The following is a 139,152-nucleotide window of genomic DNA, read 5'->3' on the forward strand; positions in this document are numbered from 1 at the left end:
CAAAATCTGAGTAAAATCAGATCTAATTATGCGAGTCTACTAAAATAAACCCACACGCAAGACTAAGACATTGTTTGGCATTGCGTTCCAAATAATATTTTATCAAAATTTCAATTTTTTTTTTTTGCTAAAATTGAGTGCGGTTTGTACTTTTTAGATCGTTTTGATGTGCTGATGTTAAAAATAATTTTTAAAAAATAAAAAAAATCATTGACATGTATTTCGGCATAAAAAACTATTTGAAAAGCAACCGCTACCACACTGCTAAATACACTCTAACAAAACAGGGCAAACTAGCTGAGAGTAATAAATAAAAGTAATAGCACCAAAATGATTAGAAATCATTTAAAAAATATATTATTTTATTTTGTTTATTCCACAATTTGAAAATCAAGTATCTCCCTCTTCTCTCCCAAAGTTTCAAATTTTTCAAACAGACAGCCCGTCACCATGACCGTTATGTACACTGACCTGAGCGACAACGCTTCTTCTCTTCTCGACCCTCTCCTTCCATGGCTACTGTACGCCCTTCCCTCTCTCTCTCCCTTAAGGCTATTTTTGTTTTTAAAGCATGAAAATTGGCTGTAATCCCTTTTGTTGTGATTGATTTTCAGGTCGATCAAAAAGGCACTTGATAGTAGCATCTCCAGTTTGGAACTAAACAAGATTTTATTAGACTGTATTGGGACTTTCAAGCACAATCCACAGTATAAAAATGACCCCAGATTTCTCAAGATTTGGCTTCTCTATGTAAGTTTAATTACACCCATTATGGGTCTCTGTTAGTTTTAAGGTTTCATTGCTTTGATTCTGTTTTCTGGTTTAGTTTCCTAGATGGGTTTGTTTTTCTATGCTTTCTTGTCGGTTAATTTGGTTTTTTTTTTTTTTTTAAGCTGAGAGTTTTAGTGCTTTTTTAAAGAAATGGAGGATGGTGAAGTTTTTGTTGGCTATTTTTCAGTACTGGGTTCAACTTGGTTTACAATTTGATAGTTTGTTAGGTTTTTTTATGGAGAATCTGCTTGAATTGTGTTGATAGATTCTGAATCTTAAATGGGGTTTGTTTGTTTTTCTTGATTTTGGAGGGGTAGCAAATTTGATGGCTTTTTTTCTCTTAGTGGTCAATGGTCATTCTTCAATTTTCTTTAAAGTTCAGCAAGTTGAAATTTGTATTTGTGGATTTGTTCTTCTCTTCTCCCTTAAATATTAAGTGCTTGGATTCCGTTTTTGTTTTATTTAAGTTGGACTGTTTTATGTTAACGTTTGGTTGTTTTTAGTTGTTGAAGTTGAAGATTTTGTAAGGATTTTTAGAGGGTTTTTATGAGAAATGGAGGATGGTGAAAGCATTTTTTGGGGGGCTATTTTAGATATTGGGTTGTTTTACTTTGAACTTGAATTATTTGATTGCATTTTTTGAACAAATTGAGGGATTGAGAATGAAGTGGCCATCATTCAATTTGCTCAGTAGTTTCGTAATTTGAATTGTGTTAATTTTCTAACTTGCTATGTATTTTCCTTCTCATATCTATGTGGATTCTATTTCTTGAGTCATTGTGTTTCGATGGGTCTATTCACTGTAATCATATGGGGAGCTAGAATGTAACATTGTTTAACAGATAATTTGGTATTGATGGCAGTTGGAAGGTAGTGATGACTTTGAAAATGTTTTCAAAGAAATGGAAGAGAATAATATATGCAGAGGCAATTCTTTGCTCTATGAACTGTACGCGGGGTTTCTTGAAGCAAAAGAGAATTGGAAGGAAGCATATATGGTTTATCAAACTGGCATTTTAAGGTTGCTCCCTCTTGTTTTCTGTGTCTTTCTTTGTGGACTTTTTTGCATGTTTCTTTGTCATTGATATTGGGTAGTTGATTTAAATCGGATGACAGGAAAGCAGAACCTCTTGAGAGGTTAGAACGTGCAAAAGTCTTATTTCTTGACAGATTGTCTTACAGGATAAATGCGTCTTCACTTCAAAAGGTATGCATACTGACCCAGGGAAAGAAATTATGCTTCCTTCGGTTTTTCTTCTGGTTTTCCTTTATTCATATGTATCACAGGCTAGGTAAGTGACTTGAAATCCATAAACTTAAATTCAGAAGAAACCTGGTATGTTCTGCAATCTTTTTTGTGGTGGGTATATCAGTGCACATTTTACTTGATACAGAGGAGATTTAGTGCCTCAATACAACAGGAGTGCTAGTCTACTTAACGCTATGCCAAATTGTTTGTGTGAGTCTATTGTTAATGAAACACAATCTTTTTATCTTTTTGTTCCTTTTCCTCTACTTGTTAGATATCATGTCCCTAAGTACGATTGCCATCAACTTTTGATAATTTCTTTGTACTTTCTCTTACGTGAACAACTGTATCTCAAGTAGTCATGTTTTTTTATGCGACCTTTCTTTTATGATCTCCAACAATACATGCTTGAAAGTCAAAAGCATGTTCCTTTAATAGTTTTAACTTCAGATTTTAGCCTTTCCATAATCTAAGTCATGATGATGATGGGCAAACCTGGCTAATTGTGTTGTCATTTATTTCCCTTTTCCTTGTCAGAATATATTTTTATCAAAGAGTTGTTTAGCTTAGATTGGTATATGTAGGCTCTCTAAAGATTATATTATTTTGTACTCTTCATTTACAGACTGATTACAATGAATCCATGGAAATGGAAAAAAGTTGTGTTAATCCATGGTCAGCCTCCACCACAAAAGAGTTGCTGGAGAGGATAAATCCTCAAATGATGAAATATGCTGTAAGACAATTTGAACATTAGTAACTTCCTTTGATTGTTGAAATTCATTGATTGGTTGCTTAATATTTTTGTTTGCTTTGATAAATTAACTTTCTTTTTGCTTGTTTTAGGGATACCATCCAAGCAAAAAAGCATACTCTGGAGACGTGGCTTTATCTTCTCTACAGAATTCATCAAGGAATAAGATTGTTAAAATAGGTTATTCTTATTGTTATATTTACATGGATATTCTGAAGTGCTTCGAGTCTTTAGTCATAAATGAATGTTCATGATTGATTAACAAACTTTAGTTTGTGAAAACTGAGGGCAAATTTCATGTTTGAAATGTTATTTTGACTTTTTGGAAGTAAGAATTCTGCATGTATGGCCAATCATTTTATGGATTCTGTGTTTTGTTGAGGCACAACTTCAATTGGGGATTCAAATTCTTATAACTTAATCACTATTATTCTAATACTTAAAGGTGGAAAGAAGTACGAGATCAAAGGTTGTCCTGTTAAAGGCGGGTTTGCTCAAGTATATAAAGCATATGTCAACAGTAATCCAGATGAAGTTGTTGCATTGAAGGTAATTAAATCCCCTCCCTTAGTAAGAGTAGCGGATTCCATGTCATAGTGGGCTATAATATTTGAACGAAATTGCAGATACAAAGGCCTCCTTTTCCTTGGGAGTTCCATATGTACCGTCAACTTGATCAACGGATCCCAGACAATCAAGTATGTGTTCTTTCTCTTCTCATGATTTCAGCACTTTTTTTTTTTTTTTAACAATAACTGGTTCTTATTCTTCTTGCTGTAACTTTTCAGAGTTCAAGCTTCGGATATGCTCATAGATTGCATCTGTTCTCTGATTATAGTATACTTGTCTGTGACTATCTATCTCATGGGACACTTCAGGTGGATTAATCTTATCCTATATTTGTTTTCATACCAGGAAGATCTTGTGTGATACAATGCTTGCATGTGACATTTGCAGGATGTCATAAATTCTTATGCGGTCACTGGCAAGCCCATGGAAGAAGTGTTGTGTATCTATTACACCATAGAAATGCTACACATGCTGGAAACCTTGCATGGAGTTGGCATAATTCATGGGGACTTCAAGCCTGATAATCTTCTTATTCGCTATTCCAGGTGAACATTGTTTTCACCATAAATTTGGTTATTTTATGTCTTTCGCATAGGTAGCTGTCTTGTAATTTCAAAAGCAAGATCATAAGCATAGCTTCATCAATGTCTTTTACAGATGGCATGGTTTGACATACAACATCTAGTGACATTAATAACCTGATATTTGGCAGGAGCAATCTTACAGAAGATGGGTTTAAAGAACGAAGTGGCCCTTGGAGAGATCAGGTTAATCTTACTTGTGATAGACTTGATGTGCAGCATAATTGTTTATCTCGTATTTAAGAGTTTTCTCATGCAGGGTCTTTGCCTTGTTGACTGGGGGAGGGGGATAGACCTGCATCTCTTTCCCGATGATATAGAATTTGAGGGAGATTGTCGGACTTCTGGATTCCGATGTGTTGAAATGCAAGAGAGGAAGCCATGGACATTTCAGGTCATTGTAATAAAGCACACGAAGTCCACTTGCTAGTTTTTAATTGGACTGGCACTCATTAGTATCGTCATTTTGAAATCAGGTTGACACATATGGCCTCTGTGTTGTAATTCATATGATGCTGCACCATTCTTACATGGAGATTGTAAAGAAAGGGACATCTGATGGAGGCTACATGTATCTGCCGAAGGCTCCTTTTAAAAGGTATTTTTCATATCTAAATATATCTGCATACTTAGAAGACTTTTGTGAACTGCGGCAATTTCCAATTTGTAACTTCACTATATTGTGAAACTGCAAAACTTTAAAAATTTATAGGAGTAAATTATTTTTCCCATCATAGATTTCTCTCTTTATTTTTCTGTTTTCTTTCCGCAAACCTTCTGATCAAGTTCTCATTCTATTTATCTGCAGATACTGGAGCGATTTATGGAAGGATCTCTTCACAAAGCTGCTCAACAATAATAGCGGCAATGACTGTGAGTTGTTGAGGAACTTGAGAAAGAGCTTTGAGGATAACTTGCACTCAGATGATAAACTTCTAAGGAAACTGAAGGAGTTGCTGGCTAAGCAAAGACTCCTTTTGTGTTCTGCTTAGTGCATTTTTTTAACCATTCCTCCAGATACGTTTCTTACGACTGTCTTGCAAATTGTTAGATTTATATGCAGAACAGCCAGACGCATGCTAGAAGGTGAATTCTTATTTGAAATAAAATCCCTACTGCGCCCTTGCAACTCATTTGAACTTTCTGATTCATCATTTTATTCTAATATTTTACCCTCTTATGAAGCAGGCAGTCAAATGTACAGAATCTTGGTGCTGGAGCATTCTTTGCAGACATCAACTTGCTGTGTTAAAAAGAGAGTTTTTTTTTTTTTCTTTCTGTCACTGATGATTAGGTAAAGGAATGTATTCGCATTCACAAGCTTGTACTCACAATTCTTGACTGAATGTAAACGCTGTTTTCTCTACAGCAAAATTTGTGAAGATATCTTTTAAATTCTTACATTCTTATATCATATTGCGTTTGGTTAGCATTTCGGGATATAAATGACAGATATAAAAGATACAGAAGTTGAAGCAGAGAAATAAAAATAATAATTTTGAAGTGAATTCTTTCACGTGTTTTAAAAGAAACATATCTTTTCTATCCCAATATCACTACCTTATAAAATATAAAATATAAATACATGTAGGCTACATGCCCTCTGTCTCAGTAGGATATGAATGCAGATGTTGGGATTTTGAACTCAAACTGTTGAGGTTTTCTTTTAGGGTCTGAGTATTAGAAGATGAACTATCAAGTGTCAAATGGCGTATTCAACAAATGCCGATTCCACGATCACATTGTTTTAAGATTTTCCTCTATTTCTTTTGATCAATGAAGCAAAACTTCCATGGTTGCATGAGCAATTTTCCTTTATTTGCCCACAACATGACCCGTATGGCCGTCCAAAACTATGCCACAGCATAAGCATAGTGTTAAATCCAACCCAAAACTTCCATGGTTGCATGAGCAATTGTCTTTAACTTGTGTTTTTTTTTTTTTTTTATGGATGAGTCCATGGATCAGATAAGCTTTTCTAGATATTTATTTTTTGAGTTTTTCGGACTATTATCCAGAGTTAATTATTCGAGGTTTTATCAGTTAAGATGTAAATTTCTTCTAAAAAAATTTACGAGCTTGAAACTATTTATTTAAGCAACCAGAGCCCTTCCTCTCATGCAAACCTTGTTGGTTTTGCTGGATATTAATGAAATTGAAATGATGGATGCAATATATTTTTGCTTAAATTTAGTATAAAATGATAACATAAAATCAAACTAAAATAAGAGAAGGAATATTTTTGAGGAAAAAAAGAGGATAAATCATCAATGGGCCTTTAGAAAACCCAACAAAACAATAAAGAAGTCCTAAAGCCCACAAAATATGAAACTCACTTTCACTTCTCACCAATGGAGTCTTCTACACTGTTACAGTGACAGCGTCAGACTCGAATACAAATGAAGATGCAGAGGCAAACCAAGGTCAAGATGGTAATTTAAAAGAAAAACCCTAGAAATTCTCTTAGGTATAAAGACCACATTAGTAAAACAGTTCTCCCTAGTATCAGGAGGAGGCAGTGACTGTCCTTACTCTCAAGGTTTTTTTTTTTTTTTTCCTGTTTGGTTGCTGAGAAAATGGAAGAAACCATGAAGTGTTTGGCTTCTGTTTAGCTTTTTTGCTTGCATGTTTAGATTTGATGAATTTTGTTTGAGGTTGACTATGTACAATTGTTACTAACATTAGATTTAATGTTAAAAATGACACTCAAATTGTGTATTTTAGTTGTTTCTAACGTTGGATTATGTTGGAAATGAGATTGGTTTTCACATTCAAATTGTGGGTTTAAGTTGTTACCAACCTTGGATTATGCTAAAAATGAGGTGGGTTTTGACATTCGAATTGTGGGTTTTAGTTGTTGCTAACGTTGGATTATGTTAAAAATGACATGGGTTTGGCAATCAAATTGTAGGTCTTAGGTGTTAATAACGTGAGGTTACGTTAAAAATGGCATTGGTTTGAAGTTTGTCTTTGATTTGTGTTGTATGGTTTGTCCTTTTTGCTGCTTTGTGGGGGTGGTTGGTGGAAGTTAAGTTGGATTATAATGATTATCATGGCATTTTGTTGGATTAGTATATGTTATCTAGTTTTATTTGCTTATTGCAAAATTGTAGGTAGTACTTTGTTCTTGAAGCCTAATTGTGTACAATGGTGGATTGTTTGTGACTTTCAGGTCACCATCTTGAGTTGTAAACATGGCAGATGAATCGTGGAATCCGTTGGCTTTCAGGAAGATACATGGACAGTCATCTCTCATTTCTAAGCTTTCCCCAAACTTGCACAGCAGGAATTATCACTTGACTAGTGGTGCATTTTCTAATGGTTTTCATAACCAAATGCATCCTGCAATTCAGGGAACTGGTCTGGCATTTGTGCCACATGTTTCCCCGATATTTGTTGAAGCACCATCCGAGAAAGGCGCTAAAGGATTTATGATTGATTTTCTCATGGGAGGAGTATCAGCAGCTGTTTCAAAGACAGCAGCCGCTCCAATCGAGCGGGTTAAACTCTTGATTCAAAATCAAGATGAAATGATCAAGGCTGGTCGATTATCTGAATCATACAAGGGTATCACTGACTGCTTTGCTAGAACCATCAAAGATGAGGGTGTCCTTGCTCTTTGGAGAGGCAACACTGCTAATGTCATCAGATACTTCCCTACTCAGGTCATTTCACTTTAAATTTCTTTTTTTTTTCCCTTTCCTTTTGTTATTTTTTATTGCATGTGCTTGACTGTAATATTGTTTATATCAATTGACACTTTTGTACACCTACCAGGCCCTGAACTTTGCATTCAAAGATTACTTCAAGAGTTTGTTTAACTTCAAGAAGGAAAAAGATGGCTACTGGAAGTGGTTTGCCGGGAATTTGGCATCAGGTGGAGCTGCTGGTGCTTCATCACTTCTATTTGTTTACTCCTTGGATTATGCCCGTACTCGTTTGGCTAATGATTCAAAGGCAGCTAAAAAGGGTGGTGAGAGGCAGTTTAATGGGTTGATTGATGTTTATAAGAAAACCTTCCAGTCTGATGGCATTGCCGGACTTTATCGTGGATTTAACATATCTTGTGTTGGAATTATTGTGTATCGTGGGCTCTACTTTGGAATGTATGATTCACTTAAACCTGTGATATTGGTTGGTAATTTGCAGGTGTGTACTGTGTTTTCTTATTGCATCTCTGCCAATCTTTTTTCCCTGCTTTCAAGTTGTCCTTCTCCTGTAATGGTTCTACACTGCAAATATGTTGTTTTGACCTCAACCATCTTTGCTGGTGGAACTAAGTGCAAGATGAAATGGACTCCTCATCTTATGGATTTATGCTCCTGTGTCCTAAGTATTGTATGTGTAAAATTGTGGTCATGTGTTCACCACCTTTTGATAAAATTAAGTCAAACTGAGATATCTTAATACTATTGGATGTGTGGCACAGCAGCGGTGCTGATTTTCCTCTACTATATGAAGTTTAACATGATCAAATGGTTAATGTTGGTTTGTTTGGTTTCTACAGGATAGTTTCTTCGCAAGTTTCTTACTGGGATGGGGAATCACAATAGGTGCTGGATTGGCCTCTTACCCCATAGATACAGTCCGTAGAAGGATGATGATGACTTCAGGAGAAGCTGTGAAGTATAAGAGCTCTTTGGATGCATTTAAACAGATCATCAAGAATGAAGGGGGTAAATCACTCTTCAAGGGTGCTGGTGCGAACATCCTACGTGCTGTGGCAGGTGCTGGTGTGCTTGCTGGGTATGACAAGCTGCAGGTCATTGTCTTTGGCAAGAAATATGGATCTGGTGGCGGTGGCTAATAAGATCGCCGATGCCAGTGGTCATGATGATGATGATGATAAAAGGAAAATGCTTCTGTTAGAGTGCCTTTCTCAGCCTCGAATAATTTTTCCGGTACTTGGGATTTCATAAAAACAAATATAGTTGTCTGGACACCTTCAATTTTGAGTGTTGTAACTAGTACAGCGTAAACGATGTTAGTTTGTATGTGTTGTGATGAGAATAGTTAGATAATATTCTCTCAAGTGTGCTTGTTTTGGAGTGGTTGTGTCCTGTGGAAATCAATGATGTTTTGTCCCTTGTTTATTGAAAAATTATTCAAAGGATGATCGGTTCCAGCTTCAATCCCAGTACTGCAGATTTTGTCATACTTCCCCGGCATCTTCAATATCACTGATCTTGATTATGCTGGCCAGCAAGACGTTCCAAAAACTTGGAAGTGTACAGTGCTCAATTTAATGGAAAAGAATTTCAGTATATTGCTTGGTGGTGCTGGACTCATCTAAGATGCAGTTGCAGCAGAAATTGATGTGAACTTTTCCATTTGTTAGAAGACTTGAAGATCATGCCATAGAGTAGTCGAATTCTGCACTTCTTTCTTTGCGTTTTTGTCAGGGTATGGGTTTGCCAATCTTATTTCCAGGAGTTTAATGCATTGGATCATGCACAATTATCAAGCTTTCAGCACCATCTGCATTTGTGCTACCATTGCCCTAATTCTTTTGAGAGATGAAATCTAGCTTGGACCAGGAACTAGAGGTATAGAAAAATCTCATTTCATGTGTTTTTTTGTTCTATTTGTATCAGTTTAAGCATTAATTAAAAATTCACGATTATTTTATTAAAAGATTTTACCAATATAACTTCCATGTCGGTTTGATATATTCAAATAATTTAATAAATGATACCAGTCTTAAGATTTGCTTTCTGAATTTAGAAAGTCAACAATGGAGGCAAATGTTTTATTAATTATCAAGTAAAACTCCTCGCGGTTCTTGCATCTTGTAATAGATGCAAGATTTGTGCAAAACGCCGAGAACAACTTCAATGTGTAAATACAAAGCTATTGTAACTGACTCATCTCTTGCTGCTCCATCAGGTGGAGGTTCTTTCTCAAGGAAGCTGGAATCATTCCTGTATCTTGGAAGTATGATAATGTGCTGCCATGAATTTTTTAGGATTTACCCCTTTTGGCTCAAGAGTCATGACAGGTAATTAATCCCTTAGGTTCGAAGAAATTCTCCTCTTTTTCTTAGGGTGGCTGAGGCTGTCTTTCTCCAGCTCCACTTGAAACAACTGCGAAAACTACATGGAAGGAGGCAAGTCTTTATCGTGCGCATCGTACTCTCTATACCCCCATTTTTCCAAATTCATAGTCTGAAACCAATCTCCATGTTATTTCCTAACATGAGATGTGCCTTTCATCTTCCATTTTTTGTCTCACTCCAAGCCTCCAAAGGACAGCATAAACTGCAGGGATCGAGACACGATGTTTGGTACGCTTTGAAATCTTCATGCTTATCTAGAAATGGCCATGTTTTAAGATCATATGTTATGGTTAACTGTCACTGTACCAGGTCATTCTGACATTTTCTTCAGATGCTATCATCAGCAAAGAAATCAATGTCTTCCATTGGACATGAACAGCATGATTAAACATAAGACTGAAAGAAGCGTTTGACATGGAAAGGACTCCTTACATAAACAGCCAAGATTACAACCTTAAACCCACGAAAATCAAATGGCTTCGTCTCTGCTTTGTTCTATCACAATTCGTTCTTTACTTGTCTTGCTCTTACACCTATCTTCCTTGTCTAACTATCTAGCTGCAAAGCATAACCAACATGGCTATCACCGCCACCGCTCACACAACCATTCTCCAACTTCAAACCAAAGGCTCCACCAAGCTTATATTGCCCTCCAGGCATGGAGAAGGGTTATCTACTCTGATCCAAACAACTTCACTACCAATTGGGTTGGCCCTGATGTATGTAGCTATAAAGGAATATACTGTGCACCTGCTATTGATGATCCCAAAGTTAGAGTTGTCGCAGGCATTGACCTCAACTTTGCTGATATAGCAGGTTTCCTTCCCAATGAATTAGGTCTCCTCTCTGACTTAGCACTCATCCATTTGAATAGCAACAGACTTTGTGGGATTATCCCACAAACTCTAACCAACCTTTCACTTCTATTTGAGCTTGATGTCAGCAACAACAGATTTGTAGGCCCTTTCCCTTCTGTTGTGCTCTCTCTTCCTATGCTAACCTATCTTGACCTTCGCTACAATGAGTTTGAAGGGCCATTACCTCCTCAGCTTTTCCAGAAAAAGATTGATGCGATATTCGTTAATAACAATCGATTTACTAGTGCAGTTCCCGCTTTCTTAGGTGGAACTTCAGCTTCTGTGGTGGTCATCGCCAACAATAACTTCAAAGGCTGCCTGCCGCCGAGTATAGCCAACTTGGCAGATACTTTGGAAGAGTTGCTGCTTATCAACACAAGCTTGACAGGTTGTTTGCCACCAGAAGTTGGGTATCTCTACAAACTGAGGGTGTTGGATGTAAGCCATAACAAGATAGTTGGTCCTATACCTTATAGCCTATCAGGATTAGCTCATTTGGAGCAGCTAAATTTAGCACACAATCTGATGACCGGGATTGTACCTCAGGGAGTTTGTATACTGCCAAATTTAGCTAATTTTACTTTCTCTTACAACTTCTTTTGTGAGGAAGAGGGAATTTGCATGAATCTTACGTCTAAAGGCATCAAGTATGACGATCGCCGCAATTGTTTGCCAGAGAAGCCACTCCAGAGAAGTCAGAAAGAATGCAACGATACGCTCGAGCATCCAGTCGACTGCTTTCAGGAATGCTGTGTAGCCAGCGAAGGAGGCGGTGCTTTTGGTAGGGCAACTCCTTTCGCTCCTGCACTTGTGCCTGCTGCAACCCCACTGCTGTCACCTTCTCTTGCTCCTAGCTTCCCGTAAGTAGTCTTGCAATACAGTTAAAATAAAACCAAAATAAGATCCAAAATTTGGCCTGTAGTTACATGTGAATCTTCTTCTTTCTTTTTTTCTTTTTTCCTGTAATAGAAGTTGTATTTGAATTTTGTACATGTATATAATCCTTGAAAAAAATGTATGTTACCCAACCCACAAACGACAGGACCTTGAAAACTTGAAGCTTTCACTGGCTTCTGTGTTCCATATGATCCATCATTTCATGCCGACAAGGGCAATGTTTAGAAACCCCTACTCGATTACCAAACACGCATATCCACCTTAATACTGATACATAACTGGAAAAAAAAAAAAATCTTTATCAAGGGAAACCAGTCACATTGCCTTCCTCATTGCCAATTTCATATAAATGCTACAAAGGTTAATTTATTTGCAAGAGAACCAAAAATGTTGCGTGCCAATGATAAAATTGAAAATAATTTGCATTAGTAAATCTTTCAAGAAATAATACATTATACAGTTAATACAAGTTGTGTCGAATACAAAGTGAGTAGCATCAGTTAAAGTTAGACATTGCTTATGCCTCTATATCAGGTATCTTCTGAAGCTGTACCCATGCAAAATATGGGTTTCTCCCAACCTGAAAGAATACAGACATATTAAGAACTACAAAAGATGCATCAAAAACAATATCCAAAATACACTTCAATCATAAATTCAGGAAAAATGGTATGATGCGACAGGGAATGGTAAGTATTCAGTAAATGCAAGTTTTTACATCAGCTCATTACCAGAATTAACAAGTTGGGCAATATCAATCAATCTCCTTAAGTATTATAAACAAGTGTACTAATCTCCCTATGCTGGTGGTAGTGGACGCCGGCAAGTTGGGCATTCCATCTTGATATCCATCCACCTTTGTAGACAACCGGAATGAAAGAAGTGATCACATGGAGTTACCTGTCAAAGATTTTGCAATTTAAAGTGCGACTTAGTTGCAAACTAAGTAAAAGAAAGGGTGGAGGAAAAAACACAGAATCCTGATGGTATACCATGCAATCATTAGAATGCCGTGTGAGGTCAATCGCAGTCATGCAAATGACACAGTCTGTAGTGTGATTCGATTCCTGATCAAACCTTCTATAGTAGAAATATTTCTCAGGTAGGATCTGCAACAAGCATAGCAAAGTGATATTTTCAATGAACGCAGTCACACCATGCTTTAGGTGAAAACAAACATATATCATATTCATGCCATTTTCAAATGGCTTGTTCACCCAAGGTTGTTACTCTCTCAACTTAGCATAGTGTTCAGTGTGTCACAAGTTGTTGGAAACCAAGGAAAGAAAAGAATGATATGGGAGGGGAAAAGTAGAGAAACAACTGCACCAACCTGGCGAGGAATGAACCATCGAGACCCAAGATAGTGTTGAAGAAGAAGAATTGACGCTTGCAGTCCAATGAATACACCCAAATATAAACACCATGCCTTGTCAGGCTCAGTCCTCATAAAATTGTTAGGGCATCCAAATATATACAATGGGATTGCTAGTCGAGTAACAGTCATGCCTAAGATGTAATGGGGATGCAAAGGTTTTCTCGAGTCACGAATGACATTGGTGAATATTTGAGGTATCCAAAAAGAGTACATCAAGAAAAGAATGGATCGAAGATAATTATGGAACTCGTACATAACTAGAATGCCTCCCAACAGGATCCCATCTGCAAATAATTATAGAAGTTGGATCAAATTATACCAGACATAAGGAAAAAGAATTTTATATTGTACAGAAAGTAATTGTATCCGTAAAACAACAGTCGATGATCACATGCATGTAGCAAAGTATTCAGGAGATTGCGAGATGCATATGTTGTACATTTGAAATTGGTTACTCATTCAATGGGGTGACTGAAAGCAAGAGTCATAGACTAGAGTGTCTAATCAATACCGAATCATTCAATGAATCCTAGTGATACAATTTCCCACCTATGTATTGATTTCCGAAAGGGCACTTACAGAAACGACTATATAGAACTGATAGTTCACGCCTCATTGTCTCCCAACCTTCACCACTATTCATAGGCCTGCTTGCCTTCCATATAGCAAGAAGATATCTCATCTCAAAAATTGAGAAGACTACAAACTTGAAAAATGCAGCAGTTGCAAAAGCATTAAACAAGGATTCTGCACAGGAAAGAGCAAAACTATTTACTTATCAGAGACAGAAAATGACCCAGTGCTTAGCATAACGTGCAGTAGGAGCAAATGTCACGGTGAACAAGTGAGAATAGAGTTACACTGATTCAGTATGACAAGCATATTCAGAAAAGAAAAAAGGCACAATTAATGCACAACAAGACATAAAAATGGCACACATACTAATTAAGAAAAGTAAAAAGTAAAAACCACTTTGTATATATTGAGTAACATAGGTCAGGTCAATGACCGTTTTCAAATGATATCTACTTGGATACCTTAATTTTGAAATTAGAAAAGTTGGTGAGCTATCAGAAATGAGTACATAAATTTGGCAGTTCTCGTAACACTCAAGAATTCTGATGGTTTTCCAATGGGTTCCACGCCAAGGTTTCACCCAATTCTATTCTTGCAAATGAACAAAACATTCCCATTGAGTCTCGCTACATGATAGCATTAAAATATGTGCACATCACCAGACAAATGGAATCCTTTCAAATTCCTAACCATGCCTTTACTTTAACAGATCTATTTTTCAAATAATTGCAATAAGTTTACTGCAAAACTAAATATACAAATTCCATTGCATCTGGAAGCAAAACCAATATAGTAAACTGCACAAGCTGGAAATTGCACTTACCAACTAGTATTCCTGCAGTTAGGTGTAGAAGGCAAAGATAAGCATCCATGATGGCTTGCTGCCCAATCATTAAAATTGAAACTTTGGCAGCCCCCTGATAGAGGTAAATCAGAACCATTATCAACTTATTTGAAACCATAAAGTTTCAAGAATAAAATTGATTGTAACAGATGTAAAGTAAAATGCCATACTGATTGAGTGTTACTATGTTCCATTTGCCGAATCAGCAAAAGAACTTGAAGGAATGAGACCTGATGCAAAATGTTAAGGAAGCCACCCACATAATGGAACATTAAGATGAATCCACAAGAGTGACAATATATCATATATAAAGGATACAAAGGTGACCATCAAGGTATAGTTCACTGCTTTGTTATAGTAGACTTCAATGTTGACAGAAGTAGCATTTAGTAGTATAGGTGAGAAGCAATCCCCTTCATCGTCTGCAGCAGGACTCTCCATTAATCCTTCAATATGGAAACGATCATGGTCTCCATCTATAAGAAAGGTCAGAGATTTTAGTTAGTAAATAAGATGGGCATATAATTTTTTTCATAAGACGTTATCCAAGATTTTTTAATATTGAGTAGGAAGGTTGAAACCAGACACAAAACTGCTCCTAACACCATGAATATGACCAGTCATTTAGATTGGATGTTGTCAATGCTTCATGGAGTAGAATAGGTAAAATTTCTTCTCCCCTAACTCAAAATGAGAATGATTTGTACAAGGCACTGTTTCCAGATTATTAAGAAAATGTCCTTGAGATTCTACAATATCAACACCAACCTCTACACATAAAGGAAATAATTCATGGGTATTTGGAGACTTAATTGGGAATCACACAGGATATTAAGGTCAAAGACAAAAAACATAGAGCTGAGATAGCTCAAGTACCACTTTGGACAGATGACAAGCGTGTAATTTGGGCGGCAATTTCAATATTACAATGCTTCTCCATCTCATAAATTGGCCCTGCAGTAACATGAGGTAAATTAACTGAGCTGCTATGTTAGCACAAACTTAAAAAGTCAAAGTGAGGTACAAAACATTACAATTTTTCCTTCTCCATATTTTATTTTGAGGAGAATCTAAGAACACCTGAGATGAAAATACTCCAAGCTGTTCAAACAAATAAGCAAACACAAGCTAGAAGTTAAAACTTGGATCATTTATCAACAATAGAAGATTATATACAAAGATAGACACTAATTCCTTTGCTCAATGTATATATCTTTATCACAGGACTCGTCAACTAGTGGCACACGTAAGAGGATCTAAAGGGAGCCATGTGCAGTATTCAGAACTACAAGTCCCAAACAGAATACAGTATCCAACACCAACACAAGCATGTATCCCCACCCTCACCCCATAGTTTATGAATAATATTGAACTATTCAGACTAATAAACCAGTTCCTTCTGAGGCCAAAAAGATCAGTCAGTCTCGTAATGAATCTACATTACAAACATTAAACCTACCACAGTTTATGTGCCTATCCTGATGGTACTCTAAAATTTCAAATAAGAAAAGATTAGAAATGACTAGGCAACAAACAACCAAACAGAAAAAAACAAAAAGCAATACGAAAAAGATGGCGAGCTGTGCTGCAGACACCTGCTATAAAATCAATATTAATTAAAAATATCACACGCAAGCCGAGTAGGGAGTGTTACCAAATGATATGGATTAGATAACATATAATCTTCTTCTTGGCTGAATTCTCCCTCTTTACCACTGCCATAGTTCATTAAAGAAGGCAATTAGAGTTGAGATGCAATAGACCAAACCAACTCTATGACATCTATCAACAAATAAAAAGATGATGGAAGTAGACAAGAAAATGTAATTAGAATCCTGTATCACGAGAAATAAGGACAGAGAAGAGGATAATAAAATTTATAATCAATCTATATTTCTTACAAGTGTTGAACAAAGCATATGCAACTCACATGCTTTTCAACTATAGTAACTAAAATAAAGTTTCACATTTTGCAAAACAAATGCATCCCTCTTACTGCCCTCAAGACATACTTGGGAAGAACAGAAATAGAACATTTTCTAACTTGAAGTGACCAGTTCACTTGGAAGACATTTGAGAAGTAGCAAAAATAGTAAAATCCATGAAATTTACCTGTTAGCTACCATTCGAAGTTGTCTAAAAGGCCATATATATACACCTTCTACCCTTATTTGAGCACCATCAACATTGTGTTTGTTGTCAAACACGTCATGGAAAATTATTACACCCTGTTGTTAACACCACGAGCAAGAAAAAATATAACAGCTTTCTTTCTTAAAGCTATGACCATATACCTTGAAGAGCCAAAAGAATTTGAAGCAATCATGCATTTTTTTTCTTCCCATAAATGAGCTTATGAGAACCTAACTCCTAGATAGAAAAAAATCAAACCCTCACCTGGACATAATGCACACCATTTATCTTTGTTGGTGAGCTGACTAATTCAATGACAGAATCACCAATGGATTTCCTGAAATCTGGGAACATGGAAGAGCTATTTGCAGAATCAAGAAATTTCCAAGACCCTGAAATTCACATGTCCAAAACATGTTTACCAAGACAAGCATAGAAGACCTAAACAAATTGCTGAGCATGACAAGTAGAATACTAACCAAGTTAGCTAATAATTTTGTGCATGCATCACAAGGACAAGAGCAATTTATTACTTTTCCGCAAGTTCTACAGTAATGAATGCATAAGCATGAGAGTGCATGAATCACCGAAGACAAACCTCGGTAAGTTCCTGTTATGTTCCACATGGAAAATGGGCCCAAATCATTTTCATCTTTTCTAATAAATAGCCACTGCAAGAAGAAACATCATTAACAAGCAAAAATTAGGTCCAATTACATTAGCATTGGAACCACTAGGGTTAAAAAAGGAATCTCATCACATTAGTCATTAAACAAAATAATTGCATTTCAGTATCTTGGCAATTTGATTGAACTGACTTTCATGCTATTTAATAAAATTCTACTCAACAAGTTACTGAAACATCCAGTGCCAATCCTTCTCTAGCAATGTGACCTTCGTTCTCATTTACCACCTTTATCAGCCAAAAAACTGTTGATTCTTGATGATCAACACTGCAGCATTACACTATAAGCTATCAAACATGACAATTCCCATTCCCTAATATCATTTTCTAGTATATACTAACACAAAACACCTAAATGCAGCACAGTAAAATTGACAAGTCAAACCCCATCAAAGTTACACTCCAAGAAGCGAAGGAGCTAAATCTGGCAAAACAAAACACGAAGAACATCACTCAAAGCTCAATGAAAATCTATTTTTGCATAACTAACAAAGACTCCACCAATCAAAGTTACATTCTTTACAATCCAAACTCACTCTCTTGCTAACAAACTCTAATCAAAATCTAAACCCAACCCACAATCAATCACAAACAAAAACGTCAATTCCAATACAAACCTCATCGCTCCACGACTGTGCACGCTCTCTCAATGGTCTTAAGCCCACCACTGCCTGTAACAAACCCAAGAGCACAAACCATAACCAAAAAATCCAACCCACAGAACCTAACCCTCTCCTCCATAAAAAACCCTCTAAATTAACCATATCAAAATACCCAAAAATCATCAACTCCAACCAAGTTCAAAGACATAAATCTTCTCCAAAAAACGACTCTTAAGAACAAACGCAAAACAACCCATGAGTGTAAAACAAACAAGAACAAAAGGGTTTGCTTCAAATGGAGTCAAACCCCCATTTTTGTAGAGAAATACTAACAAACAACCTGAACAGGAAAGTGAGAGCTCAACAACTTAAATAATAAAAATTTAAACCTCATTAACTAACTAACTACTCTAATTAATTAAACAACCGCACACCAAACAGAACTTAGCAGCCCTTCACCGGTTGAAAACCATTTTAAAACTGATAAAGATACGATCTTTAAGAATCAAAGATGTAGATTTTGAAGTAAAGAAAGGGTCTTTGAATTCTTGAATGTTGACATTGTTTTTGTTTCGGTAAAATGAAGGTCGGGAGGGAGAGGAAAGAGGAAGTCTCTGTGTTTTGTTGGCTTAGTGGTCGGGCTACGCGCGAGAATGGGAGGGGAGAGTCACGCACCTATCTCACATGGAACTGGTTAATAGTGCATTTAGTCCCTTGAATTTTGATAGTTTCTTTCGTACCCTTTCTATTTCTTATCCTAGTAATATTCGCCCTGCATTTGTATGATCCTTTCATCAACATTATTTTTTTTTTCAAGTAATTAACAAGATTCTAAGATTATTTTTCATTAGTGAATTATATTTTTATTTCATTGACTTTTAAATATCTACGATGAAATATTATTTTCAATCCCATATAATAATTTAAAGAAAATATCCGAATTATACTTCTAAAATTAATCGAACATGGTCTCTTTGGAAATTAATAATTGTTCTAAATTATCATATATCAAGAAAGATGTAACGAAAATCCCATATTTAAAACGAAATGGAGTTAATTTCACTTTTTTTTAAAAAAAAATTATCAGTTGATGAAAATTCTACTCTATCTCTATTCTAAAATATTATACAATTAGATATGTTGTTGTGAGCTGTGCGAGCAATTTTTGTTTTGAAAAAAAAAGTAATAAGTTAAAAAAATTTGAGTAATTAATTAAAGTGAAAATTTAAATAATAATAAATAAACTAACGAATAAATAAATTGAACAACATTAAGAAATTCACTAGAAAATAACATTTGAAAGTTGTGTATTAGTGTAACAGTAGTGTTGCAGGAGAAAGCTATAAAGACAATAACAACACAGGAAACATAATAAAATTTAATGAGTGAAAATGGTTGTAAATATAAACTTTAAATTCACAATTTATTTTTTTGAAAATAAAACTAATAAAATATATCTCTTTAGAAGTGCTGTACAAGACTTTTAAATAGATTAAAAACTTTATCTTTACTAGCAAAAAACTAGAGATTCGAAAGCACTAAATGCATTAAAACAAAAATCCAAATTAAACCATAATTAAAAAAAATTAAACTAGAAAAATAACAAAATTGGCCATCAACCATCAAAACCAGTTTCTCGATTCAAGATGCGTAGAACATAGTTGCTGCTATCAAAATATGTAAATGTGAGAAACCACACTAGTATTTCGTATTTAAGCAGTTTTTTGGAAAGTAGAGCAACATTTATGGTCGGAAAAAAGGCTTGTTCTATGCCCCTTGCATATTGCTAAAAACTTATTGCCAATTAAACGTATCAGTGAAGTAGGCTGATGGTATAGTTTATCTCTTGTATTTACAATATTTAAATACTTTCTCTGCTAGTTTATTTCATTGTCTTGACTAAAAAAAAAACGAGGCACAGAGGTAACAAGGGAAAGAAGTTGATAGGAAAAGCAAAGCGCAGCCAAAACGTAATTCATGAGGCTGCAAATTTATGGAATATATAAAAGATAATGAATGGAATGTTTGAGGCCTAAAGTGACCTTTCTCAATCTGGTGATGAACTTATTCTATTTCTTGGTGAACTGAACTATACATTGGCTTTTCAAGATACTTCGACTCGCACTTCTCTTAAGATTCAGTCTTCATAAATCACTAAAAGATCCAAGTTCCCATCGATTTTGACATAAAACAGATATATAAAGGATAATCAGGTCAAGTTAAAAAAAAAAAAAACGATGAGTCATGAGACACACATAAGTTAATTTGATGAACAATTTCACTTTCATGTCTGAAAATGAAAGATCTGAAACAGAAAAGAAGCATATAGATATATATATCATTCCATATTCAGAACAGGTCAAGTGTCTGTGCCTATGCCTTAAAAGAGCTACTTCCATTGAGGAGGGCATTCTGCATTTGTGATTTCTGTTGAAACTGGTGTGGGCCACCAAGGAAGCATGGTTGTGAAAACTCGGTTGATATGATAGGAGCTACTTCCATACAGAACTTATCAACAACTTGCAACTCTCCTCCTTGGATCTTGCAGGCTACGATGTGCTTACGCAACCCTACGTCCACCATATCGTTTTTGTTTGGGTGCAAAGCTAGCGCCACTGGTGCACGAAGGAAGCCGTCTCTTACAAATTTCCAAACCAAAGAGTTCGGACGTTGTTAAAGTAAATCTTGTGCTTCAAAATCAGTTTTTTACTCTCATGATCCTCCGGCTCCCAAACACTCAAATGATCAAGGGAAAAACTATTAGTATGATACAAACCAGACTTACTGGTTGTTTTGGCTTCATATTCCTCAATGTGGATGGTTTGAGCATTATCATTGAAGGGATCATGTGCAACAACATTGCTACCCCGCAGGTATTGTGCACCCATCACAATAGATTCATTCCACTGTTTTGTTTCAGAAAAATATACATCCACAAAGGTAAGATTGCTTTGTTCCAGACTCCTAGAAATGCGTGTTGAATAAACTCAATCTAGATGGTCAAGGAAGGCAACCACCGCCCAGCCAGCCACCAGCTGCCACCAACCGACCAGCCACCAGCCGCAGTCGCCAGCCACCAGCTGCCACAGCCGCCAGCCGCCTTCACACCTAGAAAGTTGAATTTTCTTGTTTTGATTTCGTGTATAAATAGAGTGCTCAGTTTATGTTATTGTGTGTGGAGAGAATTGAGAGGAACACTAGAAAGAGAAAGAAAGAGAGAGAGAATATTCCCGAGCCGATAGCCGAGTCCAGCCGAGCCACAAGCCGAGCCATCCTCCGAGCCGAGCCGAGCCGCGTTCCAGCCGCAGCCGAGCGAGAGAATATTCCCCCGAATATTCCCAGAATATTCCGCAGAATATTCCCGGTTCAACCCAGCGAACCGCCCGCCGTACAGAATTGGTTTTTTGACCGGTTCACCCATTTTATGACCCGATTTCAACAAAGTCAGACCGGTTCCCTACTATTTGGACCATTCCGGATCGATCTACAGTGTCCGTTTGTCCAAATTCGGCTCCCAAAGAGGTGATATAGTCATTCCAAGAACATAATGACTACAGAAGGTACACATACACTCATCCCGAAGCTGACCAAAGACAACTATGATAGTTGGTGCATCAGATTGAAGGCATTTCTTGGGTCACAAGAGTGTTTGGATATTGTACAAACTGGTTATGATGAACCAGAGTCTAAAAAAAGAGAAGATGTTTTACAAGAGGCACAGAAGCAAGCCTTGAAAGTCAATAGAAAGAAGGACAACAAAGCCAAGACCATCAGGTCTTGATGAAGATACATTCGAGATCATAGCTTCCGCTGAAACGTCACATGATATATGGGAGGCTCTCCAACAGAAATACAAAGGTGCTGACAGAATCAAGAAGATTCGTCTTCAATCTTTGCGAGGTGACTTTGAGTTATTGCAAATTAAGTCCTCGGAGTCAATTTCTGATTATCACACAAGGATTATGGTGATAGTCAACCAGATGAGGAGAAATGGAGAAGCCCTCATCGATTCTCGAATTACGGAGAAAATTTTGAGATCCCTAGATCCAAAATTTGATCATGTTGTTGTCGCCATTGAAGAGTCCAAAGAAGTGGACAAGTTGACAGTAGATGAGCTTATGAGTTCTTTGCAAGCTCATGAGCAGAAGATAGTAAAGCGAAATGGAGATAAGGCCATCGAGCATGCCTTACAAGCAAAGTTGTCCCTCAAGGACAGATATGAGCAAGGGGAGACTTCATCAAGTGGCTACACCACTCAAGGAGGAAGTCAACAATCCAGAGGAGGATTCCAGCAATTCCAAGGAAGAGGTTCTTGGAATACAAGCTTTAGAGGAAGAGGTGGCAGAAACACCACCAGAGGAGGCCGAGGCCAACATGCATTCACTCCTAAAGGAAGAGGAGGCGATTACAATAACCGTGACAAGAGGAACATCCAATGTTATAGTTGCAATCAATTTGGGCACTATAGCACTGAATGCCGATGGAAAGCTCCGTTGGAGATACGTGAGCAAGCAAACTATGCAGAGAAGGATGACAGAGAAGCATCTGCATTACTTGTCCAATAAGGACATGGCGAGAAACAAGAGGAGATATGGTATCTAGATACTGGAGCCAGCAATCACATGTGCGGCTACCGAGAGTTATTTAGTAATCTAGATGAGACCAAGCAAGGTCTAGTTACTTTTGGAGATACCACAAAGGTTCCATTCAAAGGTAAAGGCAACATCCCAATTAAGTTGAAGAACGGCGATTCCAGCTACATCGCCAATGTGTATTATGTCCCAGCCATAAAGCAGAACCTAATCAGCTTAGGTCAACTTTTGGAGAGAGGCTATACTTTTTACTCGGAGAATTGTCATCTGGCAATTAAAGACAACAATTGGAGATTAATGGCCTACGTGAAAATGTCCAAGAACAGGATGTTTCCTTTGAACATCCAGTATGATGCAGCAAGGTGTTTGAGTGCCATCACCAACAGTGAAGAATGGCTTTGGCACCTGAGGCTTGGACATCTAAATTTCACAAGTTTGAAGATGCTAGCAAGCAAGCAGATGGTCAAAGGTTTGCCTCACATTGATCATCCAGATGAAGTCTGTGAGAGTTGTGTCCTCAGCAAACATCACAGATCCAGTTTTGCCAAAGAAGTCAACTGGAGAGCAAAGAGGCCACTGGAGTTAGTACACACAGATGTGTGTAGCCCAATAACGCCTATGTCGACTGGACAAAATAGGTACTTCCTCACTTTTACTGATGATTTTAGTAGAAAGACGTGGATATACTTTCTGAAGAGGAAGTCAGAAGTATTCAATTGTTTTAAAGATTTTAAAGCAATTGTGGAGAAGCAAACTGGTTATACGATCAGAATAGTGAGATCTGATCAAGGTGGAGAATATACAGCCAACGACTTTGAAGCCTATTGTACACAACAAGGCATCAGACATCAGACGACACCAGCTTATACACCACAGCTGAATGGTGTAGCAGAAAGGAAGAATCGCACGATTCTTGACATGGCAAGAAGTCTGCTCAAAGCAAAGAAGCTGCCCAAGCAATACTGGGCTGAAGCTGTATCATGTGCAGTGTATCTGTTGAATCGCTGCCCGACCAGAAGTTTGCAAGGTATTACTCCAGAAGAAGCATGGAGTGGTCACAAACCAAGTGTTACTCATCTACGAGTCTTTGGTTGTGTGGCATATGCAAAGATCCCAGATACAAGAAGGAGAAAGCTCGATGATAAGAGCGAGAAATGCATCTTTGTCGGATATGGTGAAAGAAGGATGGGATACAGGCTGTATAATCCCATCACGAAAAAGGTGATTACAAGTAGAGATGTTATCTTTGAAGAAGTTACATCTTGGCAATGGAATGGTGATGACCAAGAAGCAATCAAATGGATCAATCTTGATTTGATCCTTGAAGGTGAAGAAGTACCAACAGTACTTGTCGAAGAACCGATTGTACCTGCAAAAGAACTGATTGTACCAGCAGCTGAACCACAAAGTCCGGTACACAGATTCCCTGTATTCAACAGGAGGAACACACCAAGAGCATCATCATCAACATCACCATCAGCATCCTCGTCAGAAGGACCAAGAAAGATGCGGAATCTTGAAGAGTTGTACGATACCACTCAGGTTATGGAAGATACAACTCTGTTTTGTTTCCATGCAGATAAGGACCCACCAGAAAAGAAGAAAGCAATAGGTGTCAAACAGGTCTACAAGACGAAAGCCAAATTAGTGAATAAAGGCTATAAGCAGAGAGAAGGCATTGAAAGGAGAAGTATTCATGCTTGGCATGACATCCCTCGATTGAGTTTAAAGGGGAGATTTGTTGAATAAACTCAATCTAGATGGTCAAGGAAGGCAACCACCGCCCAGCCAGCCACCAACCGACCAGCCATCAGCCGCAGCCGCCAGCCACCAGCTGCCACAGCCGCCAGCCGCCTTCACACCTAGAAAGTTGAATTTTCTTGTTTTGATTTCGTGTATAAATAGAGTGCTCAGTTTATGTTATTGTGTATGGAGAGAATTGAGAGGAACACTAGAAAGAGAAAGAAAGAGAGAGGGCGTGTATTAAGCTTTTGTTTTGTGTAATTGTAAGCTTCGGTTTTGTGTAATAAAACAGTGTGTTTTATCCCCTCTGAGTGTCTTAAAGCCACCACCAGTGGTTTCTCCCACCAACAATGCGCACTGCTCTAAATCAAAAAACATATATATTGTCGTTGCTGCTGAGTCTGCGGCTGTCATCCCTGATAATTTGGAGCACAAACCAACCCATAAGAGTGTTGGAATTGAAGGATAGGGTGTGACAGACTAATTTATAATAACAGAGCTAAAAAACAAGGAGAAGAATGTGATAAATGATATTTTATTAAGAGTTTTCTTTAAAAATACATTTTTCTAGCTTTTTTTTAATATCTCTCTCAACGTGTATATAATGCTTAAGATTATAAATCTATTTATAGACCTCTAGTTCTAGATAAGGAATTAAACTATTCAAAGAAAATCCTAATGTAACAAGAATTCTAATAAACTAATTAATTTAAAGAAAGATTTTAATAAACTAGTTTTTTACAAATCTTTTCTATATTAACTATGATTGTTTTTAGCTTATATTAAAACTTCTATTAATTTTAAATTTTACTAGTTTAAATCTTAGTTGATATCCAACTTTAACAAATAAGCGCCATGCGTATTGTGTGACAGGAGGTGGAGGAAGGAGAAGCCATTGCATTGTCAATGGATTTCCCTATATATTAGGATCGGGAAGGAAGGATATGATCAGATTTTTCCTTATTCTTTATTTTTCCTCTCAGTCAATCTAAAAGATAGGGTTCTATTTTTCCTCTATTTTTTTTTTCCTGATTTGAGCAAAACCATGGAGAATATTTTGCAGGGACAGGCAAACTATATATTCTTTATTTTTCTCATTTTCTTACCCTTGTTTTTCCTTATTTGATTCTTGCAAATAAAAGGGCCTCTTGACTAGCTGTAGAACTTGTTGTTCAGAACAAAGGCAAGTTGTAGATGATGGGCAATCTCTTTCACACCGCAGCTCTGTATACATATTTATATATATTATCCACAACTCGCTTTTGTTCCGAACAATACTGTCATTCTTATCTTCAACACCAAGCATTTTTCTCCTAATTTTATATATAAAATTAGGAGAAAAATGCTTGGTGTTGAAGATAAGAATGACAGTAGCATGAGTGTAAATTAAATTTTGTTGGCATTTGTTTACCAATGATATTTCCATTTCGAGGATCAAATTTGTCAGGAGAGAAAGGACACGGTATTGCCATTTGTGGTCAGGTTCCAAAAGAAGTTGAAGAAGCAGCCTAGCTAGGTTCTTTTTTCAGAATTATCTCATGGAGTTAAATTAAAAAGAGGTCACCTAGCTTTATCAAAATTAAACAGAGATTAGCCAGTGTATTTCATAGAATATGGGAATGAGATTAATAATTCAAGGAGCCCTTTTCACAATAGGGATACATATAAAACAGGCAAGTGAGAAAGATCAAGCTAAAAAGGGCTTGAAATCCAGTACAAGAGCTTGCAAGAAATTCAAGAAAATCTTCCCTACTTTATTTTTCTTAAAAGAAGAGGATATAAAGCTCATATGCCTGGACTGACAGAAGCATAGGCTAAGATGTCAGGATTTTTTTCAAACTTGAGCATTGCTTCCTCGGATAATGTCACCCATGCTTCTATTCCCTCACCATCTCTTGTATCTAAGAGAAAAGCACCTCTGGGCATAAGCCTCATGGCAGTGCCTACCCAAACGGGCTTTCCAAACCCTAAATCCACCTCATAGAATGGAAATTTACACCAACTGCTGAAACCAAATAAACTCCAGTTGTTGGGATCTTTTACAATCTGTGCCAGTAATCCTTGGTCAGTACTACTGCCTGCATAAACCTGACAAATATAGTCATTATTTATCAGGTTTATGGACTCATGAATTTTTCCTGCTAAACCGTTATAGTCTACCACTTTTGCTGGCCATTTTGCCATAGCAGTATGGATTATATTTCCAATACAATGTTGTGGTAGGGGTGGATCCAATCTCTTCCGCAAGTCCACGTTGTGAGCTGCGACTTTATATACCTTCTTCGACTCATTTTCTTCTCCAACAAATGCACCCCACATAAGGGCGGATACAGCCTCGATCCTGGTTGGACGATCTAAATATGGTCCACTGCTCAACTTTCCTCTGAGTGCAGCTACCTTAGGGCCATAAAACACGAACCTTTTCGTCACCGTTTTACTGCACGTGCTGTCATTTCTGAAACTCTCATGTAATTTTATGCCTGACAAATCTTGTGGAGGAAAGAGTGAGGTGCAATCAACAACTACTCCGTCAACAATATGATGGTCAACTCCACGGGAAATTGCAGCCCAGCAATTAACAAAGCTTACCAGTGACGACCCATCAGCTACTCGATGGGAAATGGATACACTAACCGCTATCCCACCACAATCGAAGTAGTTCACTTGGGCTGCTAGCATTACCCCGGTGCTCAGCTCGTCTAAGTTTTCATCTGGCTTGCATGGCAGTAGCTGCTCCAATTGATGAATGTCTGGCTGCTGAAGTATCACAGACATGTTGCATGTAACATGTGCTTCAACATAAGTGGCTCCATCATCATTGCAGTCAATGAATAACTCATCTTTTATTCGCCCAGCAAAAGGGTAGAAGAGGGTTAATGTTTCGGAAAAGGCTTTTTTTAGGTAATCAGAATTTTCGCTAGACATTTCGCTGGTTGGTGAGTAAAAAAGAATCACAGGGACATATGCTAAAGCAGCAATCTGGTCCTTTCCAGAGAGCTTATAGGTTCTTAGGTGGGGTGGTGTTGGAGCTGAGGGCTTGATAATTTCTTGATAAATAATTTGAACTTCCATGTTCACGTATTCCTCCGCTTGATTCATCAAGAGGGATTTCATATGATTTTTATATATGAAGATGATCGACAGCCTTTCACCGAAACTTTGACAGTTAGTTGATTGGACATGATTTGCATACCAATCAGTCAGCTGTTTTTTTTTTTTTTTTTTTTTTTTTAATGTGGATTTGGTAGTTGATTGTCAAATATGTCTGATTTTGCTTCCCTAAGTGTTTGGGAGTGTGGTAACTGTTGCTTTTCAAATAGTTTTTCGTGCCGAAAAGTATGCCAATAATATTTTTTTATTTTTTAAAAATCATTTTTGATATCAACACATCAAAACGATCTAGAAAGTACAAACCAAACTCAATTTTAGCAAAAAAAAAAAAATTAAAATTGTGCAAAAAACCATTTGGACCGCAGTACCAAACGGCCCAAATTCTTATCAGTTATTATAGTATTGTTTTGTCTTGGTTGAATAAAGACTACATAAAGATCTGAAACATGCCCTAAAAATATATTTTAAAGTGCATGAAATGAATATGATGAGATGTCATCTAGGAGGAGAAATGTTTTTGTGCTTAGAGATCAATAATTAGTGGTAAATTATTAATTACTCTCTAAACCTACCTTGAAAAAAGGAAAAAAAACACGAAAAAAAAAAAGAAAGAGAAAAGATGAAACTCATGACCTGTAAAAATAATAAAAATATCTCCATATAAAATTTTTCTCTCCTAATAATTTATTTGTTTTCTTCTTTAAAGTGAATATAGAAAATAACTAATAGAATGTTATTAGTTATTCCGTGGATACCATAAAATTTCTCAATCTAGGAGAGCAATAGTTATTATTATAATTATTTAGTCTCTTTTTTTTATTCATTAGACAAGAATCAACTTTCATGCTTTTCAGTCTTTTGAAAATTGTAATGCATCTCCATTCCTACGGCCTTTCAGGTAGAAGTTCCCAGTGATTACTCCAACTCTATTTAAAAATAATATAAATTATATTTAAAATTTTCATTTAATAATTACTTAAAATATGATTTTTATAACCTATTAAATTAAATTATATCCTGAGATCTTATTTATCAATTTAAATTATTAAATTAAATTTGTTATTTAGAGGTTGTAATTGATTAATTAGGTGTTTGTTAATTTAGAGTTAATTATAATTTTATTGGGTGGTCTTTTAATACATGGTTAGAATATTTTCATTAAAATCTTTATAATAATATTGAGTGTGTCAAAAACATATCCTCAGTTTATCCTTGGTAACCCATTATTTCTTTTCATTTTTTTCTTTTTATTTTTCTCTCTTATCAAATTACCTATCTTTTTTTTTTTCTCATTGAACCCTAAATTAATTTGATACTGAATTTTCATAAAATTTTGAGTTGATTTTTGCTAAGATTAATTAATCTTCAAAAGACATGGTTTAACATAGAAATTAACAATGGTATATAAAATTAATATTTATAAATATGATTACATTCAAATTACGCTACTTTGTAAATATTTTTTCAATTTAGATGATTCTCTCAAAACTTTTATTAAATTGTGTCGTTTTTGTTTTTTTTTTTTAAAGTCATTAATTCAATGAGAAAAGTGTTGCTATCATTTGACAGCATTGTTTAGCGTGTTAGAATAATATACGTCTCCGGCCGACAAAGTCGACGATGGTATTGATGAGGCCTTCAGTATTGTCCTTGAGCTTGTAGAAATGGTGCCAGAAATACTTAATTTTCCGTAGGACCTTAAATTTATGTAGTGCCAAAAAGGAGAGGACCTAAATTTAAGAGTTAATGCATGAACAGAGAAGGTAGGTGATTGAATAAGGTTGCAATTATTTTGCTTAAAATATTTTACATATAAAATATTTTATTTAAAAATATTTATTCTTAAAATATTTTTTAATAGTAACTGTAAAGAAAAAAATAGTGGTGATGAAATAGTAATGATAGTGAAAAAAAAATAATGATGATGATGATGATAATAAAGAAAAAAATAACAGCTTTGTGGTAAAATAGAATTGATTGTTGAAATAGTTAAATGATATTATAAATGAATTATTATTCATAGAATATTTTACTAAATTTCATGAATTAAAAGTATTTTTCAGTAAATGAATTAGATTTGAATATTGACTGTAATATATTTTTTATTAATTATTTTTTATATAAGATATTTTATGAGAAATTAAAATAATACAGGAGATATTTTTATACAAAACAAACCAACCCTAATTATTGTAAATCTCAATTTCATTGCAGAAAGTAATTGATTCCATTTACAATCCAATACATAATATTTTAGATTCAAGTCTCATCTTAATTATCATTATTATATTAGCTCAATACTATACAAGATAACTAAGACACTTCAATAAAAGCAACAGCTCACATTTGACAGCAATGTCAAAGTGGTTTTAATCACCTTTTGTTTTGATTATTTAAAAATATTTTTAAAAAATTTTTAATTTTTAATTTTTTTATTTTAAATTAATATATTTTTGGTGTTATTAGATTATTTTCATACGCTGATATCAAAAATAATTTTTTAAAAATAAAAAAAAAATATTATTTTAACATATTTCTAAGTAAAAAATACTATAAAAAACAATCACAAGAATACCCCAAACAGGATCCAGTAAAATTGTAGAAAAATCCAGCAAAATTGAAACCAGAAGGTCTTTATGACTTTGATTTAAAAAAAAAAAAAACAGAGAGAGAGGCAGATTATCCTCAGCACTGTTTAAAGTAGAGTTTTTAACACTTGCATGCCTCAATTGTTTTTAGCTATTAAAGGATATGCTAACGGAGGTTCCTTTCCAATTATAAAGATGCCATGGATACGCGATCAGTACGTGAATGGGATCTACACATCTTTCAATATTAGTCCTTTTGTTCTGTTAGAAACTACACATCTGCCACGTTTCTAAAGTTTTTCCTTTACTTTTTTTTGTTACAAATTAAAGTGTTTTCAATAATTTTTTTTTTTTACATGGATGTCCGGGCCAGCTTGCGCGCACCACGACTAATCACACGGTTCACTGAACATCCTGCAAATCCAGTAAACATGTAAGGCACCGCGAGGATGACATACATGCACAATAAGATTTGAACCCAGGATGCAGAGAAAGGGAACAAACCACTTCGCCAAGACTTCAAGTGCGTTTTCAATATGTTCTTGAAATAGGTGGTGATGAAAGAGAAGGTTTGGTGATGAGAAGATCACGGTAAGATATAGTCATGGTGACAATGAAAGAAAATGTGACAGAGGAGGAGGAAATATGATAGGGACATAATATATATATCTTGAAAAATTGAGAGTTGACATCTAAAAATTAGAGAAAACTCGAGATTTCAAATATATATAAGTATTAGTTTTAGAAAATTAGGTAAGTGAAAGAATGTCATCCATATAACATCCTCTCTCACAAAAGATTATTATTATTATTATGTGTTTTTTAAAAAAAATTTATTTTTTTGATTGCCCTTGATAGTTTTACTTTCACTGTTTTCCTGCAATATGCTTCATAAAAAACAAATATAAAAAAAAAAATTGAAAATATTTTTTCTAAAACAAATACATAAAAATCTAGAAAATATTTTTTTACAAAATATTTTACACAGAACAAACAGACCATAAGAAAAACAACTTTATCAATAAGTAAAAACAAAAATAAAGCTCTTAATTTGTTCAACACTCACAATTAATGTTTTTTTTTTCTTATTAAATCTTAGATATCATTTATATCTAAACTAGACACTCATCTAAACAGATATATTCAACATATTTTTATATCACAATCTTTTATCATGTTAAAACTTGATATTATAAAATCCTGTTGATAAATTCACTTCTAAATTGTTTCAATATATAATATAAATATAAATATTTGTATCAATTTAAATTTTAAGAGCATGTTTGTGGTTGTAGTAGAGATTGTTGCTTTTAAAAATATCTTTTTACTTAAAAATACATTAAAATAATAGTTTAAAAATATTTTTAATATCAACACATCAAAATATTTCAAAAATATATATAAAGCAATTAATTTAAAATAAAAAAAATATCTTTTAAAAACACTGCTAACCCACGAAAATAAATTCACATGCTTGTTGCTGGTTTTAGTTAGTACATAGGTGTGATAAGAAAACAATCAATCATAGCTGGCAATATAGATATGGCAGCAGGATTTCTGTGATTGATCATAGCAATAAAAGGATTCTTGTAATCTTATAATTTTGCAGTTATCTGTAATATAGGTAACAATTACTCATGTAATTAATATATATATATATATATATATATATATATATATATATAGACACATGTCTAATAACAGAACCATAGTGTACGTGGACATCGTGTCTTCCTCTGATCTGAAATAATTTTCTAGATATAATCCGGCCCCTCAGGATCTTAATTATTTAGTCAACAGTTTCATTTTTATAGTTTTGTGCTCCATACTTTGCAAAGCAATATACTTCAGAAGTCACAAGTATAGCTAGAGAGAAATCAGACAGCTACAAATAATGGAGAATACTGTACAAGAAGCAATATCAGCACCTGTCAGCCCAGCAGGCCAATTTTTGAGCAACTCTGTCTTATCACTCTCTGTTATTGCTGTTTTGGAAACTGAAGTGCCTATTGATGACTCCCAAACCGTGTCTTTGCTCAAAAATGTCTTCCTCCCTATCAACCCACGTTTCTCCTCCATCATGGTGCTCTTTCTTTCCTTCTTTTTCAATAGTTTTTGGTGCCCTTTACTTTAATGCACAAAAGAGAAAAATTTGAGCTCTTTTACCTCCCTAAATATCTCTTATTTCTACAAATTTGCATGCAAGTTCAAAGAAAATTTTGGATTCCATATTAATTAAAAAGTAACATCAATCTTGAACGCTGACCTACTAAAAAAATAAGGGGAGGAAATACTAATAGAAGGCCTTAATCAACTTAAGATCCTTTGCTTGCTTTATATTAATGTTTGCATATATAAAGCAATGAGAATTTGGACGCAGGTTACAAATGAAGATGGAGAACAACGATGGAAAAGGGTTGAAGTGAGGCCGGAAGACCACGTAACTATTCCTGTTTTCGCCGCCGGAATGTCACCGGAATTTTACGACAAATGCCTTGATGATTATCTGTCGGAGATTGCAACGGAACATTTACCACAAAGCAGACCGATGTGGGAAATTCACTTAATAAAATACCCCACAAGTAATGCAGCTGGTAATGTGATATTCAAGCTTCATCACTCACTTGGCGATGGTTTCTCTCTAATGGGAGCTCTTCTTTCTTGTTTAAAAAGAGCTGATGATCCTTCTCTTCCCTTGACACTTCCTTCTCTTCAATCGCACACCAATAAGGATGGCAAAAACTTCAGCATGCGTAGATTTTTCTCTACAGTTTACAACACTGCATCAGATTTTTCCTCGAGCATTATGAAGAGTTGTTTGATTGAGGATGACAAAACACCAATCCGATCAGGGCACCAAGGAGTGGAGTTTCTGCCTGCTGGCATAGAAACAATGACCTTCTCTCTCGATCATATTAAGCAAATCAAGAGCAAGCTTGGAGTGGTATGATCAACTTCTTTTCACTTTTACATATCTTGCGCTTTTGCTTAATTTTATCTACCACGTAAACTATATATACTCTTGCCCTAAGAAATTCATCGATATTCTATATATATATATATAGTTTATAATCTCCCTATGTCACCCCTATGGCTCCTAGAAAGCTTTCATTTTCCCTTTACCACTAGATAACGAACAAAAAACTAGCTTCGTCGTGCTATTATCATGTCCTTTCCCTTCTATTAATTTCTCTCATTTCCCTCCCAAATCCTTAATTATATATGTCATAATATCTCATAAAAACACTTGAAAAATATTTTCATTAAAAAAAAATAGAAAGAAACTCTGAAAACAAAATGAAAGTTCAGGATTTTTAATGATTAGGGATAACATTGGAACTTCCAAAAAGTAGAAGAGTCACATTGCAAAAACATAAAACTGCAGGGGTAAAAATTGAAAACTGACAATCTATAAGATTAAAATTGAAGTCTACCCCTTTATCTACTTCGATCTTAATAGTTACGAATATTTTAGCCTTAACCTATCATTTTATCTTTTTGTTTTGATATGCTTTTTATTTAATTATCATATTGATAACGACGTCTTACTCGTTAGTTTACTATTAAATAATGTATAATATATAGAAAATTAGTGAGTCTGACAATCCATTGGTCACCACCTAGGATCCACCAAACCTACTTCAATTGAAATTAATAATTTTGAAAAAAAACTAATAACACATGAACAAATTGAAATTTTATTAAATATAAGTAAAACTGAAAAAGACAATTATAAACATAAAGATAAAATGATGAGTTAAGCCAACATTTTATGTATCTTCATTATTATTTATTAATCAAAGCATACCTTAAAACTCTTATTTCAATTCACCACTAAGAAATTACTGAACCTTATCCTTATACTTTACATCCATTTGTATTTTAATTATCAATTATATTCCAACAAAATAATATTATCGGTTAACTTCTTGTTGATGGTTTTATTTTTACTTGTGATTTTATCAAGAACTGTTTTTTTTCAGCGGAATTATCAAAGCATTTTTAGAGACCAACCAAATAATGATATATTTTTATATTTGTCGGATTTCTAGGGGTAATTTACAAACTTTAAAATGAAACATGTAAGTAGATATGTTTTTGGATATATATAGTCTTGTACAATTTTATTTTTGGAAAAAAAATTAAAAGAAGAAGAAGGGTTTTTCTTTAGCAAATTGAATCATAAATTAACTCTTTTTAACTAGATCAAATAAAATTAATTCCTCCCTATTTTTTTCTTGGATCACCCGGATCAGGTTAAGTCACCGCATGTACTCCATTACTTTTTGTCATTACCAAAAACAAAAATTCCATGGAAATGACATGCGCACTCCCTTGGACTCTGAACTCAGAGAAATTTTCTGATTAATATATTTGTTTTTTCTATTTTTTTCAAAATTTAATGTTTAAACTGATTGATGTATTGGACTCTTTGTGAGGTCATATACACTTTTATTGCCCCAACCAACTAGTGGTCAAGGCAGGATGTAGCTTACGTGACTGATCATCAACTTCCCAACTGTTTTTGATAAGCTACCGGCCCCTTATATCAATAAAATAGTTTTATATCAATAAAATATTCATCTTGTGATTAAAATACTTTCATGTTCCTTCAAAGATGATAACAAAAATTCAACCACCAAGAAATCGTACTTATTAGGAGAACAATCACAACCACCAATTAAAACAAGACTAGTCTTATCCTTTTAAAAAATATAAGAATACAAAAGTAAAAACAAAAAAGTCTTCATTAGAATCTCACAACTCCTTCCCGACATTAATGAATAATCTTGTAAAGCCATTTTTGTTGAATATTACGTTTCATAGAGGAGAAACTTGTAGAATTAATATGGTCTTCATAAATTATTCAACGCTCCTCGTGGGGGAAGCTTAATTATGCTTCCATATTCGTTGATTAACAGACGCTAAATGATGTGATTAGCGGGACAATATTCCTGGGGACAAGATTGTACATGGAAACATTGAGCCCAGGATCAGGCAACGCACACTCTACATCATTGGTGTTGCTCAACACGAGGATGTTTGTAGGCTACAAGTCAATCGAAGAGATGGTGGGGCCCAAAGCTGACTCGCCATGGGGCAACCATTTTGCGTTCTTGAACATACCTGTTCCCAAGCTAAGGGATGCAGCTGGGGCTGAAAACCCTCTCCGGTTTGTATTCAAAGCAAGACAGATCATAAGGAGGAAGAGGATGAGCTCTTTTTCTGTTTACCTCACTGCAAAGTACCTTCAACTTGTTAGCAAGTTTAGAGGTGCAAAGGTATGGTCTTTTAATTATTATTATTTTCTTTTTACTTGTTTATAAATCTCGTATCTTGAATTGAATATCACTCTAAACGTTGAAGAATTTATATAAAAGAATTCAAGTTTATATTAACAGAATTTTTTATTAAATCTTATTTTAAAATTATATTAGCAATGATTTTTTAAAGTGTTTTCATTTGAAAATATATAAAAATAATATATTTTTTTATTTTTTAAAAAATACTTTTTATATCAATAATCTTAAGCAAAAATATAAGTTTTCATTAAACACCGTTTGAAAAGCAATCCCAAGCGACACTCAAATCCAGCCTAGTGGGTTAATTTGAAACCAAGCTCGAGCTAAGTTTTACAAAAACAAGATGAAAGTTGACTCGGTATAATCTAGTTAACTCAACGGGTCAACTCGCAACACAATCGACCCAAAACCTAGTTTGATTTTTTTTTAATTTCAAGAGAATGTTGTTTTAATTTTTTTTAAAAATAAAATCATATTATTTTGATTAAACCAAATCAACCTATTCAACTCGTAACTTAATTCTTGAACCAGGTCATAAGCCAGACCAGATTTAAAAATAAAAATAAAAATGTTTTTGTGTTACGGGTGTAGTGGTCTTCATTAATGGATCCCGAATTGACTCACCAATCAAACAGATGTAATAAGGCTAATTGTGTCGGGTTTAACCTCTTATGGTGTGCGTGTTTTAGGTTCTAGACACGAGACCTGTATAGATTCAATTTTAGTTATGGATTAATTTTTTTCACTGAAACAAACAATGTCATTTCAATATCAAACGTGTAATAAGTGTGTGATTTATAATCCGGTGCATAATGTTTTAAAATTAAAAATACATAAAGATGATGTTTTTCATATTTTTTTATTTTATTTTTTACAAGAAGGCATTAAATTCATTGAAAAATACCTAAAAAAGCATTAATTTTACAGATTTTTTTGGTAAAAAACATTAAAAAAAATAAATTAAACTGTATTATCAACCACACACTGAGCCACCAGAGCTGAAAACAGTACCTTTTTGTTATCAATATTAATTATTCTGCAGTCGGTATTATATATGGTATGATTTTCTATAACTCTCGCTGCAGGGAGCATCTAAATACATCCATGGCACACTGAAGAATACAAGCATGGGAATCACGAGTGTCATGGGACCGATTGAAAAGATGGCCTTATCTAATCATCCAGTTAAAGGATTATACTTCGTGGTGACAGGGGCACCTCAGGTAAATATGCCAAGACCATATCACCTTGCTTCCTGTTCTCAGTCAGCAATAGCATGCCGACGTCCCTGTCAGCTATATTTTCTTGAAAAATCGCGGTGCCATTGCCAGCTTTATAACATGGCCTCTATGGAATTGCAGAGTCTGATGGTCGGAGTGATAAGTTATGCGGGGAAGCTTAGAGTTGCTTTGCTGGTAGAGAAGGACTTCATCGATCCCCGGAAGCTCCGGTCACACATAGAAGATGCATTTGACATGATTTTCAAAGCTGCATGCAGTCGCCGGACTTCTCCACCGGCAAATTAATCATCGAAACATGCCAATAGTTTTGCGTTCTAATTGACGCTTTCATTATATATTTACGTAAACAGTCTCTCCTTAGCTTCCGATACATGAAGGGTCAAGTGCCATGGTGTCAAGTCACAAGCTCCATTGTTCTGAAACATTCGTAGATATGCTAAAGGATATATACTATGGGATGTGTTGTGATATAAAAAATATTATACTTTTTTTATATATATTTATCCTGTGTAGTGCGCTTCACAATAACTACTCTGTATTGTTCTAGTTAGAAGATAGATATTGATTATATAAGCACTTTAATCAATAATTATTTATGCTTCAACTAAGGATTACGACAAGGCAAGTGTGCAATTTTATTTGGAGACCTAAATTATATAAATTTTCCCATCTTCCCAACAGTTCCGATATTGAATGGCCACAATTTCATCATTTAATTTCTTGCAAGCATGAAAATGACAAATATATTTAGTCGCTTTCTACCGTTGCAATCCCCATTTCAGGGATATTGGATGGGAAATTATGGTTGTTAGATAGGATTTTTTTCTTGAATTAAAACTGTCACTTTATTGGCTTAGTGAACTTCATTAATGATATTATTATTGACAGTTTCAGTGGGATTTTTATGATATGATGCAACCTATAACTTGGATAGAAGTGAAAACAAACCTAACAAAAAGAATCCACAACTAAGAAAGGAAAATAATTGCAAAATTGGTTAGAAAAATAATTAAAACAACAAAAATTGCATCTTGTAGACCTAATTTCAAACCCTGGACTAATTGCAAAAATTAGCTATTAAGTAGGATCTTTTACAAAGACCAGTTATTATTACTTTGACTTATTAGATATTATTAGTTATCGGTCAACAATCACTTGAGCTTTCTATATCAAGCTACTATACCAAGTTTCGGTGGGATTTTTATGATATGATGCAACCTATAACTTGGATAGAAGTAAAAACAAACCTAACAAAAAGAATCCACAACTAAGAAAGGAAAATAATTGCAAAATTGGTTAGAAAAAAAATTAAAACAACAAAAATTGCATCTTGTAGACCTAATCTCAAACCCTTGACTGATTGTAAAAATTAGCTATTAAATAGGACCTTTTACAAAGGCCAGTTAATATTACTTTGACTTATTAAACATTATTAGTTATCGGTTAACAATCAATTGAGCTTTCTATATCAAGCTACTAAATATCTTTGATATTAGAAAAAAATGAATCAGATTGTTTGAACTGTGAGATTAGCCGATTATTCAACACATTAATCAATTTTATTCCTAAACATTTTGAATTTTAATACTTGTAAAAAACTTATGTATTTTAATATTTATATATGCAACCAATTACTAACTCAAATGCAGGATGAGGAGATTAGATTTTAAAAAAAAAAAAATACTTAGAACAAACTTATTGTCATTTCTATCATCCATTAGCATGATTATGCTCAAAATCTTATATATGGGTCACCTACTTGCACCTAATACATTAACCACAAGCGTGTCACAAGAATTTACGATCGAATAGGTGCCGTGAACACTATGAACTAACCACCGGAAAAAATCTTGATTCGGTATTTGTTTGATTTTCAGTCATTGATCAGCCAAGAAGTTACTAATTAGAGACTTCTCTCTGTGACGGTGCATTACGTGGTTGTAATAGAGCTTATTTTTTCCTTGTCTGTCGTTGGTTTCTTTCCATTTGTCAACCAAATTCTGACAACATACACAGGAAGTGAGACCTAATTTATCAAAACACACCAAAACTTGAATATGCCGTCCACTGTCGTCGAGGATTCACACTCTATCCGAAGCCATTTCCTTGAGCCTCTCAATTACAGTTGAGTTTTAGCCACCCAAGACTACTGGATGTTAACAGCTGCTCTAGAACATTTCCCGGTACAGTTGGGGGGTGTTAACAGCTGCCGTGACGACTTATACGCCTTTTTCTTTTTCTTTTTCTTCGATTACAGTTGCGTTTTAGAGTGTGTTTGGCATTGTGGTAGCTGTTGTGGTTGTGATTTGAAAAAAATTGTTTTATAAAAAATATTTTAGTTGAGGTTGATTTGAAAAAATAGGTGTTTGATTAAAACTGTGGTTGAAATTAAGGTTGAATAAAAAGTAGTTTAATGTGTTTGGTTAAAAATGCTTTTAAAATTGAGGTTATAAAATAATTTTAAAAAATATATATTAATATTGATGATTTTTAATTTAAATATTATAGATTTAAATATTGTTATTATATTATAAAATAAATCAAATTTTATATAAAATATCTTTTATTATTCCAAGAAACCATCTATAATTCCATTACCTACAAAATACATCTGACAAAAACTATAATTTTCATAATTTTTTAGCATATAATAAAATTAGATAAAATATTATAATGTATAAAATTCATTCTAAACTAGTTTTTTTTAAAAAAAAAATGTTCAAGAAAATTTACACACTAAAAAAAAAAAAAAAGGCATATAAGTCGTCACGGCTAAATGGGACAGTAGCCATTTACACATATATATGCACTCGCACAGTCGCACGCATTTTACCCTCGCAATTAACATCAATCTTATAGCCTAATTTCTATCTTGTCTTTCTATCTTGAGTCCCCAACACATTCCACGTCCTCATAGTATGATTGGTTTGATGGAAAAAACAGGTTCATATAAAAACTTCTGAGATTAGACACTACACTGCAACCTAGCTACGTATATAAATAATGACACCCTTCACATTTCTATAGCCACACATCTTAGGGTTTCTTTCTTTGGGTTTTGTGCTCCATACTGCAGAGCATTCCCTTCACATTTTGCAAGCAATAGGCCCTGGTAGACAGAGAATTAGAGATCGGTCCAGAAACTACGTGCAAATGGAGCTTCTGCTAGATCAAGAAACATCAGAACCCGTGAGCCCTTCAGGACAATTTCTGAACAACTCTGTTCTGTCAGTCTCTATCATTGCTGTTTTGGAATTGGAAGTGCCTTTTGATGACTCTCTAGCTATTCCATTGCTCAATGATCTCTTCCTCCCTGTCAATCCTCGTTTCTCCTCCATTATGGTACAGTTTCCACGTTAGGATCTTCATTTTCTCCTTTCTTTTCATCGTTAGCATTGAACAAAGAGGATTTGGAAATTGCAGGTTACGGATAAAGATGGAGTAAAGCGATGGAAGAAGGTTGAGGTGAGGCTCAAAGATCATGTCAGTGTTCCAGTTTTCGCCTCCGGGATGTCAACACAATTTTATGATGAATGCCTCGATGATTATCTTTCAAAGATGGCAATGGAACAATTTCCACAAAGCCAGCCATTGTGGGAGGTTCACATTATAAAATACCCCACAAGCCATGCAGCTAGTAACATGGTGTTCAAGTTCCACCATTCCCTTGGTGATGGCATCTCTTTAATGGGAACTCTCCTTTCTTGTTTAACAAGAGCTGATAATCCTTCTCTTCCCTTGACATTTCCTTCTGTTCAGTTGCATGCCAATAAGAATGGCAGAGATCTTAGCATGTTCAGGAAAGTGCCTAGATTTTTGTCATCGGTTTACAACACGCTATCAGAAATGTGTTCAACCATTGCAAAGAATTCCTTGTTCAAGGATGACAGGACACCAATACGATCCGGGCATTCTGGGGTAGAGTTTCTTCCTGTTTCCATAACAACAATGACTTTCTCTCTTGATCATATCAAACAAATCAAGGCCAGGCTCGGAGTGGTAAGATCAACACAGCTTCAATTTTCGTCTTTCAAATCCTCAGGCCCCTTTTCAATTTAAAAGCTCAGTACTCATTAATTGATGACATTTATTTTTCTTGTTGAACTCTGGCCCTCGGTAATTACAGACATTAAATGATGTCATTACTGGGACAATATTCTTGGGAGTTAGGATATACATGGAAACAGTGAGCCAAGGATCAGGCAACGCACGTAGTACATCATTGGTGTTGCTTAACACAAGAGTCCATGGAGGCTACAGGTCGGTCCAAGAAATGGTAAAACCTGGTGCTGAGTTGCCATGGGGTAACCATTTTGCTTTCTTGAACATACCAATTCCCAAGTTAAGAGATGCAGAGGCTAGGAATAATCCCCTGCAATTTGTCTTGAAAGCAAGAAAAGTCATCAAGAGGAGGAGAAGCTCATTTGGTGTTTACCTCACTGCCAAGTATCTTCAACTTGTTGGGAAATTTAGCTGCCCGAAGGTATGGCAGTGCAATAATTATCGTCTAAACAATAAATTCATCATAATCATCTAAGATCATGGATCAAACCAATAATTTATTGTTAGATTAGTTTGGTTGATGATCTTAAATGTGTTTGTCATCAAACTGCTCGACAACTTTTCAAATTGTAGCTGGCCACATAAAAAAAATTAATTTTTTAAAAATATAAAAACAAACACTCTCTAGTAAATATACTGCTTCGCATTTTTATCTCTCTTTGGTGGGTTGGCATTAATTACTATATACCACTACATGTTATGATCATTTTTGGGACTTTGCTCTTGTAGAGAGCATCTAAATACATACATGGCACGTTGGAGAATACAAGCATGGGAATCACAAATTTAATGGGGCCGATCGAGCAGCTGGCCGTGGGTAACAGTCCGATCAAGGGGCTCTACTTTGTGGTGACAGGGTCGCCTCAGGTACTTGTAATTTTCATCGGAAAATAATCTTGATTCTTGAGTCCTCTACGCAGCACACAAACAATCAAGATTTAATATCATTACTTGACTCGAGAACGGCTTGTTTTGATGCAAATACAGAGCCTTATGACTGGAATAGTAAGCTATGCCGGAAAGCTCAGAGTTGCTTTGCTGGTAGAAAAGGACTTCATCGATCCACAGCAGCTCAGGTCACACATAGACAAGGCATTTGGCATGATTTTCAAGGCTGCATGTGGAACAAGCACCGATCCGCCGGCCAATTAAAGATTTTTATCAATGAAAAATTATTGCTGTTGAACTTCAATAAATATTCCCGCAAGATATTACAACAAATAAAATAGTGGTCTTCCCTTTTTTCCTTCTAATTCTTACCTACTCATTGCCAAAATATTCCGGAAAATTAACCAATTGTCAGGTTGTGTAAAGGCCGGTTGCGATAAGGAACAAACAAATTAAGAGTAAGATTAAAAAGAAACTCCTCCATCAATACGCAAAAATCTATAACATAATTATTAAGATGAGATTAATCTTATTACATCAACGGCGGGAGATAATACTCTTAGAATCTGTTTATTTTTTTATTTTAACGGTATTTTTAAAAAAAAATTAAATTTTTTATTTTTTTTATTTGCTTCAAAATATTTTTTATGTTTTCAAATTGTTTTGATGTGCTAATATCAAAATAAATTTTAAAAATAATAATAATAAATATTATTTTAATGTATTTTCAAGTAAAAAATACTTACTATACTCCCAAATAATCATCTTAGCGTAAGAATTTAAATTAACTCTTTTATTGACTTTACTCTCAACATATTCATAAGAGGATTATATTTACGAGAATCTTACAATCTTACCATTTGATTTGAGATTTCAATTATAATAACTAAAAAAATAATATATCTCTATCAAATCAAACTCTTAAATTAAATAAATAAATATAACAAAATTCCGTGAGATCTTGGTTGATATTAACCAATAGTATAACCTCAATAAATTAATAATTATGATTGATTAATATTTTTTATTCAATTACAACTTGGATTTAAAGTTTAAATTGATAATTTTTAACGGTATCAATGCTATTAATTTACAGAGATTTAAGTGTACTTTGTCAAAAACATGGCTAGAGATTGGGCTTTTGTGTTAAAGCAAAAAACGTGGTGGGCTTTGATGGGCTGGGCTTTGAAGGTAATGTAAAATGGCCTGAGAATAAAAGCTTCCACAAGTAGTCGGTCCTCTAGGGTTTTGAGTCCCACCCCTATAAAATCATATGTGTTCACCTCTACAAGACAACCTCCTTTCTTTCCCCTCCTCTCAGAAACCAGATCTGCTTAACTGGGTGTCATTTACTCTGTTCTCTCTTCTTTCTTCTCTTTTGGTTAATAAAGATGAAGATGATGAAAGTAATTTATGTGAGTGATGATCAACTTCATATGATCAAGAAATACTTACTTTATCGCTACGTTCTTTCTGATTCATATTTTTTCTAAATGGCTTCTAGCTGCTTTTCTTCTCTCTTTTTTTTTTGATGGTGGGTTTTGGTGCTTCTTGATTTTATTACATCAATCACCATTAAAAGAGATGATGAAATCAGAAAATCTTAGGACACCTTCTGACACTGTACGATGTTGTGCTGTGTATGAGAAAGATTTTCGTTTCTGATCATTTTATGATTTATAATCTTTGAAATATTTATGATTTATCATCTGCTACCCTTTAAAAACGAGAAAAACCATAAATTATATGTTTGGCCACACCATATCAGAGACAGGAGCTTGAAAAGAGCCTGAAAAGGCAATTAGCAAATGCTTTCTGTTAAAAGTATGCTGATTTAACTCCAATATTAGGCTAATAGAACTGTCCATGGCCAGCAAATTTACTAAGATGAGAAGCATTGCACCGAAATGATTTCGGATAAATAAAACTAGCTCTGCGATATGAACCGAGCCTGATACAACTGGAGCCTGTCAACTATCAAGCTCACTAATTCCAGTCCGATTTCTTCAGGATTCAAAAAAAATATCACAAAACAGTTAAAATATAAGTCATTCATTTTTCCGTAACAAGTCATGAATTATTTCTTGCCTGTAAGATAATATTTTGTGCTGAAAAGCATTGTTTTTTGCTGATTGAAATTAAGAATTATTTCTTCCGGCTGTTGTCTGGTCCAGCCATGGAGGTTAGCACCTGAAGAATCTTTTCGATAATCGTTTTATGCAAAACTGAAACAGTTTTTTCAGCTAGAAAATATTCAATAATTAAAATTAGGTAAAATCATTAAAATAAGGTAAAATTACATAAAATCTCAATTTTACCACACTGATTTAATGATTGCATCGCAGGAGATAAAATTGTCATTGCTATTATAGGTGTCCGGCGACTATTGGCATTTGGCCTGTTACAGAACAAAAGCAAAAATTACAAAATCACGTTCTTTCAGACTTTCAGTGTTGAACTTTCACAAAGACAATTTGACAGTGAGAATTCAATTTCAGCTTATGCTAGATGCCGCGATCAATTAGCAACTCTCCTAGCTCAAGAGGAGGCATATTGGAAGCAGCGAGCAAAGCAACTATGGTTGAAGGAGGGTGATTTGAATACAGAGTATTTCCATAAGATGGCTTCTAGTAGAAGAAAGTGCAAGAGGGTGATTACACTGATTAATGTTGCGGGTGAGGTGTTTGATGAAATGGAGGGGATGAACAAGGTTGTGTTGGGGTATTTTCACCAACTATTCGACAAAAGTCCTAAGTCAGAATCACCTTTGCTAGACTGTATTCAGCCGTGTGTTTCATCTGCACAAAATGAATCATTGTTGGCTCCAGTACGAGATGATGAAATAAAGAGAGCTGTTTTCCATGTGAAACCTTAATGTAAATAAAAGATTGTACCCGAAGATATCATAAAATATAAAAAATAATTGTCCAATTAATAGTAGTAAAAGAAGAAATAAACTGATTAACAACATGTGTGTCATGCTAGAATTTCAAATTTAATATATGTTTAGTATGCATACTAGAATATTTATATTTTTTTTATTAATAGCATGTTTGTTATGAATTATGCTTTTATATATTTATAATTTTAAACTTATATAAAAATCTATTATTTTCTTGCATAACTTTTATTTAACATGTTTTTGTAATTATAATGATAAACTAAACAATTTATGCTAATTATTTTGAACTTCACATAAAACCCAAAACTTAGATAGTGTTTTTATGAGTTTCTTTGACACTCTAAGCTTGTATCATCATGTATTCTAAAACCATAGATAGCAAACACGATGACTACATCACTTTTTGCATGAACAGTACTCCATTGTAGATTCAAAGCTATATAAATTATCTATAAATCATCTTTAATGTTAATATATATATATAATACATTCTTTATGGCTTCATTCCCCTTAACCTCGGTCTATCTATCAACCACAAAAAAGAAATAGATTTTTATGAGATTTTCGTGAACGTCGTCGTTACTGAACCACATGTCATGGAATGAAACAGACACATCCCACTTCTTTTTTCTCTTTTGTAAGTCAGCATCTGGACTTGTATTTTTCGTAAAACTACAACAAAGGGACTGTGTAAAGGGAGGTAGTTGATCGTTAACATCAGGGGCAAACTTGATTTTCAACCCAGGAGATAACCTGTTTTTGCTCAATAATTAACAGGCCACCTGTTTCTTATCTGCTTCTTTGTTCTCTATACTTTTCTTGGCTCAGTTCTCCTTGAATTTGAGCTTCTTGTTGATGCTGTGATGGAAAAAGATGAAGATGCTTGTGAAATGAACATGTGGGTGATGATCTAACTCTACTTGCTACGTCCTTAATTTTCTCCACTTGTTATCTTTGATTTTTCTTTCTTAAAGAACTTTTTTGCTGTGTGTTTGCATCAATCAAGATGATGAATCAAGAAAATCTTAGGACACTTCTGACACAGCACGAGAGGTTGCTGTGTGTGAGAAGGATTCCCGATTCTGATATGATTGATGAATGATTTTTAATCAATATATAATATAATAGATAGACGTATAGATTCAAGATTTTATGTTTAAAAGAATCTGTTTTTATTTATTTATTTATTATTATTATTTTGGTTTGATTTCATCTGGTGAAATTTAAATTACATTACTTCCCAGCAGAGCTCCAATTCTGCAGCTGCTGAAGATGGAGTGCCTTGGAATCATGGAACAAAAACAGCTTATGGTTTTTTTTTTTTTTGGATAAATCCAAGATTAAATTTTGGATGAAAAAATAAGATATAATAGTAACCTAAAATAATAAAAATCAGCCTTTGGTATTACACTTGCATCAATATTTTTCTTGCATCTTTCTTAAGAATAAGAGTATTCTTGAATCCATTTTGTATTGAAAATAAACTCTCTTCAAATCATGTCTCGAGTAAACCATTTTTTATAAAATTTCTCCAAATCTGGATTTAAGCATACAATTGAAGTGACACTTGATGTACTTATAAAAATTTATTTTAGTCGAATTTTGGGACATTTTGTGTTTTGGTTAATGTTATACTGTATAACAATACATAGGTGACTCGTGTTATATTATAAGCCGGTCTAATTTTTTTATAGCGTGAAAAAGATAATCCAGTGATGATAACATTTAAAAAAAACAAGAAAAGTTTAAGACACATGTCATTGATTTGAAAGATCAGTTAATTTTATAATATGATTTTAAAAAAGACATCCACAGTAACTAACAGCAAACAAAAACAAATTGGCAATAATTAACAATAGAATAGGCTTCTAATATCATACTCGGGTGAAGAAAAAAAAATCCATTAAAACTCACCATTATTCCGTTATACACACCGCTTCACCACCACAAAGGGCTCATCGAGACGATTCTAATACTATTATGAAACACTGCTGGATGAAACCATAAGAGGCCACACATATCGTCAGAAATACAACCCGGAAAGCAAACCAAATAAAATATCATAAAGTGAGCATCTCATTATCATATTTAATCAATCAATTTAATCTAATTAAAAAATAAAATAAAAATTATTTTCAAAAAAGATAAATTTAACAAAGAATAATAAATAAAAAAACTCGAGATAACCTCATTTATTTTCAAATTAGTAGAAAATCAAATAGAAAGCAAATAAAAAAATTATAGAGCCCAGTTTCCAATTAAAAAATGTTGAATGATGAAACTATAAAACATGAGCTTAAAAGAAGCAAAAAATACAAAACAAAACAAGCAAACCAGGAAGAATCTTCTAAATTTGGGTTAATCTTCTAAACTTATAACCCATGAAATCCAAGACCCGGGCTCAATCAAAAAGTTCAATTCCCAACTAATTTATTGTTGAATGATGAAATCGAAAAAAAACATTAATTTAAAAAATTTATCATAGTAAAAGAACAACAATTAAAAGAATGAGAATTGAATCTAATAGGAAAAAAACTAAAAGATGATGAAATTGTAAAAAAATATATATATATCTTAAATAAAATAAATAACAATCAAAGAATAGGGACCAAATATGATACATGAAAAAAAATTAAAGAATGATAAAATTGAAAAAAAATAATTTTATAAATTAATTCAAATAAAACAAATAATAATCAAAAGAAAAGAGATCAAATCCAAAGGAAAGACAAATAAAATAGTTGCTTCGAAAATTTAAAGGGTCAAGCTTGAAAATAAAGGAGGAAAGAGAAAAGAAAAAAAATATTGTCAGCACAAAACCAAAGGTCTGTTGGCCAGATGTGCCGTCAAGAGAAGGGAAAGCAGCCGAGACAATTTGAATGTCACCCCAAAAGCCATCGTTTGTCCACCGCAAGCCCCCTCACGTGCAGCCTGAAGGGCGCATGTGTGTCCCACTCATCAACATGTGTGTTGCAAGTGCCAACCACTTTTTGTTTTTAAATAATATTTTATATTTTTTAAAATATCAAATTATTCTTTAATCAACTTGATTATAATTAAAAATAGGATGAAAATACAAAAAAAAATATCCTTAGATGCCAATTTATAAAAAAAATCCTTATATTTTTTTACTATGCTTCAAAAACTAAAAATACAAAAAAGCCTATAGATGCTAATTTTAAAAAATTGTTTTTAAAGGTAATTAAGTCATTTTATTGCGCTGATAAAATATGAAAAGACCATCTTACCCCTGCTCAATTCAAAAATGACCAATGGCCATAAGGAAAAGACTATATTATCTTCAAGAGCAAATTCAATGATTTTTTCATGAAAGGGCAAAATAATTATTTTATTATTTTAGTCCACAATAATCTATAATTAAGTATATATTTGTTTAAACATATAAATATTGAAGAAACAAAAACATGTTATTTTAAAGAAACCGTGATAAAAACATAAAATAAATTTATCTTTAAATAAATTTTAAAATAAGTTTTTAAATTTTAAAAACAAAAATAACAAATAGCCACATATTTTCTACCTACATTATCTCTCTTTTATATCAAAACAATAATCGGCCACCTAAATAATAATATTGAGAATAAACATTATTATTATTTTTTATTAATGTGAGGTGTCCGGGTTAACTTACGCGTACTCCAACTAATCCTCACAGGTCCTGAAATTAATAACAAGGTAAATCTTCAGTGACCATTAATATTAGTAATTACAGGGTTTAAATTTGAGATCACATGAGGAACAAGCTCCGTGATCCTAAGCTTTTAATTACTACTGTACCACCTACTAGGAGATAGTTATAAACATTACTTACTATCTCTAGCAGCAGCAGAAAGATACTAATTTATTTATTTTTTTATCTCTTTTCAAAATAATAATAATAATAATAATAATAAAACTATAGGAGGCGTATTAATAAAATCTGGTATTCCCACTATATTCTATCCGAATATTGCAATATGCTTAAAAGAAGCCATTAATGTAACTTTGCATAAACTTCAAATTCTCTCTATGAATTAACACCTTCGTCTCTCCAAACAAAAACCAAAATCAAGCAATTCAGATTGTTTTGGGCCGCTAAAGAAGTGGCAGCAATAACATCCCACTACTTATGCCTCACTGGTGAGTTTTGTTTCTACTGCTTAATTTCACTGCGAAAACGACCTGTCATTCTTCGAAAAAAGGGGTCTTGTCGTTCATGCATTCATCCCTCATTAATCTGTTATCCTCGTGTGTAAAGTGTATGAAGCCCCTCTTTTTATTTTTTTTTTTAACCTGCAGGACCACCGAGATTGTGTTTCGTTTTTGCTCCTCTAGCCCAGCACATAACCTGTTTGATTAATTGCCTGATTTAAACCTGCGATGCAAACTTTGCTCTTTTTTCCTTCATTCTTCTTATAGAATTAAGTCTCTGAGTTCTAAAGATATATTTGATCAAATGGTGGCATTTGGAACGATAAAGACTCCAGTTTTATCATTCAAAGTTTGAATCTTTTTTCTTCAAGAACTTCGCTTTCTTGATATTAAGAAAATTTAAATTTGACCCAGATGAATAATTTTACTGGTCTTGATGTCTTGGTGTTGTTTTCTTTATTATGATACAGGTACTGAAACTCCCATCTTCAAAAATTGAAGGATCTAGGCAGTTGAAGTGTAAAGCTTCAAAAATGGAGCTTACTATAACTCAACCTGATGATTGGCATCTTCATTTACGTGATGGTGAACTTCTTCAAGCTGTTGTCCCTCACAGGTCATTGTTTTTTTCTAATTAAAAAGCACAGCTCTTTTGCTATGGTTAATTTGATTTTTTTTTTATTGGTTCTGGCTTGATTTTTATGATATGTTGTTATGCAGTGCTAGTTTTTTTGGGAGGGCGATTGTGATGCCAAATTTGAAGCCTCCTATTACTTCAACTGCTGCTGCTGTTGCTTACCGTGAATCTATCTTGAAAGCATTGCCTGCCGATAGTGATTTTAGTCCATTGATGACACTTTATTTGACAGATACTACAAGCCCTCGTGAGATCAAGCTTGCAAGTAGGTTTATTTTGATTGCATTTGCAAATTTAGTAGAATGTGGTTGTAGAATTAGCAAATACTAGCTCTATAGAATAGGATGAACTTGTCGAGAAATTATTTAGAAAAGTGTTGATTGATTGTAATAAATCCATTTGATTTCTTTTACAGTCATATAAGCAGGTTTTTTTTATATATATAATTAAAATATGTTGGTTTTTTTCGCTTTTAGGCTCTAATGGTTACAGTGTGAATTTTGTTGTTTCATTGATAATGATCTGATTATATTGACAGGAGAAAGTGGGGTAGTTTTTGCTGTGAAGTTGTATCCTGCTGGGGCTACAACAAATTCTCAAGATGGTGTTACTGATCTTTTTGGAAAATGTCTACCTGTGCTAGAGGAGATGGCTGGGCAGAATATGCCTTTACTGGTAATTTTATCATATTGACTTGTGGCCATGTTATTAGTAGGTTCTCTTTTCTTTTTCTTTTTCTTTGCCTTTCTGCTAATATGAGCATTGGACGAGATTTAAAGTTAATCTTTTGTTTCATGCTTAGTGATTGCATGGCTATGCTTGGCACTTTTTTGAGATGTAGCTTAAGATTCGATACTAAAAAAATGATTTTAGCTTTTTTTTTTTTTTTTTGTGATTTTATAATTGATTTTAATGTGATTGGGCATTGTACTCACAGGTTCATGGAGAAGTTACAGATCCTAATGTTGATGTGTTTGATCGTGAAAAAGTCTTCATTGACACTATTTTACAGCCTTTAATCCAAAGGCTTCCACAGCTAAAGGTTGTAATGGAGCATATCACTACAATGGAAGCTGTAAGGTTTGTCGAGTCTTGTAGTTATGGTATGCTTGCTCACTTACATGAATTAATTTTGCTATTCTTACCATGATTGCTGCTGACTTGTTAACACTTAGATGTAGATGATTATCTAACTTTCTATTTAATTCTTTAGGATCTGTGGCGGCAACTGTTACCCCACAGCATCTACTTCTCAATAGAAATGCTATCTTTCAAGGAGGATTGCAGCCACACAATTACTGCCTCCCAGTGCTCAAACGAGAAATTCACAGTAACTCTCCTTAAATCTTTTACATACTTTGCAATTAATTGCTCTTGGAAATGCTGAATCCCTAGGCTCCCTTGCTTGTAGTGTCAGCAAAGTTGGTTTGGTCTCAGCATTATATGGCATTCCAATTAGCCTTGTAAGGTGTTTTAATGTCAATATGATAGTTCTCTTTGTGGGGATTGTACTTCATTTATTAAGGATTAATAAAGAAAAGAAAATATAAGAATTTTTTGATACTATGCATCATTGTGACTGTTTTCTCCCAAGCTAATGTGGTTTTATATTACTCATCCAGGGCAGGCTATTGTTTCAGCTGTGACCAGTGGAAATAAAAAATTCTTCCTTGGAACTGACAGCGCACCACATGAGAAACGAAGGAAAGAATGTGCTTGTGGATGTGCTGGAATTTATAATGCCCCTGTTGCTATATCACTATATGCCAAGGTTTTTGAAGAGGTAAGTTTCTGCTGTATCTATTTTTCTTAGACTGCCCTTTGGGCATCAGCTTTGTGATGTGAGTGGAAAGGTCATATGTCTATTATTTGCACTGCAAATTCCTTATCTAGGCTACTAGTTTGGCACATCTTATGATGAAATTTTGAATTTGATTGGTGAAATACTTGATGCTTGTCCGCTATTTGCATGTATATTGCTTTAAGGCTGGTGCACTTGACAAGCTGGAGGCATTTACAAGCTTTAACGGACCAGATTTCTATGGACTTCCAAGAAACACCTCAAAGATCAAACTGACTAGGACTCCATGGAAGGTTCCAGAGTCTTTCTCATTTTCATTTGGAGATATTGTTCCAATGTCTGCAGGTGAAACACTTGAGTGGCAGCCATCCTCCATTTGATTTACATTATGCAGTGGAAACGAGAGCTGCTGTGGGTATTTGGAAATGGAAAGTTTTTCAGAACGTTGTTGTGTAGTTCTTGTTTTGCTTCATTTAATATCTTCTTAAACAAGGGATCATAAGGTTTTTTTTCCCCTAGAAGTTGACAGCCTCACACGATTCTGCATATGCGATGGATCGGATTATAGATTATTAACTTCCGCAATTTTTATTTTCTATGTAATAATTAGAAACCAATTTAAATGCTCTTATAAACTTTGTAACGATCAATGGATTTAGCCTAGTATGAAGTTTTGCTCTCATCTGCCTATTATTCTTGTATCAGTGGCTCTACCAAAGGCCCTGAAGTTAACCAAGCCAACGATCTCTTTTCACTACATTCTTGTTTTCGATTATTTCTTGTATATTGTCTTTAATAGATGACCGTGATATCCTGCACATGAAAAGTGGGATGCTTTATTAACACTTGTGTTTGGGATTGGGTAGATTATATTTTTAAAAATTTTTAATTTTTTTTCAACTTCATATTATTTATTTTTAAACTGTTTTGATCAGTTAATATCAAAAATATTTTAAAAAATATATTATTTTAATGTATTTTAAAATATAAAATATTTTGAAAAATACTAATTCATTTTCGATCACCAGTTTTTGCTCAAGAAAGCTACAGAGTTGAAAATAAGGAAAACTACAAACTATTACCATTGGTTTTTGAATAAGCAATCTATTCAAAGTCAAATAATGGTTTACAGACCATATGGAGGAAGCTAAATGCTGCCACAAAATTTCCTCAATTGTTCTTCCTCTAACGTATTGAGTTGGGCTGAATGATTTGACAGTTCCACTAAACAATGTTAAACTTTATTTATTTGGTTGAATGAAGAACATGACTAAAAAACCTGATGGAGATTTTGCTGCTAGGGTGGTTGTAAGCAAACAAATTACAAGGGTTCATACCTGGTCCGACCGCGGAAGTTGGATCGAACCGAGAAGCTGCTTCGATTATCTGTTAGTTCCAGGCCTTCAGCTAATGTATAGATGGAACGTTAACGGTGCAAGCCATTTGTTGCTGTGGAATGGATCTCCAAGGTGCTGGTCTGGTGGGGAGCCGACAGGGAAGACTTTCAGCAGAACCACTTGTTGATTTTTCAGGAGAGTTTGTCTAATTCAAGGTTCCACCATAATATACACAGGACTAACAATTTATTAGTTAAAGAAACTAAAACATATATTAGTTTATTCAGAAAAATCCCAACCTAATTCAATTGTCAGTTTCTTTACATGCCAAAGTCCTAGCTTTACAACTCATGTAACAGTCCCGACAGTTCTATTCTATAAAACACTAAAAGATTATGACATATACTTTTAATATGAGGATAAATTTATTTATTTTATTTATAAAGAACTCTATTTCAGTAAAGTTTCTTTTATATATAGAGCGTTTAACTTTCAATTTATTTGTTTAATTCATCACATCACGGTACAAGGATTTTGTACTTTATTGCCATTATCAATGGGGTTAGAAAAGTCTTCATTTTACTCTCTCACATGTATTTATATCCTTTCTAATTGGAACTAGGTTTTATTTGGTTATTATCCTATTAATTCCTAGTATTTCTTTCTTTTTTATATACATTTTAATTATTTATCTTGTAATTTTTCATTCCCACGTTTTAATAGGTAGAGTGACTTCTTCATTTATTTACTTATTCTGAACTTATTCCATAAATATTGATTATTATTATTTTTTAATTAATTTCAAATTGGGGTTTATAACTCATATTTTAAACCCTTGACCTTATAAAATAAATAAATAAACCATATGATGAGCATTGCTAAGTAAACAATGAGAAATGCTAATTTTATAGAATATTCTTCTTGAAAATCCCATGTATTAAAAAAATAGTTTCTTTTTTAATATAGTCGAGATTTATTTAGGAAACAATTTCTTTCCTGATGTGGATGCACCATGGTAAGGAATCAAGTCTATCTACAGAACATGTTATCTATTTATGAGAAAGATTGGCTCTAAATTTATTTATTTATTCAGTTAAATGTGAAAAGAAAATATCTCTCTTTTTTCTTTTTGAAAAAGTTTTAAGTCAGCTAGCAGATGAGGTTGAGGAGGCATTCTTTTCCACTTGGTTTTTAGAGATTTGAAATTAATTCCAATCTTCTTGTAAATTCTTATTGATTAGACTTTCTCAGATTGCATAACTTTCTTGCCCTAACAATGGTCCACTCGAAGTAAAACACACGACTTTTCCAGCATGCCTAATATTAGGTACTCAATAAAAAAAAAATACTGAATAATTTTTTCAATAATTTATTTCTATAAAATACTGAATAATCAAGTAAAAACAATACACTTGAAACAAAGTAATTTTTTCATAAACATTTATGTCTATTCAAATATTTTTTATGTGATTTTATTTTCTAATTAAAAAAAATTAATAGAAACTTATCGAAAGGGATGAGACGCTAGTATTAATTAAACTACAATTTACTTGAATTTATGATTTTTATTTTATTAACATAACATCAAGCTTCCAACACAAATACTTTAGAGAAATATCCAGCAATCATAATTTAAAGAAATCTCTTTAAAATTAGCTTTAGTTTTACATATGATGATCATGCATAATTCTTTGTATGTAAAATGTTTTGATATTTTTTAGAGATAAAAGCCAATTAAAAACTTTGCTATGATTATCTTTATAAGCCTATTTGTGTAAAAATCAAATTTTTAGTCATAAATGATTTCAAGTTTTAAAATTTTAAAAATAATTAATTAATATTTTATTGTATCAAATCATTCATATGCATATACGTGCAGATATTTTATGGTAAGTTTTTATATTTATTAAGAAATTTAGTATTTATTGTAAAAATAGGATTAAATATATTTAACAAAAAAGTATGTAAATCAACTTTATCGAAGAGATAAATTTAATTTTTATTTGTTTTAAGTCAAGATAATAATAATAAAAAAAAAAGTAAAGAAAGAAAATCCAAGTCCCACACGTGTGAATTTTCTGTTTGCTAAGACAATAACATTAACAGAGACAGATAAAGAAAAGCAAATACAGCAACAAAAAGCATAGTACACTTGCCATTTCCTTCTCTCTCTATAATTTTTTTATAATAAAACGAAAGCATTTTTATTAGATCTGATTTTGATTTTGACCATAACAGAAACCCAAAAGACAGGCACTTTCAGCAACGAATTTCAGATATGGACGGTGGAAGTACGGCAGATACAGAGATGTCGGATGCCCCGCAACAAGAGCAGGCTCCACCACAAGCTATGGGAGGAGGAGGAGGAGGAGGAGGTGGAGGGATGGAGAATATACCGGCAACGTTGAGTCATGGAGGGAGGTTTATACAATATAATATATTTGGAAATATATTTGAAGTTACTGCTAAGTATAAACCTCCTATTATGCCTATTGGTAAAGGGGCTTATGGCATCGTCTGGTAATAATCTTTCTCTTTAAAGAACATCCCACTTTGGTTTTCATGTATATTTGTGTTTTCTTGGTTTGGTTTTGGATAGGTTGAAGTTTTTGTTTATTAATTAATGGATAAAACCCACTTTTTTCCTTATAGAAGTTTTTTTTTTTGCCGTGCTGAGGTGAAGTTAGGTTATATTATGCAAAATCTGTGTTTTTTGAGGTGCTTTTGTGATAATTTGTGGTTTTTAGTGTTTGTTTTTGGATAAATTTGAGGTGTTGTTTGTTTATGGATTGATTTTTTGTGGGTTCTTTTAAGGAATGAATTGGAGCTTTTATTGATTTTGTGGTGTTGTTGTTGTTTGTTTGCTAGTTCGGCGTTGAATTCTGAGACAAATGAACATGTGGCAATAAAGAAGATAGCAAATGCGTTTGATAATAAGATTGATGCAAAGAGGACACTTCGTGAGATCAAGTTGCTTCGCCACATGGATCATGAAAATGTCAGTGAGTAATTGATTAGTTTTATTGATGCTCGTTATGTTTCGTGCCAATGTGTTGTAGATTTTAGGGTTTTTGATGAAATGATGAGAGTGAGAATTAGGTAAATTCGGTGACCAATCAATAAAAGTATCCAAATGATACTATGATTGAATTATTTTGCTTTGGTAGACATGAAGCCAGAGTGGATATTATTATTCTAGCTTCCATTTAGAGACATTAGAGATTTCATTCCAAATAGAAACTGCATGATGACAGTTATTATGATTATTGTATCACAATTAGTCATAGTTGGTAGCCCATTCATGGCACTTTTCTTTTAACTCGCATCTCAATGGTATTCCAATGAAAGTCCATGACTGGATATTCTTAATCGGATTACTGAAAATGAAGTTAAGGCCATGACCTAGGTTGCAGCTGGCAATGATTTAGTTAAGCAATTCACATGGATTTAATCTAAAACTATCTGAGGTGGCATCAAATGGCTTTTAACCATTGGTCTGTAAAACATAGGGTTTTAAGTTGTTTCCATCCTTTCTGTATAGCTGTCCTTTTGATTATGTCGTAACGCTGACTGCATCCAATCCATAAACCCAGAAACAAAACAAAGTTTGTTCCCTTTTGTCAAGATCTTGAATAAAAATCCTTGTTCGTCACTTAATTTGAAAAATATCTACAAAGGGAAGATTTTATGGGAGAAAGAGGTCACTGTTATGACTTTGATGATAGTTTATGTTACACATCACTTGTATTTGTCATGCAGGTTGTGGCAATCAGGGATATAATTCCTCCACCGCAGAGGGAATCATTTAATGATGTTTATATTGCATATGAGCTAATGGACACTGACCTGCATCAGATCATTCGCTCCAATCAAGTATTATCAGAAGAGCACTGTCAGGTTAGTATTAAATATTTGCTTTGTTTAGAGACAAGTACTGAAAGCAAAGGGAAGAAAACAACCCAAAGCTTTATGCTAGTTATTTGAATTTTCTCATCTCCTTGGTCTTAATATGGCTCCATCTAGGGCTACTATTATGGCTGATTGACAGCCCATTATGTATTTTTCTTTCACTCAATATTCCTTTTTAAGATAAGTGATTTCTGTGGTCAACATGGCCTTTTCATATTCTTTGACATATGAGAGAGGACCTGAGTTATGTGAGGTCTAGTCAGCATTGAATTTCTATTGAGCCTTCCGTCACAAAAGGGTATAACAGTAGTTTGTTTGTTTGGATACAAACGTAATTTGGCAAGCTCAACTAAATACAACATCGGTATATTTCCTTAATTTTTACTTTATCAAACTAAGTCAAAAGGCTAAGGACCGAACATATTCTTCTATTTTTGTTTTGCGCAGTATTTCCTGTATCAGATACTCCGCGGATTGAAATATATACATTCTGCAAACGTCCTGCATAGAGATTTAAAACCTAGCAATCTCCTCCTGAATGCCAATTGTGACTTGAAGATATGTGATTTTGGTCTGGCTCGTGTCACCTCGGAAACTGATTTCATGACAGAATATGTTGTTACAAGATGGTATCGAGCACCAGAGCTGCTCTTGAACTCCTCAGATTACACTGCAGCTATTGATGTGTGGTCAGTGGGTTGTGTGTTCATGGAGCTGATGGATCGAAAGCCACTATTTCCTGGCCGAGATCATGTGCATCAGCTTCGTTTGCTTATGGAGGTAAATTAATTGTTAAATTTCTGTTGGCTTGTTCCTATCTGCTGAAAAAGTTTTAGGATCACATCTGACTTGAATTTATTGATAATCCTTCAAATGTCATGCCTTTTATCCTTTTGAAAACAAGGGGGGCAATCTCCTCTTCTTCTTTTTTCACAATCTTGAAAAGAATTTGTAGTGTAAACCATAGTTTGGTAATCTTGACCTGAAAGTTAGTTATTTTGGCTGCATTTCTTAGATAGACACCTTTAAGTGGCCTTTAGTTATATCTCTCCAGTTCTTGATTATTAAATGCCATTACAAATCTAGTCAAATGTGTGCAGAAACTAGTTAGTATTACACGTTTTCAAATAGGCATATGGATATATAGTGTCCATGTGTCATCTTCTCAACATGAAGTTTTGCAATTTATGATTGATCATTTCTAATCCTTGCAGCTGATTGGCACCCCATCAGAGGCTGAGTTGGGTTTTTTGAATGAAAATGCAAAGAGATACATTCGACAACTGCCACTTCATCGCCGTCAGTCATTCACTGAAAAGTTCCCAACTGTCCACCCGGCAGCTATTGATCTTATTGAAAAGATGTTAACTTTTGATCCCAGACAGAGGATTACTGGTGAGTTTGTTTCCCTGACCTTCAGTGTGTGTCAACACCATTGGCATTACTCGTGTTAATTTTTGTCTTATTTTTCTTGATCTTTGGTCTGTCACAAATGATTCTCATTGCTTAGTTGATATGTATTCTCTTAGGAGATTAGAAATGGGATCTTGTGGTGCTTTGATTGGTATTTATAGTCTTACATTGACTGTTTATTTAGCAATTAATGTCATGAGTGACTTTGAGAATTAAAAACCCTAGTTTTAGTTTCTAGCCATTTCTAACCTTGCATCTGTTTGCACACCAGGCAATTTGAGTTCTCTTTGTTTTGACTGTAAAACTCATTGATACATGGTATTCAATGGAACTCCAACCTGCAATGGTTTTATTACCAATTGGTGAAGCCTCTCTCCTCCTGCACCTTTCTTCCCTTAATCCAAAGTTTCCTTGTATCTGGCAGTAGTGTATAAGCCCGTATGGTTCATCTTCACTTAGATAAGTGGCAAGTCTTGGTATTGAGGCATGTAAATGGGTGGAGTAGGACTTGGGGGAGGGGAGGAGAGAAAATGTCATTGCATTATTATCTGCCAAAAACCGTAAATCTCATAGATTTTCGTGCATTACTGCATTTGGGATAGCAGAGATCATTTTTGTTGCTTGCGATTTTATAGGAACTAGAACATATTTTTGTGACTTTGGATCTCAAATTGGGGGTACAGTTCCTAGTTTCCGTTGGGGATTGTCAGTCTCCTGTCTAGGAAAGGAATGCTACCAGCATCCTTTGGGAAGTGGTCTAGGGCATGCGTCAACTGACCTTGTATTTTTCTTATCATGGTCAACTTAACTTTTTGGATTGCCTAATGTTGCTAAAAATGCAACCATGCAAGTCTAAGTCTTCTGTGCAGCTATCAACTCACGCTGTGCTGACCTTTGAAAAATTGGAATCGGTTTGCTGACTTTCTTGCATGTGGGGTCGCTGATTCTATGTCACCGTCCTCCCTGTTGAAATTCTGTGTGCACAAGTCTACAAATTATTCTTGGTCTTCAGAGAAGAAAAAAAAAAACTGTGTGCCAACGTTCAGTTAGGAGAAATAACAGGTGTCCCATGATGTTTAGGTTAAGTGAATAAGAGATACATTTTCTCAGGTGAATAAGAGATTATTTTTCTGATGAGGTAAATATGCAATAATCTAGATATCACTTGGATTGATCATCCATGCCAGCTGGAACTTGACTCCAATTTAAACTAGACTTTAATAGAATTAAACTTCTATTATTCAATGGCTGATAAATTCATGAGAAGATAATGGTAATAGATAAAAATCTAACAGGAGACATGTTCCCTTCTTTTTCTTTCTTGGATCAAGATAGTAACCAAACACTACTTAATGCTCCTATAGCTTTTCCTTAACTGAATTTTCTTTTTTTTTGCTGAACATGATATTGTTTCATGTTATGATATTACATTATTTCGATATCCTGCAAACAATTTCTCCCCTTTCACTTAAAATTGTTGTCTTAGATTTCTGAAATACACTTCAAATAATATCCATTCCTCTTAATTTGTTGCAGTTGAGGATGCACTTGCTCATCCATACCTAACATCGCTTCACGACATCAGTGACGAACCAATCTGCACGACCCCCTTCAGCTTTGACTTTGAGCAGCATGCACTGACTGAAGAACAGATGAAGGAACTTATATATCGGGAAGCTCTTGCATTCAACCCTGAATACCAGAACTAGTGACAATGAGTCATTTAATCATTGTGACTGATCAGCTTGATTTCCTTGATTTATATGTTTTCTAGTGATTTCTTTCATGGTGTAAATACGTTCCATCCAAAACCGGGTGGTTCCTGAATCGAATTATTTATTATGGACAGAATTCAGGGGAACAAAACAATTAAAATGGTGTTTGTGTCGGCTGTCGCAGTGTTGTTCTTTCTATTGAATTGAGCCAACTTTTTTCCTGGCATTAACTTTCACATATGAAATATTATGCATCAGTGGTCGCGTGCCAGCTTCTAACTATCCCTGTCTTACAATTCATGGACGATGCCCTATGATAGCCTTCGCATGGTGCAACCATTCACCATCCTTGTTATGTTTTCACTTCTCATGTTCATGTTAGTTAAAACAGAGACGGGGAAAAGGAAAACTACAGGGTTCTTTGCAGGTCAAACTACCAGCAGGAACAACACAAGCATAAACTCTATATGTTCAAATTTATAACATCACTGCTCAATTTATATGATTCATCTCACATACTTGATTAAGAGTGTATTATCATAATATTCTGAAAGAAAGAGTGTACTATCATAATATCTGAAAAGAAATGTTGGGACTGAAGTTTTAAGGAGAAAAATTTGGAATCAAATTAATAGCATTACAAGCTCAGTGACTTGAAAAGGAAGAAGCAATTGGATACATATTTGCTCAAAGCAAATTGCTGGAAAAATTGCTATAAAGAACAAGGCTATTGATATCCTCTTATAGGAAGAGCCATCTGAAGGGTACCCTAGATAATCTTTGATCACGCCATTAGTTCTTCAAGCTTCCAAAGAATTTAGAAAGTGGCACAGGCCCAGCAGCCTCTTCATCATCAATACTGGAGTGCTTGGTTCTGGACTTGCGCTTCTTTTCCTTTGTTTTTCTAGACCTTGACTTTGATCTTTTTGATTCCCTCTCATCTTCACTACTTGAAGAATCCGAGGATGAACTGGAGGAGCTAGAATCATCGGATCTCCGCCTCGAATGCTGCAAGGTAATGCAAGATCAGGGTCCATTTTGAGTTTATGTACCAAGGGAATGAGAAATTCGTAGCAGTAGAGATGGAAGTAGGGAGGATAGTAATGATCAATCAAGAAGACTATACAGCAGACACTTGATAAAAGAACACATGCATTTGGCAAAGACAAGAAACAGAAACAAATTCATGCAACAGCAAGACAGGAAAACTAGCTACCCTCTACTAACAATAACCCAGAGAGAACTTCACAGGGCTAACCAGCCAAACTCTTCAATTTGGAACTTCTTTCCAGATGAATTCATCCAAAAATCCCTGAATGAAAATTAGTCTACCAGGAGTCATGCTACCTTAATCAGATAACAAGATCTTATCTGACCTTCAATGGCACAAGGAGGACCGCCTGTTCTGCATAAGGAGATATTATTCTAGGTGTATTTAGTTTCATTAAGAAAAAACTAGCCCAAAAAAGTAACATGGACTTTTCAATAAGATTGATAAAATCAAATTAGGCATTGTAGTTTTGAGTCACGTAAAATTTAATATTCTAGAGTCTAGACAATGCATTCAATTTAAAAGTAAAACTACTAGAAATCTCAGGCACCTTTCTTTTTTTACTGCTGCGTTTCTTTGAATCTCTGTCCTTTCTATCTGCAAGAGCACATCTTAAATTTAGAAGTGGGTAAGAGGATGGTTACACAGGAAGAAGATACATCCATATACATACCCTTTTGATGACTAGATTTGCTACCAGAGTGATTCCGGCCATGAGCAAGTTTGCGTGCCCTCTCAGCATCCAATTGAGCTCGGTACTCTCTCATCATTCTATCCTTATCTGCTTCTAGTTCCCCCTTTCTCATTTCATCCTCCTAGTAAATACGGAGCACAAATTCAGCTTTCACAAAAAAATCTAGAAATATCGAATCATCATTTAAAACTGCATCAATCATGTTACAAACAAGTATGATGCACAACTAATAGTTGCACAAACAGCAAGATAGTTGGGAGAGAAGATAGCATATCCACAGATTACCTTTTGCTTTTTCTTGAACTCTTCCCAGGTTACTGTGTGAGTTGTATTAAGGCTGGCCAAACGAGCAGCATGCCACTCTGGTGAATGAAAAGAACCATCCACCTGCGACTCGCCTCATCAGAAATGTTCCATGAAAATAAAAATAGTAAAGAAGACGCATTCAAAATGCAAAAACTACACTTAACAGCACACCCGTATCTCTTTATTTCTTCACACACACGCACAATTACAGCACCCAAAAAACTATAGAAGAAGAATTATTGCGCTTAATACTATAAACAAGCATGCACAAAAGATACAGAAAAAAAGGCCTAGTCATACTGTCATGCCTCAGTTCTTTTTTCTTCTTTTTTTGACATACATGCGTTAATGACATATTCCCAACAGTTAGGATGGCCTATCTCTAAGAAATCAAAGTCTTAAGGATCATCCTTGAAAAGGTCTTATAACAATGCAAGTTAAAATATTTTTCAAGAAGGAAACAAAAATTGTTTAAAAAGTAAACAGAACCACAATTCAACAAGAAAAAAGCAACCTGTATGGCACACTAGCATCACATCAGAGCAGCTCAAGGCTATACAGAAACAAGATAAGCTTCAAGGAACATTATACACCATCCTAAGTACAATGGCGATAACACACTTTTACTCTTAACCACCCACCAGGATGATAAAATAGTTGAAGGAGCTTACAATTAGTGTTTAGCAAATCAATTAACTACCACTCAAATCCCAAAAAGAACATACAATTAAATAAACTAACCTAGATGCTTACAAAACTCATATTCTTAGTTGCCCCAAAGCATCCAACTTTCCCGGCATCTTATGAATATCAATAAGCCAATAATCATGCTCACAAATCCACAATAGAAATTAACAATAGAAACAGTAATGTTAATCCATTGGCAAAAATTATTCAATAAACACTAAAGATTATGCAAAGCAACAAAAATCAAAGAAAAGAACAAAACTTTAACACAAAAATTACAAGGCAACAGGCAATATAATAATAAAATATAGAAAATTGAAGATGGGATTTTAAAGAATAGTATGAAACGGGACAAACCATGCCATCTTCAATCTCTTCAGGACCACCGGAGCTGGAGCCAAGCCTGGATCTTTGCATAGCTTTGTAAGCTTGATTTTTACCCATTTTAAGAAATCTAAGAGAAACCCGGATGAGAAAACAAGGGGAATTGCGAGAAAGATTGAGTTTTTAAGAAAAAATTGAGAACCAGAAAGAGAATCAAGAGGAATTTTGGAGAGAGATTAGGGTATTATTAACGGTCCAGAACCCATGAGAGGGAGGGAGGGAGGATGTGGAGGTGTTTGGTTTAAGTTAATAGATGTGCGGGTGTTGTCGTTGTTGAAAGGCCCCAAAGGTTTTATAATATAGCCGGAAACACTTAGGGTTATTGCTCGTATCATATAGCCGGAAACACTTGGTTTCGTTTGTTTCGGTGGGAAGGCCGTGTGTCTTATATTTTGCACATTAAAATCTTAGTTATCAAAAAATTATAATTCATAAAATCTTTTAAAATTTATATATTTCAACTCATAACCACAGAAATTGTCATAATTTCAAATACATATTTTATATGATAATGAATTTATTCCTCATGTTATTATTATATTATTAGGTTCCAATCATGAAAAGATTGGAAGAAAATTTTTCATTTTTTTTTCACGGTGATTTTCTTAATAATAAATAATATCTTTTTATTAATTTATGTTAATTCGATTTTGAAACGTATTTTTTTATATTAATTTGTTTATTTTCAGCTTGAATAAAAATATTAAACATAAAAAATAATATTTAAATTGTAGAAAACTTTTTAGCATTATTATAAAACTTTGTATAACAATCCAAATTTAAAAAATCATAACCCAACTCTTTTATGTCATTGCATAGCATCAAAGCCAAGTCGACAGCAATATCTGTGATGGTTCTCCTCACTCCATCACGGATTCGGCCGACCAAGTCATGAATCTGGACATTGCTCTCACCTTTTGGTGGAAATCTCGCAGTTGCGATGCCTATGAAGTTTCCAATACAGTCTTCAGGTATCGGTAGTGTTGTCCTCGATCCCACGCAAGTTAACTGCAAATCTGGAGATGGATGGCCTCAAATGGCCATTCCTAGCTTCAGCCACCTTCATGAGAGTATTCCATGTCAGTGCTACCATGACTTCCACTCGTGTCGGTTGGCGTTTCAGCTGCTCCGAACCACTAACGGCTGCTTTCAGCTTTGATATTGCTGTGCCATCAAAAACAAACCTTTTAACCAGAGCCTTGTGATTAGCTTTTAATAAATCTTGTGGTGGAATATTTATACGATTACTCCTATCTCTTGCAGGAAAGATGGAGCCCAGTTGAAAATTCGGGCGATACTCTACTCTATCAATCCCGATTCGATCGGGAAGCACCAGCGAAAGCATTAATAAATGCAAACGTCGAGAATGCATCAAGGATTCTGTGAAGAACACCTAGACCAATGGCTAGTCCACCACATTCAAACATGTTGAATTGGACAGTGACCAAAGGGGTGTCATCCGAGTCGGACAGAAGATGGACCAGTTGATTTAGCAGCTCAATCTCATGCTGATCTACTCTCTCAAGAAGCTCAGAGAGGCTCTGTTTACATGGACTTCCAAATATTCAGCTCCCTTATCATTACAATGAATTGAAGCATCATCTTTTATGTGTCTGCCTGCTAATGGATAGAAAAGGGTTAAGACTTCTGATAGCGATTGTGGCAACTGTTTGCTTCTTTCTTCATTAATGTTGACATGGCCATGTTCTTGATCAGCTTCGGCTGGATAGAAGAAGATACGGGGCACGTTCAATGATGGAGCAATTTGTGATAAGGGTGATTTCTGAAGAAGCTCTTGATTTTTTATAAAAGTTGTTTTTTTCTGTACGTAAACAAAACAAGAGATTTAATACAATCTCCCTCGCATTAATTGTTTCTATAAAGATTTTTTTTAACGTGATCAGAAATCTTATTAGTAAAGAGAATAATGTTACAAAATTAATCAGGCATTAAGATGGTGATTAAAGAAATTAAGGAAAACAACAATATTTGGCCACACAAAATAACAGGCAATAGGAGATATAACATTAACATAGATGTTACGATGTTTTGCCTAGTTATCTTAGTACATTTTGTAATATAGTAACTCTGTTGTCTTCGATTGGAGACGTATTTACCTGGATTTTGCAGTATCGTTGTCGAGATAAAGCAGGCCATTTACTTTTGATTCCACATTTTTGTGCCTAGCTAGTTACGATCTGGGAGTTTAATTATTTCTTCCCCGAAGAGGTAGCTCACACACCACCACTGCTCTTAAAAGGATCAACTAGATTTCAGAGGTCAAAACGAGTACTTGATTAGGATCTGATGAATTCGGATTTTTGTTGAGAGACGGGCAAGTTCTCTTTTGAACACCATTTTTAAGGAACTTTAATTCTTGAACTCTTGCTATGGTAGCAGCATCACCTTCTATCTAGATGGTCTCTGCAAACAAACTTGGGGGAAAAGGGGCTAATAATTGTCTGTTCAATTCTCCTGAGCTTCATATTAAAGAAACCTGATTACTGTAGAGAATGTGATTAGGTAATGGTCGCAGGGACAGAATTTGTATAGCTTTTCCTGCTGTCTGCAAATTCTCAAGGATTTTTTTTTTAAATTATCACAGTTTTTTTTTTTAATCTTGGCGGAATAATACCATTTGAGATTTAGTGAAATAGTACATTTTCATCTTGTCGCGTTTTAAAAGCGCCACATTTACTAAATATTTTTATTTTTAAGCATGACAAAATAGTTGCCGCGTTTCAAAATAGCAACATTTAGTAAATGTTATGTTTCTAAAGCGTGACAAGGTGAAACCCCAATAATTTGGTTCAACTGATTGACCAGTTGGATTCAATTATATTAACTAGTTGATCATTTCACACAAAAATCATGATTTAATGAACTTTTTCTTTCAAATATGTTTTATGAGTCAAGATATATATATATTTGTCTAATTTGTAAACTCAAAAATAAACTCCAATTAAAATCTCAAAAAGTTATTGTCATACAGTAGTTGTCCTCTGTTTTCAATGTCAAATGTAGGTGGACTTGTAATAATGAGTGATTTTGAGCAGTCAAATATAGTTTTACCATAACTAAAAAAATATCTGCCTCAAATATATTACGTTGATGACCCAACATGTACATTTATAGACCGATGGGACAGGTTTAGACTAAAGAGAAGGTATGGTCATGCCTAACCAAAATAACGGCTCAAAATGTCCATAATTTTTTATTTGATTATTCGATTGTACTTATATTTTCCTAAGAGTTTCTCGAGATCGTTTTCTCATAATAGTCATTGTGTCTCTAGGTGAACCATCAAATATTTAGATATCAAAAATTTTGCCAAAAGCCCCCTGATTTTATCGATTTTGAAATTTTCCTTATTGTTTTTTAAACTCATCAGCTAATTTTACTAACCATTATAAACTGGTTAAGCTAGATAGTTGGAGTTTCATGTTGTCATGCTTTTAAAGCATAATAAGATGACCAAAACTTTTTGTTCCTTTGTTAATTCTCATATTGTTTTGATTTAATGTGCTAATTTATTTGTCTAATTATGAAGCTGATACAATTAAAAAAACACGAAGGCTGCTGCTTTATTCACTCCATTTAGGTTCTGTCTTGGGTTTTTATACCAGGCTACACAAAATCAAGCTTCTTAACTTCTTGGTTTTTGAATCTCTGGTGGGTTATGTTTATGATCACCATCATGTATTTTTAGGCAGATCACCCCAGACAGAACCTAAATGGAAGGCCTTAAATGGCCACTTTAGACACCATGTAGAGAGCGTTCCATACTAATCCTATCACGATCTCCACTCGTGTCGGTTGGCGTTTCAGCAATTCTGAACCATTAAGACCAGCACTGACTGCTGCTTTCAGCTTTGATATTGCTGCACCGCTAAAAACATACTTTTTCATCAGAACCTTTCTAGGTTTAAGTTGGATCTCTTCAGCTGGAACTGTAGGAGCAAAACCAGTCGTGTATCTTGGCCGCGGATGTAGGCCGGTTGGGAAATTCGGACGATATGCTACTTTATCAACCCCCATTCGGTACGCAGTAGCAAAAGCATTAATAAAAGCTAGCTAATGCCGAGAATCCATCAAGTGTCCTATGAGAAACACCGATACCAATGGCGACTCCACCACATTCAAACATGTCGAGTTGGACAGTTACCAATGCTGTCTCGTCCGACTCGAACGGAAGATGGACCTGTTGATTGAGGAGCTCCGTTTCCTGCAGGTGCTCTGCCCTCTCAAGAAATTGAGAGAGGCAGCTGTTTACTTGGACTTCCAACTATTCTGCTCCCTTACCATTACAGTGGATCGAAGCATCATCTTTTAGGCACCTGCCTCCAAGTGGATAGAAAAGGGTTGAGATTTCGGGTGGCGATTTCTGCAACTGTTTGCTTTTTTGTTCAATATTGTTGACACCATGTTCTTCACCTTCTCAAGCTAGCTAGAATTGAATGCTTTCCAATCCCAATGATCCATGTATGTATAGGATAGGATCACATCGTGGGTTCAGCGGAAAAATATATAATACTATCTTGTTGATTCTAGTTTGGTGCAAAGAAATTTCTAAACTTGCAAAACATTGTCTTTTGATTCTCTTTTGTAGCATTTAATTATTGTTCTTAGACAAGACGATGGAGATAAAATTAAAATGTCTTCCAGCAGGAATGCAGGAAAATTAATATAGCTTATATGATTTTGAATTCATCCGCTTACTGGACCACAAACCACACGGTCCAAACCGAAGAAAGGCAGAGACTGTCCATTTCCCATCGGAACGTGGGCTTTAGCCTATCCTCTCATGAACCCCATTAGCCTAAGTGATGTTTTGCTTTTTATTTTTAATTTTTTAAAAATATATATATTAAATTGATTTATTCTCAATACTATTTTACAAAAATTATTTGGTATATTTGGATAATTTAATAAGTTCTTAATTTCAATTTACCGTTATTAGTTCTTAGGAGAATCCAGTTTCCCCTTGAGATTTCGGTTGCATCAATTTCCTTCACGGGCAAAAAGTTTTTTTTTTCAATCACTAAACTTTTGAAAATAATTTGACTAGATATAATCTCTTAATTTCAATTAGAAGGTTTAAATGATCCCATATACATCATTTATATTTAAAATCATAAAAATAAAAATTATAATTGAATAATAGAATAAAACCAAACTAAAAATCCTATGCACGTATAAAAATTAAACTATTTTTTTCTCTTACAAGTCAAGGACTCATCACGCACAGCATCGATATTATCTGGCTTCACATCCCTTTAATCACCTCTGGAATTCCTTGAACTTTATAGGTGAAGTGACTTTCACATGCAATTAGATTACATATTTGAATAATTTGTAGTAGCATAGTTTAATCAGTAAAAAAATAAACATTATTAGTTTGAATTTCATAAATTTTAAAGTTATTGAAAATTTATATAATTATTAATTTTAGAATTTATGAAATTAATTAAGATATATATATACAAACTAATTTGAATCTTCTTATTAATAAAAAAAAATACATATTTAAACAAATTAGGCAAGGTTGATTTGCTCATAAATAATGAATACTCAATTAATATATCAGATAATTAATTAGCGATCTATTTATGTAGTAAACTAGTTATGAATGCACTAATTAGTGGGATTTTGCAGGATTCCAATCAGCTCTAAGCACTAAAAAAAGTCATCATGGAGAGAATATTGGAACCATTAATTACAATATACCCATTTAATTTCATTTTAAGAATCTTTGTTTGGATTTGGGGCCCCATGCCACTGATTGTCAATGGCCAATGTGATTTCATTTAATCATTCTTGGAGCTTGGAATATATTTGAACTTGAATGCAATAATTTGCATCGCTGAAAAGTTATAAGTCATAGTATCCCATGAAAAGTCGAAGTTTATGTTCATAATAATTTGTTCAATAATTAGCAGAATGATACATACTCCAAGTGATTTCAGTTTTATGGGGGGGTGGGAGGTTTAGCTCGTGCATGACAGAAGTAAGTAGGGTTCTTAATAGATAGAAAAATAATATTTTAGAAATACGAGGAACTTATAGAAAAAAAAAAAAAAAAAAACATTCTTGAAGAAATCATGGCCTGTACTCTACTTCACAGTTTCCAAAAAACAAAATTAAGTAGGCGAAGTGAAGGACCCACAATAATGTAAAACTTCATGAATAATTGTTTGGATTTGGGTTTTACAATTTAAAAGTAAGCCATCATTGATTCTTCCCCCGTGGCCATGGCATCGCCATTTGTAAGCCATGGTAACATATGAAAAAAAAAAAAAAACATATGAAAAAGACAAAAGTGATTTTTAAAGCATCAATTTTTTAGATATTTTAAACCAAAATGTTAATTAATATTTTATTTTTTATAAAAAAAAATATTTAAATCATCCTTGAAGTATTTTAAACAAAAATTCTAATTTATTTTTTAATTTATTTTTTATTTTTTATTAAAAAAAACATTTAAACTACCCTTAAAGTATTCTAAACATATATTTTGATTAATTTTTTTTTATAAATATTTTTTTTCAACAAAATCAAATGAATTTGAAAACATTTGATTTGTTTCCAAAGACAAATCAAATGAATTTTATTGACTCTTCTAATACAACTTGAAAATAAATTTCACTTTCAATTTTCTCCGGTGATAAAGTATTTACTATTTAAGTTATAAATTTGATTAAAAAAACATAAAAGATGGAGTATTGTAAAAGATGGAGTATTATAAATTTGATTAAAAAAACATAAAAGTATTTAACTTGAAAATTCTTGAACTACCATGTTTCATTTAATTCATAAATTTAACCATTGTAACAACAACAACAATAGGATCAATGAATTATTTTATATTAAATAAATAGTTTGTATCAATACAACTATTCATTTATGCCCAGAAATAAATGAATGTTTAGTGTAGAAAATATTTAGAGTAACTTGCAAAAAGTCATTTAGATATTTAACAAGTAGGTATAGATGAATTGACTTTTAGAAAATAATATTTTATTATTTTCACAAGCTTGTTGTTAAATATATTGCGAGGTATTTTTAGTTTGAAAAACTATCAAATTATTATTTTGACCATCAAGTTTGTGCTAAGCCGGACCTAAAATACTTAGGTTTGGTGATTAATCCAAATCTAAGTCTTTTTTAGCTCTAGCGGTCAACCCCAATCTAAAATAGTTGGGTCTGAAACCAAATCAAATTCAATAATATCAAGTCTTATAATCATGAGGTCTAATAACGTTTGACATAAAAAACAAAAAAGGCCACATCTTTATAGTACTACTGTGTATCTATAGTATAAACACTGTATTTATAGTATAGTCTACGGTACAACGAGTCAATGTAAAAGAAACTGGATCTAATAATCTCTTGTATAGTGTTATAAAAAAAGGTGGCCAGCTAGTTGAAACCAATATGAAAAATATCGCAGGCTAGTTCTTGTTTATTGACTTCTACTACCTCCTATTTACGGGATAAGAAGGTTTTCACTGTTATTGATACGTGAGATGTATAGTATTTTATGTCCGTGACTTTTTTTTTATATTGATCGTAATCATATTTATTTTTTCTTTCTCATTCCTTTTCTATCAAGTTTCATATCGAAATAATAAATATTTTTTATATTTCTTTATTTTATTTTCTTCCAAGTTCTAATTTTTTTCATAATAAAGATCCCATCCCACGATGCATTTTTTTCACATATGATATAATATAATTAGTCAATAATCAAGTTAATTACACAATTGATTGTATATTGATAAATATATTAAAAGTGTATGTGTGATTTTGAAACCTCCTAGCATAGCTTTCAAACTCGGTCTAGCTAGCCCGATTAAAGATCCGGGTTTCTGGTTTTCACCAAGTCACTGGATTAATGTTTTTTAAAAAAATCAAAACAACGTTGTTTTAATTAAAAAAAATTAACGCATTGCAACTGGATTAATTTGCTAGATCAACGGGTCATATCAGGTTTTTTATTTTTTATTTTTTTAACTTGATATAATTTCAATTCCTAATAAATCATATTCCAAATTAACTAACCAGACCTGACCATATAGATTTCAAAACTATGCCTCCTGGCACCCAAAAGGGAAGAGGTCATGGGCTGCTCTTTCCTTTTCATTTCATTCGGTGAATTAGACCCCACAAGTCTTCAATAAAGAGAGACAAATCCCAAAATAAAATGGCACCACTTGCTTAGATATTGTCCTTTGCTTTCCTTAAATTCCAATTAAAAAAAAAAAACCTACCTTTCTCTCTTTTCAGTAAAAGAAAAGCAAAAAATAATAATAATCAAAAGATCACCCTCCATTACAAAAAAAAAAAAAAAAAGCATAAAATATATTGCATGAAATTTTAGCTCTTTTTTGGGATGTTTTGAGCCGCTTTTCAATTGGAGTTTTTAAGTATTTTGAATTTTTTTTTCTTTATTTTTAGACTATTTTAATATTAAAAATAAAAAATATTATACTAATATATTTATAAATAAAAAATAATTTGAGACATTCTTTTTCACTTTTTGTTCACTTAAAAACTATAGCTAGGAATAAAAGGTAATTTAACAAAGGAAGGAATGCACTCCTTCTACAAGACATCCATGGATTGTTTTTGCTTGTTCAATCATTATTCTCTGCTGACTGTAACTTTGATGGGTGACTGCTAACAGCTGGTGAAATAGAGAGTCACGAGGCCCTAAGAATGGACAGGTGTCGTTCAAAAGTGCCCTGGGTTTGCGCGAGTCACGGGTTTACCATGCTACTCGTGTCACTCTTGTCGTTTTCTTTTTGTATGGCTGCATTTCATAGCATGATACGGACGTTAATTTCCATTCTTCACCGGCGTTGAAACGACATCGTTTACACCTCAACACACCACTTCTTTTTAATAATAATACTCCATAATTTCTAATAAATACTTTTAAATTATATAACTTAAACCTTGGTCAATTTACCGGATAAAGTTATGTTTGACAGTAATATCATAGTTGAAACTGTAACGTGAAAAAAATATATATTTTTATTTCAATCATAGTTTAAAGCACATAGGCTATGATTTAGTAGATAGGGAGTCAATTTATCTCTATGTTTCAAAAATGTTTTGAAGAAAAATTTAGAAAAATTATCTTTACTTTAAATTATTATTTTTATATTTTCAGTTTGATGTTAAAAATAAAATTTTTTAAAATAAAATAATATTATTTTATTTTATTTTTAAATAACTACTGCTATTATAATATTATCAAAAATACCAAGATGCTTGTGTAGTTGTTATACCACACTAGTAGACTTTGATTCAAAATATATGCGCCTTGTCAAATAAAAGAGTAATTTTAGTGATTAAATTTTTAATGATGTTAGGCAAATGTTAATGAGTGTTTTTACGACATCAGTCAGAGATGATTAAATTATATTTATTAATTAAACTCTGAATTTATTATTGAATTGAATTGAAAAATAAATAAAAATCATTGATATTTTTTTTGAGAGGGTGTTAATTAAATATACTAAATATATAGATGTTATTTTATATAACAATTATTCACAATATATTTTAACAAAGAAAAAATATAACGAACTCTTAATAAATGATTTGAAAGAAATGTATCCCCCAACAAATGGATTCAAATAACAATTTTTTTTTCCAGATCTTTCCGGCAGGAGGTTACATTTGAACTGATTTAATGACATGAATTATTTTTTTCATAAAATGATTGCTTTGTGACAAGAAATTCTCGCAACAAGCATAGATTATTCAGGCAGTTAGCACATTAAGATCAATATCGGTGGGAGAATACGCTGCAACTCTAAATCATGTATTGAAAATTCAATTCAATCATGTAATCATACACATGGTAGCTATGGTGTTGCCTTCCTCTTTCTTATTTGCAGCAGTTTGTATAATTAATTAATTACTACAAAAAAAGTGTGATTATTTTGCAAGTCACGTTTGCTCCTGCCAGGGGTGAAGTGGAAATCATTTGTTGATGAGTTGATTAAAGGCATTATCCAATATTCTGAGAGAGTGATGTTGATTATAAGGAAAAAAAATAATAACAGGAAGAAAAACTTTAATTAATAATAAACACGGGTCATTATTTTTAGGAAAATCAAGATTTTTATCACTCAATTATGACATAGAAGTGTAGTTTTGTATCTCCACGAGGATCCAAGAGTGCCATGCAGATTGCAGTGCACGCTCCCTCCTTAGAGCCCGTTTGACATTCCTTCGGAACCTTTAAAGTATTGAAACTATATCATCCTTTTTAGCATAGTCTAGTCAAGAACAATTTATATTATATATATATATATATATATATATATATATATATATATATATATAGAGAGAGAGAGAGAGAGAGAGAGAGAGAATTCGTGGAGATTTGTTTTTTATACCTTGATTTGAGACTTGATTTCTGAGAGCTAAGGTAGAAACATTACTTTTTTTTTTATTATTGGATTCGAGGAAATCCATTCTCTAGAAAACGTATTTTATGAGCTCAGGTGAACGAGTAAAAATCCCAGCTATTCCAAGTTCTTACAAGGTAAAAACATTACTCTAAGCTATTGGAGTTTTATTGGAATTTCATAATTAAAATTGTTGTATCGGTAAATAATATAAAATTTGTTTATTTTTGTGTTTTATAAATGTTTTTTTAAAAAAATTTAAAAATTTTATTTTTTTATTTACTTTAAATTAATATATTTTTAATTTTTTAAAATTATTTTAATGTGTTAATATTAAAAATAATTTTTTTAAAATAAAAAAATATTATTAACATTTATTTTAACATAAAAAACAATTAAAACCACTTAAAAAAAATAAAAAGAAGCTAATAATCACTGAGCGATGATTTTTTTCTATTTTTCAATGATTGGAAGAGGGTGAGGTATGCCCCACCATTAGATCCTTGATGGGACGTAACTTGCTTCTATGATGAATCTATGACCAGATGATGGGGACTGTAGCTATAAAACTGATGGGGTTTATTTTCCATTATTCTATTTTGTATTTTCCATGGGATGTGAATAATAATTATCTCTATTTTTGAAGGCGTTGTGTGTGTTATACGGTTTCTATTACTGTTTCTACATGTTTTTTAAAAATATTAAATTAGTATTTTTTATGATTTTTATATATTGATATTAAATATAAAAAAATTTTAAAATTTATTTTTATATATTTTTAAATAAAAAACTATAAATATTATGTACTATAATTATAAAACACCCTTTTAATTCGAAAACATACTTCAATTATGTTGTAAAATTTGGATTCACCCCATCAATTCATTAACTAATCTAAAATTCAGATCGATTCAATGTAAAATTAAATAAAAAAAAATAATGCAATATAGCTTAATTCAAGTTTTAATATTTATTTTAATTTTTGTGATTGAAATTATAATCAATTATACATAATAAATTTTTTTTTTATGGTCACATCCAAAGTTCAATTTCCACCTTCAAATCTGTATTATTTTGAATTTTTTTGAAAAATAGAGTGGGCCCTCTTGATTCATAACCCCCTGGACATTTACCAGCTACTTAGAAGTGCACTATAAAGTGTTGTTTGGAAGACTTGTCACCCGCGTAATCCACCCGTGCTTGTACATCTTGTCTGAAAACTTTTCAGTGAAAAGTTTGAATTCCAGTTTTGATGTCGGAATTTTATAATCTTATTTATTTTGAGTTATTTTAAACTTCGATTTTAACTAGATATAACTATATAAGTACATAAATCGGAAAAATTGGATTGTTTGACTGAACAAAACTAGTCGGATTTTTAAATGTTTTTAATTGGTTTGACTTTCGTTTAAAATTTCAAAAAAACAGTTAATATCTAATTCATCAGAAATATTATAAATATTTAATCTTAAACTAATGCCTTGTTTGTTTTTATTTATTTGTCAAGAAATAATGTTTTGAAAATCAAATTTTTAAACTTTCTTTTAATTATTTATTATTAAAAAAAGTTAATCAATAAAAAATACTTTTTAATCAAAATAAAATTTAACTTGGTTTCTAGATAAGTGTTTTCTTTTTATTTTAGACGAAAAACACTTTCTAAAAGTTATGAAAAATTTAAATGTTATATTATTTACTAATTATATCAAATTTGATCCTCAAACTTTTTGATTCCTATATATATATTTTTTTCAATTTCATCCATTGAAATTTGATTTTTATATTAACTTTGATTGTTATTTTTATAGTTATTCTCTTATTATTTTTTAATTGAATTTTTTTATTCATCAAATTTGATCTTTATTTTTTTAATTGTTATTTATTTTATTTAAAATATTTTATGAAATGGTAACTATTATTATTTTAATTTCTTTATCTTTCAATGTATTTATTTGTTAAATTTAATCTTTGTTATTTTTATTATTATTTATTTTATTTAAAAAAAATTTATGAAATTATATTTTTCAATTTCATTTCTATTCAATTTTTTTTATTATTTTTGACACCAACTTGTCTCTCTGACCAACCTCATTCAAGCACAATTCAAGCACAAAAAAGAAACAGATCTATCAATTAACTATAATGAAAATAAAGTAATTCATAATGGAACATAAGATATCGGATTTTATGGCCACCAAAGTGCTTGAACACGTTTCATTAATTTTTTAATTGAATGTCTCAACTTTTTTACCTTTTACTTTATTTTTAATAGAGAATCTGACCTATCAATTTTGGACGAGTCTACACCATTATGCGTTACTTTGCAATAATTAGTATAATATATGTGAAAAATGTAGAATGCTGATTATATTGTAGGAGCCAAAATCTGCTCCGTATCTACAATTACGTGAAAACGGATCCTATAGCACCAATCACCATCTATTTTTTTTTTTTTTTAATGGGGGTATTGGACTCTTAAGCTTTGAACACAACTACATGATATAAATACAATACTTACCTTTTTTTTTTTATTATTAATAAAGGTGTCCGAACCAGCTTTCATGTACCTCGATTAATTTCACATACCTTAAAACTAACGACCATATAAGCCTCCAGTAAGCTTGAGATCTGCGAGACTCGAATTAATTACCTCTATAAAGCAAATATAAAACCTGATCATTTAAGTTACATCCTTCATGTTTAAATACAAGACTTACTTGATAAGCAATCACGTTACACTATAGGATATGTATTATTTTTTTAATAAAATATTTAAAATTTATAAGTATGTTTTTTTAATAAAACATTTTGACAACTTATTATCTCAACTAGCAAAATAAATTGGCTTTATTTGAATACATTAAAAAGAAAAAAACAATGATAGCAAACAAAAAAAAAAAAGACAACGCATTATTTGTTTTGGAAGATGATACATTGTATATAATTTTCTAGATGGTTCTCATTTTTTTTCATCTACTAACCTATTTTAACCATTTTTTTTACGCATAACACATGGAAAACATTATTAGAACATTGTTAAACCAATCAATGACTTAAAAACACAAAAAATCACTCAAAAACTCATAATTAACCCGAGATAAAAAATCTTCATAAGCTCAAATTTGTTTTTTAGGTGCTTTCAATGTAAAAAAACACATAATTTTAACTTTTCTTATCGTGTGGAATTATTTGACAAAAAAATTGAATGTATTTGCGGGTAAAAAACATCTCCAACGAGAACCTTTTCTCTTTATACTAGAATGCAATGATTCTTTTTTTCTTCACCGCCATAAAAGAACTAAAAAAAAAGTTAGTATTAAAATTAAAATTTTAAAAATTAAAAAAATTAATTACCTTGATATCTAAAACTAAAAAGGGATTACAATGAACTTTCAAACAAATTTCAAAGCTATCACTTATTTTACCGACCATTTTTACTTAAGTTTTTTATCTTTTAATTCATCATTCTAAAAAAATAAAATATGCTATTGGATGTAAATCTGGGCTTAAAAAAAGCTTAGTTATGTACAATATTCTATATTTAGGTAATCTTTGTAATTATTAGTAATTTTTTTTAAAAATATTTTTTCTTAAAAATATATGAAAGTAATATATTTTTTAAAATTTATTTTTATATCATATTAGATTTAAATGATTTAAAATTATAAATAAATTAATTTAAAATAAAAAAATTCAAAAAATCTAATTTTTTTTTTTAAAGAAAAACAAACTCACTACTAGTCTTCCTGTGGGAGAACAATCAATTTGAACCAAGAAATGAATTCCCAATTCCCACATTATCCATGCACAGCAAACCAGAAACAATGAAAAACCCAAAATTTCTCCAGCTGGACACCAGCATCCCCCTAGTATCCACAGTTAAAAGAGTCAAAAGCTAAAATCACAACACTTTTCCCCAACAAGTGTGAAAAAGAGCCTTGCTTTCTCATTATTCCATGGCTCCTTTCACTTCCACAGCACTGTAAACAGCTCATCTTTTTTACTGTTTAGCTGATGAAATGATAATTTTGTCAGAAATCTTACATCCATACAAGGAAAACGTAAAGCAGACCAAATCCCAACAATAATGATTCAAAATTTCAATGTGTCAGTCATTTTTAACCTCTTGTGGTATTTCTTCTTCATCAGCTTAACTTGGATTTCTACCTTACCACAGCACTCTCCAGCTTCATGAACTCATTCTAGAGCCGTGAAAATGGTGAAAATGAAAAGGGTAATGTAAAATGGTCCAATGGGGTTTTTCTTTTAGCTGTTTTGCCTTGAAAATCTGAACTACCAGTCCAATTCTCTCCTACTGTTCTCTTCTTCCTCCACCATGTAGCATCTCTCTCTCTCTCTCTATCGCTCTTTGAGTTAAGAGGTAAGACATTCTCTTCCTGGACCTCACATTTCATGAACTTAGTGTCTTGTTTCTGCAATCTCAAGTTCAAGAACCTGGCTCTCTAACTTCTGGAACCACAATTCTTTTCCGTGTCCACTAAAGAAGGAAGTACTTTTGCTTAGGAGAACAGAGTTTGTCTTGCAATTTCTTCACTCTTCCTGCCTGCCTATTCTTCTTTGTGGAGAATTCCAATCCAAGAACTGAACTTTCATCACCGTGTCTCTCAGCAATGCCGTCAAGGTGAACGATTTCAAGTCCCCTCTTTCTTTTTCGTTGGCCCCCTTGTAGCACTTCATTTCCTTCAACTTACTGTATTTCTGGTTTTAGAGAGGCAAAGACGTTTAAGTTTAGAGAGAGACAACTTTGTTGGTGTCTGAAGTGTATGTCTTTACTTTCTGTTTAATTACGTTCTAAAACATACATTAATGGCCAATACTAGTTCTAGTCTTACAGTAAATACTCTCTTATTCCTTCTCTTCCTTCTGTTCACCACCACGACCTCCACCACTCGCCAACGTCACCTCCTCCACCAACCTTTTTTCCCATTAACCACCGCCATTCCACCGACACAACCTCCCTCTTTGTCTCCTCAAACCCAACCCAAATACCCCTTCACTTCCACCCCAAACAACAAAAACAACAATCCACAAAAGCCCTTTTTCCCTACCCTCCCTTCACCCCCACCACCTCCTCCCACTTCCACACTTGCTACATTCCCTGCCAACATCTCCTCCCTCGTCTTCCCTCACCACTCCTCCTCTCCTCACCACAACCTCATTATCACCATCTCCATCTCCCTTTCCCTCCTTTTCGCTGCCCTTTTAGCTTTACTATCAGCCTTTTTCATCTATTCTCGCAGGAGAGCCCAGCCTTTTAGTCCTCAAAAGGGTTCAAGATCAGAAAGCCTCCGCCTTTACCCCCAAAACACTATCCCATCTGATGGTTCCCCAAAGATTCCAAAGCTTCCACACCGTCCTGGTGTTGTAAGCACAAGCTCAGAGTTTCTTTACCTGGGTACATTAGTGAACTCTCGAGCTGGCATCGATGATCAAGACAAGCCAACTTCAACCAGCAATGCGGTTCTTAAAACTGGTGTATCATCGTCATCTTCTTCACATTATCAAAAACTTGGGTCACCTGAGCTGAGGCCATTGCCACCATTGCCTAGACATAATTACACACCAACTTATAGAAGTGGTGAAGTTCTTGTTAGTTCAAGTAAAGAAGATGAAGTTGATAGTGATACCGGGGAGGAAGAGTTCTTTTCTCCGAGAGGGTCTTCTGGGAGGAAAGAGGCTAGTCATGAGAGTCCGGCTCGTGTTGATTCAAGTTCTAGAAGAGTGATTCAAGGTATTCAAGGAGAGATTTTTGGGTCTAGAAGTTTTAATTCAAGGACTGCTTCGTATCCATTATCAAATTCCTTTTCTCCATCAAAATCTGTTTCCAGCAGTGTGTCTCCAGTGTCTAATTCTAGCCATAGAAGTGGAAAATCTAAGTCTCCTGATACGATTATTAGTTTTCCTGCTCCAGTTCAGTCCGTTAAGCAATCCTCGCCGTCCATTTCTCCATCATCATCTGGGAGAAATTCAGGGGAGACGTTGAATTCTCAGGAGCTAAATTCGTGTTTTTCAGGACAGAATGAGCAGGTTCCAGTGAGTGTTGGTAAACAATTTGTTCCACTAAAACTGCCGCCGCCTCCACCTCCACCTCCACCATCGCGATTTTGGGAGATGCCAGTGGGGTTTAGAATGGCTCAGGAAGTGAATTTGGGGATTCCAGGGCCGCCAGCTCTTGTTATGCCTGCAAAGCCTGTTTTGGTTCAAGATCATGCAATGCCAGTTATGGCCAATGAGCAAATGCAAAGCAGTGGTAGCGTTGAGAGGAATGAGGAGAGCATGAAGCCGAAGTTGAAGCCTTTACATTGGGATAAAGTTAGAGCAAGCTCTGATCGGGCTATGGTGTGGGATCAGATAAAATCTAGCTCTTTTCAGTGAGATATACTAAAACCCCTTTCAGCTTTTTGTGTTTTTGAATTTTGTTTGATAGTTTCTTGATTTGTCAAGAAGCTACTGTTTTATTTCATTGGTTAAGTTGAAATGGTTTTGTAAGTTTGTAGAATGTGGTTTTGGTTTCAGGTTAAATGAGGAAATGATTGAGACACTTTTTATGGTAAACAATCCCAATTTTAATGTGAAAGATCACAATGGAAGGCGCCAATCCCTTCCTTTGCTGAACCAGGAGAATAGAGTGCTTGATCCAAAGAAGTCCCAGAATATTGCAATCTTGTTGAGGGCTCTTAATGTGACCATTGAAGAAGTCTGTGATGCCCTTTTGGAAGGTAAAAACAGAAATATAGAGAAGCCTTTTTTGGATTGTTTGAAATTATCCCTTCAATGCATTTCAAATTTGTTTATGCATGCGCTGCCTGTAGTATTGGAGTCAGTCCTACTGTTAAATGCCTGCTTTATTACCGTAAACAATGTTTGCTTCCTATAGTTTCCCTTCAGGTTGGCTTGAAATTTCTCCCCACGCAAAATGTTCAAAATATCTAGGCTTGAAGTTGGCACATATTAAGGGTTCTTTTGGATGATGTGTCACATTTCTTTGACCAGCAATAGCGACAAAACCTTTGGCAGTGGTGGTACTCTCTCGAGAAAGAGTCTTAAATTAAGGAGGTGGAGGGATGCTTTTTAGACGAAAGCTTTTTGCCTGCCACAAAGCAATTCAAAATGCTGAATGCTTTTAATTAAGTGACTTTATGTTATTGGTTGGTTAATTATAATTCTATTTGGTCCCTTCTTTGTAATATGCATTAGCAGAAGTTGAGAAAATAATAGTCTCTCTTTATATAACATGGTAATGTTAGTGCAAATGTAAAACCTTTGCTCATAGAGGGATCTTATTTTTCCCATGACATCGTTTCCCTTGTTCGTCCAAAGGGTCAATCTTTGTCTCTACTTAGATAATGTCTCCCTCTGCTACTGGAAGAACACTAATAACAATGAGGAGTGTGTTTTTGTGTGCGCATCATTGGTGAGAAAGAGCAATGCAGTTGCTAAACCTTTCGCTGATGTGAACAGGAAATTTAGATACTCTGGGGACAGAGCTTCTTGAAAGCTTATTAAGGATGGCTCCGACTAAAGAAGAAGAATACAAATTAAAAGATTTCAAGGATGAATCACCATTCAAGCTAGGCCCTGCTGAGAAATTCCTCAAGGAAGTTCTTGATGTTCCTTTTGCATTTAAGAGGGTTGATGCAATGCTTTATATTACTAATTTTGATTCAGAAGTTGAGTACCTGAAGAGGTCTTTTGAAACACTGGAGGTAATTCTTCATTTGGCTTGTAGATTTTATTTTCTTCATATATATATCATACGTGGTAATGTAGCTGATAATGAAAAGCAGGTATGCTGTTCTGTTTGATGCTTTTTATAGACCTTCTTACTTACTTTTTACTTTTGTCAAAATAAATTTCATTTTTACTTTTAATCATGGATGGTGGTGATCAAAAGGGCTGCATCACTCTTGATCTGCCAAAAATCAAGATGAACCTTAAAAAATTAGAAATGTTTTGATGCATTTTAGTCACTCTATCTCTCTTTCTCATTTTTATAGCCTTTTGCCTTGAATTTTTCATATCCGTTCTGTGTAGAATCTTTGCCCCTTCCCTTCTGCCTTGATCATGAATTGGATGTTTATGATTTTGCTGCTGCGTGATGTTTGTACCTCATCCTGTGATGGTTATTGCAGTTCAAACCATAGGACTGGCATCATGTTCTTAGGCGCCATTGGGAATTGCATTCCAAACAGTGTTTAATGACTTGTTTTTGCTTAAAATTAGTTTTTTCATGTTTTTGGATCATTTCGATGTCAAAAATGATTTTTTTTTAAAAAAATATTATTTTGATATATTTTTGAGCGAAAAGTACTTTGAAAAACAATCACTACAATACTCCCAAACACCTATATAGTCTTGATATTTCATGCCATGAAGTTGAAGTAGCTTCTGGAATACATTCTTGAATGTACAACTAAATGAACTTAACCTCTGCATAAAACACCTTGGAAGAAACTGGATGTGAGGTTTGTAACTTGCATGGTAGTGTGTAGTTCACGTTTAGCAAGTGGCCTGAACTCAATCTTGATAACTTCTTAAGCGGGCACAACTTTCTGAAGGCAGTAACGTCGCCAGCCTCCTGGGCAGGTAAACTTTCTTTATGTCATACCAGAGGGTTGTGACTTCCTTCACCAAGATCCTTGAGGATGGAGTGCTACCTCTAATTCATTATCAAGTGATTTGGTTCCATTGGGGAGAAATTTATAACACATTAGCAATATATGCCAACATGACCCAGTTTTCTCCCAAACACTGTACCATAATTTAGTTGGCTTCAAATGTAGAATGACAAGGATCAAATTGGGTTTTTCAGATTGTTCTTTTTGTATATATTTCTTGACTTGGATACCATTGAAGAGCTTCTCTTGCAGTTCATTATCTATTCTGCTTGAGCACATGGATTTCGTTTATCATTTCCTATTGCTGCAATCTTCCAGCTACTGCTCATGTTTCTTCCTTGTTCTACAGGCAGCTTGCGAAGAATTGAGGAACAGCAGAATGTTCTTGAAACTTCTGGAAGCAGTTCTCAAGACTGGGAACCGTATGAATGTTGGCACCAATCGTGGCGATGCACATGCCTTCAAGCTTGACACGCTTCTTAAGCTTGTTGACATTAAAGGCACTGATGGGAAAACCACTCTCTTGCATTTTGTTGTACAGGAAATCATCAGATTGGAAGGCTCTCGTCTTTCTGGTACAAACCAGAATCAAACAGCTGAGAAAACTCAACAATCTGCATTCCAGGATGAAGTTGAATTTAGGAAGCTTGGTCTGCAAGTAGTTTCAGGTTTGGGTGGAGAGCTTACGAATGTAAAGAAAGCTGCTGCAATGGATTCGGATGTGCTTGGCAGTGAAGTTGCAAAACTTGCAACTGGAATTGCGAAAATTACGGAAGTTCTGAAATTAAATGAAGAAATTGCATTGAAGGAGAGTAGCTGGAGGTTCTCAGAGTCCATGAATGGGTTCATGAAGAAGGCAGAAGAAGAAATTGTAATGCTTCAAGCACAAGAAAAGGCTGCCCTCTCTCTGGTGAAGGAAATAACTGAGTATTTCCATGGGAACTCAGCCAAGGAAGAAGCTCGCCCTTTCCGGATTTTTATGGTGGTGAGGGATTTTCTATCCATTCTTGATCATGTATGCAAAGAAGTCGGAAAGATCAATGAGAGGACCATATGCAGCTCAGCCCGTCCTACGCCTTCAAACCCAACGCTTCCACCAGTTTTTCCAGGTCTCATTGGAAGGCATCATTATGGTTCCTCTGATGATGAAAGTTCATCTTCATCGTCATTAGAACACTCCATGTGATTCTGCTGAATCTCTCACTGGAATGCTCAATGGAAGTTGGTGGTGCGTGCAGCAGACTATTTGAATTGAGTTTCTGCATCTAGCCCGTCACCGATTTTTTTGGCTGTCCTCCTATTTTGTACCTAAATATATTATTCACTCAAAAGATTTTGGATTTGTTTACTTCATGTGTAACATACCCAAGGGATCATGTCAGGACATAATAAAGAAGTAATGGCAGCATATTCTGACCTATCATGTAAATCTATCAGAAGCTAAATTAAGGTATTTTGTTCAGTGTTAGAAGCAGAAGCAATGTTGATCATTTCTTAAATACTGTTCTCTTATTATTCTTTCAGTTTTTGCAAGTCTAATGATAGTAATCACTGAGTCACATCACTGTGTTTGAACAGAAAATATGTAAGAGTGCTTCCAACTGCATCTTACAGTTTTACTAGAAAACTGGCCCAAGAGGGTTTTTTAATGTAATTGTTTTTTGTTGCTAATAATTTTGTTTTTGTAGAAAAAAATAAACAAATTGATACGTGATTTGTTTTGGCGAGTTCGATGATAATATATTAAATGATAATATAAATAAGATTTTCTAGTTGTTTTTTAGAAATTTCAAATTGAAAATTTTCTTAGGGTTAGGGATATGATTTTTAAGGTTTGAGAAACCTATCTTTTTAAAATATAAATTTATTATTTTTTTAATAGAAAACAATTTAAAAATACCAAGTGGGGATAATATAAACATTACTAAGATTTATTTGAGAGTGTAATTGCGGTTGTTTTTTAAAAGTATTTTTCTGAAATATATTAAAATGATATTATTTTATTTTTTAAAAATTATTTTTAAAATTAATATATCAAAATTATTTAAAATATATAAAAAATAATTTTTAATAATAATAAAAAATTAAAATTTTTAAAAATATAATTGACCCGCGTTCATGAAAAGGACTCTAAGAAATCTAAGAAAGTGAAACGCATTCCAAATGATCCCCGGGAAATTGAGTTCAAAATCTGTTCCAAACGGCGATAATACTAGGCAGAGGGTTGAGACTTGCAGGTTTAAGGAAATCAACATCATCAACTTCAAAAAAGCAGGGTGCCGCACCAGCAAATGCATAAGCATTTGAGAAGGTCAGTTCAAGCCTTGCGCATAAACAATCCTCGACTAATACAGCCATGAACGTTCCTTTGCTGTGGTTGACAAATAAAAGAGTTCTAAGGGCGAGTATCTTTGTATAAGAATGCTTCTCTGTCTGCCAATGCTGGCATGTCACTGAAAACCTGCCCTTCAGCCAACAATGCATCGGGCCTTTCCATACCCTCATTCTCAGATTCTCTTTTCTCTTCAGCTTTGTTCTTTTTTCTGCCTCTTCCCAAAGCAATTTCTTTTGCTCGGTTTCCGGTGAGATCTGGCTAGCACGAGCAGGTTCTCCTGTCCCTGAACCATGAGCGAGTTCCTGCTAAACGATGTTAAATTTACTACAGAGCAACTGTATCTGATGGATCAGCGGTCCCTGCTAAACGAGTTCCCAAAAAAAACAAAAAAAAAAAAAATTACTGAGTTTTTTAGAAAATGTAAGACTAGGAAAACATCAAGTGGGTTGAACTTGAAATGCAACCTGTAAGAGCAGAATATCACTGAAAGATGGCTTTATCTGAAGGCCATTAACGTTCTTATGAGATTAGATGAAAATTAACATCAAGATTTGTAGTTATTGCTGATTATTGTGAAAGAATTATCCCAATTTAAAAGTGAAGGTTGTAAGATTTGAATTCCTAACTGTTTAATTTTTAAAGGTTTGATACGAATTATCTCATAACAAGCACGAACTTCTTTTGAGAATACATTAGGAGCTAAGCATTGTATCTAATATTTACATAGAGATAATGGGAAGAGCATAATCGCTTTACAGAAATGAAAAATGTCAGAATCTAATGGAAACAGGCAAGCTGCTTTTCCATCATGGAAACAAGTGGAGTTTTTTCAGAGCCAACAAACAAGATTGCAAACACTAAAAAACATAAACGATAAAACTATTCATCTATGCAGCCATAAATAAGAATTTTTCTCAAACATGAGATTAAGGGTAGACACTAGGACTAATGAACATCATAATTGCATAAACCACAAAGTTTGACATATATTTGAAATTACTGCAGTACCTTCAGTTTTTGGGAAATGAAATACTTCTCTGAAAGAGGGTTTGTTTTTTCATCTAATCTGCTTTTCATTTGAGAACATATATATATACAAAATTATGAATGTAAAGATTACAATACAAGATTCAACCTATACACTAAGTATGGTAAAACATAATTGCTATAATAATATACACCCTATAAATCAGCACTTCCTATAATAAAGGTAGACTAATGTCAATCAGTTTTCAAAGAGAATTGAAGCATTGGGCTTATAAATCTAATTGAAATCTTCAAAACCAAGTAAAATCGAAATATTTCGATTCAATCTTCTTGATTATTCGTTTTTTTAAATCTTTAATTATATATGCCAATCCCAGTTTTATAATTATACTTCCATAACAAAATTCATCAATAATAAATAATTTAAAGTGGATGAATTTTTTTGTGAACCCCAAGGTAAAACGAATAAGAGTAATTTACATTTGTTTAGTCCCTATAGTTTGAACTCAATTTAATTTAGCCCTTAATGTTTCAAAATATATATTATGATTTAGTCCCTATGGTAAATTTTACGTTAATATTTCCTCCCCCCTCGTTATTTTAATCATACGCAGAGAAAGGACTTCTAGCAAGGTGTAATGAAGATACAAAGCTTGTACAAGAAACATTGTCGAACCACTTCGCCGATTATTGTTTCTATCTTACAGTTGCCATTACATTATACAAAACAATGGCCTGGTTGTGTTGATGGCAAGAAGATACAAGGTTAAAAGAAGTAACGGTGTCAGAATAAATCCAAACGCCGAGCTGAGAATGGACCCAAGGCGTTCTTGGCTGCTATTACTTTGCTGACCAGCAGCTTCCACTTAGCTTCTTCTTTCTTTGTTTGCTGCTGCATTTTTTCCTTGAAATGCCTATCAACATGGAAAGAGAACATTATCAAGATACTGCAGCATATGCATATCAATGCTTGATTTGAGGAGATGATTGAACATATCAGCTGCTCAAATCAAGCAAGTAGGCTATCATATGCTCCCATCACCCCAACCGAACAAGTAGAAAGAAGAATCCGTGAAAAGTTTTCATGGGAATATCAATGTCAACAAAGGAGCTTTAATGCAATCTTCAGTATGATAATGAATCTAGGAAAAAAAAGTTAATCAAAACAAATGAGCCTAATTTGTACTGTTACACAAACACAACGCAGATCTGACAAAAAGCTTGTCAGATTCCACATGGAAGGACATATTTGGATATTCAAATTCTTTAATGAGCAAAATAGGATTCCAGCAAGTGTAATTGTCTTTTGAAAACTGTGTTGTTTTGGCTTCTAGTATTTCCTTTTGTTCAAGTTTCATACTCACTTAAATGGATTTTGAAACCCTGAAAATAAAGGCATGGAGGCAAATGATACATGCAAGTTTCATTCTCACCTGCAAAGCGGAACCTTGCAGGAATCAGGCTCATCGCACATACGAGAATGCAGTTCGAGAAGCTGCCACATGCGTTTGCAGTGAATGCAACCACCTGGGACCCGAGACTTGCATTTGGAGAAATGACGAACTAAGGACTCAAGTCCTTTGCAGGCAGGAAAGTTGCAGGCAACATGGCTTCCTTTTAGCATTTTGCCACTAGGTCCAATTGTCCTACACCCATCCCTGCATATGTGAAGGAGGGCCTCCATTGCTTCATACAGTTGCAAGTATACTTTTCTCTCTTCTATTTTCCTCAGCCTCTCTTGTTTTCTCTGAAAATAAGTGAAACTCAGATTCCATTTTGTGAAGTTGAACTACAAAAAATATTACAGCTTGTACCGGATAATGTAAAATTTGGATCACACATTATGAATCACGACTTTGTATATGGGCATTGATTTGAGGAAAAGAAAATGAAGAAAGAAGGGGTCCAGAAACAGCAAGACCAACTGATTACTAGAGTTAATTCATGATAGTAAATATCATTTCAAAAGCACAATTGAATTTTATTTAGGCTTCAAAAAATACAAGGGTGGGAGACTGATGTCAAGACTACCAAGTAGACATTTCACTGAGGGGAACATGTTCCTCGACTCATCCATAACCACATAGTTATTTCACCGCAAAGCAAGCTGCTAGACTCAACCACTACTGCAGACTAAGATGAAAAGCCTTTTCCTGACTGGAACCGGAAGAAATTCCACTTTGAAGCATTTTTTTTTCTTAGACAACTTCTTCTCAAGGTGACATCCACCATATACAACGTGGCTAATGCCAATGTTTCCCAAAAAGCTGAATTTACAGGATTCCAATTTTAATGGTTAAATTAGGCATGTGAAGATCCACTAGTTGCTGCTTCCTCACCTTGAATTGGGATCATAAAAATAAAAGAATGAAAAACCTTTCATGTGCTTGCTTGTAGCATGTCATCTATGGTCTAAACAAGTGAAAACAACTTAAACTGCATGTAATTCTCCACGTGCTTAAAATAACTTGCTGCATATTCTATATTATTGTTCAATATAAGGATCAGGAATTGACTTACCGAATCTGCTTCGACAACAGATTCTACAAGCTCTTGTTCAAGGGCAGGGTTAGCTCGCCTCATAACTTTCCAACCTTCAGTTGATGATACAGATTTCAAGTCCTTCACAACCATACGAACACAAATTAAGGAGAGTCGTGGCGCATCGCAGCTCCTTGCTAACTGAAGCACGTCTATCACATTTTCTCTGGTCAGACAATCCTGCTCCAGAAGGTCTATACAAACTCTTTTCAGTGACGGGACAGAGTACGAGTGTGACAAAACCAACATATGAAGAACATACTTTTTCATCTCATCCTCTTCATAGCTGCATTAGAATATCAAGAATGGATATCTTTATTTAAATCAGAGTACCTTAGAACAGTGAAAAACCAGAAAGGGAAGCATTTCTATTTGAATCTGTTCCAAACAAAAAATAACAAGATTACATAACATTCGCTGTTACATCAGTGATACAGTCCCAGAGAAATTTATTGATGAAGAATATATGGAAAAGGATATTTGAAGATACCAGGATGAGTACAAAAACCGAATGAACACGTGGACAGCTTCACAAGGTACACCAAGAATGCTGATGTATCTAATTCCATTTTTAACTTTTGACTGCTGCAGGATAGTCCCTAGCACGGGCGACACAATACTCTGCAAAAGGAAAAGTTACAGATATTAAACCCAGCCACCACATTGAACCTAAATTTCTTAGTGATTATAAATCAACTCCAGGTGTTTATTCAAGATAAAGATTACGAATTTTTTCATTATACTGCCCCTCTGTCTCCATTTATCAAAGAAAACTTGCAAAAACATATCTTTTTATATTCTAGAGGCAACAATATTGAAACGCCTTAATGAATGCATCAGGTTTAAAGAAGATGGCAAATACCTATTTAATCTTTTACATTTCGATATATGAAGTAAAATTCCTTTACTCAAGCAGGCATCTTTGATGAAAACAATGATACTTCCAAGTAAATAGATATGTCAAGGAAGTCTAATTAACTCACCAAAACATTGCAATGAGCTGGAATACACGAGTTGCTCTCTGTGATAATATAGACATCTGAACCATATGCTTCCTTGAATAGCCTGTCCCATGTATCTTTTGTTTCCTTTGGAACAGAGCACCTCGCTGAGATCCTCTTACAATGGCTGGTTGTTTTAGATGTTGTATTAGGATAAGGTGGCGGCTTGGGGATGTTACGGGTATCATACACAGAAGATGTGGGAGCTTCCAGCACATTTAAAACATTGGTTGATTTGACCTCCTCAATCTGTGCATTGAAACATCCACCAAAAGATTCAGTAGCAGCACAGAGCCAAGGAGAATCGACATACGGTGAAGCCATAAGTTATCTGTGGTTTCTGCTGTGTAAAAGTAAAGTCTTGCTAGAAGATCTGCATGAAATTAAATTAAACAATCAAGCAACGTATAATTGTTGGTGGACAACAAAAACAAATTAAACGAAAATGCAGAAAAGGGTCCATAAAAAAAAAAAAAAAAAAACCCAAGAGAGAAGGGATTCGGCATTTACAGTAAATATTAATCCTACAACAGTCATGTATGAAACTAATCCAAATACATAGACTGCCTAAGTTTTGTTTGAAGATGGTATCATACATCGAACTATTGGCCCAAGATTGCTTCACAAAGAACGCCAAACCAAACTAAACAATATACAAATCAAAAGTTTAAGGTATGTCATCGAAAGGAAAAAGAATCAGTTGCAGAAAATAATAGAATAAAGAATAAACATGATTATAAAATAAAGGTAAAAAGAATAAAGAAAGCAGCATATATAAAAAATGATTAAAATAACATAATTCTTTTAATAAAAAGTCCAAACCTTATCAGTGTCCATTCAACCCTGCTTTAAAAGCACTCCAGCTCTCACAAAAAGCAGAAAATACGACAAAAAAAAAAAAAACTAAAAATTGCATTTTCTTATACACAGAATAAAAATAAATTGAAATAAAAAAATATCTGGACAGCAAAATCAAGCATTATACATAGAAAAAAAAAAAAAACCATAAAAGCAATAAGAAATGAACTTCAGAGCCTTCTGCAATTGCTTCTTCATTTTCTTTTCCTAGAATTTCCTCAGCAACCAAGCAGAACTAAAATAGTAACCAAGTAATGTACCATACCTTTAAAAGCTGGAAGATTCGCTGATCTTCTGGAAAGTTTTACTGTATAATACTTACATATACACTACCACTGTATCGCCAAAGCACCTGAAAAAAAAAATTATCCCACAATCTTAAATACTTTTTCTTCAAAGGTTAATCTTTAAGCCAAAGAATTCACTCAAAACTTACAAACTCAATATTTTTTTCCCGAGAAAAAAAAAACAGAGAGAACCTGAATGATGTCTTCTTGATCATGTGGGCATAACAGAAATGAAATTTGCTTATAGAAGAAGTGGGTTTTTTATTTTAATAGTATAGTGAGCTGATAGAGACAGAAGGAACAGAGAAGAAGCTAAAAGGGGTACAGTGTTGACACAGGAATAAGTGGACAGGGAGGAGCGAAGCAGAGAGCATTGAAGAGACGGGTGCCTAAAACAAGAGGCACAAATGATGCACGACTCTCTTATTATTTATTTGGACTTTTGAGTTTTTTCTTTTTAACAAATTTGGACGTGTTTGATTCAGTTTAGAGCTTGAGTTACCACAATATTAAGTTAACAGGATGATTGGATTTAAATTGGATTCATCAGTGAGACTCACTCGTTTAGTGTATGAGGTTTCTATTTAGGGCATAAAATATTTCGAGAAGACTAATTGGTAATTAATCTGACATTATTCTTTGAATGATTTTGGCTAGTGAAAAACCATAAATGGAAATGGTGGAAGGCGCCTCTCTATATTTGCTTTGACAGAGCTTATTGTGGACCGGCCATGCCAGAAAGAAAATACGATTTAAATCCCCGATCGATCAAGGCAGTTTGGATAATCAGTCGGCAATTTGCTTATTATCCATTTAAAAGCAAAGCAAAACAAAAAATTTCCCATAAATATTATTCCACCAATCAAATAATTGGAATTTCAAGTTTAAATCACTATCAAGCCAGCAAGTGATGGATCAACTTTATTTGAGAACTTTCATTGATGGTTCCTACGTTGTATGCTTCTCTAATTTGGATCTCTTAACAAATCTCATAAGCTACATCCAAAAATCTCTTTAATTTCTATACATATCTCATAACTTACATTCAAATCTTATTTTGGAGTGAAATTATATTCAAAACTTAACTGTTTTCTTGCATTCTTATCATCATAATCGTTCTAAAGATCGTGTCAAATTTTCTCATCGGCTTAGAAAGGGTACAGATTGTCTGAAATTTCATCATGAGTTTGCACTTAAGGAGGAGAAGTGTGACATAATTTTTTTTTTTTTTTTTTTGTGAATATTCTAATTCGGATACGTACAGATGGGATGTCTAAGATTCACGGAAAAAATGGAGCTTCAGTTTATAAAACTTGATCTAAACATATATACTTAAAAGTGTTAATATATACAAGAATTATGCAGAAATTACAAATAAATATATTACTACCATGATATAAATTGTTGTGGTCGGTTATCGGCTATTTGTTCCTGCATTAAAGAAGAAAAAAGAGAGTTCAAGTCGGTGAAAAATTAGTTTTCCATTAGCTTCCTGCCACAGAAAACCACAGTCCAAACACACCTCTTCCACGTATGTATAAAAGTAGTAGAAAGGTATTACGTGTGATTTAAATATAGTATAGAAAGATTTTGGTTTGTATCACACCGAGATATGGTAAACAGAGGGATAATCTAGGAATGATTATGTTGTCGGAAGAGATTATTTATCAAACGGTAACGTTTGTTCCATCTACAGAATGTATTGAAACCATTACATTTTTTAATGTTAGGACATGTAACAATGGAGTTTGCATTTACTTAATTTAAGCGTAAGAAAAATACACTTTAGTTTGAGGTTTTATGTTTAAAAATATGTTTAAATTTGCGGTCGAAATTCAATTTCATAGTAAAAATTAATGTCTTTTATGTTATGAAACGCATTATGAATACAAAAAGAAAAGAGAAGATAAACTGAGTTTGTCTTTGTTTCTCAAAGATGACGAGGGGTGATGGTAGGTAAAGCTTCATACAGAAACAAAATGGGGGCCCAGTTTAGTACGTCCACACATACGACCAGTTGGTGACCAGAAAGGCCAAGGAATCAAAACCCTATACATGGAATCATGGATCATGGATGAGTTGACAGAGGACTCCGGTAGAGAGAGGAGGGAGAAGGAGACAGTCGGGTGGCCATTAACGACCTATTGCTCGTAAATGGAAGGTAAGCCCTCAAGAGATGAGAGGGACAGGGAGAGGGATAAGGAGACGGTGTCGTTGGAAAGTGAGACCTTTGAATGAAAATGAGAGAGATGAGATGAGGTCGATGAGATTCATGGACCAAAAGCTGACCAGTCGTGTGTAGCAGAGTCCCATCACTTGGGCCCATCTTTGATGCCTCTTTATTGATTTTTTTTTTTAACTCTAGCATAGTAATAAAATAAAATAATTCTGTATAAAAAATATTTTAAAAGATCATTGCAGTTTATAGAATTGTAAATAATATTTGTTCCTTGTTAGCAACAAGAATTATTTGCAACTCTCTCAAATGATAAAATTATTAGACATGAGATTTAATAAAAATAGAAAAAGAAGAGAAAAATAAAAAATAATTTTTTTAAGACAAATCTAAACTTTAATGATAACAATACTGTATTATTGAAAAGATCTCAAGGAGACAAATTCAATGACACTAATAAAAATTACCAACATTGATCGGAATGAGCCATATGAGTAGCCTAAAAAAATGATTCCCTGACATTTTTGGATACTCGAGTAACACACTCCGTTTACTATTTTTGATATTTTTTGGTGTTGTTGAGTTCATCTTTTCAAGTTATTTTTTATAATATTGGTGGTGTTGTTATTAGAGTTTTTATGTGTCTCCAATTTTATTTTATTTATACTTTTTTCTCCCTCCTTCATAAATTACAAGGAGGAGAGAGGAGAGAGAAAAAAAAATAAAGAATGAAAAAATCCAGAAAGGCACATCAAGCTCCGATGATGAACACAACCGATACCATAAAAAAGATTCTCGATAAGAATGAATCTAACGACATTAAAGGTGTTAGAGCTTACTAACTTTGAACCTCGTATGTGATCTACTTTAAGTCACGATGATCCTTTTTTGGTGTCGTTAGATTTGTCTTTTTAATATATTTTCAACGATACTTGGGGTGTTGTACATCATCAGAGTTTTGATGTGTCTCTAAAAGTTTTTTTTTTCTCTTCTCTCTCTCTTCTCTTGCCTCTTTTTTTTTTTTTTTATTGAATCTTGTGTTTAATTTTGTAATTTGAAAGAACACAAATATATATCACTTGTGATTTGCAAGTTGCATATATGTTATATATGCAACTCTCTATACTATATATTTTTTTAAATATTTTTTTGCATTGTATATTTTATTAATTTTTTTTACCATGCTAAAAAAAACTCCCTTTCTATTAGCTAATGAATATTCAAAGAAAATTTTCATTTCAATGGAAAAAGAATAGGGAAACCTCAATCCATAATGATAACCAGTTGTTTGGGGTCTCCATTAATGATAGGATTACCAAGTGATGGAACATTTTTTTAAGATAAACCAATTTTAGGCTTGATAGAAAAAATTCGAGTGGTTGAAAAGGCTACTAACTTTTAGGGGGAAAGCATACTAATTAACATAACTATCTTTTAATAATTTGGTTCATCAACCGAATTAATTATAAGAAGAGTTAAGAAATGTGGGGTGAAAGCATAGCTTTTTTGTAAAATTATATGCATGGATTGCTATAATATTTTTGCATGTTTTTTTTTAAACGTGGTTTTTTTAAAATTATTTTTAATTTTAATTTTTTTAATATTGAGATGATTGAAAATTTAGTTTTGTATTTTTTTTTTTATAAGGTTAACAGGTTTGTCATGGTAACCTAGGTTGCTCTTAGTTTATGGATTTGGTTTTTTTTAATTGAACTTGATTTTTTTATAGTTTATTTTTTTTTTTCTTATATTGTTAAAAAAATAATTTTAGAGAAAAACCATGTTATTAAATTTTATGAAGTAATAAAAATTAAAAGATGTGGGGGAAATCATTATTCACCCAACATTACCCACTGTGGCATTGTGGAATTACAAATCTATTTTTGGAGATTGTTGAGAATTTAGTTTCGTAATTTGTTTCATTTTATGTATTGTTTACAGGTTTTTTTTTTTTTGAAAGGAATAAAAACAAATAATGTTGTTTTAGTGGAAAAAATCTGTTTTTTTTTAAATAATGTTATTTTAATATTTTTTAAAAAATTAGTTTGATCTTGGTAAACCCTTCAAACCTAAAGTCTTGAGTTGGGTAGATTTTCCAAATCAAATCTAGTACATCCCATTCTTATATGTGGTGATTTTATGAAAAATATTATTTCATATGTAAATAGAAAGTGATTATTTTTCGAGACAAGAAGTACTATATTCATTGTGTTAAACTAATTAACATTCTTAAAAAAAAATTAAATTTATGTTTTGATTAATATAAGAGGACTACTTGCAAGTATTAAAGAATCACATTCTTGTCATCTTGATCGCGCATTTTTAGCAGGATAATTCTATGATAAAATTCGTAGAAGAAAAGGCAAACCAGAAAACAAAAAACCCTCTTCGATTGGCAGGCAATGAAGGGCTGTTTGAATTGTGTGGTCGAAGCAAGCACCACCTGGAGTATTAGTCTGGATATCTTGGTTGGTAATAAACAATTTTTTTTTTCCTGGGATAAAAGCTGGGATCATATGTTAAAGAAATAAAATATGAAGGTAAAAGCTTTAAGGAAGTAGACGAGGGGTTCATCAAGCTTTTACGAGCCAGTTTATCTAAGCCATTGCTTTTGCTTTTTGAATTGAGAAAAAGGTTGAAAAAACATTGTCTAGATCCATGCTTTTCAACTAAAAAATAAAAAAAAAGAAGAAACTTAGACAAGGAAAGCGATGGGTATCAACATCAGCAGAGATCAAGGAATGAACTTCTTACGTAGTTATCATTTTTGTTTGACTAAGGCGAAGAAATGTGTGGCTGCCCTTTGCTTCTATTGTGAAGTTGCATCATTGCGAAGGTCATAGGATGGAAGAAATCCAAAGGAATCTTCGTATATGCCATGGATTAGTGGAAAAGAAAACAAAAAAAATTGTTATTTCAGAAGAACACCATCCCCTGGATAGCACCATGCACATAAATTTGCCCTTACAAGTTTGATTGTAGTTTATCCCTCTAATTAGTGTCCTGTAAAATTTCAATTGCAGAGAAAGCTCCATTATTTGAGGCGACGATGATGACCTGGATAACTTAATTTACGAACATGATCAAACCTTGAATTGTTTGCTTGGTATTTTGGTCTGAAAATGGCCCACAGCCATTTTTACTCCAAAGTCTGAAGGTTGGCTCGTTGGCTGCCATCGATTCTCTTGAAAAACCTTTATTTTTATTTTTTTTCCGGCAAAGATCACAGACGTTTAATTATTATATTGAGATAAAGAAAAAAGATAATATTGACTTTATATTTTAAAAAGATAAAAATTCACTTTAAAACTATTTTAAAAACAAATTTATTTTATTTTATGTTATTTATTTATTTACATATCTTTAACCAAACACAATTTTATTTTTTTTATATCTGTTGTTTTTATTTTGAAATACTAACTAAACACAATTTAAAATCTAAAATAAAAAAAATATATAACATTCATAATCTGAACCAAGAGATTAGAACAAGCAAATGACAAACACTATTTATTGAATAATATATAATATTCAATTTTTTTTATTTATCTAACAATTTTTCATAATAAAAAATAATTAGATATGAAAATTCAAGTAAACATGAAAAATTTTGAGACAAGAAGACTGGAAATACCAAGAAAATCAGCATGCACAGAACAGGCCGGAGAAGGAAGGATACGGAAGCTGAAGAAAAACAGGGTCCTCTCTCAACAGATGTGGGTTGTGTCTGTGGCTTTGTCCCAGTTTCATGTTTGATACAGTATAAGCTGCAATTCAATTCTTGAATTTTAGAATCTTAGATACTAATTCATCAATGTTCTTGTCGGAAGAACCACCTTCACTAACAGCCTCAATAGCCAACTCTCTCCATTTCTTAGCATTCTTTCTCATCTCTTCGCCCTTCTCTCCCTCCATCACTTCCTTGATACAACACTCAATCTCATCTCTTGGCACGATTCCTTCCTCATCAACCTTAACTCTAATTCCCACTTTCCAAACATCCTCTACCAGCTTGGCGTTTGGTGGCTGGTCAGTCCACTGCGGCATTGCCACCATTGGCATGCCAAGACTCAACGCCTCAATTGTTGAGTTCCAACCGCAATGTGTAAGAAAACACCCCACAGCTTCATTTGCTAGCATTCTAACTTGAGGGCTCCACCCCACCACACAACCCTTTTCACCTAAATCCTCCAAAAATGTTTTGGGGAGATTGATTTGCCCAGATTCCCTTATTACCCACAAGAAATAGTAATTACTATTCTTTAAGCCCCAAGAAAGTTCTTCAATTTGCTTCTCACATAGGTTAGAAATGCTACCAAAGGCCACATATACAACTGACCTTGGTGGTTTATTGCTGATCCAATTGGTGGAAATAGATGCGTGTAATGTAAAGAGATCAAGATTATAGTACTCATCGTCTTCAATACGCTTGTCCAAGTATCTTGATGGAACTGTTGGTCCAATTGTCAATGTTGGGCAGACTTTTGATATTGTATCCACTGCCTGTCCAGAGAAAACACAGAATATGATTTTGTTTTTTGAACCATGTCAGATACAGACTAATCTCCAACACTTGATAGTTTATACATATGAAACGATTTATTGCACCAGAATTATACTATGTTACTGTTTGTCATTGTATTCCAACACCTTACAGCAGCTGCACATAAGTATAATTTTTTTAATGGGCTTGTAGGGCTGGGCCTAGGGCTTACGAATTAGGGGTGGGTCAGGAGCTTTTCTACCCGTACTGGGCTTCGCTTTGGTTTTATTTCTGACGTGGTTTGTGCCTTCTATATGATATGATTTGCATCAACCATAATTGATTGATGATGTTTAGAATATCTTGATACTTCAATTAAAATAAAAACATAAAGAGGGTTTACTTTTTCACTCCATGAACGTTGGGAAGTCCCCCATCGGTAGAATAGAACAGAATGGAAGCATTAATTAAAGAGAGCTAGCTAGAATTGAACAGTGTAAAACATAATTTACCTCAGCCTCTAGTTTGTAGAAAGTGTTGATAAGAATGTAATCAACTTTGTCTGTATTGGAAAACTGATCCAGCAACATCTTGAAGTAAGCAGGATACGAGCCAGGGACGTTAATGAAGGATGGCATGTCTCGAGACTCAAGCAGAGGCAATCCAGGAATGGAAACAGTTGCTGAAGTAATTGGCAAACTCAACAATCCTTGCTGAATGTTGTAATAAATATAATCAACTACACAAGGTTGGGTGAAAAAGGCAGCTCCCATGACCTCGGAATCCTTAGCAACATCCAAGGCCCAATGCAAGAAAGGCTCATAGATGACACAATCAATAGGGTATGGTGTGCTTCGATACTTGACAATAAGTTCAGCTAAGGTTTTTGAACCTGCTGCCTCTAGCTTTTCGAGATAGAGTTCACTAGAACCACACGCTGGAAAGCCTTCCTCATCAAAACCGTCAGAAATTACATCAAGATGAACAGAGCCGATTGAGGAGCCGAGCTTCATGGACTTGGCAATGAAAATGGATGTTACAAGAGTGGCTTTGAGCCCTTTGGAGATCAAACGCCTTGAGAATTGCATCATGGGATTTATATGGCCTTGGCCTGGATATGGAACTAGTAGTACATGCCCTTTCCATGACGACTCCATCCCTAAATCTCTCCCTCAACTTGAGCTCTCTTGGTTACGACTAGCACCGCTACTACCCCTCGTTTGTGGAGCTAGAGTTTACAATAATAAGAAGATGACATGAAAAACCAAGAGATAAGGGAAAACTTTTGAGGATTTTTCTCGCGGCACGTGTTTTGGACTTCCATTTATTAAGACTAAAAATTCTCTCGTGTTACTTTCGAAATGTAAAATAAAGAATTATATTCTTGTTTGGGCGAAGGGATTGCATTTGTTCAATTATTGGAGATTTTAAAGGCCAAGACCTTAAAATGCTTCAAATTAATAGCAGAATCATGCCTTCACAATTATTTTGGAAAATTCGTAATACACTGTGTTTCGAGTAGTTTTTTATCAAAAGAATGTGCATTAATTGCCTTTGGCCTTTGCTAAATATCCACTTAATTGGTACTATATATATGCTAGTAAATAAGCCTCTAGCTACCAAAATGTTATCATCATTGAACTCAGGACGTAGCTACCTCTCTGTCCACAAAATTGCAAATGGAAAGACTCCTCTAGGACAACCTGTTTGGTGGTCCTTCCATGTAAATAGTGTTTTTTTTTTTTTTTTGCCTTTCAAACATAGCATCTTAGCGTTGAAAGTTCTTCAGATATGGATGCATTAGGAATTTTCATGCGACAAGCATCTCGAGTGACCATGTGAGATTTGGATGCATTCGGACTTTTCATGTCTGCGAAAAACAACTATCTGCAGACAAGTCGATATATACTGCTATAGGATATCGCACAATTTTAAAAATCATTAAAAAAATCATGCTATGACAGCTCACACTTATAATTATAGAGATCATGATGATCGTGCTAGGATATCTCACAATCGAACATCATGCTAAAGATTGTGAAGATAATGCTAGCTAGTATGTATATTCTATAATTCTAAAGATCATGTTATTCATTTCTTAGTTTTAATTTGATATCAAAGCAAGTTGTTGTATATTGCTCTAAATATTAGTTTCTGTTTTTATTTAGCTGTTTATTTGACCACTTTAAAACAACTTGTTTCAATCCTCTTCATTCTCTAGATGATTTCTTATTTATTATCTTTTTTAATGATACATCAATTCATGATTTATTGATTCATCATCCTTAAAATCTCTATTATTTAAATAGTTTGAATACTCTCATTTTATTGTTATAAAAACCATCATTATGCCTTTATGGTATTCATTGTTTATTGTTACATCCAAATAGCAAGCATGAAAGTTTGACTTGGAATTTGATTTATTGAACATTTTTGTTCCCTGTGATTTTTTTATTGTTGCAAGCATATATAACAACCTCCTCCTAAATTTATTTAATGATAAAATAAGGTCGTTTATCAATTGTGATCATTTTGACAAGCAAATGAGGTTACAACAGCAATATAATGGTGTTAATATACGTCAAACTCATGAAAAGTAAAATTATCATGAGTTTGAGGGGGCGTGTTAAGAAATTGTGACATGTTAAGAAAATAATCAAGGTAAATATTCTTGATCATTTTCTAATTAATAAAAGGATAAAAAATAAAAAAATTATTTCAATTATCTAATTAAAGGAGATGATCAAGCATTTTATATAATTTATTTTATTATATTTCTTTATATGTCTTGCTATATAGCTATATAAACTCCACATGAGTTAACTTAATTCACATATATTAAATTATTAAATAATATCATTCTCTTTTATTTTTAAATTTGTACGGATCATCTTGTTGTTGTTAAACTAGTTATTCGATATTTAAAGGGGATTCTAGACCACAACATATATTACACCAAACACTCTTTACAATTTAATAAATATTGTGTACAATTAAAAAGCAAGATGTTGTAGCACGCTCCAGGACTAAACTAGATTAATAAGTGTCGCACATATGTGACGTTGCGATGATTTTTCTATTGGAGCAAAATCTTTGTGGTGATGAAGAAAAGAACAAGAAGTTCTTATTTCTTATTAGTAAAAAAGAAAAGAAATGGAGTCGTCACTTAGTATTTTGATTACTAGGAACCTTTACTGGTATCAGGGTCTAGATAAAGGATCTGATTGTATATAGGGAGGACATATCGCCCCTAGTACATCTTACCTAAAGTAAGTTGTATTGTTTGTTTGTCTAATATAAACTAACTTATTGTTTCGTATTTCTAACCATTGGTCTGGTTATAAAGTTTGGAAAAATTCCTTATCGGTAAAAAAATCTTTATTTTATCAAGTTAAATCTTAACCATTCTAATGTTAATTTCTTTTTTTAATTTTCTTTTAATAGCTGGAATACGTCCTTATATATAAGTTTGTGATACTTGATATTCAAACAATCAAAATAATTTTTTTTTAAATGCAAACCAAGTTCTCATGTATTTCATAAACTAGTTATTAAATCTAAAAATGATTGCAAATATATCAACAAAACTATTTTTCTTGAATTTTTGTATTTAAAGATGCTAAGAATGTGTTTGAGATTGTGGTAATAATAGCGGTTCAAAGTGTTTTTCACTTAAAAATAATCAAAATAAAGTTTTTTTTTTATTTTTTAAAAACTAATTTTGACATAAGCAAATTAAAATGATCCAAAAACATATATATAAAAAAAATTCATTTTAAGTAAATTTTTTTTTTCAAAATTTGAGGGAACGGGGTGCCAAATACACCTTAAATCATGCCTTGTATGTTGTTTTTATTTTTATTATTTATGAAAATATAATTTTTTATTTTTATTTTCGAGAGACGTTTCCATATATAATTAAAAATATAAGGAATGATTTTTTGTTGTTTGTATATAAAACCAAATAAAATGTGCAACCCGTGTAAACAAAAATATATACACTCAGCCCATGGCATGAATTAATACAGCCCAAACAAAACAAAGAAACAAACCATGTTCGGCCCATATAATCAAACCGAAATCAAACCATGTTCTTCCACATTTCTTGTCCACCATCATGGTGAACTTCTGAAAACGGTGTGCAATAATAATAATAATAAAAAAGCTAGAAAAAAAAAAAGTATGACACTATCGCGCAACATTAGAGGCATGTACATGCTCGATACCTAATTTATAGAAGCTGAAGTGGAAGCTTACTAGGAATTTAGCTATAAAAATGCAAGTCTCAAGCAAATTCTATGAGTCTTTTGAAACATCAGAACATAGCAATGGTGACTGATGTATAGCCCAAGAACGATGCTAGCAGGAGAGAACAGAAAAGGAGATGCTCCCATGTCTGTTGAATGCATGCTACTATAGGTACTTCTGTTGAATGCATGTTGGACCCTTCAATTCTTATGAGCAAGTTATGAGTTAACTCTGCTGCAGGTTCAGGGGGCAGCTCAACAGAAAAATCTGAGATTATTTGCAGGAGAAAATCACGATCGCTAGCCCATGCAACAGAGCTGGATTCTATGTCATCTTCATCTTCATGCGTAAATTCTTTAGGACAAGGACTCTTAAACTCGCCCACTACTGTTCTGTACTTGTCACGGAGTTTCCAATGATGATGGAGTCAAGGAATTGCCAAAGATGATGGAGAAACTCCCAGTCAACAGCTTTTGAAAGGTATGCTGACACTTCTTATAGAGGAAGTGATTATTTGGAATTGAGATTAAACCTGTTTTTTTTTTTTTTTTTTTTTATAATTATAATTTGATTTGTTTTTATTTTTAATTTTTTTTTTAAAATTTTTTTGGATAATTTTGATAAAATATGTTGATGCCAAAGTGGTTCTTGATTTTAGATTTCTTCAATGTGGTCTTCAATTGAAATTTATATTTTAAATTTCTTTTAATTAAGTCCCTAATTACATCAATTTAGCATTTCAAAGTTTCAATTGTCTCTAATATTACAAATTTTATGAATTGATTTGAATTAGACCTTCAAACTTTATTTTTTTTTCAATTGAGTCATTGATTAAATCCACAAAACCCATTAGAAGTTTAATTAAGTCCTTGAATTTAATTAATTCTTTCAATTTTTGTCCAATAAAGTTTTAAACTTCTTTTTTTTTAATTAAGTCCTTAAATAAGTCAATTAAACTTGTTAGAAGTTTAGATTTCAACCTCAATTTTCTTTCAATTTTAGTCAAGTTTGGATTTCAACCTCAATTTTTTTCTTTTCTCCATCATAGTTAGAGAACTTTATTTGTTTACATGCTTCTTAAAGAATCCCATGTCACTCTCAACACAACACCTTGCCTATAGGTTAATAACTTTGGAGTCCTTTTTGTTGTCTTCCAATCTAATTGAAGTGGATTATCACTTTATTAGGAAGAAATTTTTTAATAAGAACATTCAAGATCATTACATTTCTACCAATGATAAGCTTATGGTTCTTAATGCCATGTGACAAGCTTATGGTTTATTCTCTCACCATTAGCTTGAAGATCATTTTAGGATATCCTATGATCTTATGATCTTAAAGATCATGCTAGGATATCATGATATCATATTTTCCCAGTGATAAACCTATTGATATTTAACCAAGGCTCTTACTTCCTTTCAGTTTTTAATCCTGAAGATCATGATATCATATCTCTCCTTGTGCTCCCTTTCCTCCTATGTTTTCATGTATGTCCTCTTTATATATTAGAATAATTTTTCAATTTGTTAAACCATTATATTTGATCCTTATCCTTTTGATTATTTTTTTTTTTTTAATAATTTATAGAATTGGAATTCTTTTTTAATCTCACCCCTTTCATTTTTTTTTATTTTTTATTTTTGTTCCTATTCTTTTGATTACTATTCATCGTGTTTATGGTTTTTTTTGGGTACTATTTCATCCTCATTTTTCCTATCAAATTTGATTATCATTGTTTTGATTGTCATTTTTTTTTTACTTTGGAAAATTTCTTAAATTGATTTTTTTTATTTCATTATTCAATATTAAATTGGTTGGGGTTTGAGCTTTTTGATTATGCCCGAGTATAGAATTTCATGAGTTGTGGATTTTAAAGGTTAACAAAGGTTTAGAAGGTTCACTTAGATTTACTTGTTTTTTTTCTTTTCTTTTTTTAAGCTCGTATTTATTCAGTTTCATTCTTTAACATTTATTTAATTAGAGACAAAACTCTTCTTTTTTTTAGATTTTTTAAAACATACTTGTGTCAACCGAGCATCTTTTTTTACTAATAAAAAAAATATTCTGGTTTATGGCGTGGCAAATGACCACAAATCTAGTCATAAATTACAAATCAATTAATGTAAATATTTAGAAGAATATGATTACTTACAAAACATAAAACAATTTAATATATGAGATTGATGATTATAGGATATTAGATTTTTAATTTCATTGATATCCAATCCAGTCCTTCAATTGTAGTTAAAATTTATACTAGTCTAGCAGTTAATCTGGTCAGCTTTGAGCTTGAATTGACTTGGTTGAAGAAAAATAAAAAAATTTGACTTAATGCGATTCGATTAAAAACTCCAATCGATTTAAGTCAAAACTCAACTATAAACTTTTTAATTTTTTTTTAAATTTTTTTAATTAAAACAAAGTTATTTTAATCATTGATTATATTACCCAACATGTGACCGGATCACCACATCCGGTTTTATAAGTAACCCATCAATCTAATAATTAGAACGTGCAAGTTCGAAGAATGTATTGTAATCTGCAGTATATGTCATCGTTGATAACGTGGAGAGTTCCTTACCATCCACTCACTTCCAAAATACTCTTTTCACTATTGAAATGAATCAATAAGGAGCCCTACGGAGAGGGTGAGAGAGATGGAAAAGATGGTGAATAGGAGCCATGTACTAGTGGTTCCACTGCCAGGCGCAGGCCACATAAATCCCATGCTGCAGTTCTCTAGGCGTTTGGTCTCTAAAGGGCTCAAAGTCACCTTCGTAATCACCAAATTCATATCCAAGTCCAGGCAGCTTGGCTCATCAATTGGTTCCATTCAACTCGATACCATATCAGATGGCTATGATGATGGATTTAATCAAGCTGGTAGCTGGGAACCCTATCTTTCAAGCCTACATGATGTTGGTCCAAAAACCCTATCAGAACTCATCAAGAGATACCAAACCTCTTCATGCCCTATCCATGCTGTAATATACGAGCCTTTCTTGGCTTGGGCTCTGGATGTGGCAAAGGATTTCAGGTTATTTGCAGCTGCTTTTTTTACACATGCTTGTGCCGTTGATTACATCTTTTACAATGTCTACCATGAAGTGTTAAAGATGCCAGTTTCTTCAACCCCTGTGTTGATCGAGGGAGTACCACTACTGCTTGAGCTTCAAGACTTGCCAACATTTGTTGTTCTGCCGGATTCATATCCTGCTAATGTTAAGATGACCATGAGTCAGTTTGCTAATTTGGACAAGGCTGATTGGATCCTCATCAACACTTTCTACAAGCTGGAGTGTGAGGTAGGCAATTTTGTACCGCATAATTGGACATTAAAACTATTTGCACTTCTTTTATGGTTTCTGGTAAAATCTCAATCTTTTTCAATTTCCATCCCAAACCAATTCATTTCATCAATTCCATCCCAAATAATTGTGAATTGTAAATGATTAAAATTTGAAACTCGTAGCAGTAAAGGTAACAGAATCATGAATATTTAGAGATAAATAATTTGAACTTGTTGTGTTTTGATGTTATGTAAATTAAGGGTCCAAATTAATCTCCACAAATATTTTGTTGTTCCTTCAGGTAGTGGATACAATGTCAAAAGTTTGCCCGTTATTGACAATTGGACCAACAATCCCATCAATATACTTGGACAAGAGTATTGAAGATGAGGATGACTACGGTATTAGTCTCTGTGAAATAGACGCATCTCTTTCTATTAATTGGCTCAGCACTAAGCCCACTGGATCAGTTGTATATGTGTCCTTTGGTAGCTGTGCTACTCTAAGCAGCAAGCAAATGGAGGAAATTGCGTGGGGCTTAAAGAGGAGCAATTTTCACTTCTTGTGGGTGGTGATGGATTCTGAGAAAGGGAAGATCCCACAAGGGTTTGTGGAAGAAGTGGAGAATAAGGGATTGCTAGTGAATTGGAGTCCTCAAGTGAAAGTGCTAGCAAATAAGGCTGTGGGATGTTTTTTCACACATTGCGGTTGGAACTCAACAATCGAGGCATTGAGCTTGGGTGTGCCAATGGTGACAATGCCAGGATGGAGTGATCAACAAACGAATTCTAAACTCGTTGAAGATGCTTGGAAGGTGGGAGTCAGAGCTAAGGTTGATGAGCATGGAATTGTGAAAAGAGAAGAGATTGCCATTTGCATAAAAGAAGTGATGGAGGGAGATAGAGGCAGAGAAATGAAAATGAATTCCAAGAAATGGAAAGAGCTGGCTATCGAGGCTACAAGCGAAGGTGGAACTTCTGATACTAACATTAATGTACTGGTAGCTATGTTGAGAAGCACCAAATGATTTAAATTATGTCACCTTATGCACAATGCATTTGTATTTTATTTTTTTCTAAGAAATTAGAGTTAGAAAATAATAATAATTGAAACTCGTTAATCCAAATAAAGGAAATTACATAACTGATGAGGTGATTTGTCACCCACGATAGAAGATACTTTTGATTCTAATCTCTTCACAATAATGCACATGTATTGCCCTATGATTTGCTTGGGCATATATTTTGAAGACATTTATCTAGTTCAATCCACGTTCTGCACAGAGTTGGAATTTGAAATCGCATGTTTCACTAAAATATTTGTATCCTCAAGTCCTGTCACATTGATTATGGCAGGGTCTAGTAATCTATGGTTTATGTGAATATAAATGAGAAAAGACCCACATGGACCTCCATATGTTCAAAAAAAAAAAACAATTTGATGAGAAGGACAGAAATAACAAGTATCCATTATTGCAGAGTGATATTTTATTAAACTATCGTGATTTGTTTTTGTTGATTATAGGTTGCACCTGCCCTGACTTCATCTCTATAATGCCTCTCTATTGTGTTTGAGTGACAAGAATTGGAAAAAAAATGGTCAAGGAAAAAAGAGCAAGGGAAAGTCATGTCCTAGTACTCCCTTTGCCTCTGCAGGGTCATATAAACCCAATGCTGTAATTTTCACAATTCCATTATTGCAGGGTCATGCTTGTTCCTTGCTATTTCTGTACCAGGTAGTGAACTGGATGAAATCAACATTACTGCTTTTTGGTGCTTGAATGTCGCACTTTTCCCTTGCAAGCAAAACCTTGAACATCATTAGCCTAGTGTTCATGTACTAGCTGTTGAGACATCTGTATTGAAGTCATTTGGACACAAGATGAACATGAAGAGGATAAAACATGCTGCTTCTTCAGCCAATACAAAATACTTACTGGTTGCGACCCACAAGTAATCACCATTATTGCGATAGGAAATGATTTTATGGAATAAGGGCCCTCTCATGCCCGAGACCCCTTGATTTATGGAGAATGGACTTCTTTTTCGTTTTTTAAATAAAGGTTTTTTGTGTGAACATACTCTGATAGATAATCATGTAAGTTAGACATTACTCTACCTTTATTTCTAATGTTGTTAATTGGTCGCAATGGTTTTCACTACAGTGATGCCTCGACAGGTTATGTCTCGCATTAAATCTTGATAATGTTAGATATTTCTTGGTCATGAAAGTTGATTTCAGATATTGCATCAATAAAACTATATAAAGAAGAAGAAAAAGATGTTTAGTTTTACTTGGGAGCAAATCAAACTAAATCATTCATGAATATATAAGTACTAAGATTAATGATATAATTTTAGAAAATTCATGTTTTCATGTTGGCGTGTGATGCTTTTGCTCTTACTTGGATTCAATAAAAGCTTGAAGAGCTTGATTGATATAATAAATACATCTCAGAACGCTTAATTATTGAAATCTATAAACAAACAATTATATATTTATTAACGACCAAACTGATATGAAGAATTTATACAATAACTTGACAGATCTGATTGATTGGCCACGTCATCATGTTTTGGCATTAGTTGCGAGGTGGTGAGAAAATGTTTAGGAGACATTTGTAGGGATTCAACATCAGCTTCAAGCATCTTTACAACTTCATGCATTGAGGGACGATCCTCGGGTTTTAATTGTATACACCATGATGCCACTATAATCATCTTCTTTGTTATCTTCTTTTCTTGCTCTGTGGTGTCTCCTAGTACTTCTAGGTCATTTCCTTCACAAACTTGCTCATAAACCCACGAAGGAAAGTAGATTTGGCTTGCATCCTCTACCAATTGACTCAAGTTCTTCTTTCTTCCTATCATGTCCATTAACAACATCCCAAAACTGTAAACATCTGCTTTGTAAGACACACCTCCGATATTTTTGTAGAACAATTCAGGAGCTATGTATCCCATTGTTCCTCTAGCCGCAGTGAGGGCAACAATGCCATTATTTGTTGGGTACAATTTTGCTAATCCAAAATCTGAAATCTTTGGAACAAACTTCTCGTCGAGAAGAATATTGTGAGGCTTGATATCAAAATGCAAGATTTGCATATCACAACCTTGATGTAGATAATCAATGCCACGAGCAATCCCAAGAGAAATGTCAAACATTTGCTCTTTACTTAGTATGACGCTACCTTGTTTAGGAAAAATATACTTATCAAGAGAACCATTAGGCATGAACTCATATATAAGACCACGCTTTGATCCCTCGGTGGTAAAGCCTATAAGTTGCACCACATTGACATGGTAAATTCTTCCGATGGTGTTAACTTCATTGATAAAGTCTTGTCCATTAGCTTTCGAATTGCTCAAGATTTTTACTGCTGCAAAACGACCACTACGAAGCTTTCCTTTATAAACTGAACCAAAGCCCCCCTCACCCAACTTCTCCTTGAAGTCATTTGTTATCTTCTTAATCTCTGAATAAGAATACCTTACAGGCATGAGATTGTTATTATTTTGCAAGAACTCTTCAATGATGTCATACATTGATAAGTGCCTTCTTCGCCATGTGTAGATTAAATAGGTCACGAGACATGAAAGCCCAAAAAGGAATAATATTGCACGAAATATCACTGTGCAGAGAAACAACAAGAACAGTCAATGACAGAATGAAATAGTGTTAATTTGATAGATTGCCACATCAAAATCATTTTATAAATGAAATGTGATTTCCATTGTGTTTGCCTTGATAAATCCTTACAAGCTTACTATGTATCGATGAAAGCATCAATTTTTTTCAAATCTCAAATCCATTGCACCAAAAGGTAAAAACTTCTTACAAAAATGCAAGAAAAAAAAGATTTTTCACGGAGCATCTTAGTGAATTTTGATTTTATCCATCTTAGCTTTGGATTTTTTTAAGTCATTAAAGTTGCTAATAAAATTAAGGAATTAGTAGAAAAACTAAAAAGTTGAAGGGCTTATTTCCACGAAACCAAAGTCAATGAAGATACTTTCTTGCGCTTTTCCATTTTTCTTTTAATCTTATGTTTTGATCTTACAATGCACACATTTCATGTTCCACAACGAATCCAAAGAAGCATAGGAAAGTACTTACAAGTGAAAATAAGTAGTGCTATGAGCAAAACTATGATTATGCTGAGAAAATCTGAAGATATGGTCTTGGTCCCAACATACGTATAGTATTCTGCCATATGAAAACATGTAGATATTGGAAAATAAATAAATAATATTAAAAAGGTTTTTAGATGAACTCGATAATCTCAATATTTACATGATAACTTGAGAGTTATTGTAATGTACCTTTGTAAATTCGGAATCCCAAATGCGATTGTCCTACAAGATTTATAGAAAAAGAGAAAAATCAATATGGGAAATCTTATAGATAGTAAACAAGTGGCAATCATGTACAAGAAAGAAATAAAGTAATTAATCATAACTTATTCCCTATATAATGCTTTTAAATGGTTTTTCTTCGCATATTGTCTATCATTAATGAAACAATTCCAGATTACAAAAAAAAGAACTCTAAATTAACTCACCCCCTCTTCTTGAATAGTATATCCATGTCCCGCTTGGAAAATACTTGGTTATCGGCCCGTAGACTTCATTGCGAAGAAAAGAGAAGGTCATGTCAGTGTTCAGCCTTTGAAGAACCAATTAATGCAATTAAAATTGTGTTCCATGCATGCAGTTTAGACTTCATGTTTGAGTAAAGAAAAAGGCAGGTTCTTACTGAGATAACTGAGTATGCGATTAGTCAGAAAGTCTGCAAGAAAAAACAAATAATTGTTAAGGAAAAACTAGTGATCTCAATAATTGGTAATATTTATTGGCAGACAAAGACAAGCTGTGTCACCTATTGCCACTCTGATAGGAGCACCATTGAGGCCTGCGTTCATATAAAAGAAGAAATCATCAAATTACTTGAGTTTTGAAGGTTAGCGTTGTCATTGAATACCTAATTGATTGAAATAAAGAACCGTAAGATCAAATAACAAAAAAAGCTTGATAACCAACATGAAGTAACAAATATAAAGGACTGCCAAGGAAAGCAACAGTCAAGCAAACGAAAAAAGCTGCAACAAACAACTGAAAAGGCAAAACCACAGGACATGAACAATCTCTGGCCCAGCTGAAATAAAAAAACAAGCTTGATAACCAAAACAGTACCACACTCCAGCAGCCAGGAAGGAAATGAAGATTCGAAGTTGTGTTTAATTGAGATATGAAGGAAATATGTATATAGCAAGAGCTTGAAGACACAAACATTAACACTTTAAGTAGAATCAATTTTCTTTCTTTTCGTTTTTTTCCCCTTTTTTTGTCATTACGATATACTGTTAAGATTGATTATACTACCTCTAGTAGTTTGAAAAAAAAAAATACAAAAATAGTTCAAAGCCACCAAGAGCTAACAACAAGAAGAAAATATGTATGATCAATGGGAAGATATCTAGGCCAGTTAACTTATAACAAAACCAGAACAAGATAAAGGTTTAAGCAATGTCACAACAACAAGACAATGGTCATGGATTTGCATAAAACACCTTCTTTTATCAAGTATAAAATAGAGAGATTTGTGCTGTTATGAAATCTATATTCAAATTAAGGTAAGCTGAGAGAGAGATAGAGAGAAGAAAACGCACCGTATGAATCACAATATGTACTATCATAGTTGCAGTACTGGATCTCATTGACAGAATCACAACAAGCTGAGTACCATGAAAGCTCAAATCCATATAACAAAATATCATGGACATCTCTATAGGAAATATTGGTCATGTTTTCTGGCATAACAGATCCAGGGGCAGAATAGATCAAATTTATACGGCATAAGTCCGGTACCTTCAGCAAGTCGGCAGCAACCATGACATAGGAGTAACCTTCCGCATTGCGGGAGCTGAACGTAGAATTTAATGCAGTAGAATTTCCATTCTTGCAAGAAGAAGCATCCACTACATAGTCTGGAGGACTCAGTACAGGATTTTCGCAAGTTATAAAAGTTAATCTAAACGTCATGAAGTCGGTGCGAAGGTTGTCGAACCCGAAGTTATATGGAAGATAGTTCCTGTAGCTGATGTAATTATCATATGCGATTAGAGATCGATGAGGGATGGAGAAGCAATCATCCTTCTGAACAGCAGCTTCCACAAGTCGAACCGTGAAGTTACTGTATTCGATCGCCTGAACATAATATTTCACCGTCTTCAAGTATAAAGTTGGACGATTGTTTTCACAAACAAGTTCATAACTTTTGTGGCCGCAGCTTTTGGGATCGGTTTTTAATCGAAAAGGGTAGCTGATATTATGGATGTTGCCACAGGAAGAAGGAGAGCAGTAATTGCTGTTCTTTCTAGCGCTGCAGCCATGGTGGATGGCTATGATCTGTAGAAAAAGAAGGGCTGCATATGCACCAAAGAGGTGCCTTAATGTTCCACTGAACATCAGGACACCAATCGTTTTGTTACACTTTGGACATGAGTTTTATAGCATATGTTTTAGTAAATTACATGAAGAGCTCCTACCAAATTAAGAAGGGGTGGGCAGCTGCTTTATGGCTTCCAGTTAGGAAAGTCAAGCTAGTCGACATGATTGAGCTTCTTGTTTTGGCATGATTTGACTTTACACGAATCTAAAGTAATGAAGATGGCATCTAGATCTGAATTATTGCCATCAAATTTGAACATTGAATTGCAGTCCACAGGGCTTGGCTTTTGGATATGGAAAATCACTGCTCGCGGAAGCCAAGAGACACACGGTCTTTTGTTCAGAATTAGTAACCTGCCGCCCATGTGGAAGGTGGCAATCTACAGCTAAAAAGATAATGAACATGGAAGTGTGAAAACAGAAGAGATTGCTTTTTCGAAAGAAGAAGTGATTGTCATTATAAGGAGTTGATAGGTGGAGGAGACTTCAAATTCAAACATCAAAGAACTTATCTCTAACTTGACCAACATCAAGTTGGCATAATCTTGAAGTTTCAAGGTTGCCTCAATCTTTTATTAAACATGTTTTCCTACTAAAATCATTTGATTAATCAAAACACGGGATAGTTTTTTAAATTATAATTTATATTTTTTTTTTAAAATTACAACCGCAAAAATTACTATATTACCGAACAAACACTAAATGATTGCATTTTGAGTTTGTTTATTAGACAAAAATCCTAAATGGGAGAAAATAAAATTGAACAGGAAAAGTCGTTGCATCGGGTGTTTCATATATATATCCATTTCTACGAGCAAAAGTCGTTGCTTTTTTGGCCTTTGCCACATGCAATATGCTATAAAATAAGCCAACTTGTAGATTAAATATCTATCGTTGGATAGTTGTCAACATTGAATTGAGCAATCAGTAGGTAGCTAGTTCTTCGTCCCCATAATTGTAAATGGAAATACCAGTAGGCCACCTTGTGGGTGGTCCTTAAACGACGTGCATATATAGTTGTTTTTTTTCTGACAGACTTGGCATTCAAAATTCCAATGCATCCACCTCTCCTGTGGTCACCCGTGATGCGTCAAGTCTCTCTTCCTTCAATATATATGGAAGGTCAGATTCGAATTGCATCGTAAATTATTAAAGATAATTTTATATTAAATTATTGGATTGAATTAAAATTTTATTAAAAAATTTTAAATATAATTTTTCATGTTAAAGTAAATTTTCAGGTGAATCGGTGAATCGGTATTTGGTAAGGGCTTACAATATAAATTAGAATAGGCTATATAAATTTTATTATTTATTTTCTTTTAATTTATGAATTTTCTATTTGTCAAAAATATTTTTTTATGAAGATGTGACAACTTGTTTTGAAAATTTTCTAATTTTACAAGGATCTTTAATGAGTTGCAACATAATTTTCAAGTATGGTAAGGATTCATTAATGTTTCAAAACCATTTTCTTAAAAAGATTTTTCATTCATCTTAGTTACACAAGAAAAAAAATAAGATGGTATTTAATAACATTGATTTTTTAGGATCATTGGACAGATAAAGACTTATAATTTATGAGTTTTATTTTTATTTTTGTTAGTTACAGCTCAAGCTTATTTGCACTTAATTAATATTTTTTTTTAGTCAGGATCCAAGACTTACTTGAATTAGAGTTTGAGTTTATTAGTAAAAGGTTTTAAGTTAGTTTTTGTAAGTGGATCAATTCAGCCTACAATAATAGATCTATTAGAGTTAATTTTTCAAAACTATTTAAACACATTTAACTTAAATTTTGACAGCCATTAATGAATAATACTTTTAAATTTTTTAGTTTTAACGCGTGTAAGAGATTCTTGTATTTTTTAGTTCTTTGAATAAACTGAATCTGATTTATCAAAAATTAACTAGTTTTGTAGTATTATTCGAATTTTATTCTAATAGTAATAGTGTTTTAAAACAAGTTTTGATTGTATCAAATCTATTTTGACGATCAAATCTCAATTTTAATTAAAGATTACTTGAATACACAATCACGAGGTTGGCATATAACAGACTACTTTCTTCTTACGACTAAAATTGGTATCTTTCATATTAAATTAGCATAAAATCTGGGTTTGCGAACATTTATGGAAAGGCTGACTTTTTGCCCATGTTTTGCCCCAATCACAGCTTTTAATTGATCACCCGCGGATGAAAATCACATGTTAATGTCCAACATATCACCTAATTCTCTCCTTGACGAATCAAGCGAAAGGGGCGGACTAGCACTTAAGCCTGTTTCCATTCCAGATTCATCAAGGCAATTTTCAAGGATTCGGTTTTTATGGAGTCAGTGATTGTTTTCTTTCATAAAAGGATTGATATTCTCCTATAAAAGGCCACTTCCAGACACAAAAAAAAAAAAAAAAAAAAAAAGGGGGAGAAGGAAGGCGAAAAAAAGAAGAAGAGAAAAATTGAAAAGAGGGGTTGGAATTGAAAAAAACAAGAAGAAAAAGCCAAGGTGAATAACAGCTATTGCTAGTCTCTTGTGGATTTTATTGGTGAAACAAATATTTTTCCTTTTAAGAGTAGCACCATAATCTTTCTAGGTATGTTCCTTTTTTTGGTTCTTAACACTTAAGTTTGCTCCCATGAATTCATTCCACGTATGGGTGTTTTTGTTTGTATAAAAAGAAGAATAACGAGAGAATGGAATTGATTTCTTTTTGAAGAGATGTTTAGAAAAAGTTCCAATTTGATTGATCATGATGAAACCAGCTTCACTAAAATCAAAATTCTCTCTGTGAAAAGCTTGCATTAAAATTGTGAGGACTTTTCCTCAGTAAACCAATCAACACATGGATAATCTCGGGTTCGTAAAATCTGGTTGATGATCTAAGCTTGCATCCTGTTTGTTTCAAGTTGCAGTAGTTTCTTTGCTCTTCGTTCTTTCCTTCCACCCCTCTGCTTGCGGCGTGAATTTGTGTTTAGGGAATAGGGTCAGTAAAAGAGTTGAGCTTTAGGTGGATCTGGGTTTTGTATGACAATGGGCTAATGTGGGTCTTCTTTTGGATTGTTCGGCTTGGACCTTGGGCCACGTGTGATGGGCTACGGGCCAGATAACGGGGCTGCAGGTTAGTGTTTTTAGGTTTCAATGTATACTAGGCTGGGCTTAGACTTTCCTTGATAAATATTGATGAGTTTTCGAATATGGTTTTTATTATGTGGTCCGGTTTGTTTTGGGCTGCATTCATGGGTTTGATGAGTTAGTGTCAAGCATACTCATGTTCACGAGGGGAAAAAAATACTAACATCAAATTTCATGTTAAGTTTTATTCTGTGTGCATTAGACAAGTCTTCAAAAAAAAAAAATTATTTTTGTATATTCTATTATTGTAAAAAAAAATACTAATTTGTCTTCCTAGTTTGTTTGTTAAAATAAAAAGGCAAAAAAATATTTTTCATATTTTAACATTCTATAAAAATACTTGTCTTAGTATAAAAATATAATTTTTTTAAAAAACATTTTGCATTTGCATCTGAATAAAAATGTTCTTATGTTATTTTTTTTAAAAAAATAATGTTTGTGCATGCATATTTGGACTTAATGACAAGTTTATTAGTTATATTAAGTTTTTGTTAAGATCAAAAGGCTCACTAAACCGACATATCTAAATTTTAACAAAACAAACTTTGTTCTTTTTTTTTTTTTCTCAAATAAAAAAATGTTTTTTGTTCTTTACTTTGGATACTTAAAATAAATGTACTCACAACTTTGAATGTTAAGAGAAGTATAACACATTCCTAATATTTATTGACATTACTTTAAAATGGTTAGGTTGAACCCTCAACGAAGAGTTTAATCTATTATGATAAACTCACCATCACCTTGTAAATAAATCATAATAGTATAGCATAACAAATTATTAGCAATTAAGACAAGATTGACCATGCAATCTACTTCAGATAGGATGTTTTAAAGATGATATTATCTTTTCTTAGACATAACATCTCCCTTATCATAGATATTTAAAGACCTGTTAAAGTTTTTAATAACTATACGAGGCAACTTCATTTCACATGTTTAGAAAATTTCCCTAAAAAACACACCCAACAAGTATTTTTAATAAAATAAAATAAAAGGAAAGGAAACAATGTCATAATGGCACAAACATTAAGTAATTTTAGAAATTCATATTTTAATGTGAGAACGATACATGACTAGTGTATATTGGATGCTTTGTAAGCTAGTTAATTGCATTTTTTAACAAACACGACTATCATCAAAATTTAGGATAGTTAAGGCATACAAAATTAACATATTACTTAAATAAACAAACATACAAGAGTATTTCTAATTTTCTATCAACGACCAAATTGATATGAAGAATCGACACTACAAATATTCGACGAATCTCTTAAACTTGTTGGATTAGCCATATTGATCCTATCATCATTTGATGTCTGTTGTGGAACGAGAAAAGGCTTAGGAGGCATTTGTAGAGATTCAATATCTGCTTCAAGCATCTGTACAACTCTGTGCATTGAGGGACGATCAATAGACTTCAGTTGTATGCACCATAATGCCACTATAGTCATCTTTTTTATTGTGTTCTTTTCCTGCTCTGTCACTTGATCTTCAAGTATATCCCTTCCTTCATTAACCTGGTCATAAATCCATGAAGGGAAGTACATCTGACTTGAATGATCTACCAATGCATTTAGATTTTTCCTTCTCCCAACCATTTCCATCAATAACATCCCAAAACTATAGACATCGGCTTTGTAAGAGACGCCTCCGATACTTTTGTAAAATAACTCAGGAGCCATGTATCCCATCGTTCCTCTAGCCGTAGTAAGGGACACAACGCTATTATTAGTTGGATACAATTTTGCAAGTCCAAAATCTGAGATCTTTGGAGTGAAATTTTCATCGAGAAGAATGTTGTGAGGCTTGATGTCAAAATGCAAAATCTGCATGTCACAACCTTCATGTAGATATTCAATGCCACGAGCCACCCCAAGAGATATTTCATATAATTTATGGTTGGTTAACGGTATGCTACCTTGCCTAGAAAAAATATACTTTTCAAGAGATCCATTAGGCATGAACTCATATATAAGGGCACGCTTTGAGCCCTCAACAGTAAAGCCTATGAGTTGCACCACATTGCAATGGTGAATTCTTCCAATGGTGGCAACTTCATTGATAAAGTCTTGCCCATTAGCCTTTTCTTTGCGTAAAATTTTTACAGCCGCGGAACGACCACTACGAAGCTTTCCTTTGTATACGGAGCCATAACCTCCTTCACCTAACTTGTCATTGAATCCGTGAGTTATCTTCTTAATCTCCGAGTAAGAGTACCTTATAAGCGTGAGATTATGATCATGACTTTGCAAGAATTCTTCAATGTTACCATACATTGATAAATGCCTTCTTCGCCATTTGTGGATCAATAAAGTTATGAGACATGGAAGCCCAAAAAGGAATAATAATGTATGATATATCCCTGCATTACACATTCTAAATGAAATTGCGATTCTTAATTCAAACATGCATCCACAAAAGCATCAATTTTTTTCAAATTTGAAATTCTTAATACCAAATAAAATTTAACTGAGATTTCATTGATTTTAGAAAAAATTCAAAACATAAAAACATTAAATATATATATATATATATATATATATATATATATATATATATATATCAAGTTTTTCTTGCCTATATATGTTGTTTTCAAATTTTGTAATTTTATTCATTACCTTATAAAATATCTCTCTTTATTTGTTGGAAAAATCATTAAAATGAGTCCTCAAACTTTAATTTATTTTTTTTAATTTCATCCTAATCCTCTAATTTTAAAATCAGAGCTCTAATAAAAAATGAAATAATTCAATATTTAACACCTCTATTCTTGATTTTTTTTTTAATATTATTTTTTTTATTCATATAGTCCCTTTACTCTAGATATTTTTTAATATGATCCCTCTATTGTGATTTGATCAATACTTCCATTAAATGTCAACGCATGCCAAGAATATAGAATTTTACACCTATAATTTTAAAAAAAGAACAATTAAAAAATTGTATAAAATCAACAATTGAGAAATATTAGAAAAAAATAAAAACAATTCAAAATTTGAAAATTCAAATAAATTTGAATTAAAAAATTAGATTGAAAAACGAAATTGACAAACCATTAGAAAAAAACACCATGGAGTAATTCTTTTTTATTTGAATTAAAAATTATTATTTTTTCAGAAAAGAGAAAAAGAGAAAAATAAAATATGTTAAGTCATTCTTATTTATTTACATTTTTATTTTTTAATATTTAATAACTTTTTAAAATACTCCATTTCTTTCTTTTTTTTACTAGATGCTTTTCAATTTTTTTTTTTTAATTGATATTTTGTTTAGATAAGCAAAAGATAACAGATGCAACTATTGAAGTACCAATACTTAGAGATACTATTGCACTTAATGGTTTTGCATCTTAATATATTCATTGTCCATTTTAAAATTTCAATGAAGGGTTAGAATTTATTTTTTTCATTTTAATCTAATATTTAATTTGTTTCTAAGAGTTTTAGAAATAATAAGTTTGATTTATTTTCCTAATGTTTCCCATTTGTCATTTTTTATAATTGGTTTTATTTTTCTTTTATTTTTGGTAAAATTCGAGCTTGCATTTCTAGATTTTTGACACTTCTCCATATTTAATGGAAAAATTGACATCGGTTGCAAGAAAATAAGTAATTAAAATTAATTGAATTGAGGGATTTAAATTTGAAAGACTTATTTTTAACAATTTAAATGATAAAAATAAGCAAAAGATAATGCATGGATGAAAACAATATTAAGGTACCAAAACTCAGAGATAATATCGCTCTTAATGGTTTTGCATCTTAATACATACATTTAATGAGCAAAAGAGAATACTTACCGATGAGCACAAGTAGTGTAATGAGCAAAACTATGAGAATGCTTAGTGCATCCGAAGAGATGGTCTTCTTGGTATACTTTCCTGCCAAATAAATACATGAAGAGAATGAAAACAAATTAATAAAAACTAAGAAACACAAACAATATTACATAAAATCAATGCTCTTGACAATCATTTAATTTGGATAGTTGCCTTAGACGCACCCCTCCTCCATAAGCCAAGAAAGTTTCAACAAAATCCTAATTTGAAGAGAGAAACTAAAATTGTAATAATTATAACCAAGAATAGATAAGGACTAAAATAAGATTATATGGATAAACTTGCCTATTTTTACTAATAATCTCTGTTAACATAAAAAAAAACTTCTATCTAGATGTTGTCATGTGCTAAACAATGCATGTATAATAATATGAAAATATAGTTTATACATCATATATTAGCAACAGTAAGATTCTTAATTAAAGTATAATAACCTCTTACAAGGAAAATAAAATATTAAAAAAATCTCTATCTATACCCAATATGCCTTGAACTTTTTAAAACCATCCCTTCAAGAAAAAAAATTAAGGAATTTTGAATTGTAATAATTTTAAACTTTTGTATGGTTTTTGTAATAATTTTATGATACTTCTAATTAAACTAATATATAATTAATTTTAATTATCTAAATTAACACCAAATATTTAGATTAACTCTTTGAACCGAATAAAAGAAAACTTTCACATCCATTTTTGTAAGAGGAAGATTGTAATTTAGCCTAAATAAGACATGAACTAATCCTCACCATTTTTATAAAAGTTGAATTCCAATAGTGGTTGTCCTACAATAATAGAAAATTAAAGAGCAAAGTAAATATGTGAAATATTGTAGGATATATATAGAACAAGTGAAAAGGCTAGCATGAACGAAAAGGTCAGTCTTTAAATCCTGTAGGATATATATATGTTTCGTTTTCATATATCACAATTCACAGATAAATTTATCCAGTCACCTTTAAGTTTTTTTTTATTAGTAGAATATTAATATATATTAATACTCTTCTTAGAAAGTGTTATAATAAGATAAAATAATGTAACTCACTCGAGCTTTGATGATATATTATCCATTCGTCACCTACATTCACCAAAAAAAAAAAAAACAAATACAAGAAAAGAAAAGGTATTGTCAGTGTCTAAGATTTTGGTATACAAAAAACTAAAGAAAATGCTTCGAGATATATTTCTTTTTGCAAAATTGAGCCATAATAAATAAAGACTCCTCACCTAGTAAATACTTGTTTAGCGGCCATTTATCGACGACTACATTTCAAGGAAAAGAAAATATTGCGTCAATGTTCAGAATCTTATAATTCATAAATTTAACTGAAGGAAAGCATGTAAGTCTGCTTTGGTATTCAAATAACCTGATAGCTAGAAATAGACTTGGAGAGTTTAAAGCAAAATTAAGAAGAAATTTACTTGAGTTATTGATTCTTATTCATATATTTGTTTTTTGAATTTGATCAATTACCCCTTGTCTTCCTAATCTTGCCTTGTGTTTTTGCTTTGATTTGGTTTTTTATATCACTGTTGACATTCAAAATAAATATTTTTCAAATATCAGCCATGAGTAATTTGATCAAATTGTAAGGCTTGAATAATTACTGTTAGACCAAGTAATTCTACATCTGTTTGATCATTGAATAATTACTGTTAGACCAAATAAATTATGTTAGAAAAATTAATAATCTAAAACAGTTTTTTTGCTGATAAAAGCCCTACATAAATTTAAAATTCATCTCATAAGTATTTAGTTAATACAAGCCGACAATTTAAATAATTGAACAAATTTAGAGACCACAATAATTAATAAAACAAATTTCAATAAAAAAATTAATTTGGATGACCAAATAAAAAACAAAGTGATAGAAATAAATAATTAATATAAATACAAGGATAAATTTAAAAGTTATATCATTTTTTTAATTCATTGATACATTAATTAACAAAACATTAAAGGGTGTGACTAAATCACTATTGCCACACCCACAAAACACTATTTATTATAATAGTGTTTTGTCTTTTGAGTTTATTTATTTATTTTAATTTCATTCTTAAATATTAGGTTATTTTAGAAATTGTGCTTCATATTTTTATTTTTATTTTTTTGTTGGTTTATATACCGGTATTATGAATATATTTTTTATTTTTTTGATTTCAACTTTAATGTTAAATTTGTTAGATGTGAGATTTTGTAATTTTTTTCAATTACTTTATTAGACTTTATCTTGGTCTCATATCACAGGTCACAAGTCTGACATTTTAACTGTGGTTGACTCAGGTTATTTTTTTTGTTGTTTTTTCTAAAATTTTTAAAATTTCATCTTTTAATATTGGGTTGGTTGAAAATTGAGTTTTATATTTTTATTTTATTTTTTTTATAAGGTTATCTCAATCTCATGACCTAGTCACGAGTTTTGTAAGTTGACTCGAGTTTATTATATTAATTTTTTTGTTATTTTTTAAATGAATATTTTTTTAATTAAACTTTTTAATTTTTTTAATTTGTTTATATAAAATAATCCTGATATCATGATTTAAATTATAGGTTTAGAAGATTAATGTAATTAAAAGTCATAATACATGTATCTAATCCATTAAATCGATGTTATACCCTACTCATTAAAAAAATTCCAGCCTTTGAACCATTAAAAAATCATCCTCTGAACTCATACTCGGAACTTACCTAGTACATCCCACCCAACTTAACAGTATTTTGCTCCTCAATTTTTTTAGGTGAACCATTTAAGTCCTTGAATTTTTTTTCTCTAATTAGGATCTTGCACGTCATTTTTTTTTTTAATTAGAGCGTATTTGAAAGTTATGAAGCCCGTGCATAGTAATACCTGAAAGTCATATCTACAGGTATGTATTTTGTTTCTTCCATACCTCCCTTAATACTCATTTTACATGCAATTTTTCAAGATCTTAGGTAGAAAAGTTAGAGAATTTACGTAATAGCAAAGTTTCTAAAGATTACTCTCTCTCCAATCCACTTTTTTAATGTCTTGAACCTTATTTAGGTTTTATGATGAAGAAAAATAGAAAAGTTCTTACCAAGATTACCAAGATAACTAAGTATATGATTAGTCAAAAAACCTGTAAGGAAAACAAACAAAAGATAAAGAGACTAAGTGACATTGATATTACTCTTTATTGGGGAATATAGAATAATTATGCATGGTGCATTTGATGTAAAAAGGTTGAGGAATTGTATATAATATTTTAAATTATCATTACAAGGTGAAAGTCAGTTTTATATATATATATATATATAGATAGATAGGGTGTAAAATTTAAATTATGATAGAGAAAATATTTTTTTAATTTTTTTTTTAATGAGGCTGTAAGAAAGAGGTATAAGATTTTAAAATTTGAGAGAGAGAGATTTCATATATAATTGTAATTGTGGAGGGGTGTTTAAAAATCAAGTAAAGTACAAGAGTATTGGAGTGATTTGGAACCCCACAAATTAGAGACATACTCTGGTAATTGCCCATTGGATAATATATGTTAATGTTCCGTAGTGGTAATAATAATAAAATTAATTATTATTATTATTATTATTAATTGTTTTTATTATTTCAAACAAAACAAACAGATTATAAAATAAAATAAATATGACAATCTTCTTTCTATGATCTAAAAACAAATAACTGTGGTGTGAAAGAACTACTTACCTATTGCAACTTGGATTGGAGAATCGCTTAATCCTACATCAATATATATATAAAAAAGAAAGAGTTAAATTAATAAAAAATCCTTTTAAGAGAATAATTATGCAGCTGATATGAATGAAAGAGCTAATAAGAGCTTAAGACAAACAGTAACGCATAATTTTTCTCTTTTTATCAGCAAACTGTGTGCTGTTAAGATATTTGTGTGTGTGTGTGTGTGTGTGTGTGTGTGTGTGTGAGAGAGAGAGAGAGAGAGAGAGAGAGAGAGAGAGAGAGAGAGAGAGAGTAACGTACGGCAATACTCGTTTATGTAGGCTTCATCAAGTTTGCAGGGGTTCTCTTTCGGAAAATCACAACAGTGCCCAGACCAATATGAAAGATCAAACCCATATACAATACTATCGTGGACATCTTTATAGGAATTAATACTGGTCTCATCTTTCAGCTGATCATGAAAAGTGAAAGACGCGGGATACATCAAATTTACATGGCACAAGTCCGGTATGTCCCCCAAGGAAGAACCAATAGAGTTATAGTAACCAATAAAGACATAGTCATTGTGGGAACTCGGAGAAGACATATTAGACGTAGAATTAAAAAGAGTATTACCATTTTTGCATGAAGAAGCATCCACAATATTGTATGAAGGACTGATCAGTTTTGGATTTCGGCAACTCATAAAAACAAAAGTTGGTGTATCATATGGAAGATAATAATCCCCGATGTCAAAATGATCGCGGGTTAAAGAATGACGAGGGATAGAGAAGCAATCATCCTTCTGAACATCAGCATCCACAACTCGAATCGTGAAGCTGCTGTAATCGATTTCCTGAACGTAATATTTTACCCCCTTCGAGTATAAAGCTGGGCCGTTGTTTTCACAAGTAAGTTCATATTTTTTGTCGCCGCAGCTATTGGGATCGGTACTTAGTCGAAAAGGGTAGCTAATATTATAGATGTTGCCACAAGATGGAGCACAGTTCTTTGTAGCACTGCAACTCTGGTGGCCGGCTAGGATGACTAGAAAAAGAAGGGCTGGATATGCACCGAAATGGTGCTTTAATATTCCACTCAACATCGACAGAAAGCTTGCAGGGAAATAAAATAATGGTTTTGTTTTGTTACTCTGCCTGCATATTATGTGGACTTGAGAACAATTAATACTCTTTTATAAGTACCATCAATATTAGCAAGTGATCGATCATGGGTCAAGTCTACTAATTAAAGCATTAGGAAATTACATGAAGAGTTCGCACAAAGAAAATTAAAGGGGAAGCCTTTTAGACTTTGCCGGTCAAGCATTAGGAAATTACATGAAGGGTTCCCACCAAAGAAAGTGAAGGCAGCTTTTATGACTTTGCCGCAATTACAAAATTAAGTTAGTGGTCGTCTTGGCCCGTTCAGTCAATTAATATAAGAAAAGACTTTGACCTATATAAAATTATAAATTAAACACAGTGAAGAGCATAGTACTTTAATATTAGCAAAGACATGGGTCACTTTTATTGTTCATGTGAACATTCAACCATTTAATTTTACTTGTTGTTTTATTTGAACTCTTTTTTCCTTTTAATTTCACATCAAAATAAATTGAATTAGGTTCAAATTATCATAAAAATACAAAATTAAAAGAAAGAGAATGAAAAGTAAAACAATAAAAATTACTTGTCTCACACCAAATTCATGAAAATTTTTATTTTGATCCAAAAATTATTTTATTTATTTTTTAGTTATTGTATTTGAAAGAAGAAAGAAAGTCACTTGAAAAATATGAAGAGAGAGAAAATCATCGTCTGAGTCATTTTTAGACATGACACTTGTCATTTTTGGTGTTTCATTTGACGAGGAAAGTTTGATAATAGTGATTGTTTTCCTTAAATATCTTTGAGAAAGGAGATTAGGCTTTGTTTAGAGAATTTTAATTTAGTTAATTTGCAATTTTTTAGATGATTTTCAGGTTTTTTGGGTTATTATGTGATTTAAGGGAGTATTTATAGTGTTTTTAAGTGAAAAATAAATTAATTTTTTTTTTATTATTTTAATCTTGTTATTATCACTACGATACCTACTGCAACAAAAAAATAAAATTACAACTATATCATTTCTACTAGAACAATGATTTGATGTAATATGAATCTCATAATTGTAACAATTTTTATAATTTTTTTTACAAAGCAATTTTATTCCAAGGACTTTATCTTTACTCTAGAGTTATTAATTAAATATTTGATGAATATTAAAAAATAAATAAGTTTTTATTAATATAAAATATATTTACATAAAAAAAATTAATATCACATATAACTAAGTAATTAACTACATGGCATATAAGCATGTACGCTAAAAGAATGACGAGTGATGAAGAAGCAGTCATCCTTTTGAACATAACATCCACAGGTCGAATTATTGCATTAGGAAATTAGGAATTATTGCATTAGGAAATTACATGGAGAGTTCCCACCAAACAAAGGGGAAGCCAGCTATATGGCTCTCAGTTGAAAAGTCATGCTAATTAAGAAAAAATTAACATGGTGAGACTTGCGGCCTCGAACATAGAGAAGAAATCTAATTTTTTTATTTATTTATTTTTAGATGTCCTATTGTTCTAGTTTTTTTTAACCTTTTTCTATTTTAATAATGTAATTAAGAATTATGCATGCATGCATGCTTTATAACAATGTTAACTTGAGAAATATTTGACTGAAAAGATTTTACGTCTGGCAGAATTGCATCCTTGCTATTTGAATTTTATTTTTTTCTAAACGTTGACGGTCATTATATATTTAGATCAATTTTCCTGTATCCACACTAATTTTTTGTTTTCAATTGACGCGTAAATAATTAAAGATGCTAGGACCACTGTCTACTTCATTACCAAGTCAATAGAAGACGGTACCTAGGGAAACTGGCTAGATTCAAAGGAAACTGGCTCGGTGTTTTATGTGTCATTTGGTAGCATGGCTGCACTGGAAGAGGAGCAAATGGAAGAAATTGATTGGGGCCTAATTAAAGAGGAGTGACCGCTGCTTCCTGTGGGTAGTCAGAGAATCGCAAGGGAAAAAACTTATTGGATGAATCTACGTTCTCTATGGAAGGTAAAGTTCAATTGATAATAATGACCAAATAAATTGTCTAAAAGAAAAATAAATCTAAGATATATAGTTTATTTTGTGATAAAAGCCCTACATAAATATAAATTTAATAAAGAGTCATCTTAGAATTGAGAGTTAATGCAAGCGAGCTATTTATTTAAATAATTGAACAAATTTAGAGACCACAAAAGTTAATAAAACGAATTTGAAGAACAAAAAAGTTAATTGACGAAATAAAAAGCACAACAATAAAAATAAATAATTAGCATAAATACAAGGATAAGAGGACTTGAGAACAATTAATACTCTTTTATAAGTACCATCATGGGTCAAGTCTACTAATTAAAGCATTAATTAGGAAATTACATGAATATTGAATTTTTTAGAGTTGTACATCGTGGTAACTGGTCAAGCATTAGGAAATTACATGAAGGGTTCCCACCAAAGAAAGTACTGAAGGCAGCTTTTATGACTTTGCCGCAATTACAAAATCAAGTTAGTGGTCGTCTTGTCAATTAATATATGAACAGACTTCGACCTATTATGAAGTTGAAGGATTTGGTTTGGGTATAAAAATACACTGGTTAATTACATGTCCATTGTATTAACAATAATGAAGAATTCAAATTGTTTCCATCATCAATTCAGGTTAAGAGGTTAGAACCACTTTAAAATTCAGATTAATAAAGAATCCAACAATAATTAATATGGAAATAAATCAGCCTAACAAATATTTCTTTCTTCAACCAAATTAATTAGCAACAATTAATTGATGATATTGATCATTAGGAATCTTGAATTCACAAGTCTACGAAGAAAAAAAAGTGCAAGTGGATGATGAAACTGTCGGCAAATCACTTCAATCCATGAAAAGAGTTAGCGAAGAAATTTTTTTATGTCTGTGAAGAAAAAACAAGTTGGAGGACTAGTTGACTAGTGACAGTGATTGCGGAGCACGTCACTTTCTCATCAATTATTTAAAATTTGTGGAAAATATAATATATCGACAGTTTCTCTGTAATAATATATCTCGAAACATAGAATCTGCACAATATTTGAAGATGAAATCATGGAAATGGTCAAAGTGACAGCACTTTCATCTCTAGAGATTTATATCTATAAATAAATTGTTTTTCTAATAAGACCGGAAGAGATCAAAATTAGGATGATTAGAAATTACTTTTTGACGATTATTGCAAGACACTCATGCTTCCAATCTATTATATTATAGGATGATGTAACAGCTGATCAGGAAGTCTTGTTACAGCTGTTATGGTCACTGTTAGTGCAGATTAATTAGGGTAGCTGGCAGTATATTATGGACACTTGCTAGAAGTTGTTAAGAGTTGGTTAGAGTTGGTATAAATCGTGTAATGATGCATGTGGGGAAGTAAGAGTCTTACGCAAGAAATAATAGAATCATATTTCTTCTCTCATTTCTCTGTTTTCCTTTTGCTTCATTAATTTTGTTAAGCCAAGCTTAACAGATGATTGTATTACAATACACAAAATTAAATGGATACTTCCAATCTATCCTTCTTGACAAAAATCAAAACGCACCGAAAAGACTTTGACTTTAATATCAAGTGTCACGAAATCAAGTTTGCAAGGTTTGTCATTGTTATTTCATAAAACAAATATCAATATTATTAGAAATGTGATTAAATATATATATATATATATATATATATCTTGAAATATAAAAATAGATTTTAAAATACATAAAATATTTATAAAATATAAATATAAAATGAAGATTAGTACATGGCGTTGTTACATCTTAAAATAATCTTAAGATTTTATCACAAGTTTTCATCTTATATACTTGATTTCAAAAACAAATTATAGAATATACAACGATAATAGAAAAACATGTCTTCTACTTCTTATCAAAAAACCAAATATAATTATTTGCTTCAAGATGAAAACGAGGAGAAGTTCATGCTTTTACTTTTTATCATATATGATTGTCTACTTTAAGATGAAAGAGAGGGAGCAATCCGTGCTAATAACATGTTGTAAAAACTATGTATCAATAAGCATACAATAATAATAATAAAATATAATTAATAAAATAACAATAATGAAGATTAGATGGATGAAGAAAGAGTACTTTTAAAATGATAATTAATGAACATAATAATAAAGAAGTGTAGGAACATATTTGGACATCCTTTTAAAATATATAATTTTAAAACACTACATTTTATGGAATTGAACTCAAAACTCAATATAAATATATTAAAATAATATTTTTTTAAAATCTGTTTGGAAGTGTGGTTACGGTTGCTTTTCAAAGTACTTTTCAATTAGAAATGTATTAAAATAATATTTTTTATTATTTTTAAAAATCATTTTTTATCTTTTTAGTATCCAAGAAAAATTATACACGTACTAAAAAGTAAAAAGGAAATGGTAAATTCTAGTATAAATGATATAACTATAATTTTTTTTTTTTTTTGTAGTAGGTATTGTGGTGAGGACAAATTTATAATTTTTGGGTTTTTTTGACATATTTTTCTTAGATTTTTTCCCTCTTTATACTTGACATATTTATCACTTTAAATTAACTTGACCTATTTAATTTATAACTATTTGTTTTTGTTTTTATCTTCATTTTTTTGTAGTTTTTTGTTTTTTTTTGTAATTCTTTATACTTGGAATATCTATCATTTTACACTTGGCCTATTTATAATTCATGTTCTATCCAATATCTACACAATTGTTATCCTTGATTAGAACAACATGTAGTAGGATCAAAATATAACATTTTATATATAAAATAACTTGGTAATCTCAAACTTACACAATCATCATGTAAGTCTTTGCATAAACATAAGTCATATTCCCATATAAAATTCTCCTTTCTTTGCAACTGAGAGCCATATAGCTGGCATCCTTGATAGATTTCCATAAACACATCATGTTAATTTTCTGACCCTTGATAGATTTCCATAAACATCTCACAACACTCAATTGGATTGAGAAAATTATCTATTGACTAGGTTCTTGGTAAATAAGAGGTATAACTTGTTTGCTTTAGCGGCGAAGAAATATTTTTTCATGTGGCATGGTAAAAATAGGAAAAATGATAGGATGTCTTTTATAATTATGCAAAATAAGAACCAAAACTAGTTTGCATGTAGGAGCAGAGCTCAAGAGAACAAATGCATTAATCCTCTAATAAGTAGGATACATTCAAAATGATACATCCTTCAAGTACAACGCAGCAGCTGCCACCTCCTCAGGAGTAACTTTCCCATCATAATCCCTGCATACAAGTAAGATTACTGGATATGAGTGCAATCACCGGATGGAGTTCATAAACCATCTTATTCCCTGTATTTGCTTCATACTAGCCAACAACACTCATTTCTGAGACATTCCTTAAGCCCCCCTCACCCATTTGTAAAGTCTTGTCCATTAGCTTTCGAATTGCTCAAGATTTTTACTGCTGCAAGACGACTACTATGAAGCTTTCCTTTATAAAATGAGCCAAAGCCCCCCTCACCCAACTTCTCCTTGAAGTCATTTGTTAATTATCTTCTTAATCTCTGAGTAAGAATACCTTACAGGCATGAGATTGTCATTACTCTGCAAGAACTCTTCAATGGTGTCATATCATTGATAATGGATTACTTGACCTTTCGACTAAAAGTGGTACCATTATTTAATGTAGACAATATTTATGGTAATTTAATAAATGAGTTAATGACGTTGTTATAAAACTCGTCTTGGCTCTGTAATTCTTCAACCTGTTAACCGTTGAAGAAAACTTCTTTTTTTACCTTTAAAACAATTAGAAGTGTCTGCGAGTAACTCACCATACCGATAACCTTTACTGGAAAAGAGCAGGGCTTGAACATCAAAAGAAAACGACGTCGTTTTGCCTTCAAATCTGGGTTTGCGAACATACGAGGAAAGCTGATGTTTTGCCCCAATCACTGCTTTTAATTGATTACCCGTGGATGCAAATCACATGTTAATTTCCAACACATCACCTAATTCTCTCCTTGACGAGTCAAGTAAAAGGGGTTGTTGACCAGCACTCAAGCCTGTTTCCATTCCAGATTAATCAGGGCAATTTTCAAGGATTCGGTTTTTATGGAGTCGTTTATTGTTTACTTTCATAAAAGGAGTGATATGCTCCCATGAATTCATTCCATGTATGGGTGTTTTTGTTTGTATAAGAAGAAGAATAACGAGAGAATGGAATTTATTTCTTTTTAAAGAGATGTTTAGAAAAAGTTCCAATTTGATTGATCCTAATGAAACCAGCTTTGATGATTTAAGCTTGCATCCTGTTTGTTTCAAGTTGCAGTAGTTTCTCTGCTCTTATTTCTTTCCTTCCACGCCTCTGCTTACTGCGTGAATTTGTGTTCAAGGGATTAGGGTCAGTAAAAGAGTTGAGCTTTAGGTGGATCTGGGTTATGTATGACAATGGGCTAATTTGTGTTTTTAGGTTTCAATGTACACAAGGCTGGGCATAGACTTTCCTTGATAAATATTGATGACTTTTCGGCTATGGTTTTGATTAATTGGTCCGGTTTGTTTTGGGCTGCATTCATGGGTTTCATGGGTTAGGGCCTAGCATACTCATGTTCAAGAGAGGAAAAAAAGAAAACAAAATAACATCAATGCTCTATTTGTTTCAAGGAAAACGAATTCCTGGAATTCGTTTTCCTTACTTTTCCATGTTTGGTAATAATATGAAACAGTAAGTCAACAAAAACTTAATTCCGGTCAACATAAAATCACTGCTTTGAGAAAGGAAAGTGTTTTCCTTCTGTTAAAGAAAGGAAAACACTTTTTTTTTTGGCGTGCGTAGCGCACGCCTGCCCAATGAATTATTATTCACTTGCTACAGTAGCAAGTGAATTATAGTTCACTGCTACTGTAGCAGTGAATTAAAATGCAAAGGTGTGGTCTGCTGCTCCTGAAGATGAAGACGAAGCTGGTTCTCTTGGTTTATTTTATTTAAGTCCTGAGTTTTTAATTAATTCAAAGTTTAATTAAGTCCTCAAACTCATTAATTCTTCAATTAAACTCTTGATTTCATTAATTAAAATAATCTAAAATTTAATTAAATCAATTCTCCAATTAAACCCTTGATTTAATTAATTAAACTAGTCAAGAGTTTAATTAAATCTTTAAACTTCCAATCATGTTGCCCTTAACCCAAATTTTAATTCATCCTTCATGTATTTTATTTTTATTTTTCATCATCTTTTTTTTAAATAATAAAAATAAAAAAGGTCAAAATTTGGGTTATGACAATTGTAAGTGATTAAATATTTTATATTAAATATTTTATATATATTAGATAAACTTGAAAAAAAAAATTAATTCATTAATAAATTATTTTCCAGTTCATTTTCCATAATACAACCAAACACTGGAAAGTGTTTTCCAGTTCATTTTCCATAACACTACCAAACATCGGAAAATACTTTCCCGGAATTCACTTTCCAAAAGGAAACCACTTACCTGCAAACAAACAGAGCCCAAGTTTTATGTAAGTTTTATTTTGTGAGTCTTCCAAAAAAAATCATTTTTGTATATTCTATCATTGTAAGAAAAACAAGCATTTGTCTTCCTAGTTTGTTTGTTAAAAAAAAGGCAAAAAAATATTTTTTATATTTAGCATTCTATAAAAATACTTGTCTTAGTATAAAAAATATAAAATTTAATTTTTTTTTGCTTTGCGTATGCATCTAAATAAAAATATTCTTATGTTATTTTTTTAAAAAAATGTTTGTGCTTATATATTTGGACTTAATGACAAGTTTATTAAGCCTATTAAGATTTTGTCAAAATCAAAAAGCTCTGACATACCCCAATTTCAACAAAACAAACTTTGGTTTTCTTTTTTTTTTTCCTAAAAAAAAAATGTGTTTTGTTATTTACTTTTGATGCTTAAAATAAATATACTCAAAACAAGCCATTACTTTGAATGTTAAGAAAAATATAACACATTCCCTATTTTTTTTATTTTTTTAAAAAAGATGTTTTTATTAGTTTAATATTTATTGACATTACATTAGAGTTGGAAGTGTTGATCTGAGTTGAGTTCAATAAGCTTAATATAGACCTGCTAGTATATTCATAGATATAAACTTGAGTTATGATTTGAATTGATCAACTTAGAGTTGTCATTTCACTATGTAATTGAGAGTGACAAAATTCTAGATTTTAAAATGGTTAGGTTCGAACCCTCAATGAAGAGTTTAATCTATTGTGATGAACTCACTATCACCTTGTAAATAAATCATAATATTATAGCATAACAAACTATTAACAATTAAGACAAGACTGACAATGCAACCTATTTCATGTAGAATGCTTTATGGGTGATATTATGTTTTCTTAGACATAACATGTCCCTTACCATAGATCTCTAAAGATCAGTTAGAGTTTTTAATAACTATACATGGCAACTCCATTTCACAAGTTTAGAAAATTTCCTAAAAAAACACACCCAACAAGTAGTTTTTTATTTTCCATGGTTATTTTACACATGATTCGTAACTCCATTCATTAACTAAATATATATTGTGTTTGATCTAGAATTAGAGAAAAATCGCAAGGAAAATAAGAGTTACTAAAAGTCTTGTGCTAGTACTACCTTTACCTATATAGAGTCATATGAATTTAAAGCTCCAATTTTCCAAAACTTTAGCCTCCAAAGGCCCCAAGGTCTCACTCATCATCACCCCTTCTTTTGTCAAGTCTATATAAAACCAAGCAAGTTGTACACTTAATGTAGAACATTTTTTTTTTATGGATCCAGAGAAGTACAAATAAAAGCGAACATTGATAAAGTATTTTGAGCGTTACAAGGCCACGATGCCTCATAGCTTATCAAAGCTCATATTTGAGCTAAGTTGAAGTCTTTGGTGTCATTACCAAGGTCGCAAGAACTCTCACTCATAAAATCACATCATGCTTGAAACTATAAAAACTCAAACCCATAGGACAAAATATCATGGACATAGAACATATTGGTTATATTTTCTAGCAAATTAAAAAAGATCTACACTCAGGATAAATCAAATTTATACGGTATAAGTTAGCTCTAACCATGGCATAAGAATATTATTAGACGTAGAATTATAATATGCAGAGCCATTTTTGCAAGCAGAAGTATCCTTAACAAAAAAAAAATAGAGGATTCAATATTGGATTTACACAAGTTATGAAAATTAATATAAAAATGCCTATTCGCCAAATTCATAGAACCAACAAAAATTAGATGAAGAATAATCCTTGTTGTTGAACTTATATTTGATTAAAGAACGAAGATGAATGGAGAAGCAACCATCCTTCTGAATATCAGCATCAACAACTTGAATTATGAAGTTAATATAATCGATTGCCTCAACATAATATTTTACCTTCTTAAAGTATATAATTGGATGGTTGTCTTACTAGCAAGTTCATATTTTTTTATAGCTACAACTTCATACATTACTAGTGTATAAAGGAAAAAACATTAAGTAATTTTAGAAATTCATATTTTAATGTGAGAACAATACATTACTAGAGTATAAAGGATGCTTTGAAAGCTGGTTAATTGCAAGTTTTAACAAACACCAATATGATTTCGACTATCATCAAAGTTCAGATAGTTAAGGTATGCAAAATTAACATATTACTTAAATAAACAAACTTACAAGAGTATTTCTATCAACGACCAAATTGATATGAAGAATCGATGCTACAAACATTCGACGCATCTCTTAAACTTGTTGGATTAGCCATATTGATCCTATCATCATTTGATGTTTGTTGTGGAACGAGAAAAGGCTTAGGAGGCATTTGTAGAGATTCAATATCTGCTTCAAGCATCTGTACAACTCTGTGCATCGAGGGACGATCAATAGGCTTCAATTGTATGCACCATAATGCCACTATAGTCATTTTTTTTATTGTGTTCTTTTCCTGCTCTGTCGCTTGATCTTCAAGTATATCCCTTCCTTCATTAACCTGGTCATAAATCCATGAAGGGAAGTACATCTGGCTTGAATGATCTGCCAATGCATTCAGATTTTTCCTTCTCCCAACCATTTCCATCAACAACATCCCAAAACTATAGACATCGGCTTTGTAAGAGACACCTCCGATACTTTTGTAAAATAACTCAGGAGCCATGTATCCCATTGTTCCTCTAGCCATAGTGAGGGACACAACGCTAGCACTAGTTGGATACAATTTCGCAAGTCCAAAATCTGAGACTTTTGGAGTGAAATTTTCATCGAGAAGAATGTTGTGAGGCTTGATGTCAAAATGCAAAATCTGTATGTCACAACCTTGATGTAGATATTCAATGCCACGAGCCACCCCAAGAGAAATTTCATATAATTTATGGTTGCTTAGCGGTATGCTTCCTTGCCTCGAAAAAATATACTTTTCAAGAGATCCATTAGGCATGAACTCATATATAAGAGCACGCTTTGAGCCCTCAACAGTAAAGCCTATGAGTTGCACCACATTGCAATGATGAATTCTTCCAATGGTGGCAACTTCATTGATAAATTCTTGCCCATTAGCCTTTTCTTTGCGCAAAATTTTTATAGCCGCAAAACGACCACTACGAAGCTTTCCTTTGTACACCAAACCATAACCTCCTTCACCTAACTTGTCATTGAATCCACAAGTTATCTTCTTAATCTCCGAGTAAGAGTACCTTATAAGCGTGAGATTATTATCATGACTTTGCAAGAATTCTTCAATGTTACCATACATTGATAAATGCCTTCTTCGCCATTTGTAGATCAATAAGGTTAAGAGACATGGTAGCCCACAAAAGAATACTAATGTATGATATATCCCTGCATAAAGACATTATAAGAACAACAATCAATTATGGAAATATATTTTTTGTTATTAGATTGCCATGTAAATACTTTGTTTTTCAAAATGAAATTGTGATTCTTAATTCAAACATGTATCCACGAAAGCATCAATGTTTTCCAAATTTGAAATTCTTATCACCAAATACAATTTAACTGAGATTTAGTTGATTTTAGAGAAAATGCAAAACATAAATATATTAAAAGTATATATATTGAGTTTTTTCTTGCCTATATATGTTGTTTTCAAATTTTGTCATTTTATTGATTTGATATTTAATTCATTGCCTTATTATCTCTTTGTTTATTTGTTAGAACATTTATTACTATGAGTCCTCAAACTTTAATTTTTTTAATTGCATCCTAATCCTCTAATTTAAAACTCAGAGCTCTAATAAACAATGGAATAATTTTTAATATTTTTTTATACAATCCCTTTATTCTAGATATTTTTAATATGATCCCTCTATTGTGATTTGATCAATTTTTCCATTAAATGTGAACATGTGTCAAGAATATAGAATTTTACATGGAATTTCTTTTTTTTTAATAAAGAATAATTAAAAAAATTGTATAAAATCAAAAATTGAGAAATATTAGAAAAAAATCAAAATTTGAAATTTGAAAAAAAAAACAAGATTGAAAACTGAAATTGATAAACCATTAGAAAAAGAAACACAATGGAGTATTGTAAATATTATTTTTCTAAATAGGGAAAAATAAAAAATAAAAAAAAATGTTAAGTCATTGTTAATTATTTACATTTTTTTTATTTTTTAATATTTAATAAATCTTAAATACTCCATTTCTTTCTTTTTTTTCTAGAGGCTTTTCAATTTATTTTTTTCTATTTTTGATCTGATATAAAAAATTTTAGATATTTTAAGAGTAGATAGTTTATGTGCTTAATATAAATGGGTGGCTTTAAGAAAATACCAAGAGTATAGAAATGAAATGTGTGATTAATCCAATAAACACCTTTTTAAAAATGAATCCATGCCAGTATTTATGTGCTTCCACGATACCAACAATAAAGTTTATAATAAATAAATAAAAATACTCTGGATAATTTTATATGATTAAAAGATATTCATTCAATTGCATTATAAGTCATTGTTTATATATATAAAAAATAAGGATATTATTATACATTTAATTTGAGGCTAAACAATATAAATTTGATCGAGTAAATAGAATTGAAATGAAAAATTAAAATTTGAAAGACTTATTATTTTTAACAATTTAAAATATAGAAATAAGCAAAAGGTAATGGATGAAATTAACCATTGAAGAACCAAAGCTTGGAGATAATATTGCACATAATTAATGGTTTTGCATCTTAATACATAAATTTAATGTTTCACAGTTAGTCCAAGAAAGCAAAGAAGAATGCTTACCGATGGGAACAAGTAGCGCAAGTAGGGTAATGAGCAAAACTATGAGAATGCTTAGAAAATCTGAAGAGATCGTCTTCACCGTAGACATTCCTGCCAAATAAATAAAAACTAATTAAGAAACACATACAATATTACATAAGAGCAATGCTCTTGACAGTTGTTTTGGATAGTTGCCTTGGACACTCCTTCTCTGTAAGCCAAAAAAGTTCAGAAAATTTCATCAACTTGTTGTTTCCATTCTCTTCTAATTTGAAGAGAGAAACTAACATTGAGATTTTAACTAAAATTCACATCCATTTTTGTAAGAGGAAGATTGCAAGTCAAGAGCCTACTAAAAATATGCTTGAACTAATCCTCACCATTTATATAAAAGGTGAATTCCAATCGCTGTTTTCCTACATTAACAGAAAAAAGGAGTCAAGTAAATATATAAAATATTGTAAGATATATATAAATATAAATATATATATATATATATATATATATATATAGAGAGAGAGAGAGAGAGAGAGAGAGAGAGGCTTCGTTCTCATATATCACAACTCACATATACATTTATCTAGCCACCCTTTAGGTTCACCCAAAAAAAAAAAAAAAAAACTTACCAAAGTCGTCATATTGTATCGAGAAGCTATCTATATTCACCAAAAAAAAAAAAAAGAAGGTATTGTCAGCGTCTAAAATTTTGATGAATAAATAACAAGCCATGATATAAAAAATTAAAGGAAAAGCCTAAGGTATATGTATCAAATCCAAGATATATATTCGTTTTGTGAATTTGAACCGTAATAAATAAGATCAATGGTCCTCACCTTGTAAATACCTGCTTAGCGGCCATATGGCTACATTTCAAGGAAAAGAAAACTGTGTCAATATTCAGAATATTAATATAAGATTAATAATTCATGAAATTAACCGAAGGAAAGAGCATGTAAATCTGTTTTGATATTCAAATGAAGTTTTTGTAACCTTTTTTTTTTTTTTTGAAGTTCCCACACAGAAAAAAGAAGCAGGAAAAGAGAGAATACAAAAAAAAATAAAAAACTTGTTGAAAAAAATTCAAAAATATATATCAGTGAGAAGAGGATACAAAAAACACCTAAAAAAACCAAAGATTGGTTGAGGAGGATCAAATAATTAAATATACATATATTAAAATTTGACACTATATTTTCAATTGATGAAGGTTTTATTGGCAAAGAAAATTTAATTTGAGGAAGAGAAATTCAAAATTGAATGTTTAACGACTTAATTAGATTTTTTTGAAGGTTTAATTGAATTTATGGAGGGCTTAATTGCAAGAAAAATTGATTTTTATGTCAATTTAGGCTTTAATTAAAAGAAATTAAAGTTTAATGGTCGAATTGTAATTTGTAAGAGTTGATTTGATTAAATTATGGGTTTAATTGCATAAATATTAAAGTTTTATGAGTAATTAGAGACTTGATCAAAGAAATCCAAAGCCACGGACCAAACTGGAAATGAGCATGAATTTAGAGACTGAAATTAACCAAATCAGGGATCAAATTGAAAAAATTAAAAAATTATTCATCAAAATCTCAATCAAGGATAATAACTGCATACGTGTGACAAACATTATAGCTAGAGATAGACTTAGAGAGTTTAAAGTAAAATTAAGAAGATATGTACTGAGAAATTATGGAACTGAAATGATTATTGATAGAGTTGATCATCATTTGGAGAGCATAATCTTATTTGGTTTATACTAGTCTCTTATTTGGTCTTTTTCAAATTTGATCTAATTTTTATTTTGACTATGTCAATGTGAAATCTATATCTTTGAGCACTAGATAATTACCGCATCATCACAAGATCTATCCTAAGTATTGAATCTATGCCCCCAAGAAAAGCGAAATTTAATTGGTAACAATCACCAAATAAATTGTCTTATAAAACTAAATCTAAAACAATTTATTTGGTGATAAAAGCCTTACATGAATATAAAGAGTCATTTCATAAATAATTGAAAAAAGTATTTAATAATATCATATATGTATATAAAGTAGAAGTGATAGTTTATATAAGCCAACTATTTAATTAATTGGATAAAAGTTAATAAAATGAATTTAAAGAACGTAGGAGTTAATTTATAAAATTAAAAACACAGTTATAAAAATAATAATTAACATAAATAGAAGGATAAAAAACTATTTAATTATACTCTATATTCCTAAGAAAAAAGTTATTTTTTTCAATATGAAATAATTTTTTTTTTAAAAAATATTTCTTTTAAACCTCATTATTTACAATATGTATAGCCTATATTTATATGAATTTTTTATTAATTTTTTTATATGAAATATTAAAGTTTTAAATATATTAATTTAATTTTTCCGGTTAATATATCCAGGTTGACTCATAAAACTCAAGAACCAATTTTTTTAAGCAGATCAAAATCGAAACTGATATCCATGTTGACTCATAAAACTCAAAGAACCAACGTTATCGGTTACTCCTACTCGGAGCTTAGCGGATATTTATTGAGATCGATGGGTAGAGTGGATATACTCACTTCATATTCAACCGAAAAGGCTAGCATGAACGAAAAGGACAATATTTAAATCCTTGTAAGAAGAGTACTAATAAATTTATTTGTATGTGTATATATATATATACACACACACATACAAATAATTTTATTAGTACTCTTCTTACAAAGTGTTATAATAAAATAAAATAAATTAACTCACCCGAGCCATTATATACTATCCATTCGCCATCTATATTCACCAAAGAAGAAGAAGAAGAAAAGGTATTGTCACTTGTTAGTGTCTAAGATTTTGGTATACAAAAAAATAAAGAAAATGCCTTTGAGATAAATGTATCAAATCTAATCCGTATATTCTTTTTGCAAAATTGAACCATAATAAATAAAGACTCCTCACCTCGTAAATATCTATGTATGAGCCGTACGTCAAAGGCTACATTTCAAGGAAAAGAAAACATTGCGTCAATGTTTAGAATCTTATAATTCATAAATTTAACTGAAGGAAAGAGCATGTAAGTCTGTTTTGGTATTCAAATAATCTGATAGCTAGAAATAGACTTGGAGAGTTTAAAGCAAAATTAAGAAGAAATGTACTAAAAACTTATCGAATTGAATTCATTATTAACAGAGTGGATTATCATTCTGAGAGCTAACCATTTCAACAAATTCATATATTTTTAATAGCAAAACTTCTTAAATTTACTTTAAACTTAGCTAGAAATAGGTATCTATAGTGGATATCCTTACTTCATACTCGACCTTTCACCATCTTTCATGCAATTTTTCAAGATTTTAGGTAGAAAAGTTAGAGAGTTTACGTAATAGCAAAGTTTCTAAAAATCTCTCTCTCTCCAATCCACTTTTTTAATGTCTTGAACCTTGTTTAGGTTTTATGTTCAAAAAATTTAGATAAATAAGAAAAGATCTTACCAAGCTGACTGAGTATACGATTAGTTAGAAAATCTGCAAGGAAAACAAACAAAAGATAAAAAGACTAAGTAACATCGATATTACTTTTTATTGGGGAATATAAAATAATTATGCATTTTGATGTAAAAAGGTTGAGAATTGTATATAATATTTTAAATTATCATTACAAGGTGAAAGTCGGTTTTATATAATATATGGGGTGTAAAATTAAAATTATAATAGAAAAAATATTTGTTTTTAAAAAAATTAATAAGACAATAAAAAAGAGGTATAAGATTTTTAAATTTGAGAGAGAGATATAAATTTCATATATAACTGTGGAGGGGATGTTTAAAAATCAAGTCAAGTACTCTGGTCATTGCCCATTGGATAATATATGTTAATGTTTCGTGTATTGGTAATAATAATAACAATTAATTATTATTATTATTTCAAACAAAACAAACAGATTATAAAATAAAATAAATATGACAATCTTCTTTCTATGAAAGTTGTTCGTATCATTATATTCACGTATTGATCTGAAAAAAAATAACTGTGGTGTGAAAGAGCTACTTACCTATTGCAATTGTGATCGGACCAACGCTTCTTAAGTCTTCAATATCTATGTATAAAAAAAGAAAGAGTTAAATTAATAAAAATCCTTTTTAAGAGAATAACTATGCAGCTGATATGAATAAAAGAGCTAATAAGAGCTTAAGACAAACGGAAACGCATTATTTTTCTCTTTTTATCAGCAAACTGTGCTGTTAAGATATTCAAATTAAGGGAAGCTTTGTGTGTGTGTGTGTGTGTGTGAGAGAGAGAGAGAGAGAGAGAGAGAGAGAGACGTACCATTTAGAATAGGAGACCATTGCAGATCAAACCCATATAGAATAATATCGCGGACATCTATATAGGAAATATTGGTCCTATTTTTCAGCAGATAAAAAATGAAAGGCGAGGGATACATCAAATTTACATGGCACAAGTCCGGTATGTCCCTCAAGTAATAGGAATAGGAATAGGCAATAAAGACATAGGAATAAGTAGCCTCCATATTGTGGGAACTCGGAGAAGAAATATTAGACGTAGAATTAAAAAGACTACTCCCATTTTTGCATGAAGAAGCATCCACAATATAGTCTGGAGGACTCAGTATTGGATTTGGGCAGCTCATAAAAAGAAAATAATAATTATCATCTGAAAGATAATAATTATCCCTCTCGTCGAAAGTATCGTCGATTACAGAATGACGAGGGATAGAGAAGCAATCATCCTCCTGAACATCAGCATCCACAACATGAATCGTGAAGTAGCTGTAATCGATTGCCTGAACGTAATATTTTACCGTCTTATTCTTCAAGTATAAAGCTGGGCGGTTGTTTTCACAAGTAAGTTCATAGTTTTGGTTGCCGCAGCTATTGGGATCGGTACTTAGTCGAAAAGGGTAGCTAATATTATGGATGTTGCCACAAGAAGATGGAGCACAGTCAACAGTACTGTTCTTTCTAGCACTGCAACTCTGGTGGCCGGCTAGGATGACTAGAAGAAGAAGGG

General features: G+C 32.8%; 18 protein-coding genes, 1 long non-coding RNA gene and 2 other non-coding genes across 32 annotated transcripts in view; 12 read left to right on the forward strand and 9 right to left on the reverse strand.

Annotated features, from left to right (window-relative positions):
• Positions 1-362: 362 nt before the first annotated feature.
• LOC118059585 (mitotic checkpoint serine/threonine-protein kinase BUB1) lies at positions 363-5,326 on the forward strand. The gene is made up of 15 exons (XM_035072486.2): positions 363-521; positions 615-750; positions 1,635-1,792; positions 1,888-1,978; positions 2,646-2,756; positions 2,867-2,954; positions 3,220-3,323; positions 3,401-3,472; positions 3,563-3,652; positions 3,732-3,889; positions 4,057-4,111; positions 4,185-4,319; positions 4,402-4,523; positions 4,734-5,011; positions 5,114-5,326. The coding sequence occupies exons 1-14, from the start codon at positions 451-453 to the stop codon at positions 4,915-4,917; spliced, it is 1,575 nt and encodes a 524-aa protein (XP_034928377.1). The 5' UTR covers positions 363-450; the 3' UTR covers positions 4,918-5,011; positions 5,114-5,326.
• Positions 5,327-6,325: 999 nt separating this feature from the next.
• LOC118059589 (ADP,ATP carrier protein 3, mitochondrial) lies at positions 6,326-9,057 on the forward strand. Its single transcript, XM_035072490.2, has 4 exons — positions 6,326-6,464; positions 7,098-7,590; positions 7,703-8,074; positions 8,433-9,057. Exons 2-4 carry the CDS (start codon positions 7,120-7,122, stop codon positions 8,730-8,732), a joined length of 1,143 nt encoding a protein of 380 aa, XP_034928381.1. The 5' UTR covers positions 6,326-6,464; positions 7,098-7,119; the 3' UTR covers positions 8,733-9,057.
• A 147-nt stretch (positions 9,058-9,204) lies between these two features.
• On the forward strand, positions 9,205-11,898 carry LOC118059588 (leucine-rich repeat extensin-like protein 4). The gene is made up of 2 exons (XM_035072489.2): positions 9,205-9,471; positions 9,812-11,898. Exon 2 carries the CDS (start codon positions 10,454-10,456, stop codon positions 11,699-11,701), a length of 1,248 nt encoding a protein of 415 aa, XP_034928380.1. The 5' UTR covers positions 9,205-9,471; positions 9,812-10,453; the 3' UTR covers positions 11,702-11,898.
• A 237-nt stretch (positions 11,899-12,135) lies between these two features.
• Positions 12,136-18,569, reverse strand: LOC118059586 (transmembrane E3 ubiquitin-protein ligase FLY2). Its single transcript, XM_035072487.2, has 15 exons — positions 17,968-18,569; positions 17,264-17,336; positions 16,930-17,057; positions 16,645-16,760; positions 16,187-16,247; positions 15,567-15,633; positions 15,409-15,486; positions 14,851-15,008; positions 14,703-14,762; positions 14,512-14,605; positions 13,692-13,859; positions 13,068-13,396; positions 12,727-12,843; positions 12,466-12,634; positions 12,136-12,314 (listed from the first exon to the last, which is right to left on the reverse strand). Exons 1-14 carry the CDS (start codon positions 18,133-18,135, stop codon positions 12,533-12,535), a joined length of 1,719 nt encoding a protein of 572 aa, XP_034928378.1. The 5' UTR covers positions 18,136-18,569; the 3' UTR covers positions 12,136-12,314; positions 12,466-12,532.
• A 7,503-nt stretch (positions 18,570-26,072) lies between these two features.
• LOC118059618 (epi-neemfruitin B synthase L1AT) lies at positions 26,073-27,359 on the reverse strand. The gene has a single exon (XM_035072528.1). The coding sequence runs from the start codon at positions 27,357-27,359 to the stop codon at positions 26,073-26,075; it is 1,287 nt and encodes a 428-aa protein (XP_034928419.1).
• A 4,419-nt stretch (positions 27,360-31,778) lies between these two features.
• Positions 31,779-37,027, forward strand: LOC118059590 (wax ester synthase/diacylglycerol acyltransferase 11). The gene is made up of 5 exons (XM_035072493.2): positions 31,779-32,069; positions 32,367-32,930; positions 34,909-35,268; positions 36,375-36,512; positions 36,651-37,027. The coding sequence occupies exons 1-5, from the start codon at positions 31,881-31,883 to the stop codon at positions 36,813-36,815; spliced, it is 1,416 nt and encodes a 471-aa protein (XP_034928384.1). The 5' UTR covers positions 31,779-31,880; the 3' UTR covers positions 36,816-37,027.
• A 2,374-nt stretch (positions 37,028-39,401) lies between these two features.
• On the forward strand, positions 39,402-41,845 carry LOC118059591 (wax ester synthase/diacylglycerol acyltransferase 4). Its single transcript, XM_035072494.2, has 5 exons — positions 39,402-39,872; positions 39,954-40,529; positions 40,657-41,013; positions 41,322-41,459; positions 41,580-41,845. Exons 1-5 carry the CDS (start codon positions 39,684-39,686, stop codon positions 41,742-41,744), a joined length of 1,425 nt encoding a protein of 474 aa, XP_034928385.1. The 5' UTR covers positions 39,402-39,683; the 3' UTR covers positions 41,745-41,845.
• A 1,024-nt stretch (positions 41,846-42,869) lies between these two features.
• Positions 42,870-42,964, forward strand: LOC118059622 (small nucleolar RNA R32/R81/Z41). Its single transcript, XR_004689334.1, has one exon. It is a non-coding gene; the product is annotated as a small nucleolar RNA R32/R81/Z41 (small nucleolar RNA).
• Positions 42,965-43,056: 92 nt separating this feature from the next.
• LOC118059621 (small nucleolar RNA snoR31/Z110/Z27) lies at positions 43,057-43,152 on the forward strand. Its single transcript, XR_004689333.1, has one exon. It is a non-coding gene; the product is annotated as a small nucleolar RNA snoR31/Z110/Z27 (small nucleolar RNA).
• A 1,754-nt stretch (positions 43,153-44,906) lies between these two features.
• LOC140955824 (uncharacterized) lies at positions 44,907-45,790 on the forward strand. Its single transcript, XR_012170400.1, has 2 exons — positions 44,907-45,280; positions 45,630-45,790. It is a non-coding gene; the product is annotated as an uncharacterized lncRNA (long non-coding RNA).
• Positions 45,791-48,345: 2,555 nt separating this feature from the next.
• Positions 48,346-51,654, forward strand: LOC118059592 (dihydroorotase, mitochondrial). Of its 2 annotated transcripts, XM_035072495.2 has the most exons (9): positions 48,346-48,522; positions 48,682-48,883; positions 49,005-49,150; positions 49,255-49,436; positions 49,710-49,846; positions 50,109-50,274; positions 50,385-50,501; positions 50,794-50,954; positions 51,158-51,654. In XM_035072495.2, the coding sequence occupies exons 2-9, from the start codon at positions 48,839-48,841 to the stop codon at positions 51,350-51,352; spliced, it is 1,149 nt and encodes a 382-aa protein (XP_034928386.1). In that variant the 5' UTR covers positions 48,346-48,522; positions 48,682-48,838; the 3' UTR covers positions 51,353-51,654. The 2 variants fall into 2 exon arrangements, with proteins under 2 accessions (XP_034928386.1, XP_034928387.1); XM_035072496.2 differs by lacking the exon at positions 48,682-48,883 and having other exon boundaries at positions 48,347-48,522.
• A 2,784-nt stretch (positions 51,655-54,438) lies between these two features.
• Positions 54,439-59,572, forward strand: LOC118059593 (mitogen-activated protein kinase homolog NTF4). The gene is made up of 6 exons (XM_035072497.2): positions 54,439-54,829; positions 55,178-55,307; positions 56,069-56,206; positions 56,666-56,998; positions 57,433-57,613; positions 59,168-59,572. Exons 1-6 carry the CDS (start codon positions 54,588-54,590, stop codon positions 59,338-59,340), a joined length of 1,197 nt encoding a protein of 398 aa, XP_034928388.1. The 5' UTR covers positions 54,439-54,587; the 3' UTR covers positions 59,341-59,572.
• Positions 59,573-59,947: 375 nt separating this feature from the next.
• LOC118059594 (uncharacterized) lies at positions 59,948-62,837 on the reverse strand. Of its 5 annotated transcripts, none has more exons than XM_035072498.2 (6): positions 62,442-62,837; positions 61,377-61,478; positions 61,071-61,212; positions 60,948-60,994; positions 60,723-60,746; positions 59,948-60,354 (listed from the first exon to the last, which is right to left on the reverse strand). In XM_035072498.2, the coding sequence occupies exons 1-6, from the start codon at positions 62,526-62,528 to the stop codon at positions 60,139-60,141; spliced, it is 618 nt and encodes a 205-aa protein (XP_034928389.1). In that variant the 5' UTR covers positions 62,529-62,837; the 3' UTR covers positions 59,948-60,138. The 5 variants fall into 5 exon arrangements, 3 of the variants coding, with proteins under 3 accessions (XP_034928389.1, XP_034928390.1, XP_034928391.1); XR_004689330.2 differs by having other exon boundaries at positions 60,215-60,354; positions 60,605-60,746; positions 62,442-62,836; XR_004689331.2 differs by having other exon boundaries at positions 60,215-60,354; positions 60,605-60,751; positions 62,442-62,836.
• Positions 62,838-63,435: 598 nt separating this feature from the next.
• On the reverse strand, positions 63,436-66,506 carry LOC118059619 (diaboline synthase-like). The gene is made up of 3 exons (XM_035072529.1): positions 66,255-66,506; positions 63,802-64,009; positions 63,436-63,632 (listed from the first exon to the last, which is right to left on the reverse strand). The coding sequence occupies exons 1-3, from the start codon at positions 66,504-66,506 to the stop codon at positions 63,436-63,438; spliced, it is 657 nt and encodes a 218-aa protein (XP_034928420.1).
• A 10,352-nt stretch (positions 66,507-76,858) lies between these two features.
• On the forward strand, positions 76,859-82,993 carry LOC118059596 (formin-like protein 2). Of its 2 annotated transcripts, XM_073410476.1 has the most exons (5): positions 76,859-77,273; positions 77,397-79,284; positions 79,430-79,632; positions 80,375-80,619; positions 81,881-82,993. In XM_073410476.1, the coding sequence occupies exons 2-5, from the start codon at positions 77,720-77,722 to the stop codon at positions 82,715-82,717; spliced, it is 2,850 nt and encodes a 949-aa protein (XP_073266577.1). In that variant the 5' UTR covers positions 76,859-77,273; positions 77,397-77,719; the 3' UTR covers positions 82,718-82,993. The 2 variants fall into 2 exon arrangements, with proteins under 2 accessions (XP_073266577.1, XP_034928392.1); XM_035072501.2 differs by having other exon boundaries at positions 76,859-79,284.
• A 2,513-nt stretch (positions 82,994-85,506) lies between these two features.
• Positions 85,507-89,963, reverse strand: LOC118059597 (BTB/POZ and TAZ domain-containing protein 3). 4 transcript variants are annotated; one of them, XM_035072502.2, is made up of 7 exons: positions 89,733-89,963; positions 89,519-89,605; positions 88,378-88,768; positions 87,885-88,015; positions 87,374-87,680; positions 86,287-86,600; positions 85,507-85,767 (listed from the first exon to the last, which is right to left on the reverse strand). In XM_035072502.2, exons 3-7 carry the CDS (start codon positions 88,717-88,719, stop codon positions 85,638-85,640), a joined length of 1,224 nt encoding a protein of 407 aa, XP_034928393.1. In that variant the 5' UTR covers positions 88,720-88,768; positions 89,519-89,605; positions 89,733-89,963; the 3' UTR covers positions 85,507-85,637. The 4 variants fall into 4 exon arrangements, with proteins under 4 accessions (XP_034928393.1, XP_034928395.1, XP_034928397.1 ...); XM_035072504.2 differs by having other exon boundaries at positions 89,690-89,963; XM_035072506.2 differs by lacking the exons at positions 89,519-89,605; positions 89,733-89,963 and adding an exon at positions 89,218-89,510.
• Positions 89,964-95,199: 5,236 nt separating this feature from the next.
• Positions 95,200-97,524, reverse strand: LOC118059598 (UDP-glycosyltransferase 74F2-like). Its single transcript, XM_035072508.2, has 2 exons — positions 96,712-97,524; positions 95,200-96,219 (listed from the first exon to the last, which is right to left on the reverse strand). The coding sequence occupies exons 1-2, from the start codon at positions 97,354-97,356 to the stop codon at positions 95,491-95,493; spliced, it is 1,374 nt and encodes a 457-aa protein (XP_034928399.1). The 5' UTR covers positions 97,357-97,524; the 3' UTR covers positions 95,200-95,490.
• A 5,451-nt stretch (positions 97,525-102,975) lies between these two features.
• LOC118059599 (flavonol 7-O-beta-glucosyltransferase UGT74F1-like) lies at positions 102,976-105,854 on the forward strand. Of its 2 annotated transcripts, XM_035072510.2 has the most exons (3): positions 102,976-103,752; positions 104,039-104,705; positions 105,262-105,854. In XM_035072510.2, the coding sequence occupies exons 1-3, from the start codon at positions 103,105-103,107 to the stop codon at positions 105,309-105,311; spliced, it is 1,365 nt and encodes a 454-aa protein (XP_034928401.1). In that variant the 5' UTR covers positions 102,976-103,104; the 3' UTR covers positions 105,312-105,854. The 2 variants fall into 2 exon arrangements, with proteins under 2 accessions (XP_034928401.1, XP_034928400.1); XM_035072509.2 differs by lacking the exon at positions 105,262-105,854 and having other exon boundaries at positions 102,978-103,752; positions 104,039-104,880.
• Positions 105,855-106,214: 360 nt separating this feature from the next.
• Positions 106,215-110,393, reverse strand: LOC118059600 (LEAF RUST 10 DISEASE-RESISTANCE LOCUS RECEPTOR-LIKE PROTEIN KINASE-like 2.5). Of its 2 annotated transcripts, XM_035072511.2 has the most exons (7): positions 109,406-110,392; positions 108,616-108,648; positions 108,493-108,525; positions 108,299-108,361; positions 108,060-108,092; positions 107,854-107,943; positions 106,215-107,368 (listed from the first exon to the last, which is right to left on the reverse strand). In XM_035072511.2, the coding sequence occupies exons 1-7, from the start codon at positions 110,202-110,204 to the stop codon at positions 106,239-106,241; spliced, it is 2,181 nt and encodes a 726-aa protein (XP_034928402.1). In that variant the 5' UTR covers positions 110,205-110,392; the 3' UTR covers positions 106,215-106,238. The 2 variants fall into 2 exon arrangements, with proteins under 2 accessions (XP_034928402.1, XP_073266602.1); XM_073410501.1 differs by lacking the exon at positions 107,854-107,943 and having other exon boundaries at positions 109,406-110,393.
• Positions 110,394-114,512: 4,119 nt separating this feature from the next.
• Positions 114,513-118,406, reverse strand: LOC118059601 (rust resistance kinase Lr10). The gene is made up of 3 exons (XM_073410514.1): positions 118,381-118,406; positions 117,119-117,199; positions 114,513-115,536 (listed from the first exon to the last, which is right to left on the reverse strand). Exons 1-3 carry the CDS (start codon positions 118,404-118,406, stop codon positions 114,537-114,539), a joined length of 1,107 nt encoding a protein of 368 aa, XP_073266615.1. The 3' UTR covers positions 114,513-114,536.
• Positions 118,407-131,541: 13,135 nt separating this feature from the next.
• Positions 131,542-139,152, reverse strand: part of LOC118059605 (uncharacterized) — a 7,653-nt gene continuing 42 nt past the window's right edge. The window contains exons 1-6 of the mRNA XM_035072515.2: positions 138,448-139,152; positions 138,173-138,217; positions 137,614-137,646; positions 137,081-137,116; positions 134,175-134,264; positions 131,542-132,756 (exon numbers count right to left, since the gene is read on the reverse strand). The exon at positions 138,448-139,152 is cut by the window's right edge and continues 42 nt beyond it. Of these exons, the coding sequence (XP_034928406.2) occupies positions 131,612-132,756; positions 134,175-134,264; positions 137,081-137,116; positions 137,614-137,646; positions 138,173-138,217; positions 138,448-139,152 (2,054 nt within the window). The 3' untranslated portion in view covers positions 131,542-131,611. The remainder of the gene's footprint in view (positions 132,757-134,174; positions 134,265-137,080; positions 137,117-137,613; positions 137,647-138,172; positions 138,218-138,447) is intronic.

Source organism: Populus alba, chromosome 7 (assembly GCF_005239225.2).
Source record: "Populus alba chromosome 7, ASM523922v2, whole genome shotgun sequence".
Classification (NCBI taxonomy): domain Eukaryota; kingdom Viridiplantae; phylum Streptophyta; class Magnoliopsida; order Malpighiales; family Salicaceae; genus Populus; species Populus alba.

Coding starts and splice junctions, on each gene's coding strand:
- LOC118059597 (XM_035072502.2), bottom strand. CDS start 88,719: ATGGCTTCACCGTATGTCGATTCTCCTTGGCTCTGTGCTGCTACTGAA. Junction 88,016..88,377: donor CAGCTCATTGCAATGTTTTG/GTGAGTTAATTA, acceptor TTCCTTTTGCAG/AGTATTGTGTCGCCCGTGCT. Junction 86,601..87,373: donor CTGTTGTCGAAGCAGATTCG/GTAAGTCAATTC, acceptor ACTTATTTTCAG/AGAAAACAAGAGAGGCTGAG.
- LOC118059594 (XM_035072498.2), bottom strand. CDS start 62,528: ATGGGTAAAAATCAAGCTTACAAAGCTATGCAAAGATCCAGGCTTGGC. Junction 61,479..62,441: donor AAGAGATTGAAGATGGCATG/GTTTGTCCCGTT, acceptor GGCGAGTCGCAG/GTGGATGGTTCTTTTCATTC. Junction 61,213..61,376: donor AGTTCAAGAAAAAGCAAAAG/GTAATCTGTGGA, acceptor CGTATTTACTAG/GAGGATGAAATGAGAAAGGG.
- LOC118059600 (XM_035072511.2), bottom strand. CDS start 110,204: ATGTTCAGTGGAACATTAAGGCACCTCTTTGGTGCATATGCAGCCCTT. Junction 108,649..109,405: donor TACATATTGTGATTCATACG/GTGCGTTTTCTT, acceptor ATATGAACGCAG/GCCTCAATGGTGCTCCTATC. Junction 108,526..108,615: donor TCCTATCAGAGTGGCAATAG/GTGACACAGCTT, acceptor TTTTTCTTGCAG/ACTTTCTGACTAATCGCATA.
- LOC118059589 (XM_035072490.2), top strand. CDS start 7,120: ATGGCAGATGAATCGTGGAATCCGTTGGCTTTCAGGAAGATACATGGA. Junction 7,591..7,702: donor TCAGATACTTCCCTACTCAG/GTCATTTCACTT, acceptor TACACCTACCAG/GCCCTGAACTTTGCATTCAA. Junction 8,075..8,432: donor TATTGGTTGGTAATTTGCAG/GTGTGTACTGTG, acceptor TGGTTTCTACAG/GATAGTTTCTTCGCAAGTTT.
- LOC118059618 (XM_035072528.1), bottom strand. CDS start 27,359: ATGGAAGTTCAAATTATTTATCAAGAAATTATCAAGCCCTCAGCTCCA.
- LOC118059593 (XM_035072497.2), top strand. CDS start 54,588: ATGGACGGTGGAAGTACGGCAGATACAGAGATGTCGGATGCCCCGCAA. Junction 54,830..55,177: donor GGGGCTTATGGCATCGTCTG/GTAATAATCTTT, acceptor TTTGTTTGCTAG/TTCGGCGTTGAATTCTGAGA. Junction 55,308..56,068: donor GCCACATGGATCATGAAAAT/GTCAGTGAGTAA, acceptor TTTGTCATGCAG/GTTGTGGCAATCAGGGATAT.
- LOC118059588 (XM_035072489.2), top strand. CDS start 10,454: ATGGCTTCGTCTCTGCTTTGTTCTATCACAATTCGTTCTTTACTTGTC.
- LOC118059586 (XM_035072487.2), bottom strand. CDS start 18,135: ATGATTTTTGGGTATTTTGATATGGTTAATTTAGAGGGTTTTTTATGG. Junction 17,058..17,263: donor CATAACAGGAACTTACCGAG/GTTTGTCTTCGG, acceptor TGTGAATTTCAG/GGTCTTGGAAATTTCTTGAT. Junction 13,397..13,691: donor AGTTCTATATAGTCGTTTCT/GTAAGTGCCCTT, acceptor AATTATTTGCAG/ATGGGATCCTGTTGGGAGGC.
- LOC118059585 (XM_035072486.2), top strand. CDS start 451: ATGACCGTTATGTACACTGACCTGAGCGACAACGCTTCTTCTCTTCTC. Junction 751..1,634: donor TCAAGATTTGGCTTCTCTAT/GTAAGTTTAATT, acceptor TATTGATGGCAG/TTGGAAGGTAGTGATGACTT. Junction 2,757..2,866: donor CTCAAATGATGAAATATGCT/GTAAGACAATTT, acceptor TGCTTGTTTTAG/GGATACCATCCAAGCAAAAA.
- LOC118059599 (XM_035072509.2), top strand. CDS start 103,105: ATGGAAAAGATGGTGAATAGGAGCCATGTACTAGTGGTTCCACTGCCA. Junction 103,753..104,038: donor TCTACAAGCTGGAGTGTGAG/GTAGGCAATTTT, acceptor TTGTTCCTTCAG/GTAGTGGATACAATGTCAAA.
- LOC118059601 (XM_073410514.1), bottom strand. CDS start 118,406: ATGGCCGCTAAACAAGTATTTACTAG. Junction 117,200..118,380: donor GCTAAACAAGTATTTACTAG/GTGAGGAGTCTT, acceptor TTTATTTGGCAG/GAAAGTATACCAAGAAGACC. Junction 115,537..117,118: donor TACACTACTTGTGCTCATCG/GTAAGTATTCTC, acceptor CACGCTTATAAG/GTACTCTTACTCGGAGATTA.
- LOC118059591 (XM_035072494.2), top strand. CDS start 39,684: ATGGAGCTTCTGCTAGATCAAGAAACATCAGAACCCGTGAGCCCTTCA. Junction 39,873..39,953: donor CTCGTTTCTCCTCCATTATG/GTACAGTTTCCA, acceptor TGGAAATTGCAG/GTTACGGATAAAGATGGAGT. Junction 41,460..41,579: donor TGGTGACAGGGTCGCCTCAG/GTACTTGTAATT, acceptor ATGCAAATACAG/AGCCTTATGACTGGAATAGT.
- LOC118059619 (XM_035072529.1), bottom strand. CDS start 66,506: ATGGGGGTTGATAAAGTAGCATATCGTCCGAATTTCCCAACCGGCCTA. Junction 64,010..66,254: donor TGGAGATCGTGATAGGATTA/GTATGGAACGCT, acceptor CCATGTAAACAG/AGCCTCTCTGAGCTTCTTGA. Junction 63,633..63,801: donor ATTTATTAATGCTTTCGCTG/GTGCTTCCCGAT, acceptor TTGATGGCACAG/CAATATCAAAGCTGAAAGCA.
- LOC118059590 (XM_035072493.2), top strand. CDS start 31,881: ATGGAGAATACTGTACAAGAAGCAATATCAGCACCTGTCAGCCCAGCA. Junction 32,070..32,366: donor CACGTTTCTCCTCCATCATG/GTGCTCTTTCTT, acceptor ATTTGGACGCAG/GTTACAAATGAAGATGGAGA. Junction 36,513..36,650: donor TGGTGACAGGGGCACCTCAG/GTAAATATGCCA, acceptor ATGGAATTGCAG/AGTCTGATGGTCGGAGTGAT.
- LOC118059598 (XM_035072508.2), bottom strand. CDS start 97,356: ATGGAGTCGTCATGGAAAGGGCATGTACTACTAGTTCCATATCCAGGC. Junction 96,220..96,711: donor TCTACAAACTAGAGGCTGAG/GTAAATTATGTT, acceptor TTCTCTGGACAG/GCAGTGGATACAATATCAAA.
- LOC118059596 (XM_035072501.2), top strand. CDS start 77,720: ATGGCCAATACTAGTTCTAGTCTTACAGTAAATACTCTCTTATTCCTT. Junction 79,285..79,429: donor ATAAAATCTAGCTCTTTTCA/GTGAGATATACT, acceptor TTTTGGTTTCAG/GTTAAATGAGGAAATGATTG. Junction 79,633..80,374: donor CTGTGATGCCCTTTTGGAAG/GTAAAAACAGAA, acceptor TGATGTGAACAG/GAAATTTAGATACTCTGGGG.
- LOC118059592 (XM_035072495.2), top strand. CDS start 48,839: ATGGTGGCATTTGGAACGATAAAGACTCCAGTTTTATCATTCAAA. Junction 49,151..49,254: donor CAAGCTGTTGTCCCTCACAG/GTCATTGTTTTT, acceptor GTTGTTATGCAG/TGCTAGTTTTTTTGGGAGGG. Junction 50,275..50,384: donor TGTCGAGTCTTGTAGTTATG/GTATGCTTGCTC, acceptor TTAATTCTTTAG/GATCTGTGGCGGCAACTGTT.